General features: G+C 41.7%; 3 protein-coding genes across 14 annotated transcripts; 1 reads left to right on the forward strand and 2 right to left on the reverse strand.

Annotated features, from left to right (window-relative positions):
• Positions 1 to 1768: 1768 nt before the first annotated feature.
• Positions 1769 to 12013, reverse strand: nmnat1 (nicotinamide nucleotide adenylyltransferase 1). Of its 7 annotated transcripts, none has more exons than XM_020506414.2 (6): positions 11826 to 11994; positions 9684 to 9845; positions 8543 to 8694; positions 7610 to 7793; positions 3875 to 3999; positions 1769 to 2989 (listed from the first exon to the last, which is right to left on the reverse strand). In XM_020506414.2, the coding sequence occupies exons 3-6, from the start codon at positions 8655 to 8657 to the stop codon at positions 2586 to 2588; spliced, it is 828 nt and encodes a 275-aa protein (XP_020362003.1). In that variant the 5' UTR covers positions 8658 to 8694; positions 9684 to 9845; positions 11826 to 11994; the 3' UTR covers positions 1769 to 2585. The 7 variants fall into 7 exon arrangements, with proteins under 7 accessions (XP_020362003.1, XP_020362005.1, XP_031650098.1 ...); XM_020506416.2 differs by having other exon boundaries at positions 11872 to 11983; XM_031794238.1 differs by lacking the exon at positions 11826 to 11994 and adding an exon at positions 9977 to 10210.
• Positions 12014 to 12032: 19 nt separating this feature from the next.
• lzic (leucine zipper and CTNNBIP1 domain containing) lies at positions 12033 to 18013 on the forward strand. 3 transcript variants are annotated; one of them, XM_020506420.2, is made up of 7 exons: positions 12033 to 12128; positions 12703 to 12812; positions 13119 to 13254; positions 13637 to 13735; positions 14002 to 14097; positions 14396 to 14477; positions 14587 to 18013. In XM_020506420.2, exons 2-7 carry the CDS (start codon positions 12712 to 12714, stop codon positions 14643 to 14645), a joined length of 573 nt encoding a protein of 190 aa, XP_020362009.1. In that variant the 5' UTR covers positions 12033 to 12128; positions 12703 to 12711; the 3' UTR covers positions 14646 to 18013. The 3 variants fall into 3 exon arrangements, with proteins under 3 accessions (XP_020362009.1, XP_020362008.1, XP_031650099.1); XM_020506419.2 differs by having other exon boundaries at positions 12080 to 12442; XM_031794239.1 differs by lacking the exon at positions 12033 to 12128 and adding an exon at positions 12510 to 12557.
• Positions 16070 to 90975, reverse strand: clstn1 (calsyntenin 1). Of its 4 annotated transcripts, XM_020506422.2 has the most exons (19): positions 90710 to 90975; positions 53030 to 53152; positions 45571 to 45600; positions 43810 to 44005; positions 41987 to 42195; positions 41500 to 41649; positions 41036 to 41221; positions 40517 to 40765; positions 39968 to 40089; positions 39195 to 39357; positions 38602 to 38652; positions 36224 to 36381; positions 35409 to 35557; positions 33338 to 33591; positions 29630 to 29800; positions 29273 to 29418; positions 28847 to 28982; positions 22985 to 23169; positions 16070 to 20107 (listed from the first exon to the last, which is right to left on the reverse strand). In XM_020506422.2, the coding sequence occupies exons 1-19, from the start codon at positions 90789 to 90791 to the stop codon at positions 19913 to 19915; spliced, it is 2955 nt and encodes a 984-aa protein (XP_020362011.1). In that variant the 5' UTR covers positions 90792 to 90975; the 3' UTR covers positions 16070 to 19912. The 4 variants fall into 4 exon arrangements, with proteins under 4 accessions (XP_020362011.1, XP_031650095.1, XP_031650096.1 ...); XM_031794235.1 differs by lacking the exon at positions 45571 to 45600; XM_031794236.1 differs by lacking the exon at positions 38602 to 38652.
• Positions 90976 to 120214: the final 29239 nt, after the last annotated feature.

The following is a 120214-nucleotide window of genomic DNA, read 5'->3' on the forward strand; positions in this document are numbered from 1 at the left end:
CTGAGGACCCGTGCCAAATATTTTCAGTCTTCTGAGGGGAAATAGGTTTTGTCGTGCCCTCTTCACGACTGTCTTGGTGTGCTTGGACCATGTTAGTTTGTTGGTGATGTGGACACCAAGGAACTTGAAGCTCTCAACCTGCTCCACTGCAGCCCCGTCGATGAGAATGGGGGCGTGCTCAGTCCTCTTTTTCCTGTAGTCCACATTCTTTTTCACTGCTTGGTATAGCAACAGCACCGCCCTTGATCACATGGAGCTACAGAGGGTGGTGTGGACAGCCCAGTACATCACTGGGCCCGAGCTCCCTGCCATCCAGGACTTCTATATCAGGCTGTATGAAAGGAAGGACCGGAAAATTGTTAAAGACTCTAGCTTCCCAAGCCATAGACTGTTCTCTCTGCCGCCGCACAAGAGATACCAGTGCATCTAGTATGACACCAACAAGCTACTGAACAGCTTCTGTCCTGATGCCTAGTCATCTTCCCCTGGTACAGATCTACCTCTATCACTCCAGTATCTGTACATTGTAATTATGGCACTGGAACTGACCCTGTACATAGCTTCTTACTTGTGTTATTTCTTATTTCTCATGTTTTTGTCATTTATTTTTTGTGCAGCATTGATATTGATTACTGCATTGTTGGGTTTGGAGCTTGTAAGAAAGGCATGTCACTGCACTTGTGCACGTGACATTAAAATTTGAAACCTTAAAGTGCATTCCTTCATATTATTTTTGAAAACTTGCTTGCAGACCTGCCCTTCACAGTAGAACTCCGGAGAAAAGAGAATAGGAATATAAAATGCATACTGTGCAGACTGTGTGTGAAGGAACGCTCACTAATGACCTGGCCAGAGCTAGCTGAGCCAGTGTGAGACTTGAGAGTCTGGCTTTGCTAGACTTCAACAGGTTGCCTGGATTGTACCTTGCAGTGCCTAGTATCTAGCCCATTGGTGAAAGAGAAAGTATAGTTGCAGAAGGGGCTGAGGATTTTGATTGTGTACAGGTCACCCTGTTACTCGATCACCTCCCCCAGCTTCAGCATCTGGGTGATTTTACAAACTGGGATCAATACCTGGGGATGGACAGAGTGTAAGAACACATGCTCAGACATACACTGATTATTCCAAACATTAGGAACACCTTCCAAATATTGAGTTGCACCCTGACAAAGGCTTGAAGACACCAGCTGCTACTACCAAACATATGAGTCAATACAGCAATTGCTTGTATGTCATATTAGAAATCGTACATAATTGAAAATAAACAAATAACTATTTAACCTGTTTTGTTTGGGAACATATGAGATGAGGGTTTGGCCTGAGCTTTCATTTCGGTCCTGCTAAATTGAGCACCACCGTAGCTAGGCTAGGTTTTCGACCATTGATCAAGAAACAGAAGTTAACTTTAGAATTAAAACAAGATAGGAAGCATTGGCAGCATTTCCTTTGTTGCTAAACCAAAAAAAAAAAAATGAAGGGACAATCTGCAGTTTCAATCAACTCAGTGATTCCATACAGTGCCTCTACTAAAGCAACAATTGAGTGGGTATTGTATCTACACTTCAATCAACTATTGTAATACATTTCATGTTATCAGAATAATGCTCATCTACTATCAACTTTCTTGATCAGAAAGGAAGACTAAGAAAAAAAGCTACTAATAACCTGCATTTGAAGCAAACAGAATAGGTGTGAATGGTTGGGATTTCCTAATTTTAAAGATGTAGTTTTTTTCTTGGAGACAGCAATGACAGAAGTGTTCACAAGCTGCAAAACAAAGACAACGTTTTATTTTTCTCAATACTATACTACTATATCTAAACGGCTTCCATATATACCAACTGCCTTTGCCTGAGGGAATTAGTCAAAACACACACACACACACACACACACACACTAAAGCCCCAGCATTTAAAAAAAACACAAAATGTACTCAAGGGTGGACGAGCTTGTTAATCACTGCATTGCGAAATGAAACATTTCTGTAGTTATACATCAGGCTCATTGTAAATCAAGGAATTCTCATTTGTACACAAATAATCATGGGTGTCGATCTGTGCTATTATATAGATAAAGTGATAAAGGACCAGATTGAGTGTTAGTGACAGATCAAGGGTTTACATTCTGGCGCTTGGGATTGCCACTACTTGGGTGCTTATACTTTTCTACAAAACACAGTTCTTCATTTCAACTTTAGCAGATTCACCCATTCTCTGAGGAGATGCCACACAAGAGGCTATTCTGGTACAAACTCATTCTAGCACTGGTGAGCAGTCTACTTCAACTGTTACAAAAATATACAAAAACATCTGTGCATTTATTCACAAATCTTCTCAAACCAGTAAAAGATAAATGCTTCTACAACACAGTCTCAAGTAGAGGAGGCCGGTTGGAGGAGCTGTAGGAAGACGGGCTAATTGTAATGGCTAGAAAATAAATTGTAAAGGTATCAAACATACGGAAACCACGTTTAATGCCCTTCTATCTATTCCATTCCAATGAGCCAGTAATCCTATAGCTCCTCCCATCGGCCTTCAATGGTCTCAAGGCATTCAAGTTGGCAGCAGGCAACATGGCTGGCCACCTCAGCTGGAGGAGGGGCCAGTGTGTCTCTGAAGCGGGGCAAGGACGACGTCAGCGTTCTTCTGCTCACTCTCGGCACTGTACAGGCCGTGCTCCCGGATGTAGCTCACCACCGGGTCTGGTAGTAAGTAGCGGACGGTCTGGCCCCGGCCCAGGGCCCGACGCACGTGCGTGGCCGAGATCTCATTGGTTACCCACTCACGGACCACGTGGATATTCTTGCGGTGCTTCCACAGCACCTCCGATTGGTGGATGAACTTGTGGGCGTCACAGCCGTTGCGGGTGATGCACACCAGGCCATAGCGGCCCACGATCTCGGCAATGTCCTCGTGCTTCCACAGGTTGGGAACGCCGAAGGACTCCAGGACGTCCGCGCCGCACAGGAGTTTCAGCTGAGGGCCGTTGTCTAAAGGGTTCATGGACAGATTAATAGTTTATTAACCCATACAAGACTGAAATGTGTCTTCTGCTGTACCGAACCTCTGATATAAACACACATTAGGCTAGAAAGTCTGAAGCAGTGGGTTTAAGTAAAAGTGTGTGAATTGCCTGATTTCTGAGAAGGATCTTATCATCTTAGGACTCACCTACACTTAAGAGACACGTATCATGGAATGTTGCCAGACAATGTCAAAAAGTTGGCCACAATGTTCTCCACTAGTAGAGACAGCCTGTGCCGGCAAAACATGTAACCAGCACCATTCGTTTTTATTACCTCAGGGCAGATCACTTGCTGTTCCACCATACCAGTCTTCAGGTGGCGTGACTAGTTGTCACTGGTTTCTATAACACCAAACCCTATGTGGGTGCTAATGTCCCAGACAGACAGTAGTATTCAACAGTTGCTGGCTCAATGAGTTAGAACAAGGTGCTGGCAACAATAGGGTTTGCCGGTATTAGTTTATTAATATGAACATAAAAATAAATAAAAAACAAGCACATAACATTTTTGAAAAAGCCATATATGCACGAGTAAAATCAACAAGGATAAAGTCCGAGACTTAATTCCATTGTGGTTGAATTTCCAAATGGGCCAAATAATGAATGTCACTATCAATGGTTCTGTAAGTCACTTTGCATAATAAAATGACCAAAATTGTCATTACTAATCTGAGTGGAATTGATAGAAAGAAACAATATAGCAGCAATGAATCCCATTGTGTTACCTGCCCTGGGTGTTACACAGCATCCTCCTCTCCAAAGAAGAGCTAGTAGGGACTTCTGGGTAGTAAGAAATGTGTGCATTTGTCTGTAGTCTCGGAATGCTCGTGGAAAATCTCTCCTTTTTTACCTCTCCTTGTGTGATACGAGGATGGATCCTCAAAAGCGTGCTTTGTCGCCTCAATCCTCCTCTTCTTTGCAGTGTCCACATAGTCATTGTTCTGTTCCGCTGTCATCAGTTCTTTATAATGATGCCTTAAGTGCAGACAACAATTCAATTGACATGAGGGAGATAAAGCCCAATGGAACCAAGCAAGGATCATGGCAGAGTAGCTTCACTTGTTATTATGGTTACAAAATGTCACAACTAAATGACTTTTTGGTCATTCATTTGATTTCAATAACTTTGACTGCAGACCTTTTGACTTGAACAAAACTATACATCCTATATTTGCCCATGGCTGAAGTAATCTGAAAGTAACTTTGAGACCTGAATGCTAAAACATTAAGGAGAGAGGTGCTCAAAGTTGACAGTTTGCATACCCCACCCTAACATGAGTGCCGTAGGAAACTATTCAGACCCCTTGACTTTTCCCACGTTGCAAATTGATTATAGAGTTTATCAATCTACACACAATACCCCATAATGACAAAGCAAAAACAGTTTTTTAGAAATGTTTGCTCATTTATCAAAAAAATAACTGAAATATCACATTTACATTAGTATTCAGACCCTTTACTCAGTACTTTGTTGAAACACCTTTGGCAGTGATTACAGCATCGAGTCTTCTTGGGTATGATGCTACAAGCTTGGCACACCTGTATTTGGGGAGTTTCTCCCATTCTTTTCTGGATCTCACTGCATTGTGTGGTTGAAGATGAGTTAAAGGGCATCAAGTGGCAGTTGATCTACCTAGGAAATGTAACTCCTCGCTCTCCTCAGCAAATACCCACCACCACCTTCTCTCCTATGTCAGCACTCCGTAGTGATGTAACAGACAAACTACAGACCTTGATGATGAGAGATCTCAGATAGCGAGCTGAATAACCTTGCTATACACCCCAAGCCATAGCCTCAAGACCTGCACAGATCATTGAAGCCATCATCAGATGCTAGGGCCAAAATCAAAGCTCTCTGCAAACAGGTAGAAGAACTGAAGTACGCCATAGCTGCAATGATGATCCATCTAACTCAGACCAGCAACACGTCCAGGGCCAAAGAGGAATGAAAACTTATTCTGCTATAACTGTGGTGAAAATGGCCACTCTTCCAGGAACTGTCAGAAAAGGAAATAATGTAGAGGAATTCAACAGACGCTTCATCCATGCTCAAGGAAAATCAGGAAACAGCAGGGGGGGGACAGTAAAGGAGCCTACAGTGTCTCCTGTGAAAGTGAAAACCCTGTCATGCCATCCTAGACAGTGGCAAGCATCCACCAGCAGTTCTACTAAGACAACACATCCATCTCCAGCCTTTAGAAGGGATAACCTTGTGGGGCCTAAGTGAGAGCAACTACCCCATGACGGCAACATCAGCATCACCATTGAGATCTCCTGTGATGCTGTAGGCGTCCAGCAGCCTATTGAAACTCTAGCCCTTGTGTGTCCTGAGCCCCCCATGCAGGGAGACCCTCCATGCTCACTGGGACCAACCGTTCCAGACCAGCTACATTCCAATGCTTAATGTAGAAGGATGTCAGCGACATGAGGGCTGGTCTCCTTGCAGGGCTGGTCTACCTGGATGACCTCATTGTGTTTGGGAAAACCTTGAAGGGGCATGAGGATAGGCTGATGAAGGTCCTGGACTGTCTGGAGGCCTGAGGCTTTCCATCAACAAGTGCCAGTTCTGCCAGACCTCAGTGAAATACCTGAGCCACAGTCTCCGATCAAGGTTGCCTCACAAGCTTGAGTTCCTGGGGCTAAAGGGGGCAGTGTCAGACAAGTTTCATGATTATCTGTACGGAGCTAATTTCCTGATGTACAAGGACAATAACCACCTCACCTATGTGCAAGCCAGTGTCAAGCTGGATGCTACAGGCCAGAGGGGGATGGCCACTCTCGCCAACTACGAGTTCAAGTTGTAGTACAAGCTAGAGCGAGTGAACATTGCCGCTGATGCCCTGTCAAGATGTCCACACATGAGTGCTGAAGAGGCTGGAGACGGTTGAAATCCCCTCACCAGGAGTCAGAGCCACTTGCCAAGCGATGACTGCCAACAACTCTTCAGACAGTATCTCAGAGTGTACATCTAGGAACATAAGGGCCCAGCCCGAGGCTGAAGCCTTTGTGAACTTCACTGCTCTAAAGATGGACTATCCTGCGTGAGGATCTCCGGGACTCAGTAATATCCACTGTCAGCAAGGCCATTTCCAGACGCTACAGTGTTCACCCTGACTGCACCTGTCACAGTTAACCCAGAACCCGAAGGAGCCACAGAAGATGGACTGGAGAGGGACCCTGAAGAGGAAGCTGTCCAGCCCTCCCCAGATCCACAGTGGATACTCAGGCCATCCCAGAACTGCCAAACAAGAGAGTGGTGAAGGCACTAGTTAGACTGTCTTAAGAAGAGTTAGGTACACCGCACAACACTACCGTATTACACCGAGGTATACAGGTATTTTGTATAATAAGGGTATTTCTTTTCTTGGATGAAACATGAATGTTTCTGTGTACTTATGTCAAGCTATGACACATTGACGATGCTGTGTGTGTATCAACGTATTGCATTCTGAGGTCAAAGGTGTTGGATCTTGTCAGGAGGCTACGTTTATTTTGTGAGGGGTGTATGTAACTCCTGGTTCATTTGTTGTTTTGTAGCACAGACTATTACTTATTGTGTACTGACCATTGTTGCATGTGAGACATATTTGGGAGGTGGACCAGTTGCTAGTGAACAGTGCGACATATGAGAAAGAACTACAAGCAATCAACATTTTCTAATGTTGTTGTTTAAAGTTGTATAACTCACTGACCAGTGAAAATAATAGTATATATGATGAACAATTAGTTGAGGATCCCCGACCACCATGAGTACAGTGAGGGATTTGTTGCTTGTACTTTCTCAGACAGCGGATCAACTGTCATCAACAAGCTCCTCTTTCTGTCTCTCAACCGCTACACCGAGAGACAGCGTTAACATGGTCGTGAGTTGCCACTGGTCGTGGTAAAAGAGAGGAGTTCAGAGTTTGAGTGGTCCCATTTTAATTGAAGAGGACCGTTTTAGTTTTTGTTTCACAAAAGGAACTGTGTCGGGCCATTCCAGTGTGTTTTATTGGGACAGCCACTGGTCTGTTGACTAGAGGTTTCCATTCACACGCAGCGCCTCGATCACGCACCAGTAAAGCTTGGAATGGATTCTTGGACAGAGAACCAAGTTTATTTGGGACTGAGAATTGTTCTTGTTTCTTTTATTAGTTTAAGGGAGGGGATCCCCATTTTAAAGTATCTATGAGCATTCTGAGGTGTTAAACCCTGGTACTAGGTACAAACTGATATGAACTCTGGTCCCTCAGAAGAGAGTGCCACATTTGCGAAATTATTTTGACAAGATATGAAAGGGCTTTATGTTTCTAGATCCGTATCACAATTGAGAATGGGTTCACGTTTACGTGGGTTTTTTTGGCTGCCAGGGCCAATCTACCTCTGAAAATAACATAAGGTCCTTGGACCTTAAGGCGTAACAGTAGGCTCCTTAAGAGTACATCTTGGCCTAGGTTAACCTGGATAAATGTAATACAAGAGTCTTGCAGTGCAAGTAATGCTCTTTTTATTTTTGTATCACACAAACTCATCAAATCAAAATAGATTTGACAACCCCTCTCAATAACTAAGCTACAGTCTTCAAACACAAATGATCAGCACTCACCGCATCACTTTAGCTGTCTCCACCCATTCAGGCTGCTGGCTCTCCCATGCATCTACCTTGATCCAGTCAGAGGTGTCTGTGGCCAGCCTGGCCATATCTACACGGTGACAGGCCTCAATCAGACCCTTCTTCTTATAGCCGTCACCCACTGCAGAGATGATGCCCCTCACAACTATGTACTGTCCTGAGAGTACATAGAAAGAAAGAGGAGTTAAGCCAGCTAATTTTGTAGAGCAAACAATGACAAAACAAATTCAGTTAAATACAAAATACTACCACTCTTATTTGACTAGATCTGCTTCTCATAATTTGGAAGCAATGCAAATGTCTGAGGAAGTAGGTCCTAAACTCACAAAACACAAAGTGATGATTTACAAATGTATAATCTAAAGAGATATCTACTGCAGTCCTCGTCATCCACATACAACAACCGTTCTGCCAGTCACATTCTGTTAAAGGTCCCAAAAAGCACACACATCCCTGGGTCGCTTGTCTTTTCAGTTTGCAGCAGCTAGCGACTGTAACAAGCTGTAACAAACACTCAAACTGGACAGTTTTATCTCAATCTCTTCATTCAAAGACTGAATCATGGACACTACTACTGACAGTTGTGGCTGCTTTGCATGATGTATTGTTGTCTCTACCTTCTTGCTGTTGTCTGTGCCCAATAACGTTTGTACCATGTTGTTGTCATGTGTTGCTTCTTTGCTATGTAGTTGTCTTAGGTATCTCTTTATGTAGGGTTGTCTCTTGTCATGGTGTGTGTTTTGTCCTATATTTTTATTTTATTTAATCCCAGCCCACAGGAGGATTTTTGCATTTTGGTAGGCCGTCATTGTAAATAAGAATGTGTTCTTAACTGACTTGCATAGTTAAATAAAGGTTCAATAAAAAATGTAAATCTGTTGACAGACGACAAATGATCAGACATACCTGTATCTTCCAGGTAATCCCGTGCCAATTCAAACATACGCAGGTGCATATTGGTTATGGGGTTGAAAGACCCACAAGCCAGCAGAACCACTTTGGTTAGATCTTGAGGCTCCATTGATTACAGTACATAGGAGCTATAAGGACAGTCTAGGCTGAAAGAGAGAAACATACAAAGATATGTTGACAAAGCTGTGTGACAGGGAGGGTTTAGATTTCAAAACTCTTTACTGAATGTGTATATGTTGTGTGGATGTGTCTTGCCGATTGCAGTTCACTTTTTGATGCCTTTGACACATTTCATTCTAATATTTCATAGTATTTCTGACAAGATAATAAAACATTTTAAAAAATGTAAAGGGGTGAATTATTTTTCAAAGGCTCTTTGTAAAGTGGTTTGAACAATTCTGTGGCTAATCCATTTTGCATTACTTTAAATGGGATAGGCTAAACATGACATATGACTTATGAATAGAATCTGAGCACAACTTTCCCAGCCGTCATTGAGAATTTGTTCTTAACTGACTTGCCCAGTTAAATAAAAAAAGGTTAAATAAATAAAATACAAATAAATGAATGAAGCCAATAGATGGAATGTTGGTAGCATAGGTCTATGTATGCCTTACTGTGTAAGCCTACTACATAATGATATCAATATTATGGGCTTGACTTGCAAAAGTGAAAGTGTGCAACTGAAAGAGCTTTAAGAGATGCACCATGTAACGTTAACCTTGGAATGCCCCAGTGTTGGCTAATTAGCTCAGATTGTCCGTAATGAGGTTCAAACTCACAACCTTTGGGTTGCTTGGCATTCGCTAGATTACACTCATCCAGCCACCCTACTTTCCTTGATGCCTTAACATACTAAATGGAGTTTCTCGAATTGACATATAGAATAAGAAATACGCCAAGAACAGATTGCAACAATAACTTTTTAACTACTTTGCAACTATTTAGCATGTTCGCTAACCCTTTACACGCAACTCATAAACGTAAACCCTAGCCTAGCTAACGTTAGCCATCTAGCTAGGATTCGTAATATACATTTTGCAATTCGCAACATATTGTACGTTTTGCAAATGTTGTTAAATATAATACGAATTAACGTTAATTGGGTGATGGACATCCACAAACGAATACATACCATACGAAACGTAACATGTCATATTACTCCACTCCAAATGGAGTGTCTCGAAATGCTCTGAGACCAGGTTGCTACGAGGGTTCTCAAAGCCTAGATTAGGTTCGGTTTGCTCAGAGCCAGAAGTAAACGTCTGTGCCATTTACTCCCTTAAAAAGACAGTAGCTTGAAAAACAAGAAGAAAAAAATTAAATTTGTCCCTCTAGAGACTGTACGCAACAACATAAAGTAACACTTCATCAAAATCTGTCAGACTCAATCTAAGATAAATCAAGAAATATGTAATTAGTTTTTACTTAAAGGTCTTAGTCGCGGGATTTTACAGTTAACTAAGACGTTTGGTGCAGTATTTCTCAAGTGAAAAAAAAATACACAAAAACTAGTCTTCTGGCAATGAACGACAACAAACACTTAATTGAAGAAAGACTACTGCTGACCAATCACCGACGAAGGGGCGTAACTTCGGCTTCCGAAATTCAGTTTATTTTTGATTTATTTCACCTTTATTTACAATGAAGGCCTACCCCTGCCAAACCCGGACGATGCTGGGCCAATTGTGTGCCGCCCTATGGGACTCCCAATCACAGCCGGTTGTGATACAGCCTGGAATTGAACCAGGGTCTGTAGTGACGCCACTAGCACTGAGATGCAGTGCCATGGCAATAGACAATAAAACAATCCTGAAAACATTTTTCTACTATATCATGGCGGTCCACAAAAAATAGTTTAAGTGCATGCCGCCACCTACTGTGCAAGAATGTACGATCAATCATGATCTGCCCAATTCTGTACTACCATGAAAATAAATTCTAAACCAAATAAATCCCTAACTTCTACCACAACCTCCCCAAAAACCCCTCCCCATTAAACTGTATCTATGTCATGCTGAAACACTCCACCCTTAGCATTGTTCAGCATGTCAACAACCATTTCAACTGTAACATCTGTTACCCCCAATATATCTCTTTTGCCATCTCCACAATAACCTTCAACCTGTTATTTTTGCTTTCCACAACCCAAGTTGTACTGATAATCTTATCAATATAATTCATTATCAAAGTGTCCTTTGACAAGGCACATTCATGAGCACAAGATTTCTGAACAGGCCTCAAAATCATGCCAGGACAATCAGAAGCACCAGCCCCGACAGTAGACCCACTACAGGTACATCCATGTATGCTCCATCAGTCTGCACTGTAGTTCTACCAATCTGGATTATGGCCTCTGCATACGATACAGGATCAGTCATGATGTATCTCTGAGCCTCTCTGTACCTTGCATCCACCAAATGCTGCACTGTGTTCTCCCCCACAATTACAGCACTTACCCTTCACACTGCTTCCACATTCACCGTAATCATGTGCACCTTTACACTTGGCACATCTTTTCTTTCCTTTACACTGAGCAGCTACATGTCCCATTCTTTGGCATTTAAAACACCACAGTGAATGGGACAAATGATCTAACATTGAAACTAAGGAATCCTATCTGTACTTTTCCCGGCAAGACTTTCTCAAACCTCAGCATCACTGATAACCTTTCACCTCTTTCATCTGTGAACATAGATATATATTGGCACTCCAGTGAGGAACACCCTTAACCTAGCATAAGCACCAGGTACATGGCTTTTAATCTTCATCCCATTCAATGTTTCTATTTTCAATATCTTCCCCTTGTTCCCACACAATATTAACAATCTACCATTTCCAATGAAGCGAGCTAATTTCACTTCACCTACCTCTTTCTCTGCGGCATTACCTTCAACCAAATTAGTCAGATAGGGTGTAAGTGAGACCCTGTGGTCTCATCAAACACAATCACCACTTTCCACTCCAACACATCACTACTCTTGTATCCTACCTTGGCCCTCTTTAAGCATTCTTTACAAGACGATCCACTACTTTCTGTATCATGATCTCTTCTTCCTGTCTTTTCACTACCGAACATTCCGGCCCTTGACCCTCATCTTCCCGTTCCATACCATCTCTACTTGACACCCATATTGTTCGCATTCCAGCACAGCTGCTGCTGCTTCACCAACTTTTCCTCCATTTCATCTGCACTACTCGCCGCCATTTCCCATGAACCTCTTACCACATTTCTGCAATAGCGAAACAAGACTCAACGATATCAAACAACTCTCACTTGTGATCAAACAACCGGTCTCATTCGTTTCTAGTCGCCTCCTTACACAGTTCAACCACAAACGTGTCAATCCCTCAATCTTCCCAGATCCCTGAAAACATTCGCTTGATTTTCCCAAGATACAAGGAACCTAACACTAAAATGACTCTTTAAAATGTAATGCACTTTCTGTATTACTAATCGGTATTTGATTGGAGAGGATTAAAATAGAGACATATGATTGGACAAAAAATAACCGGAAAGGACAAGGCCGCACCCACGGAATAAGAGTCAAGTCTAGATGGTATTCAGCTTTTGTCAAATGTACGTAAATCATTTTTTGTTGTTGCATTTTAGCTAATCCTAACAATTTTCTAACTTTAACCAAATTCTCCTAACCTTCGACATTTAACAGGCTACGTAATTTCTCATAAACCGGCTACGAAAAGTCAATTCTGACAAATGCTGGATCCCTTCTATCCATGACCACGAACAAGAGCTACGTTCACAACTCCCACACTCCCCAATGTCTTTTGACAGTATTTTGTAACACATTTCATGGAGAAGTATTCAAATATATGTTCACCTCTTCCCTAAATTGATTGTGTTGAGGCGAGTTATATTGTTCTAACGATCAGGTGAGGATTACTTATTTAATTTTTTCAAGCCAGCAGCTAGACAACTGTAGCCACAGGCTAGACTACACACAAAAATTGTCTCAGTCAGATGAATCTGGCGGCCAGTGGGAACAAGGTAGCTAACTATAGTAGCTAGCTAATAGCGAATGTTATTCTTCATGTCAAAGTATAGACCGCTCCATTGTGTTTGTAACTAGGTAGTTAATTCACAAGTGATACATGAAATTGAACTATTTACTCACTAAATATGGTATTTGCAGGGTGGAAGCATGGCTTCTCGTGGCAAATCAGAAACTGGGAAACTAAAACAAAACATGGAGGAGCAACTGGACAGATTGATGCAACAGCTCCAAGATTTGGAAGAGTGCAGGTACTCTCATCATCAGTCATTCCTAACTGTGAACATAATGTGGGTTGTCTGGATGTTCCACACACAGAACTAGAATTAATTCAGTGTATTATATTTATAAGATTCCACTGAGGGATGTAGCATGGAACTTAGACCACATCTGTCTAGAGTGGATGTTCCACTCACAGAACTAGAATGAGTCATTATATTCATTCTATTTCTATGATTCCACAAAGTGATACATGTAGTATTAATGGAATTTAGAGCACATCTCTGTACACCCATAGATTTTGTTCCTCCATTACCAGGGCTCTCTGTTTATTCTAGAGAAGACCTAGAAGAGGAGGAGTATGAGGAGACCAAGAAGGAAACCCTGGAGCAGTTGAATGAGTTCAATGAGTCTCTGAAGAAGATGGTGACAGGCAACATGACACTGGTGGATGAGCTTGGAGGAATGCAACTGGTAGGGACTTTGGATGACCAGATCTTAGAATTAAATAGAATATTATGAATATAAATAATATACTTCAAGGACATCAAACTCATTCCATGGAGGTTTGAGTGTCTGCTGTTTTTTGTTAATTCCTTTAAATTGTCCAATTAAGACCTAGACAACTAGGTGATGGCAGTTCCTAAATAATCAATTATCAATCCAAGTACAAGGAAGGAGCGAAAACCCACAGACACTACCCTACAGGAAACGAGTTTGACACCCCTGATCTAATCTATCTCTATGGGCCATGCACTGTCATATCATAAGAGTGACATAATATTATAACGGGTAATGACAAACCATAATGTTGTCATGATGCATGACATGGGAGAACTGTCCTTTTCTTCATTAGGCAATCCAGGCTGCCATCAGCCAAGCTTTCAAGACCCCCGAGGTGATCCGAATGTTTGCCAAGAAGCAACCGGGGCAGTTGAGAACCAGATTAGCAGAGGTTGGTCGGAAGCACTGTTCATCTATGTATTTTATGTACATTATTGTTTGTACATTATTTGATACATTTAATATCAAAAGTAAGCTTTACATTCTAAAACCTGTTCAGTTCATGGAATGCTTTGAGGGACACATTAGTCGTGGACTAAAAAGCATGGTCAATGGAGAATCTCTATTGAAATAGCTTTTTAATCCAGGACTAAGATTAATCTGTGACTGGGAAACCGCCCCTGAAAGTTTAGCCGAATGGTGTGAAATTCTCTGTAGATGGACCGTGATGTCATGGTGGGAAAACTTTCGAGGGATGTGTACACTCAGCAGAAGGTGGAGATCCTCACTGCCTTGAGAAAACTGGGCGAGAAGGTAAAAGGCCCGTTGTACCACTGTACTACTCCCTTCTTCATATAGTTTAAACTTGTGATGAATACTGTAAGAGAAAGTGGCATTGAATATTTTGATAATCTGCTATGATGGAATGGTAATTGGTATAACATGTCATGAAAACCTATTACAAAATGTAACCATCTGGAGTTCAATAAATTGTATGCTATATATGATTAACTGTCATTTAATTTAGTGAAATACTATAACAGGGGTCTTATGACTATGGTGTGGATTTCCTCAGTTTCACTCTTTTCATTTCTCTTTGTTCTTCCTGCAGCTTACAGTCGAAGACGAGACTTTTCTGGCTGAAAATGTGACCGCAACTCTCAGCCAATTTGAAAAAATCACTGCAGACCTCGGTGAGCTTTAACTCTACTGCACTTCTTTTTTTCTTTACATGTTACTATACCATGAGATCCAACCTCAACAATGTAAACTACTGTACTTAACCAGCATCTCACTTTTCAGGATCAGAAGACAAGATAATGGCTTTAGCTAGTTCTGGTGTGGAGAAAACCAAGGTATAAAGGGTAATCAGGTGTTGTCCAATGTCTGTGTTGTTGTTTAACATCAAGTGTTTCCACCCAATAACAGTGCCATAATATTGATAATGTAAATCAATCATGCACTTAGACCGTACTTGCTTTTAAAGAGTAAAGTTCAACTTTTGTACACATTTTTTTTCTTTTTCTGATGATTGTAAAACTTGGTATGCATTTGGTACTAGAGTATTTGAGTAGAGTAGTCTATTTATAATTTGAACAGTTAGACAGTCCATTGGTCATCCTTTTTGTTAAGTGTGGCTCAGACTTTTTGAAGGCTTTAAATTCAGTTTTCATACAGATTGTCTTCATGGCTAAATCATTTTGTTTTAGCTCTTGGATTGAATTATTTTTCCTGCATAACAAAATAAATAAATGAATCATTGCAGTGTTAAATATGCAACGCTGGGCTTAAATGTGATTGCATAACACACCAACTTGAACCAGCTCTGATTCTTAATTGAGAGGAGCCCGAAAATGTCAATCTAAAGTCAGTTTACAGTGTATATGCATCATTTTGGATGTGTAGTATGTTTGACTACAAAATACTTTCTAAAAATGTAGTCATAAGTGGTTTAAGTTTCTGATTTTTGTATTTCTAATATAAAGTTACATTTCTCAATCTTCGGTCTCATTAAATATAGTAGTGTTGTGGTTAAAAACACATTGCCATTATTCTATACACTAGTTCTGTTCTTTCAGCACCAGGGGGCACCATGATCAAACATTCCTATTTATAAGCAACACCAGTGCTCGGACTCCCCTGACAGTCTTATAACTGAGTGGATTTGAACTCGCGAAGCCGGTGGGGGAGGCATGCCTTGCTCGAATGGACCGGTAATCTGCGCCGCTCGGTCATATTGTCAAGAATGGAGCATGGTGTATTTATTTTCCATGAAATGTAAGTTAGAATTGAAAAAAAGTATAATAGGGAAGGCAGAAAGCATTTATATCAAAAGTAATCACTTTTGCATGTAGAATCCTACTCATTACTCCACATGGCTGAAGCGGCAGTCATAGTTTCACAGAGTTCAAAATTAGCCAGGCTGCATCCTTTTCCATGTGTACTTGCACACTTCCTCTTATGTAGAACCATTGTATTGGTGTAATCATTGGCTAGAGAATGTTTCCACCATGCGGCGGTGTGCAAGTGCACACTTTAGTAAAAAGGCAAGGGCAGATACAGCAGATCTCAAGTACAGAGAATGACACCAGTCTTAATTAAGTGTGAACTCATAATATAGAACAGAACATAATCCAGACACATTTGTACTCTCTCATCCTTTATTTTGTTCACGAGCAAGCATCAACTTCACTACAATTTGCCTTTCAATTGGTAGAAAAGTGAGAGCAGCCCCAACAAGCACAAAAGGAAGCGTTCAACAGTTCTGAAAACATTGTCACCTTCCATTTTTGAGCAAAGATAAAAAATAAACCAAAAATGTTTGAGTGGTGTGGACTTGTGAAAACAGACAATCCGAGAATCAGTAGTATACATGTCCCCTCTCCCACTCAAATCTCACAGTTCCACATGTAATATACAGAAAATTGTTGTTTTATTAGAAGTGATTCATGCAACGTAAACACCCGTTGAATCCCAAAGCTCATATGTCTGCTGGATGGACAGCGACATTCATTCAATTCAATGGAAAGGAAAATGTCCAAGGGGCTGATCAAAAGTATCACAGAACTTGACTTGAGGCCCAAGCTCCACTGACTGGCACAAACAGTTGTAAACTCTGGCCCCTTGGAATGGTGGCTGTTCAGTAGTATGTTTGATTTGTACTTTTCAATAAATAAAATGTTTAAAAGGGAGATGAGAATGTTAAATTGACAATGGACTGTGACAAAATGAGCGTGAGAAATTTGGAGAGAATAAGATTATACTCTTGTTCTGGTGAATTTCATGCTGCCCTCAACATCTTTGTCTGCAAATCAGGCAATAATACACTGTTCAAAATTACCGTTCACTATACACAAATAGGTAACTTTATACCCACATATGCTGCCTAGAGCATTTTAATATTGTACATATTTTTAGAAGTGGATTTCCTCAATATGATGATTCAGTACAATATCTATAGAGGATACAATATGGTCCTACTTTCGCTACACATAAACATAGACACATGACACCTATGTAAAACATTAACTTTTAATAAAACTAGCAGTGGACTATTATTACTACAAAATTAAATAAAATCACTTCCCCCAGCTCTGTAAGAAATCTAGCATTAAATAGTTACAAAATAAAAAGTTGCCACAACTAAAAGAGCGTAGATGAGTGTTTTGTTAGTTGTGTTAATGCGCTGTGATCGGCAAAAGGCACTCCCAACTTGGGCCAGCTCGAACCTGACCCCCTTATTGGGCCCTAGTCATTTTGAAGGGGAGACTGTTCACCACATTTCGACAGTTGACCAAAAATAATAAATACATTGGGCCTAACAGAAATGTGATTGAGCGACTCCAGACATATGGTTTTGCTCAAACCCTCAAAAGTTACTTGGAACGGTCTCCAAAAAATTACTTTATATGAAACTTGCAAAGCATAAAAATGGTACACTTGTGTTACTTGAGCCATTATGTATTTGGCCTCTAAAAATAGATTAACATGCAAAGTATAAGACTTCCTTTATAAACCTTTCCAACTTTGTCATGCCTCACCTTTACTCACTTTACTTTTAAGTTTGACTAAAATTCCCAAAGTCATGCCATAAAACATACTTATGAAAGTTTTGCAGAATGTACATAATTCATTTGGATTCCTAAAATGGTGGAATAACGTTAACCTGTTTGAGGGTTACAAATCCTTTACCACATGGGTTTTTTGAAGGTATTGAGATTAATAAGCAGTGATTTTTGAGAGGAAATATAGAGGTTAACATCTGACATCTTTTCAATTAATTGTATAAGTTTTATACTAATACCAGAGGGAAAACAAGTTTACCAAATGTAAACAAATATCTTAGAACAACTCTACAGTACAGTTCCATGTACAATAAAATCTAGTGGTCTACTGCAAAAAAAACCATTTAATTTTAAAGATTCAAACAAAGACCAAGAAGACTACATTTTAAAGAGTTCTCATATCACAACAATGTGTCAGCAGTCACGTATTTATTCGTATTTGTTATGACTTATTTGAAGGTTTCAATATCCTTCAAATAAGCAAAACAACTGCAGTGAGACTACGCTCAACTGTAATGAGAAAACCGTTTAAAAATGCATCTAATATATTATTTCAGGTTAAATAGCCATGCCATGAAAAAAATCCTTAAAAAATGTTTTTTTTGTAATGAAGCAGACAAAATGTTCTCGCATTTAATTTCTCTTCCAAAGAACGACAGCAGCCGTGCTATTGAATTGAGCCCTCCTAAAGCTAGACGAACCATACGCCTCAGGTCCGTCTGTATGCTGAGATTCGTTTGTATTTTTGTTCTAATATTTTTGATGCAACGGCAGGACTGGAATATGGAAGGGCTTTTTAAAGCTGCAGATGGAGTGTAATTCCCTGCTGGTCCTAATGTGCTAGCAGAAATATTCATATCTACACTAATAGTGAATTGATAGCGGAACTGCAGAAGCTGGCTGTTTTCTTAGTACCTTAAGCTACATCGGACTGTGGTTTACTGAACGTGATCATCTTGACCTCAAATTACCTTCTGTACAATAACAGACGAGAATGGGAATTAAATACATTGTCGCCTTGAGTACAGCATTGCCACCTGTGCAAGTCAAGCAAAGAAATAATCATAATTTGGTGGGTGCTTATATTTGTCCTATTTCACACGTGAATTGGAAATGTGTTTTTTGCATATCCCAACTCTCCCTGAGACACCGTCGGAGAGTGGGGTCTCGGCCATGGTCTGACATTATCAACAGCGACCCTGGAGCAATTAAGATTATGTGTCTTGCTCAAGGGCACATTGACAGATTTATCAACTTGTCGGCTCGGGGATTCGAACTAGCTACCTTTCAGTTACTGGCCCAATGCTCTAACCGCTAGGCTACCTCCCGCCCTTATGTATATAGCATGTGAGGAGTGTGGCATGTGAGGAGCCGAAAGCAAAACCGACCAGTCCTGTCCCCACTAAGCAAAGAAATAACTACCTCCTTGCAAATGAAAAGACAAAATGAGCAACACTTTGCCATAGAAACCTTTGTGTACAGTTCTGGGTCTGGGTTGCTCTTCTTGAAGCGGACATTTTGTACAAGTATGACGGAAGAGCTTTGCCAAAAAATGTGCAACATGCTATAGCCTTTGTGACACAAATATTCTACACGACGTACTGCGTCTTTTTAGATATTGGACCCATTTGTTTAGGCCTTCACTAACACATTGACTAATTACATGGTTTCTTCATATTTACAAAATATTAAAAAGCAATTTATTCATCTACACATATGACTTGTTCAAATATCCTCATGCACTAAAAGGAGAAAAATGTAAATATGCGGTCTACGTGTCTGAAACGTAATCTCGTTTCACTCTCCGGACTACAACTCAAGCACAAAGAAAGGAAAAAAAAGTCAAAGCTTCTCTCGTTTAGCGGCAAACAAATCTAAAACAGATGTGCAAGGAATATACATTTTTTAAAAATCATTCTCCATTTTGAAAGCCTTACATCAGTAAAGAACTAAACAAAAGTGCAAGGTTGTTTCCTCACGGTAGCTCAAAACAAAATGCAAATGTTGGCCAAGTCTTCCCGGGAATAAAACATTCAAAATTAAAAAAGTAAGAAATCAGCGATCCGGTGATTACTATACTACACAGAGTACCACCACTAAGATGACGACAGGGAAACCTTGACAATATATCGCTTTTAAGGGGGATTTGTGTTTTGTTTTTACATCATGGCTCCTCGGTAAGGAATTTGTGAGGGTATGCCCCCACTGTTTAGGAGGGGTAGTGAGGATGAGAAATTCTATGAGTCATGTGTGTTAGAGTATGTATATGAGTGTGTGAGAGAAGTGTGTGTATCACAGGAGGCTGCTGAGGGTAGAACGGCTAATAATAAATGGCAGGAACGGAGCAAATGGAATGGCATCAAACACCTGGAAACCATGTGTTTGATACCATTCCACTCCTGCTCCAGTCATTACCACCTGCCCGTTCTCCCCAATTAATGTGGCACCAACCTCCTGTGGTGTGTATATCTATATGAGTGTGTGTGTGTTGCTTGTGTGTGTAAGAAGTGTGTGTTTGCATGTGCATGTAAAAATGTATGAGTATGTGTATGTGTGTGTGTCTGTTAGTAGGTGAGTGTGGAGTCATCCCACTCCAGCTGCTGCTGTCTGCTGGCACCCTGCTGGTCCTCTGGCTCTCCGGCCTCCTCATCCTCGCTGCTCTCCGACTCAGCACTTGTGATGTCATCTTCCTCCTCACCTTCCTCGCTCTCCTCCTCTTCTTCTTCCTCCTCCTCACTGCTGTGCTGGTCCTCATAAGTCTACCAGAGGAAAGAGGGAGAGAGAGAGGATCAGTCTTTCACACATTATTAAGTGATTATGAGAAAGATCTGAAGTGGAGGAACCCGATCTACAGCTGCGTAGGCTGTTACCAACACTTATGCTGCTGCCATACTGTTAACTATTATTATTATTTATCTTGATACCCAGTCACTTAAACCTAATCCCCATCCACATGTAAATATCTACCTCAAATACTCCAGTATCCCTACACATTGTACGTTTGGTATTGGCACTGACCCTTTTTATAGCTTCCTCTTTTTTTCCTGTGTTGCCTTTATTATATCTACACACACACACACACACACACACACACACACACACACACACACACACACACACCCCGTCAAAAGTTTGGACACCTACTCATTCAAGTGTTTTTCTTTATTTTTCTATTTTCTACATTGTAGAATAATAGTGAAGACATAAAAACTATGAAATTACACATATGGAATCATGTAGTAACCAAAAACGAGTTAAACAAATTAAAATATATTTTATATTCTTCAAAGTAGCCACCCTTCGCCTTGATGACAGCTTTGCACAGTTATGTAAAGTACTTAAGTAAAAATACTACTTAAATCATTTTTGGGGGTATCTGTACTTTCCTATTTATATTTTTTACCTCTTACTTCACTACATTCAAAAAGAAAATTATGTACTTTTTACTCCATACATTTTCCCTGACACCCTAAAGTACTAGTTATAATTTGAATGCTTAGCATTACAGGAAAAAGGTCAAATTCACACACTTATTAAGAGAACGTCCCTGGTCATCCCTACTGCCTCAGATCTGGTGGACTCACTAAACATAAATGCTTCCTTTGTAAATTATGTCTGAGTGTTGGAGTTGCCCCTAGCTGTCAAAAAAAGTAATAAAAAAGGAAAGTGTGCCATCTGGTTTGCTAAATATAAGGAATTTGATGAGTACTTTTTCCACCACTGAACTTAAATACATTTCAAATCTGATACTTTTAGTATTTTACTCAAGTAGTATTTTACTGGGTGACTTATTTTTACTCGAGTCATTTTATATTAAGGTATATTTACTTTCACTCAAGTATGACAATGTTGCACTTTTTCCACCTCTGGCTGTTGAATTATTTTTGCTAAAGGGATAGTTCAGCATTTTTACATATTCATTTAATAATTATTTCCAAACCTTGAAAGCAGTCTACAGACATGGAAACAAATATATACATATGTAAAAAATGACAAAACTATCCCTTTAAAAGGTGCAATCTGCAGTTGCTATACCAATTTGACATATAAATGATAGTTGTTTTTTTTCAAGAATCAATGAGTAACTTATGAGCTTAGTACAACTGTCACACCCAATCAGAACCCAAAATATATGCTTGTTTTACTCCGATCTTTGTAACCATTGTACATTTAAAACACTGTATAGCCTCAAAACATATACCAAACAAAAATAAATGCACATGCAACAATTTTTTTTTTTTACTGCGTTACAGTTCATGTAAGGAAATCATTCAATTGAAATACATTCATTAGGCCCTAATCTATGGATTTCACATGATTGGAAATACAGATATGCATCTGTTGGTCACAAGTACCTTTAAAAAAAAACAAGGTAGGGGCTTGGGTCAGAAAACCAGTCAGTATCTGGTGTGACCACCATTTGCCTCATGCAGCGCGACACATCTCCTCCGCATAGAGTTGATCAGGCTGTTGATTGTGGCCTGTGGAATGTTGTCCCACTCCTCTTCAATGGCTGTGCAAAGTTGATATATATTGGCGGGAACTCGAACATGCTGTCATGCACATTGATCAAGATCAAGCATCCCAAACACGCTCAATGGGTGACAGGATCTTGTCACGGTATCTCTGTGCATGCAAATTGCCATCAATATAATGCAATTGTGTTCTTTGTCCGTAGCTTATGCCTGCCCATACAATAACCCCACCGCCACCAAGGGGTACTCCGTTCACAACGTTGACATCAGCAAACAGCTCGCCCACACGACGCCATACATGTGGTCTGCGGTTGTGAGACCGGTTGGACGTACTGCCAAATTCTCTAAAACAACATTGGAGGGGCTTTGTGGTAGAGAAATTAACATTAAATTATCTGGCAACAGCTCTGGTGGACATTAATGCAGTCAGCATGCCAATTGCACTCTTCCTCAAAACTTTTGTGGCATTGTGTTGTGTGACAAAACTGCACATTTTTGCAGCACAAGGTACACCTGTGTAATGATCATGCAGTTTAGTCAGCTTCTTGATATGCCACACCTTTTAGGTGGATGGATTATCTTGGCAAAGGATACATGCTCATTAACAGGGACGTAAACAAATATGTGCCAAAAATTTGAGAGAAATAAGCTTTTTGTGCGTATAGAACATGTGATTATTTTTTTTTACTTTACATGTTGCTTTTATATTTTTGTTCAGTGTAGTTAAAATGATATGTTTGAGACCATGTATTGTCAGTCCTTGCATCCATTGCTCTGTCTATGCATTTGAGAGTGGTTACATTTCTCCGGGCCCATCCCGCAGTTTTTTTTACCAAAACAAAGACAGGGTGCCCACTTTGTTATCGTTTCAACTGAGGATTTGCTATTTCAGTGCAAGGCTTTGACCAGAAGGAAACCTTTTTGGAGCATTACAGTGTGCCCGTGTGGTCTATTTGTTTTTGAATGATCGGTTGCTCCATCTCTGTTGGTCTTGTGTGTCTCAGTTGGTAGAGCATTGTGCATGCAACGTCAGGATCGTGGGTTCGATTCCAGCACACAACTGCATGTTGCTTTGGATAAAAAACGCACACAATACGATATAATTTTTTTGTACTACTATTGGATAAAAAGGTGTCTGCTAAATGATTTATATGATATTACCTCCATAGGGTTGACTGTGATGGTGAGGGCCGAGTCATCCCAGTCCATCTCATTCTCCTTGCCGCCCTCTGTGTCCCTCATGGTGCGCTGGTGGGCTGATCGGATCCGGAACACGCCCAGGATGATCATGAACACCAGGAAGCTGACACACACCACAATGACGATGGTGGCGGCGCTGGGGACCACTGGGGACAACACACACAGAGTGTGTATTAGGACAAATGTACGCATGCAAGCTCACACACACACACGCACATATGCACGCACACACACAAACTATCTTCACTTCTAGGGCTGGGTAAGAATTAAAGTCCTACTCTAGTCTCCTTTTCAGCTCATTTATCACCTGATTCTTAAAAAATTACAGTTGAGGTTTTAAAATCACATTTGATACCCCACCTTTTTAGCCTGTCCTTTAATCAATTACTTTACTGTTATTTAGCTCTGTCTTTTAATCAATGTCTTTGTATTGTTGTTGTTTGTTTTATGTTCCCATATTTATCCATTTTATTCTTCCTGCTTGTTTTAACTCTCTCTCTTTTACTGTGAAGAGTGTTGTGAATTTAAATTCACTTTAAAGAAGCAGGCTGTATCACAACCGGCCCTGATTAGGAGTCCCATAGGGCGGCACACAATTGGCCCAGCGTCGTCCGGGTTAGGGTTTGGCCGGGGTAGGCCGTCGTTGTAAATAAGAATTTGTTCTTAACTGACTTGCCAAGTTAAATTAAGGTGAAATAAATGTTGATTTGATTTATGGTGCATGGATAGAAGAGTTGGCGAGAGTTGTTGGGTTTAATGGGATGGTTGTTTTTGGAAAGTTTGATTTTCCCCCCACACGTTCCACAGGTCACATTTAATTTGCTTACTAAAACTGCATCAGACTACACTGAACAAAAATACCAAACGCAACATGCAACAATTTTACCGTGTTACAGTTCATATAAGGAAATAAATCTGTGAAATAAATTAATTAGGCCCTAATCTATGGATTTCACATGACTGGTCAGGGGCGCATCCATAGGCCCACCCATTGGGGAGCCAGGCCCATCCAATCAGAACGACTTATTCCCAACATAAAAAATAAAAAAAATTAGAAATACTCCTCAGGTTCATTAGCTGTCCGGATGGCTGGTCTCAGGCGATCCCGCAGGTGGAGGTCCTGGGCTGGTGTGGTTACATGTAGTCTGCGGTCGTGAAGCCGGTTGGACGTACTGCCAAATTCTCTAAAAAGACGTTGTTGGCGGCTTTTGCTAGAGAAATTAACCTTCAATTCTCTGGCAACAGCTCTGGTGGACATTTCTGCAGTCAGCATACAAATTGCACGCTCCTTCAAAACTTTATATATCTGTGGCATTCTGTCGTGTGACAAAACTGCACATTTTAGAGTGGCCTATTATAGTCCCCAGCACAAGGTGCACCTGTGTAATGATCATGCTGTTTAATCAGTTTCTTGATATGTCACAGCTGTCAGGTTGATGTATTATTTTAGCAAAGAAGAAATGCTCACTAAAAGGGATGTAAACAAATTTTTCACTCATTTTTCAACCACTCCACAAATTTCTTGTTAACAAACTATAGTTTTGGCAAGTCGGTTAGGACATCTACTTTGTGCATGACACCAAGTACTTTTTTCAACAATTGTTTACAGACAGATTATTTAACTTATAAGTCACTATCACAATTGCAGTGGGTCAGAAGTTTACCTACACTAAGTTGACTGTGCCTTTAAACAGCTTGGAAAAATCCAGAAAACGATGGCATGGCTTTAGAAGCTTCTGATAAGGCTAATTGACATCATTTGAGTCAATTGGCAGTGTACCTGTGGATGTATTTTGAGGCCTACCTTCAAACTCAGTGCCTCTTTGCTTGACATCATGGGAAAATCAAAAGCAATCAGCCAAGACCTCAGAAAAATATTTGTAGACCACAAGTCTGGTTCATCCTTGGGAGCAATTTCCAAACGCCTGAAGGTACCACGTTCATCTGTACAAAAAATAGTACGCAAGTATAAACCCCATGGGACTACGCAGCCGTCATACTGCTCAGGAAGGAGACGTGTTCTGTCTCCTAGAGATTAACGTACTTGTTGCGAAAGATGCAAATCAATCCCAGAACAACAGCAAAGGACCTTGTGAAGATGCTGGAGGAAACAGGTACAAAAGTATCTATATCCAGAGTAAAACAAGTCATATATCGACATAATCTGAAACCACTGCTCCAAAACCGCCATAAAAAAGCCAGACTACGGTTTGCAACTGCATATGGGGACAAAGATCGTACTTTTTGGAGAAATGTCCTCTGGTCTGATGAAACAAAAATTGAGCCTGAGCCTGAGCCTCTTTACTGTGTCGCCACCAGGCTAGAACCGCTACTTCGATGCAGACAAGAAACAGGGTTTACATGAAATGTTACAGACACAGCTGGACAAGATGAAATCAGACACAGTGACAGTGCCCACCGAGGAAGAGAGGCCACGGACAGACAGAGCTGAAACTTCACTGCTTGACACGTATGATGAAATCCTGGTTGAGAATGAAACGACTGAACAAATGAACAACGAAACAGCACAGCAAGTAAGTGAAATAGGTTTCGATTATGTTTTACTGGTAATGGGGATATACGTAAATGCCAACAAAATAACTTTTTGGTCAGTGTGTGTTTCAACTATTTAACTGTACTAGAATGCTTAAAAAGGCTGCACCATTTCTTTTTTTACATCGGTATTGTTTTTTTTGGCAAAGAAAATATCAGATATAGGTACCAGCCAAAAATGTCATATCCGTGCATCCCTAATTCTGAGCATATGCAATTGTGCGACTTACACATAAAATTACTTCTTCACTTATTTTAGGTTTAAGGAAGTGTGTATGTCACATTACTTTCATAGCTCTATGATAAGGAATGTATCCACCTGCTCGAGACAAAATCAGCGATTGCTATGCCATGAAAAAGTCGAGCAGGATAAATGTTTTCTAAGGACCGCCCCTTTGAGGTAACATTGCATTGAAGCAATATAAATCAGTGTAATGATGCAGTCGACCACCAGAGGGAGGCAAATGCAAGTTTATTCGACAGAGGACCTTTACATGGTCTTCGGAAGGTCTGGATGGATGACTTATAAAACGGTGGAAAAATCAATCAAATAAGTCATGTAAACATACATATATTTTTTAAAGTATTTCTATTGCCCGATTTCGGGGACTGTCAGCTTGAGAAGATGTATGTAGTATTTTACTACACTCAGTTTCCACATTTTTTCTTCTGTGAATCCTTAACCTACCACAGCAGATCAATGTGGTCCACTTTGACCAAGATGGACATTCTTCAAGTTGTGTGGTAACCTTGATGGGTGGATTTTGATACAATGCCTGCCATTTTGCCAACCCAAATGGTGTCTATATGTGGGGGTATGTGACACAGCCATGTTTCCACCTGGTACAACTGGAAAAGTAACAGCGATTCCCTCAAGTCCATCTCTATGACAAGTCTCCCAGCGTCGGTTACAAGAGTAGCAGCAACTAAATCAGGCTTCTCTGCCCCCCTTTTCTGTGCCTCGGTCTCTTTCACCAAGTATATCAATTGTATTATAAAATATGAGGACCCCTGGACATGGACATGAGCTCAGATATTTAGTGTGTAGTTGAACTGTTTTTATGCAGTTGTTGATGTTTGTACACTACAAATCAACTCAGCATCTTGGTATTCTGTTTCTGCTAAATGTAATGTACCATTATGTTTATGCCTGTACTCATGTATTTTATATTGTAAAATAAAGAGATTTTCTGATAGAAAAACTGTATGGGGATTTCATCATTGTTAGGTTGAAAGAAGAAGAAAAGGATCTACACATTGTAAAGAATCAAAAGCCACTTTTATACACACACACACACACACTTGGTATTTTGTTGCGCTGTCACATTGTGTGATCATAATGGAGGACCATTGGACCTGGATGCATTTACTAAGTGTCACAGAGTAGGAATGCTGATCTACAATCAGTTTTGCCTTTTAAGATCATCATGAATCTGATTATTACAGACATCCTAGATCAGCACTCCAACTTTGAGATGCTTGATAAATAAATGGCCCTGGTGTAATCTCACAGTCTTGATGGGGTTTTAGTAGGGTGTTACGATACATTGGAGCCAGGTTGTGCGACTACTCTTCCTGACTTTAGCAGTTACAACTGGCTAATAACAATGTATATCTCCTCTTAAATTTTGAGTGTCCTCTGCCAACCTTCTCTACTCTTATCTGGCCATGAGTACACAAGTATGTACTAGCCCTGTCATGTAGGCTACATGGTTTATTAAGTACTCTCAGCACTGGAGATTACAACCCTTAAAAAAATACACCATAAATAAAGGTTGTGCTCAGATTCATGGCCGTCCAGATGTCACGGAAGGACCGACGGCACTCAAGTGTAATCCCCAAACTAAAAACCAGGCAACCGATAAATATTTCACGTGCCCTACTTTTGGTTAATTTACGTAAATCTATGGGGAAAGCTCGCCCCGGTCTGACCAAGAGGGATTTATTTATTTATTCCAGAGCAAAACATTTAACAGATTAGCTGTTTGATTATGACGTCAGGATTAACTTTAACAAGAGATGAGTAAAAGAATCTACAGCAAGTATTGTGGGAGAAAATGGGGGATCTGGAATTGTCCAATCTAAGATAGGTGTATCATAGAAATAAATAGACAAGAGTTTTAGTGTTTCTGGTATTCTAAATCTATGGATTACTATTCATTCCAAAGCAGTGTCGAGGACATTTCGGGTTGCCACAAAACCGCATTCACCACATACAGGGAAAAGGGAGGTTTAGGGTAATTAAATAAATACAAAATAAATCTATATTTATTTGAATTCAAGCTGTGTATACCTCAGTGTGGACTTGCAGTTTTGATTAAATAGAAGGCTTGTGTAGTGCTTATGATACATATTGGTAGCTAGCCCAAAGAGGCTAATTATGCTATAGCTAATGCCTAACAAAGTTGATTTACTGTTTAACGGATGCCCCGCCTCACATTAAATAATTTTTTTGTTTTACATTTTTTTAATGATTTATTTGATTCATGTGAATCGATTATTTTTATCTATTTTTGACAAAAGTCAACTCACTTCTCCATTGCAGTAGTTGGGATACTGTTAAATCGCGGTGAATTGAATCATGTGAATCAAACGTTTCATTTGCGAAACACAAAAAGTAATTTTAGGAAAAATTATTTGCTGTATGAAGCCTTCCTTTTTGGTTATGTGACTGCAAAACTTGTTTTGTAGATACTTCAAGTTAACATTGCATCTCAATAGATGTTTGTCAGCCTGCAAAGTAAACACTTCTAGGGGTAAGATAAATATGACTAAACAAGAAAATGTGTGCGCTTGCTTCAGTTGTCTAAAAAGATTTGTATGGTAGTGGGAGATGTGTTAAATGTCAAATTAAAAGCTGAATAGTTGCTGAAGCAGTTCATTATAGTATGAATAGGTCTGATTACTTTAGTAGACTGCTATATATTTCAGTTAACACATCAATTATAAAAAATAGCAGAACCATGCCTCAGAAATGAACTGTGCCTAAAACTCAGCCGGGACAGGCTTTCAATGGTGGTATCCTACTCCTGACACTGACACCAATTTAGTTAAGGGGGTACACCCTGACCAGGGCTCTGTGGTCCCGGTGACTGTCATTCCAGAACCATTATACCAAAAGGCAAACATGTTGTACTAAGGTTGTTCAGTATTTTTTTTTTTACTGGTGGTTCAAATTTTTACTTAATCTTTTCATGTATACCATTATTCACACGCTCACCTCACTTGCACAGACAGGCTAATGAGTGAGGTTAGCATTAGTGGTTTTACCTGAAGCCTGGTGAGCGTTGACCAGGTTGTGCCCGGACAGGTCCACAGAGGCGTGGTGCACTGGGTTGATGAAATTGGGCTGCACCATGGCATTATTAGCATGGTCCATGGGGTTGGCTGTGTGGATCACACTGACCTGGGGGTAGGCACATGCATGCACAAACAAAACAAAACAAAAGCGAGAGAGAAACAAAGAAAAAGTCCAGAGTTACAGACAGACCACAGAATCAAAGTGTTAAGTATTACTGAAGTTTTCCCAGTGTTAGTTGTTCACTTCACCAATTGTTGTTCATAATTGTTTATGACATAAAAGGGTTAATATCTCTAACACAGTGACTAGGGATTCTTTTACATCAGTCTCTATACTGAAGAAGTGACAGCAGTTGCCGTATGGGTGAGGTATAAACAGTAAACGCTCAGTCATACCTCGACCTTGAAGTCGTTGCTGATGTAGCGGCCGTTGAGTTCGGAGCAGAACAGCTTGAACTTCCTGTCAAAGAGAGCCTCTGTGTGCCAGTTCTTGTAGCGAATCAGGTGCAGGACCTGCTCATAGTTGGCCATGGTGTTGACGCCTGGGACATGGAGAGGAGGCTTGTCAAGTAAAGATTTAGTTAGGGAAAATGTAGCTAAAGGCAGGTCCGGCACTCATTGTTAGCACATAGCAGACAGGAGGGTTGATGAAGGATATGTTTTTTATGCATTATGGGGGGAAAAGTCTAGCCTAGTCTAGTCTACCATAGCCAAACAGCCTAGTCTAACTTAGCCTAGCCATCCTAGACCAACCTGTCAGGACGAGACCCAGGTTGGAGGAGGTCATCTCCAGGCCGCGCTGCTGGACCTGGGCCTGGTCCACCTCCAAGGTCTCATGCTCTCCGTCTAGCTCATCGCCCAGCGCCGTCACCTCACATGTGTCCAGATTGTGCATGATCTCCTCCGACACTACAGTCTCCTGAACTGAGAAAAGAGGGGGGAAGAAGATTGATTTTTTTTATCTGTATGTTTGCTGTGGAAATGTATGTACAGTGGGGCAAAAAAAGTATTTAGTCAGCCACCAATTGTGCAAGTTCTCCCACTTAAAAAGATGAGAGAGGCGTGTATTTTTCATCATAGGTACACTATGACAGACAAAATGAGGAAAAAAAATCCAGAAAATCACATTGTAGGATTAATGAATTTATTTGCAAATTATGGTGGAAAATAAGTATTTGGTCAATAACAAATGTTTCTCTTTACATTGTTATATACCCTTTGTTGGCAATGACAGAGATCAAACGTTTTCTGTAAGTCTTCACAATGTTTTCACACACTGTATTTTGGCCCATTCCTCCATGCAGATCTCCTCTAGAGCAGTGATATTTTGGGGCTGTTGCTGGGACGGACTTTCAACTCCCTCCAGAGATTTTCTATGGGGTTGAGATCTGGAGACTGGCTAGGCCACTCCAGGACCTTGAAATGCTTCTTACGAAGCCACTCCTTCGTTGCCCGGGCGGTGTGTTTGGGATCATTGTCATGCTGAAAGACCCAGCCACGTTTCATCTTCAATGCCCTTGCTGATGGAAGGAGGTTTTCACTCAAAATCTCACGATACATGGCCCCATTCATTATTTCCTTTACACGGATCAGTAGTCCTGGTCCCTTTGCAGAAAAACAGCCCCAAAGCATGATGTTTCCACCCCCATGCTTCACAGTAGGTATGGTGTTCTTTGGATGCAACTCAGCATTCTTTGTCCTCCAAACATGACGAGTTGAGTTTTTACCAAAAAAGTCCTATTTTGGTTTCATCTGACCATATTACATTCTCCCAATCTTCTTCTGGATCATCCAAATGCTCTCTAGCAAACTTCAGATGGGCATGGACATGTATTGGCTTAAGCAGGGGGACACGTCTGGCACTGCAGGATTTGAGTCCCTGGCGGCGTAGTGTGTTACTGATGGTAGGCTTTAATATTTTGGTCCCTGCAGGTCATTCACTAGGTCCCCCCCGTGTGGTTCTGGGATTTTTGCTCACCGTTCTTGTGATCATTTTGACCCCACGGGGTGAGATCTTGCGTGGAGCCCCAGATCGAGGGAGATTATCAGTGGTCTTGTATGTCTTCCATTTCCTAATAATTGCTCCCACAGTTGATTTCTTCAAAACCAAGCTGCTTACCTATGGGAGATTCAGTCTTCCCAGTCTGGTGCAGGTCTACAATTTTGTTTCTGGTGTCCTTTGACAGCTCTTTGGTCTTGGCCATAGTGGAGTTTGGAGTGGGACTGTTTGAGGTTGTGGACAGGTGTCTTTTATACTGATAACAAGTTCAAACAGGTGCCATTAATACAGGTAACGAGTGGAGGACAGAGGAGCCTCTTAAAGAAGAAGTTACAGGTCTGTGAAAGCCAGAAATCTTGCTTGTTTGTAGGTGACCAAACACTTATTTTCCACCATAATTTGCAAATAAATTCATTAAAAAGCCTACAATGTGATTTCCTGGATTTTTTTTCTCATTTTGTCTGTCATAGTTGAAGTGTACCTATGATGAAAATTACAGGCCTCTCTCATCTTTTTAAGTGGGAGAACTTTCACAATTGGTGGCTGACTAAATACTTTTTTGCCCCACTGTATGTGGTAACATTTTCCATGCCAATAAAGCCCTTTGAATTTTGAGAGAATATTGTCGCTGTTAAAATGTGAGCTTCTTAACAGAGCTATTGGGGCTTGTCCCCCAGAATTAGATTAAGTCTCGTCCTAGACTAAAACATACTTTCAATGGACATTCTCCACTGACGATGCTGGTTACGCTTTATTTTACAGGTGGTATTTACTAAGAAACTATGTGGTAACAATGGATAATAGTCATTTCAAAGAAACCACCTGCTTAATATCAGGAAAATAAAAAGGTAACTATGGAGCTTTTCAGTCCAGGACAAGGCTTAATCTGTGTCTGGGAAACCAGCCCATGATGTCCTGTACATTGTTTATCAACCAGAGGTAATGAGAACAGCAGTGCTGGTAGGTAACAGCGGTAGTAGACCTCTAAGCCCTGTTTTCCCATATGGCTTGTTTTACACAAGGGCACTTTGTCTCTCTCAATCTCTAGATCGCTCACCCTCCCTTTATTGCATTCTCTTTCTCCCCTTTCCACATCTCTCTCGCTCTCCTGTTTCTATTTTTTCTCTCTTCTCCCTAGCACTCCCTGCCTTGTTCTTTATCAGACCAAATAGATGAACAGATGTCGTGGCTGGTCAAATAACCCCTCCCAAAAAGCTTGTGTAGTAAACAACCCCTCCCTCCTCCTCCCCCCTTCCACAGCTCCCTCCCACAGCTTGCCACTGGTGGCCTAATCCTCTGTGTGTTATCTACTTGTTTCCACTGGGATATATACCAGGGTCTGGCCAATATCAACCCAATTCAATTCAGCCAGTACAATTAATCCCCGTGCATTGGGGTCTCCTCCAGATTTGCCCTTAGGGACACAAGGGCATCTAAAATGAGCATCCATGTCTGCCTGAACCAATATTTCCTATTGAAAGCAATTGGGATCTGCCCAGTCTCTGCAATTGTAGGGAAGAAGAACCACTGAGTTCAAATGAAATGCCCTGAACCATGATCTTGGCTGTGGTATTGTCTGTGAATGACTGGTGTGTTGTTCGGGGAAGTTTTCCCATATGGCTTGTTTTTCCACAAGGGCACTTTGTCTCTGTCAATCTCTAGATCGCTCCCCCTCCCTTTCTTTCATTCTCTTTCTCCTCTTTCCACATCTCTCTCGGCCTCCCTCCTTTTCATTTAATCCATTTTAGAATACGGCTGTAATGTAAAAAATTGTGAAAAATGTCAAGATTTGAATACTTTCCGAAGGCACTGTATCTACAGCCAACCTCTGATCTGTAGACCGCCAACAGTCCCTGGGATGATACCAACAGGTCCCTGAGATGGTTGGCTGACTGACAGTTTGTCAGTTCTCAAGAGCTGGTTTGAATTTAAGGGGATACTTCAAAGAAGAGGGACCATAGCTTGCTGGTTGAGAAACCTTAAAGGTTTAGAAACATTTCTTAACTGTAAGGTGGTACACGATCTACAGTAAGGGGGTACAATCTACAGAGTGCTTTTTTTTGGTTTGTTTTGGCTCCCCCAAGTTATTACATTTTTTCACATTTTAGTTTTGGGTATAAAAAAAAACTTTTTTTTTTTTTTGCAAAAAATGTCCTTAATTGAGGAAATCTGTTCCTAACTAAGTATTCACACAAATAAAATAAAAAAACGTGATCGTGTCTCAATGTATTCGAGGTATGAAATGATTGTATTTCAAAAAAACACTATTTTTGGGCTTACAGTAGTTGTGGTCCATTTACAGTGTACAAATTATCGTTATTTTACGTCCCCCCCGACCGACCATTCACTCCGACAAAAATAAGCCCACGGCTGAATCTAGTTGCCTACCCCAGATCTAGATTAAGGTGGACCTATTTAAAGTATGGAGGTATGATCTACAGTAGGGTGGTACGTCTTAGTACCTGTGGGGTCATCCTCTGCCCCCTCTGCCCCCTCTGTGGCCTCTGGCTCGGTTTCAGCCTCAACCTCACGGGTGATGGTGCTGACGATGCGCAGCTCGGGGAAGAGAGTCACGCCCTCGGGGCTCTCAAACTCTGCAGCGCCGCGGGCAAAGTGGTCGATGCCACTCAGGCTGATCTTGGGCTCCTCGGGCTGCAGCACCATCACGTATCCCGCCGCTTCCGGTATCAAGATGCACGTCTCCTCATTGAAGCACCTAGCAAGCCAATGGTTTCAGATTAGGTCCATTTCAGTTGATATTTCCATTTCAGTCTAATATAAGCAGTACATTAGCCATGCAATATGCGAGAAAAATATCCTCTGTCTTTCTAAGTGCATGCAAATAGGGCAGGGGACCATTTGATTGTCTATACTGTGAAACTTTAAAACAGTTTGCAGTTCACCTGAAGCAGTATTTCATTCTTTTCACCTCTATCTTACCATTTTCCCTTTCATGTTGAATTCACTTTGGAAAAGGCAGGTACACACTACCCTCCATTTTCCCTTTCATGTTGAATTCACTTTGGAAAAGGCAGGTACACACTACCCTCCATTTTCCCTTTCATGTTGAATTCACTTTGGAAAAGGCAGGTACACACTACCCTCCATTTTCCCTTTCATGTTGAATTCACTTTGGAAAAGGCAGGTACACACTACCCTCCATTTTCCCTTTCATGTTGAATTCACTTTGGAAAAGGCAGGTACACACTACCCTCCATTTTCCCTTTCATGTTGAATTCACTTTGGAAAAGGCAGGTACACACTACCCTCCATTTTCCCTTTCATGTTGAATTCACTTTGGAAAAGGCAGGTACACACTACCCTCCATTTTCCCTTTCATGTTGAATTCACTTTGGAAAAGGCAGGTACACACTACCCTCCATTTTCCCTTTCATGTTGAATTCACTTTGGAAAAGGCAGGTACACACTACCCTCCATTTTCCCTTTCATGTTGAATTCACTTTGGAAAAGGCAGGTACACACTACCCTCCATTTTCCCTTTCATGTTGAATTCACTTTGGAAAAGGCAGGTACACACTACCCTCCATTTTCCCTTTCATGTTGAATTCACTTTGGAAAAGGCAGGTACACACTACCCTCCATTTTACCTTTCATGTTGAATTCACTTTGGAAAAGGCAGGTACACACTACCCTCCATTTTCCCTTTCATGTTGAATTCACTTTGGAAAAGGCAGGTACACACTACCCTCCATTTTCCCTTTCATGTTGAATTCACTTTGGAAAAGGCAGGTACACACTACCCTCCATTTTCCCTTTCATGTTGAATTCACTTTGGAAAAGGCAGGTACACACTACCCTCCATTTTCCCTTTCATGTTGAATTCACTTTGGAAAAGGCAGGTACACACTACCCTCCATTTTCCCTTTCATGTTGAATTCACTTTGGAAAAGGCAGGTACACACTACCCTCCATTTTCCCTTTCATGTTGAATTCACTTTGGAAAAGGCAGGTACACACTACCCTCCATTTTACCTTTCATGTTGAATTCACTTTGGAAAAGGCAGGTACACACTACCCTCCATTTTCCCTTTCATGTTGAATTCACTTTGGAAAAGGCAGGTACACACTACCCTCCATTTTACCTTTCTATTTAGATTTTTTTTATTAAATTCCCTTAGAATAAATAACCTTTTGAATCTTTATTTGAGTGTAAAGCAGCACCTTTTAAACATGTCAGTGATTTACCATTTAAATATCATCATCTTTCACTAACACAAAATGTATAATATCATAAAGCATAAACAATAAAATATACATTCTAAAGCCTGGCTAAAGAGCCAAACTCAGTAGTTGCTATTTTATTGTACCAAGTGGTCTGGCGCACAGACAATGTATTTTATCATTCAGGGCTGGTTTCCCGGACACAGATCAAGCCCAGTCCTGGACTAAAAAGCATGCTTAATGGAGAATCTCTATACATTTTAGTCCAGGGCTAGGCTTAATCTGTGTCTGGGAAACTGGCCCAAAGTGTATATTGGGCCAAAGTGTTTATTGATGGCACGGGACACTCACTTGACGGTGGTGGAGACGCGGAGGTGTCGAATGCCGGGGGTGGGGAACTGGCGTGAGTTCAGGTAGGAGATATGCTGCATGACCTTGTCGAAAGCCTCAATGTCATCGCCTTCCACGGTCAGCGACGACTGGTTGGGGTTGAATGCCACCTGAGAGAGAAAAGGTGATGGTGGCAGAGTGAGACCCAACTGTTGATTTTCCATGTTAGTCATTTAGCAGGCGCTCTTATCCAGAGCAACTTACAGTCATTCAGTTTAGTAGGGGGGAAAAGCCACATATCAAAGTCATTGCTAGAAGACTGAAGCCCCTCTTAGGGCTGTACTCATGTTCAATGTACTCTCTTTCAGCCCTTAGTCCCATATCTTCAAGCAAGTTGTATTGTTATAAATGTGACTGTATTAGAGGTACACCAAATCCACTGGATTTTGTAGCCCAGTTAAAGGGATAGTTCACTGCTTTGGTTTCGTTTCCCTGGAAGTTTACCAATGCTAACGTTCAGCATTTGTGGCAGAAATCCCCTTCAAGTCATGGGAACGATATTAGCATTTTTCACACATCATGTCCAAATCATGCAAAGTATCAAAAATAGATTGTGAAGCTCACCAAACAGTTCCAGCCACTGCCAGGGAAACTAAAGGCATGGATTGCTGTCATACCTTGTACATAGACTGCTTACATGGTATGTGTAATGTGTAAAAAACATTTTTTTGTGAACTATCCCTTTAAGGTTAGGAAAGCTGATCCTAGAGCTGTACATAGGGGAAACTTCACCCCAGAGCCCCTCCAGCCCCCCAGGCTATAGCTAGACCTCTCACCTTGACGGCTGAGGCCACCTCCTCAGGCAGCTGCACATCCAGGCCCTCCTTGCAGGTATACAGGCAGTCGATCACCTTCTTGTTCTCCAGCTTTCCCGATCGGATCATCAGGCCGGCCAGATTCCCCCGGAAAAACTGGGACATGCGAGCATTGCCGCCTGGACCCAGCAAAGGGCAGAGGAGAAAACACATACACAGTCAGCCAGGCGTATAAATCTGCAGACTGACCTTTTCTGGGCCAGTGGTTTGAAGCATGCCATCTGAATGTGCGGCAAAGGCCGCGTGACTGGCGTTCTCATGCAAGTTAGTATGTGTGCCCTTAAAAGGCCTGAGAATGGATGACGGATGAGCTGATACAGGCCTCCAGCCAAACATGCACCAATCTGCAGTTTGATGGTGGAAAAAACAATGGATTGGAGGGGGGGGGGGGGGCATGCGGTCATGGAATCGGTTCAATGTCTTCACCTCAAATGTTATAATCTTACATACATTTTCATACCAATATGTATCCTACCAGGCTATGGTGATTCTTGATATTTCAATATAATTTATGTTTTTCAATATACTTTTGCTACAATCGGTTGTGAGGAAAATATTAAAATGTGACTTACATCCCAGTTAGCACATTTGGTTCCTTGGAAGCTGAGGGAACATAAGATTTTGCCTTCCCATTGGTTCTGGGAACGAAGCCATAAGTTGCCTGATGGTAAAACTGACTTTTTTTTTATTTTTACGTTCTGAGAACGGAAGTAAACATTTTGCCTGTTCAGGGAACAAACATCCCTTTTTAGGTTGCAGGGGGGTTCTGAGAACATTTTACTATGATTCCCTGAAAGTTTTCCTGGGATGTTTAATTAACACTGAGAATGGAAATGATAGATTATTTGAAGGTAATTAAATAACAATAATTCTCTAAAATGTTTTTAATGAAATGCAAAGGTTATTTTTCAATGAGACTTTTAATAACACTGCTAGTTTAGTTTGGTCTAACTGTTCTGAACTCCAAGCAAAGATAGGACCCATGGAAATTAATTTGCTTAGTGCAAACACATTGTTTTATTGCACGCGGTCAGTGAGAGTCGAACCTATGAACTTCTGTTCTCTGTCCACTGTGCCACCAGCATACTGTGTTTCCTAAACTCATACAAAGCAGTTCATTTTAGTCTATTCATACAGGCCCTATTTAAGGAAGCAAGCTGTTAAGATCACGTGTGGCCAATTAGTAGCCGCAGCCAACACACCTGAACACATTTAACAAGATAGAGGAAAAGAGTGTTTGGACACAGAACAGAATGTATGTTTTTAAACATTCTTAGAACTTTCTCTGAACGTTACAAAGGTTTTCTTTTTTTACATTCTCTGAATAATTTGAGAACATGACTTTAAATACAACCATTAGGAAATCTGTTGGGAACCTTATGCTGAAGGACTGAAATTCCCACAGAAGAACATTGTTTCTTAACAATCTGAGAATGTTCCCAATGTCAAACCAGTTGGAGAACGTTCCTAGAATATTACCAACATTTAAATTAAATGTAACTATGTTTGAACTTTTTGGAATCGTTCTGTTAAAGTAATGAAATACCAAAAAAAGATTATTTTTTTGTTGTCAAGTTCCTTAAATGTGCTGAGAATGTTCCAAAGCCAAGCAACTATCCTGCCCCATTCCAAGAAAGTTTGTATGCAACATTGGCAGTACGTCTAAAATAACCATAGGACAACCATGCGCTCACCAAGATCTAAGAAACATATGCTTCTCAGATCATTTAGTGCTAGCTGAGATGCATCCTATCAGTTATGGTTCTTTATTTTGTTGTTAACTTATTTCAATATACTGGCGCATTCCTTGAGGTGAAAATCGTAGGGTCGAGGTGAATATTGTGCAGGGACTTGATGCACCCGGTAGTGCATGAGGATGGGTCTGCTGTGGCTGCGTCACTGCAACGCAAATCTGGCCTCGCCTCTCTCAAGGTCACATTGTCCAGCAGCCAGCAGCAGAATCGCTGTGTCGCAAGCTGTGCATTGTTGTCATCAGATACTCTGGAGCCGCAGCTCCTTACGCAAGGTCATGCACCGAAAAGGTAAACATCTCCAAATACTGCATCGGGTAATAGAGAGCACCATCTGAAGGCGAAATTGATAGAATACTGCATTGGCTTATGAATAATAGAAATATCAAAGTGATACAAAAAAAAGCCGTCCAGGATTATGTTGCATCCAGTCTTACGCAGACTGTCTCATGCTAGAAATGTGGAGTTAGAGAATCATTCCTCGTGCAGCTAGAATGTGGAAGACATTCTAGTCGGGGGTGATGATGATGGCGTTAACAAGATGGACAAATGGCACATATTAAGGAGTAAGGGAAAGACTTGAGCAACCTGTGGAAGGCTCAGAGACTGTCTCATTGTCTTTGTCATGTCCTGGGTTGTCTGTAGAGAGTACAGGAGAGAGTTCAGGGAAAGAGAGCAGGGGGGAGGGGATTGAGAATCAGGAGAGGTTGGTTTGATGTTACACATGAACTCCTAGTGCATCATCCTGGTAGCAGGGAATGAGTTAATACTGTATGTACAGTATATCAGAACAATTACATGTACACATTTTAGGCATAAACACAAGGAGAACTACTACCATTGTATATCAATGAAAAAAAATGGCAAGAAAAATGGCAAGAAAAAAAAAAGTCTCAAACAGAAAGCCTTATTCTAGCAATGTTCCTTTGTAACTATCAATATAAACTCAAAGAGCAATACTGGTGTCTTAGCTGATACATGCATTGCCATGTAAGCTACAGGATGACATCTTAAAACATCCTGATAAGGGATTTATATTTGTTGTTAAGATAATATCTTAAGACCAACATTCCCGCTGTGTCTTGCCTGGTCCCAGATCTGTTTGAGTTAACATGTCAACTCCAAATGTTTGGTGATAGCACAAACAGATCTGGGACCAGGCTACTTTGTGGCTAGTTTACCTTGCCAGCAGGCCCCGATAGTGAGCTGCATGTCGATCTTGGAGGAGTGCAGGGGGTAGTCTTCGGTGACCAGGAAGGGCTCGAAGGTGGCCCCGTCTACAAAGAGAGCCACGGAGGGGAACTCCACGTTCAGCACGTAGTGGTGCCACTCCTTGTCACACACCTGGAGGGAGAGAGAGAGGAGAAGGGGCAGGTGGTCAAAGTCAACTCTATCTAAATGAGTCTTTCCTCGCCCCCTTCTCAACTTCAACCAACCTCGCCTCCTGACTTTCTTCTCCAATACAATTTGAGAATGAGGCAAGGAGAGAGGATGCAAGAAATCAATTAAGTATTGACTGGGTTGGAGCCTAGTCGAGGTCATGATGAGGTAGACATGGCAAAGAGCTCATTCTGCATATGTTCTACTACTCTGCTGTCATTCTACAGTCCTCATAAACATCTTTGTTATGGCAATGACAAAACTGATTGTGCTAATGGACAAACCATTTGGAATTTTGCTATGATTCTGGGACATTCTCACTAGTAAAATCTGGGACATTCTCACTAGTAAAATCTGGGACAATAAATTAACTACTACTACAGTCAAACTGTCTTGAGGTGTGGTGTCGAAAAAGGGGCAGTCTTGGTGGTGTCCTGGTGACCAAGCAGACCACGAAAATAAGTGTTTTAATTAATGCTTTGAAGTGTTATCCTCTGCGGTCAATTGCAAACGCATCTTGTTTGGTGTATGCATTCGTTTTACCCCAAATTAAATTAAAAGTGTAGCAGCTCACCTGGTCCAGTTTCCAGTGGAACTCCGCTGGTTTGTAGTTCTCCGTCTCTGCGGGGTCCTGACGCAGCAGCAGGATGAGGTGACAGTTGTGGACGTAGAGGGAGTAGTGGTGTCTGTTCATCTCTGTGGGATGAGCACCAGATTAGGGTTAAAGGTAGGTTTGCCAAACTCCAGTAATGTTCCAATATTCCCAAGTTCTCCAAAAATCCCAGATGGAAGATTCACAGAATCAAAATAGAATGAGCAGAAAATCTGGAATCCTCCAACTAGGATTTCAAGAAAACCTGGGAATTTTGGAAAAGTTGCCAGAATTTTGGACAGAGTATTTTTGGAGTCCTATCGCGAGAGGACAAATACTGTCTATTGATGTATGGGGTATCAGACCTGGGTACGAATCATAACCCTAATGATTTTCTTTCACATTCCTAAGCTGTGCTCGATTGAGCTTGCCAGGCACAATAGAATAGTCCCAAATGTGCACACCCCATCGTACCAGCACTCCAGACAGGCTCAACGGAGTATGTTTTACAGTGAGTACAGGGTAGCATACCGGTCTTGTCCGAGTTACAGAGGATGGTCTCCTTCTCCCTGGCCCCGGGGCCGTGCCTCATCCACACAGAGATGGTGAAGGGCTCCTTCAGGCTAGTGCTCACCACGCCCTCCGGCACCTTGATGGCTTGCGTGCCATTGAACTCAAACACCTGGTCGCTGTCATGCCCATTGTCTGTGGGCAGACCCACCGTCCAGTTGGCAGAGCTGCTTGGTGCAGGCAGTAATTCCACCGTGCCAGCGCTGGCGCCTGAGAGAGACACACACACACACACACCGAATGCCAGGTTTAGATACACAATGCTACAGATGAGAAAAGTGATGACTCGTTTTCCCCAGCTAACAATTACATCATGTCAACAAATCAAATCCACTTTGTTCACTGAGGGTAGGTTATTTTGGAATGGACTGCATTTACGAGGAATGGATGTTGTTTGGCACATTGCTTGATTAGCAGAGATACATTCTCTGAGCTACAGTATATCATGGTTGTTTTTGTTGTAGGTTTAGGGTTTCTCACCGCATAGCTTGTGCAGGGACTTCTCAGAGTAGGTGTCTCGGTCGCAGCCCTTTCCGATGTGATTGGTCTCCAGCTCGATGTTGGCCTGGATGGAGGTGATTGGCTCCTCGCAGGTCTCCAAGTGCATGCTGGGGAAAAGGGCCAGACTGCCTGTGCCAGGCTCGTACTCAATCCTCTTGTTGAAACCTGAGAAAGAGGGAGAGAGAGAGGGAGAGAATGTGAAAGAGAGAAGAGAAATGAGCAACATGTTTAGAAGCAACACCACAAATAATGGTATAAGACATTTACAGTCGATACTCGTTCATTCATTAGGCAGTGATTCTGACACTAGCTAAGAGAGGATAAGCTTGCGGGTTGAATGACCTCTTTCCAATAGTATGCTGTAAACTTTAGCCTTAGAGTCCAACACACTAACAGATCCTGAAGCCGTTTGAGAGTTACTGATAGAGTAGGGCCTTTGCTACCTTGCCAGCCGGGCTTGCAGGTGGGCTTAATGTTGATCTTGACCAGCACATCTTCTGAGGCGCGGTTCTTCCCACAGTCGTAGGCAGTCACCGTCAGTTTGTACATGCGCTCTTTGCTGTAGTTCAGCTTCTCTGTGTTCTTGATGAAGCCTGAGTGAGAAAAAAATGAAAAAATAATTGAGCTGATTTGAGCTTTTCATTGATGGAATGCCAACAAGCTACAGGTGCGCTAAGAACAAAAGTAAACAGTGCTAATCAAACGGATATAGACACGCAAGGGATTATCATAATACAGAGATTGGCATTTCAAGGTGCAAGCCTACACTTCAAAGGCAAAATGCTGGGGGAAAAAATGTCAGACTTACTGTTTGCCGAGATCAATAAAAAAAATTGGTCTAGGTCAATAAGAATCGCAGCTCTGATCTATTTTTAAGCAGTTTGTTTTTTGGCAGGTGGCAGGGTTGGGCAGCTACTTCGGGGTCCTTACCGTCCTTGTCAACAGTGAAGGGTACATCTGGGGTGACGATCTCGTAGCTGCAGATCTGGCTAAACTGGAATGAGCAGTCGGCATCCACTGCCTCCACCTTCAGGATGCTGTCATACTTCTTACCCTCGATGACCGTGGCTTTGTAGGACTTCTCCTTGAACACTGGGGAATACTCGTTGATGTCGTTCACTTGGATGTGGACAGTGGCCCTGGTGGGGTCAAAGTTAAACTGGTGACGACAGACTGACCGACCAAAAAGATACATCCATCACACAAGCTTCTGTGAATTACATTAGTCTCTGCTTAGCTAACTAGGTAATCTGTGCAATAATCAATTTTAGGATGGCTGTATTGCAGCCGATCACAATTTATCATAATGTTGCATTACAGCTGGATAACTTCGATTATACTAGCATAATCAAGGATAGTAAGGAAGGATGGCTCAATGTGGGCAAGGGAGACCTCTGAGATTGGAGACAGTACTCCTCTTCTTGTCTCAAAAGTAAAAAAGTGTTACACTATTGTATACACCCTTATATTATACTAGGATTATATGAGGGTTATTGTGTTTCCATAGCTAGGGTTGACAGTGAGGACTTGTGAAGAGCATTATCAACCACCAATTAAATTTCAGTTCAATTTAAGGGGCTTTATTGGCATGTGAAACATATGTTTACATTGCCAAAGCATATGAAATACCTCTACATAATCAAAACAGTTGCTCTGTGAGGTATTAAAGTTCACAGTTAGCCACTGGGGAGCCAGGCCCAGCCAATCAGAGTGAGTTTTTCCCCACAAAAGGGCTTTATTACAGACAGAAATACTCTTTCAGTTTCATCATCTGTCCGGATGGCTGATGTCTGACGATCCCGAGGCTGAAATAGCCGGATGTGGAGGTGCCGGTCTGGTGTGGTTACACGTGGTCTGCGGTTGCGAGGACGGTTGAAAGTACTGCCAAATTCTCTAAAACGACGTTGAGGCAGCTTATGGTAGAGAAATTAACATCCCATTCTCTGGCAAGAGCTCTGGTGGACATTCCTGCAGTCAGCATGCCAATTGCACGCTCGCTCAAAACTTGAGACATCTGTGACATTGTGTTGTGTGACAAAACGGCACATTTTAGAGTGGCCTATTATTGTCCCCAGCACAAGGTGCACCTGTGTAATGATCATGCTGTTTAATCAGTTTCTTGATATGCCACAGCTGTCAGGTGGATGGATTATCTTGGGAACGGATAAATGCTCACTAATAGGGAAAAAACAAATTTGTGCACAACATATGAATGAAATGTTTGTGCATATGGAACATTTCTGGGATTTTTTATTTCAGGTCATCAAACACAGGACCAACACTTTATATTTATATTTTTGTTCAGTATAAATACCAGCTGAAGTGTGGCTCTGGCCCCAAGTGAGAGCAGGTCTACCTAAGCCATGCCCAGTGAGACATGGGTGGCGGCCCGCGCAGATGGACACAGAAAAGTCTGGGCCTTTTGGGTAAAACACTGGGGTAAATCCTGTATGGAAATGCACTATGATTATGCACATTTTCCTTCCAACCTTTATTTGATTGAATATGTTGGCAATGATCAAATTCATAGACTGCAAGGTGAATTTTGATTGATGAACTCATCGCATCAATCTAATTTTAAAAGGACTGCTGGCACCAGCAACAGAACGTCCTACCCACACAATTACACTAAGATCAGGTCATTCGAACAAAATTGAGTCAAGGCGGGAAGAAATTGCACACACTGTGGCACTCAAGTGTTGACTTTGCAAATTGGTCCCAGTACGGGGCCCTAAAGCAAGAGTCAGACATACTTGTGAGATTTCTTCATGTTGGCTCCGTCGGGGCCCTCTCCACAGTCATAGGCCTGGATGGTGAAGGTGTGCTCCTTCTGGAGTTCACAGTCCAGCTTGTCCTTAGCTCGAATGACTCCCTCACCCGTGGACTTGTCCAGGACCACTGCCTCAAAGGGAACATTCTGCCCATGGATCCTGAAGCCACAAATCTCACCTGAACAGGTCAAGAATCGAAAAAGTGTTTGTTTAGAAGGGGAAAGTTCCTTCTTGAAGTTTACAGTCATATTAGTAAGAAAAAACAATGTATACACAAACTTAAATAAAGAACAGCCAAAGGTTTTGGCAGCCAGGGATTTGTACATTTGGGGGCAGGGGGTGTCTGTGGAGGAAGCCAGAAGCATTGTTGTATGGGTGAGTACTTGAGGGGAGGGGGGAGTGGGGGTATTTAGCATAATAGTGGGCTGACTGATCACATCGCATCCAGTCATGCATGTTGAAACCAATAAATATGTGGACAGGCATTTCACAGGAGAACTTTACATCACAACAATTAAACTAATCAAAACAAAACAAAGAGGGAGTGCAAAGCCAATATTGGAGCAAGATATTTAAAAAATCGGTGCATTTCACTGTCAGGCTATAAATTACAGGGCTATTTCAGAAGAAAAGAAGGAGTGAACATAGGAAAAAGAAAGGAACCCTAAATCAAAATATTAAAAGTTTACAGTAGAAGTAATATGAAACGATTATGATGAAGTGGTCCGGTATGAAATGGCACTAAACCTAATACAGTGAACAAAAACTAAATTAACTAATTTAAATAATCCATTAAAAGTTCATTTTGGAGTGAAGGAAGTCTTCCTGTGCAATTTTGCCTCACACCCCAAACTATTTACAAATGAATACAAAATTAAATCATAGAGGATCAAACCAGTACAATAGCAGTAGTCAAACAAAAGTACTGGATGAGAACTGGGGTTAGAAATATCAACTTGCTTGACATCCACATCAAATGACAACTGCAGCCATGCTAATGGTAGAGATTAGTGGTGGAAAAGATGCAACAACAGAAACCTCACAGCAGAGAGAGTTTGCATTAACAACCTCAGTGACTTTGCTTTGAAAAATCGAGAAATTACAAGTTGCCAGTAGTCAAAATCATGGTTATTGTGTGAAAATAATCTTTAATATAATTATTTTTAAGTAATACCGGCACATTTATTTCAATTTGGTTCTTTTTTGAGAGGCACCAATGATATTGGTGTGCTGTTTATTGTCCATACATAATAAAATGTCATTATCAAATTTAATTTCCCAACATTTAGCATGGGTTTCACCAGGTTGTATTTTCTTAATAAATATTCAACTCAAGGCAGAATTGTTCATTTAAAGTAATTGTCTCAAATTGGTTTTGATATCAGTCTTGGTTGATTGTTCATGATGAATTTGCCAAAATGACAGACATCTTTGAGACAAACTCCTGACTTTAGCACCTTTTCCCTGATTGTGGCTGAAATACTGTTAGGGTCTGCAAACTACAATGGATGTCTCATGCACAGATATTTCTAAGTACACGCAGCCCCACATCACACTTTTCATCCAGTTGTATTTTCCAAAAATTTGGGGTGAGAGAAAAGTAAAAGTTAAACAAAAACAAATGGGGAGGAGATTAAAGAGCATGGCAGGAGTTTCTGTGTAAAAGTGCGGATGCTAGTTTGCGTTAGTGGGTTAATAATAAAAAAAACTGAGCACAAGACAGGAGAAAGAGCCCATCATCACCTTCTTTGGTGAAGGTCACCTCAAAACTTTCTACAAGAAGGGAGAGAAAATCAACCCAGGTCAGTCAGAAAAGTTTAATTTCAGAGGTTACACAGAGAGGACAAGATACAGTTGAAGTCTGAAATGTACATACACCTTAGCCAAATACATTTAAACTCAGTTTTTCACAATTCCTGACATGTAATCCTAGTAAAAATTCCCTGTCTTAGGTCAGTTAGGATCACCACGTTATTTTAACAATGTGAAATGTCAAAATAATAGTAGAGATAATTATTTATTACAGCTGTATTTCTTTCATCACATTCCCAGTGGGTCAGAAGTTTACATACACTCAATTAGTTTTTGGTAGCATTGCCTTTAAATTGTTAAACTTAGGTCAAACGTTTCAGGTAGGGGTTTGTGATAGCCACTCCAATACCTTGACTTTGTTGTCCTTAAGCCATTTTTCCACTTTGTGCAGTTGCAAACCGTAGTCTGTCTTTTTTAATGGTGGTTTTGGAGCAGTGGTTTCTTCCTTGCTGAGTGGCCTTTCAGGTTATGTCGATATAGGACTCGTTTTACTGTGGATATAGATAATTTTGTAACGGATTCCTCCAGCATCTTCACAAGGTCCTGTCGTTCTGGGATTGATTTGCACTTTTTGCACCAAAGTACGTTCATCTCTAGGAGACAGAACACGTCTCCTTCCTGAGCGGTATGACGGCTGCGTGGTCCCATGGTGTTTATACCTGCGTACTATTGTTTGTACAGATGAACGTGGTACCTTCAGGCATTTGGAAATTGCTCCCAAGGATGAACCAGACTTGTGGAGGTCTACAATTGTTTTCTGAGATCTTGACTGATTTCTTTTGATTTTCCCATGATGTCAAGCAAAGAGGCACTGAGTTTGAAGGTAGGCCTTGAAATACATCCACAGGTACACCTCCAATTGACTGAAATGATGTCAGAAGCTTCTAAAGCCATGACATAATTTTCTGGAATTGTCCAAGCTGTTTAAAGGCACTGTCAACTTTATGTATGTAAACTTGACCCACTGGAATTGTGATACAGTGAATTTTAAGTGAAAAAATCTGTCTGCAAACAATTGTTGGAAAGATTACTTGTGTCATGCTCAAAGTAGATGTCCTAACAGACTTGCCAAAACTATAGTTTGTTAACAAGACATTTGTGGAGTGGTTGAAAAACTAGTTTTAATGACTCCAACTTGTAAACTTCTGACTTCAACTGTACATACTTTTGCCATATATGGATACACATTCACATTGAGAGTTTGGATTCAAATTTGATGTGCAAATCAATACACAGCTCAAAAAGCCCCCTTCCTTAGGGGAAAAGTAAGAAGAGGTTACAAAGAAACATTACAGTATAAGCTTCTACTGCCCAAAGATTTACCATTTTGCACAAAGATTTACCATTTTGCACAAAGATTTACCATTTTGCACAAAGATTTACCATTTTGCACAAAGATTTACCATTTTGCACATGACATGCTAAGAGACAACGATAACCAGCAAAATATTTCTGCATTTCTTGGTAGGCTTGGGCGATATACAGTTTATACTGTTTGAGGTTTTTCGAAATATCGACGGCATGATTTTCAATACCGTAAATAAAATAAAAAATAAAGCACATTTTGTACTTTGTGGGATTGCTACGCCGCTGCTTATAAGTTATGTTTAACTAAGGAATCTACAATCAGTCAAATTATATTCAGCTCAGGGCTCCAGCTATGCATTCGGTTTGCTAACTTGCTAGCTATAGTTAGCTAACAGACTTTTGTACATCACGCTGTAACGTACAATTGACCTTATTTTATCGCCCAAATACATAATACTTAAAGGTCAACTGTAATATGAATACCATTGTAAAGCACAATTTCTCCCCCTTCCAGCAAAATCAATGACGAGACCTTCATGCTGCCCGTCTCTGCATGACTGAAGAAGGCAATGAGCTCCATAGGGTCTTTTTAGAAATGGGGGAACGGAAGAGATAAGCCGTGTGGGCAAACAGCTTTTTTCACCCCATCTGTCCAACTTATCACCTCTAAAATGTAAATAAAACACTATAAAGAACTTTTATAATGTGTCATTACATACCCATTTGAAGGTTTGTGTCGAATTTGAATCAGGTTTTTAGGGCGGCGCGAAAGTTATCTTTAGAAGTAAACAGCGGCTATCGTGGCTTTTGAGAGTCATGATGGCTTGCAATGATGATACAATAAATGAATGCATTCAGTTGTACAATTGACTAGGTATCCCCCTTACCATATCCCTGTCACTTTCTTGTTTTTAATCTGCGAGAGGAGAATTACACCTGGTGGAGACAGGCTGTACGACACAGAATGAGTTGCATTATGCGTGCTGTACGTTACGACACAATTTAACGTACAGCGTCAGAGGGGTCAGTTTTTTCAACTTTTCTCCAATACTATTGGGCCATTTCCATGTCAATCAACGCTTGAATAGAAACGTAGCTCACACCCCAGATTTTGATGCCAACACAGTCGCTACAGTCGTTTGAATGCTGCGGTTGCACACATTTGTACAGAATGGGGTTAGTCAACAGTAAGTGGCTAGATGCCAAGATCAAGCTTCTTGGTTATAGCAGACATTCAATCCCCTCCTGTTGCCTACATTTTTTGTTCATCAAAAACAATGATATTATAGATAGAGAGATAGCTAGATGCATAGATTTAAAAAATCTAATCTAAGTAGCACCCCTTGTGTGCACATTTGGTAATACCGTATACCCGGTATGGTACAGAAACGATATGAAAATGTGGATACCGCCCAACGCTAGTTCCTGATGAATGACATAGAAAACAAAATAATTTAGGATGATACTGTAGCTTACTAGCCTACGTCAGAAGGTTTGGACACAGTAATAACAATGCAGCATTCATCTCAGCAGACCTGTTAGGAAGTTGTTACCTTACTACTTACTCATTACTGTGTAGTCTGAATAAAAATGTAGTTCATCAAAACTCTTATGCCATTGGCATTAGACTGTACTCACAGAAAAAGTGCTACTAAACCAAAAGCTAACATACAGTATTTCAAACTGAGCGTTGAGATACAACTTCACAGCTTACTCCTGGGTCAGCTAACATTAGGCCGGTTCTGCTTGGTTGATTGTTTACGCCCCGTGTCCCTGGCCTCGTGGGGTGAGCTGTCCGACTATTTTTTACCTAGACAATTAGAAATGGATTTCCCATTAGGGGCTTCTGTTCAGGACCAACCATGCGGTGGAAGTTTTGGGCCTCCCCCCACCCCATGCTCTCCCCAGCCCGAATGACAACATAGCTGAGACTCTGGAAATTCTACCCACAGCCTACCCTGTGTGCCTTGGCCCTCTGCTCTGGCTACAAGCCCCCGACATTTTCTACAAGACATCATCCCAGCTCAATGTGTATTGATTCTAGGCCCCTTGATGCCCTTTGTATTGCCGGTCGATTGCGGATGTCGTAAGAATAGGCCGACACCTGAACTGAGGGCTACGTGACAATGTGAACTCCACAATGGGGTAGTAAAATGATGTTTAGCAGATCAAACGGTGACTTAATTGGTTCTGTGGTAACCCGAATTCTATGTTTTAGGGATATGTGAGAATATGAAATTCACAATGGAGGAGTCAAAGGATGTTTCACAAATATCTTGGACTTAGAGGCTCTTACAGCAGCTGTTCTGACTGCACTCCTGTTTGTTATACTACAGCCCCCTTTCCTGATGTAAACACAGATTTTAGAGAGCTAGGCTAGCTCATCACCACCTTCAGTAGCAGGAGTTCCTGTCAAGACTAATCACATTTCAAGGAAGATAAATCATACAAAATAACAGGGGGATATTGGTAAATGGTATCAATGGTACACTAAACAGACACAAACAAGCCAGATCAATTCAACGGTCATTGTCTTGGAATAAAATGAGGAATTGCTCTCATGTTAAGGCAAAATGTCCATACTGCATCATACTCCAATGTCCAGTACAGATGTCCCTACTATTCAGTCACATTAGGGAGTAAGTAACCCAAATGTTGTTGTGGCCAAATGCTACAGGAGTCCTTGACTGTGTCCCTGTATTGTAGTTCCGGGCTTGGCTATTTCTATGGCTGCTGTGCTCATTTTCAAGCTTCCCGCAGCTTAAAAACCTACCATCGCTGCACCAGTGAACACACCCACACGTACACATATGGACAGACTGACACAGCCACGACGATGCATGCACACTAGAGGTTGACTGATTAACCGGAATGGCCGATTAATTGGGGCCGATTTCAAGTTTTCATAACAATCGTTTTTTTTGGACACCGATCATGGCCGATTATCATTGCACTCCACAAGGAGACTGCCTGGCAGGCTGACTACCTGTTATGCGAGTGCAGCAAGGAGCCAAGGTAAGGTTCTAGCTAGCATTAAACGTATCTTATAAAAAACAATCAATCTTAACATAATCACTAGTTAACTACACATGGTTGATAATATTACTAGTTTATCAAGCTTGTCCTGCGTTGCATATAATCGATCCTGTGCCTGTTAATTTATCATTGAATCATAGCCTACTTCGCCAAATGGGTGATTTAACAAGCTTATTTGTGAAAAAAGCAGTCGTTGGACCAATGTGTACCTAACCATAAACATCAACGCCTTTCTTAAAATCAATACACAAGTATATATTTTTAAACCTGCATATTTAGTTAATATTGCCTGCTAACATGAATTTCTTTTAACTAGGGAAATTCTGTCACTTCTCTTGCGTTCTGTGCAACAGAGTCAGGGTATATGCAGCAGTTTGGGCCGCCTGGCTCGTTGCGAACTCTGAAGACTATTTCTTCCTAACAAAGACAGCCAACTTCGCTAAACGGGGGATGATTTACCTAACCATGAACATCAATCCCTTTCTTAAAATCAATACACAGAAGTATATTTTTTTAAACCTGCATATTTCATTAAAAGAAATCCATGTTAGCAGGCAATATTAAACTAGGGAAATTGTGTCACTTCTCTTGCGTTCATTGCACACAGAGTCAGAGTATATGCAACAGTTTGGGCCGCCTGGCTCGTTGCAAACTAATTTGCCAGAATTTTACGTAATTATGACATAACATTGAAGGTTTTTGCAATGTAACAGGAATATTTAGACTGATGGATGCCACCCTTTAGATAAAATAAGGAACGGTTCCGTATTTCATTAAAATAATATTATTTTCAAAATTATAGTTTCAGGATTTGACCATATTAATAACCTAAGGCTCGTATTTCTGTGTGTTATTATGTTATAATTAAGTCTATTATTTGATAGAGCAGTCTGAGCGGTGGTAGGCAGCAGCAGGCTCGTAAGCATTCATTCAAACAGCACTTTTGTGCGTTTGCCAACAGCTCTTCGCAATGCTTCAAGCATTGCGCTGTTTATGACTTCAAGCCAATCAACTGAGATTAGGCTGGCGTAACCGATGTGAAATGGCTAGCTAGTTAGCGGGGTGCACACTAATAGCGTTTCAAACGTCACTCGCTCTGAGACTTGGACTAGTTGTTCCCCTTGCTCTGCAAGGGCTGCGGCTTTTGTGGAGAGATGGGTAACGATGCTTCGAGGGTGGCTGTTGTCGATGTGTTCCTGGAAGCTACACTGTTACACTGGCAATACTAAAGTGCCTATAAGAACATTTCAATAGTCAAAGGTTAATGAAATACAAATGGTATAGAGGGAATTATTCCTATAATAACTACAACCTAAAACTTCTTACCTGGGAATATTGAAGATTCATGTTAAAAGGAACCACCAGCTTTCATATGTTCTCATGTTCTGAGCAAGGAACTTAAACGTTAGCTGTTTTTACATGGCACATATTGCACTTTTACTTTCTTCTCCAACACTTTGTTTTTGCATTATTTAAACCAAATTGAACATGTTTCATTATTTATTTGAGGCTAAATTGATTTTGATTGATTTATTATATTAAGTTAAAATAAAAGTGTTCATTCAGTATTGTTGTAATTGTCATTATTACAAATAAATACATAAAAAAATATATATTATTAAAAAAATATAAAAAAAATATTATTATTATTTTTTTTTTTTTTTTTTAAATTGGCCAATTAATCAGTATCAGCTTTTTTTGGTCCTCCAATACTCGGTATCGGTGTTGAAAAATCATAGTCGGTCGACCTCTAATGCACACACCAATGATGTATGGCACACACCAACACACCATTCTCACAGACATTCAAGCCATGGATTCAGCATCCCTGCTCATCCCATCGAGTACAGTGGCACTGCAGTGAACCTTGTTTGTACTTTGCTGGGACACGCTGTCCACTTTCCCTGCCCTCCTCATCAAAGGGGTGAGTGGTGTACAAAGAAGGGCAGCGTGGAGCGCTCCATTGAACTCCAATTTACTACTGTAAGAGGAACCCATCGTTGTGCAATGAATGGGCATTTTGATTCCTCTTCACGTCGAGTTCTCTATTGGGCTGGGTTATGCACCCTGTCGTTCAAATCAAATACATTATCAATCTGGAGTAGACGGATCATTTCATTGTGGTCAAGTTCTAGTCTAGAATATAACAGGAACATAATAAGTACAGTAAATTCACTTAATGTGTGATAAAAAAATAAAGGGGCAAGGGCACAACAAGGGACATGGGAGAGTTGTGTAGGGAGTACTGAAGATCACAGAATGAATGGGATGGAGGGGAAAAAAGCCATTCCCAATACCGCGGTGCTTTGAACCTCAGCCAAAGTCAATCTCTTGTATGATAAAAAAAAAATGTGCCCTAATGCTGCCTTGGCACATATCAGTTGAATTGTGCCTCTCCTCAGAGATGAACATTAAAAGGGAAAATTCTGATTGATCTGGATATGAAAGGATCCTTAGGGTGGATATGGGGACCAGCTGCGGACCACTGTGTGGTAAAAACAAATCTAATATGCAATATCTCCCCTGGCAGATTTGGAACATAAACTGGGTGGTGCACTTAACGAAGATTAACGTAGAGTGTATGACTGGACTTTGCAGAAGGAGCACAGATGACATAGCTTGGCCGTAAATTAAAGAGATTAACTTGATGCTTCTTCACATACTACAGAGGTCAAAGTGGGTTTAAGATCATATGGAGACATCAAGTAAATAGATTCCCTATGAATGCTACAACATTGTATCATGTGTAGCTACTGCATCCCCAATTCGCTACTGAAAAGTCTCTGAAGAGCAAAGCAGCATGAGTAACCAATGAAAAACAATAAATTATAACATCTTTGTGACTGCTCGCTATCAAACCACTGACTTGCAGCATTGTACACCTGGAATTTTGGAAATTGATTCAATCTAATGAATCTGTAATGGTTATATTTTTTCTCATCGCCTTATGGTAAATGAAAGGAGAGAAAAAATAGAATCCATGAATCAAGCGGTTTAAAGAAAATGACCTATCAGGTTAGTGTAGAAGAAAAAGCTCCTCTCTCACCTGCGTAGCGCAGTGGGGCGTCTTTGTCCAGGGCGATAAGTGGAGGGTCCAGAAGTACTTTGTCGTCATTTTCTGTTACGATGCCATGATACGTCGTCTCGATCCATGGCTTGTGCTTATTAACTATAGAAGAGAGAAAGAGACAAAATTAGCTCCCATGCATTTTCATAAGAAAAACATAAGGTTTTGAAGCACCTGATTCAGGGACAGAGGTAAAAGCCTTAGGGCAAATTAAAAGTAGAGTGACCTGACACGATACTTGAAACTATAGGACTACTGTGGGCCGTTCTCCCAATCATCTAGTCCTGAACTGGCACACTTGAAGACATTCCAGTAATCAGCCAGTCTTCAAGCACAGGATTCTCTAAACACCTTCAGCTGGGCAGAGATACTGAGAGAGACCGAGACACAGAGCTATCCCTCAGACTACACAGACCCACAAAGAATTTAAAAACAAATCCAATTTTGATATACTCCCACATTTATTAGGTGAAAAACCACAGTAGCAAGATTTGTGACCTGTTGCCACAAGAAAAGGGTAACCAGTGAAGCAAACAACATTGTAAATACAAACTATATTTATGTCTATTTATTTCCCCTTTCGTACTTCAACTGTTTGCACATTGTTACAAGACGGTACATAACCAGTAATATAACATTTAAAATGTCTCAGTTCTTTTGAAACGTTTGCAAATGTAATATTTAGTGTTAATTTCTGATTGTTTATGCCACTTTTATTTATTAACAATTCAACTTGCTTTGGAAATGTAAACATGTTGTTTCGCATGTCAATAAAGCACATTGAATTAAGAGAGCAAGAGCACATTGGGCTCCAACAATGTATCTTACATTGCTGCACCTTGCCTCCTGGGAGTTTCTACCACCCACCTACACCTCCGTCATGGCCCCGTAAACAAAGCCTGCTCAAGCTTGGCTACGCAATTCATGTATTTTTCTGAAAGATATCAATGCATACATTTACAATTGCGCAAAGGCACTTGCAGCAAATCTAGAGGTGCTGACACAGTTTCTTCCAGTTGAAGTCAAATTCTTCAGCAAAGAGCACCAAAGCCAGGTGGGGGTGCACCGCTCATTGCCCGCTTATGCCAAGTAATGGTAGGGGAAACATTGACTCAGCCACACTAAGTGGATGAGGTTTGACAGCATTGTCATCGGGCCAATGACTCCTGCAGCTTGAGTCCCAGCAGAAACTGTGTGGACCAGCAGTCTGGCTCATTAGAGCTTTGTGCTCTCGTCTGTTGGCCCGGGACACGGCCCCAGCTGCAGACAGGATTCACTTTTAGCTGGCGGCTGCAGAAAAAGCTGCAGTGAGTGACACATTTGGGCTGGATTACAAACATGTGTTGATGCGAGCAAGGGATAGTGGAATCGCACTCTCAAAGTAAATATGGAGCCACTCCTGAATCAGAAGAGTGACTAGCTAGGTGTTGGTGATGTCAACACTGACACCGATGAATGTGGCCGACTCTGACAGAGACGGGCATGGGGCATGATAAGAAATACGGTAAGCTGACCAGGCATGTGTTGTCTGTTGGGATCCTGAGAGTGGTAATAGATGAATTGATCTGACAGGAAGACGGCAAAATAAGGAACTCAAAACAATATACAAGGTACCCCTTGTATATAGCCTCGCTACTGTTACTTTACTGCTGCTCTTAAATAAATAAAAAATCTTTTTATTTTTTATATTTTTTATTTTAAACTTGTCTATTTTTTCAAAACTGCATTGTTGGTTTAAGGGCTTGTATGTAAGCATTTCACTAAGGTTGTATTCGGCGCATTTGACAAATACAATTTTATGTTGAACTAAAGTTAGTGTCCTGACCTCAGAATGACCCCTTGAGCCAGTCTTGTGGTTACATACTGCTTATAGTAACAACTTAATCAAAGAAACAAATCATAGGTTGCCCATAAAAGATAAACAAACCAAACACTATGCTTCTTTTCAAGGTAGTTTATCTATACCTCGTGAAACTGTGTCTATAGAGGACCATGAAAGCCTGGAAGTTACATCTACCTATACGCAGATACAGATTATTGGAGGACAAAAAAAAGCTGATACCGATTAAATCGGACAATTATTTTTTGGGGGGGTAATAATGACAATTACAACAATACTGAATGAACACTTATTTTAACTGAATATAATACATCAATAAAATCAATTTAGCCTCAAATAAATAATGAAACATGTTCAATTTGGTTTAAATAATGTAAAAACAAAGTGTTGGAGAAGAAAGTAAAAGTGTAATATGTGCCATGTAATAAAGATAATGTTTAAGTTCCTTGCTCAGAACATGAGAACATATGAAAGCTGGTGGTTCCTTTTAACCTGAATCTTCAATATTCCCAGGTAAGAAGTTTTAGGTTGTAGTTATTATAGGAATTATAGGACTATTTCTCTCTATACCATTTGCATTTCATATACCTTTGAATATTGGATGTTCTTATAGGCACTTTAGTATTGCCAGTGTAACAGTATAGCTTCCATCCCTCTCCTCGCCCCTACCTAGGCTCGAACCAGGAACACAACAACAGCCACCCTCGAAGCAGCGTTACCCATGCAGAGCAAGGGGAACAACTACTCCAAGTCTCAGAGCGAGTGATGTTTGAAACGCTATTAGCGCGCACCCCGCTAACTAGCTAGCCATTTCACATCGGTTACACCAGCCTAATCTCGGGAGTTGATAGGCTTGAAGTCATAAACAGCGCAATGCCTGAAGCATTGCGAACAGCTGCTGGCAAAACGCACAAAAGTGCTGTTTGAATGAATACTTACGAGCATGCTGGTGCCTACCATTGCTCAGTCAGACTGCTCTATCAAATTATAGACTTAATTATAACATAATAACACACAGAAATACGAGCCTTTGGTCATTTAATATGGTCAAATCCGGAAACTATCATTTCGAAAACAAACCGTTCCGTATATTATATAAATAAATAAATAAATAAATAAAGTTGAAATATTGCTGTCACATTGCACAACCTTCAATGTTGTCATAATTACGTAAAATTCTGGCATATTAGTTCGCAATGAGCCAGGCGGTCCAAACTGTTGCATATACCCTGACTCTGCGTGCAATGAACGCAAGAGAAGTGACAATTTCACCTGGTTATTATTGCCTGCTAACCTTTCTTTTAGCAAAATATGCAGGTTTAAAAATATGTACATTGATGTTTATGGTTAGTTACACATTGGAGCAACGACAGTCCTTTTTCGCGAATGCGCACCGCTTCGATTATATGTAACGAAGGACACGCTAGATAAACTAGTAATATCATCAGCCAAAGTAACAAAGCCTACCATCAGCAAGGGCATTGAAGATGAAACCTGGCTGGGTCTTTCAGCATGACAATGATCCCAAACACACCACCCGGGCAACGAAGGAGTGGCTTCGTAAGAAGCATTTCAAGGTCCTGGAGTGGCCTAGCCAGTCTCCAGATCTCAACCCCATAGAACATCTTTGGAGGGAGTTGAAAGTCCGTGTTGCCCAGCAACAGCCCCAAAACATCACTGCTCTAGAGGAGATCTGCATGGAGGAATGGGCCAAAATACCAGCAACAGTGTGTGAAAACCTTGTGAAGACTTACAGAAAACATTTGACCTCTGTCATTGCCAACAAAGGGTATATAACAAAGTATTGAGGAAAACTTTTGTTATTGACCATTAAAAAACCTACAATGTGATTTTCTGGATTTTTTTTCTCATTTTGTCTGTCGTAGTTGAAGTGTACCTATGATGAAAATTACAGGCCTCTCATCTTTTTAAGTGGGAGAACTTGCACAATTGGTGGCTGACGTGATAGTAAAAATAATATTTTACAAAGTGACATGATATAATTTAACACATTACTTAGTCTATCCTGTCATATCATCATGGCTACTTAGTTGTACTTAATTATTCAAGTTATTCCAAAGTTGTAGCCTACATGTCTTTTATGTAATCCGGAGGTACACTACATGACCAGAAGTATGTGGACACCACTTCAAATGAGTGGATTTGGCTATTTCAGCCACACCCGTTGCTGACAGGTGTAGAATATTGAGCACACGGCCATGCAATCTCCATAGACAAACATTGACAGTAGATCAGGCATACTGAAGAGCTCAGTGACTTTCAATGTGGCACCGTCATAGGATACCATCATTCCAACAAGTCAGTTTAACCAATTTCTGCCCTGCTATAGCTGCCCTGCTGTTATTGTGAAGTGGAAATGTCTAGGAGCAACAACGGCTCAGCCGCGAAGTGGTAGGCCACACAAGCTCACAGAACAGGACCGCTGAAGCCCGTAGCGTTTAAAAAACATCTGCCCTCAGTTGCAACACTCACTACTGAGTTCTAAACTGCCCCTGGAAGCAATGTCAGCACAAAAACTGCTCTTCGGGAGCTTCATGAAATGGGTTTCCATGGCCGAGCAAACGCACACAAGCCGAAGATCACCATGAGCAATGCCAAGTGTCAGCTGGAGTGGTGTAAAGCTCACCGCCGTTGCACTCTGGCACAGTGGAGATGGCAGGGTGATTAACAAAAGGCTAAGCTGTGTTTCAATATATTTCACGAATATGAATATTTTCTAGTAATATTTATGTCTGTTGCGTTATGCTAATTAGTGTCCGTTGATGACAATTCTCCCGGATCCGAGATGGGTAGATCCAAGAGGTTAAAAAAGGAACCATCAGCTTTCATATGTCCTCATGTTCTGAGCAAGGAACTTAAACGTTAGCTTTTTTTTTACATGGCACATATTACACTTTTACTTTGTCCTCCAACACTGTTTTTGCATTTATTTAAACCAAATTGAACATGTTTCATTATTTTTTTGAGACTAGATGTATTTTTTATTTATGTATTATATTAAGTTAAAATAAAAGTGTTCATTCAGTATTGTTGTAACTGTCATTATTACAAATATATATAAAAAATAAATAATTCAAGTAATAAATAAATACATTTAAATTATTATTATTATAAAAAATAAAAATAAAATTTTTATCGGCTTTTTTTGGTCCTCCATTAAATCAGTATCGTTAAGGGCGTTGAAAAATCATAATCGGTCGACCTCTAATAATACTGACCCATGTTGACTCCATTACTTCCTACAGTTGTGTCAAGTTGGCTGGATGTCCTTTGTTAAGTGTGAAAAACCCAGCAGCATTGCAGATCTTCATATAAAATCAGTACACCTGGCACCTTCTACCATACCCAGTTCAAAAAGGCACAGAAATATTTTGTCTTGCCAATTCGCAATTGTCTTATGGCTTAAAATCCTTTTTTAACCCCTCCTCCCATTCATCTACACTAACAAGTGACATCAATAAGTGATCATAGGACTCACCTGGACAGTCTGTCATGGAAAGAGTAGGTGTTCTTAATAATCTGTATACACAATGTGTAATCTAAATATATGGCTCTGGGAAACCTAATGGGGTTTTTGAAGAATCAGAATGGATGGAGCCCCCGAAAACACCTTAACAGCATGTCTCACATGACCTGAAGTGTGGTGGTTGTCTATAGACAGATTGCAAGACCAGACTACCTCGATAAGCTGCTTTAAGTCTCCACAGAATCTCAACCCAACAGAGGGATACATTTAGGTCACATCCGTGGGCATGCTGCTTTTCCAATGATCAACCACACCATAACTTGGGACAGCCTAATTTTTGAGTGTCCTAAATACATGGGATAACCTTATATATCACAGCACTACGCCATTCTTTCTAGTATGTGGAGCACTACTGCTATCAAATGAATTATAGATGTCTTGTGTAAACAACTATAGTGTTTCTCCTGGGTAAACTTATTTTTCACTTCAACAATATAACATAATTTCACTTCATCAGCTGGGACAGAATATACAAACCAGCAAGCAATCTACCCTATTTGCCAGCCCACTGGTACAGATACAGCAGAACATGGTCATTCACAAGCTAACCATCTCTGGTAGTGTTATTGAACCTTGTATCAAGTTGCTCTGCAATGTGTGAGAGACATGAGTCATACATGAGAAAGGGGCATCTGGTGACTGACAGTGAGATGAGATAGTAATTGCCTGAATAAAGAACAATAAAATACTGAGCATGGCTCACAATCCATCAAACCACCCTACAACTAGACTAGAGTAAAAAGAAAAGAGATTGAGGTTAGGATTTTTTATATTCAGAAGGAGTTGATAGTTACTATTTCAGCCAAGAGTGAGAAAGTCAAAGGAGACTCTTTCCCCTCTAAAGTGGCAACCTAAAATGTGGAAACATTCCCTCTGAAAACATGCCATGACTCTCCACGCTATGTCATTGAAAACTAGTTTCAATCTTACACACACACACACACACACACACTCTATAAAATGTACATAGACTAAAACAATCCTATTTAAAAGTGTGAAATTCAACACATCGTTTAGTGCACGCCGTGTGAAATTGATGTTAAGCCCCATATCTGGCACATCCAGGTATGACATGGCATGGGACATGTGGGGGGGTGGGGGGGGGGGGGTGGGACTTTACTCTTTTCTCCTCCATTGTTTGTACAAGCAAGGGGGAGGTCAATTACATAAATTAGACTATCAGAGCAACTCCTCGAATGGCCTATTTCTTGAAGTCTGAATTTTAGTCTAAGGGGCAGTGAACTAATTGATGTAACCCCTGTTTCCTTCCTCCTCATTAGGATATGCGACTGAGAACGAGATTTGGGTCTTGGGGGTGTGCTTTGATGTGGGTGTCTCTTGAGTGTTCGCACGTGGGAAGCATTTGCACATTCACTCTGACAAAACAGTACACAGTTACAGTCACTCACCCTTCTAGATAACTTGAAACAGTCCAACTAAGTAATGTGTCTGGAAGTAGCCTAACTTTTTTCGGCAATTAGCTTCATCCCACTGCTGTGGGACCGTGGCAAAATTGGTTGGACTTCGGATAGCCCATCTGTGGGGCTAGTTAGGGACCGTCAATCAATTATGCAATGTAAATGGAACAATATTTTCATGTTGAACACCTTTTGTTCATTAAACGCTTTCAATAGTTTATAGTTGGTTTGAGGTTAAGTCATTGAAATTTTTAACTATTGAAAATGTAATATATTGCCCATTGAGTAATTTACGGATGGTCCATAACTAGCCCCAGAGGGATATCCAAAGTCAAACCTAATGTACCACCGGCATTACAATCGTGTTGCGTGCAGCTTTGTGCCAAATTAATGATTACTTGGGTGCTGGCAACTGTGGGCAGGATTGAAATAAACCTAACCCAAGGAAAACTGTGGCGTACCTTTTATTCCTTGGCATGCTATTTTTTATAACCATCTCGCAAATCTCAGTTTTGGACAAGACTGAGTTTTTAACCAAAATTATCCCATTTACACTTTGTAGTAAATGTTGACACTATAATAAATGTTTCAGGCTCATATCGATGCCACATTGGTTGAAAACGGCCTGAGAATTTGGCTTTCGGTTCAGCTGCGCTTTAAGTGTGTGTAAATTACTGTATATTTGGGATATTGTTTTAAAAAAGGAAACATTAAAATCTCTGGAGTGCAAAATCTGTTGTGCAGTGGCGGTGAAGATCGACACCATGTGACAGCAAGAACAACATCCAAATTGAGCCCCAATTTGCACAAATGAGGCAGTTATTTCACTTCCTGATGTTAGATACTAATTGGACCATTTCAAATTATTTGTGTCTGTAGCCTGCTAGCACTAATGGTTTGTTATTACCACAGAGTTTTAAAACCCAGTTCCAACAGGCCAATACTTCCGGGAATACCTTGCCAAGCAGCTTCAACAGACCAGACTGGGGTTTTGGGTTTGGAAAATCAATGGGAGAAGAGAACAATTATTCCTTAGTTGTTCATTTAAAAAAAAAAGGTTAATCTCAACTTCGATACTTTCTACAGACAGCCAACCGGTTACAGATCACAAGACCTTATGGAGTTTCTCTCATCTTGTGGAGTGTGGAAAGAAAGCCTATTGCATTTTTATTTTTATTCAGATATCAAATCAAAGTTTGTCACGTGCACCGAATACAACAGGTATTACAGTGAAATGCTTACTTACAAGCCCTAACCAACAGTACAACTTAAGTTTAAAAAAAGGTAAACCATAAACAAGTAAAGAAAAAAAACACAGTAAAATGACAGTGAAAATAACAGTAGTGAGGCTATATACAAGTGGTATACCGGTATAGAATATGCGGGGGCACCAGTTAGTCAGGCTAATTGAGGTAATACGTACATGTACAGTTGAAGTCAGAAGTTTACAAACACTTAAGTTGGAGTCATTAAAACTTGTTTTTCAACCACTCCACAAATTCCTTGTTAACAAACTACAGTTTTGGCAAGTCGGTTAGGACATCTACTTTGTGCATGACACAAGTAATTTTTCCATCAATTGTTTACAGACAGATTATTTCACATATAATTCACTGTATCACAATTCCTGTGGGTCAGAAGTTTACTTACACTAAGTTGACTGTGCCCTTAAACAGATTTGAAAATTCTAGAAAATTATGTCATGGCTTTAGAAGCTTCTGATGGGCTAATTGACATCATTTGAGTCAATTGGAGGTGTACCTGTAGATGTATTTCAAGGCCTACCTTCAAACTCAGTGCCTCTTTGCTTGACATCCTGGGAAAAAGTATCTATATCCACAGTAAAACGAGTCCTATATCGACAACCTGAAATGCCGCTCAGCAAGGAAGAAGCCACTGCACAAAAACCGCTATAAAAAAAGCCAGACTACAGTTTGCAACTGCACATGGGGATAAAGATCATACTTTTTGGAGAAATGTCCTCTGATCTGATGAAACAAAAATAGAACTGTTTGGCCATAATGACCATTGTTATGTTTGGAGAAAAAAGGGGGAAGCAGGCAAGCCGAAGAACACCATCCCAACCGGGAAGCACGGGGGTGGCAGCAGGGGGGAAGCAACATCTCAAGACATCAGTCAGGAAGTTAAAGCTTGGTCGCAAATGGGTCTTCCAAATGGACAATGACCCCAAGCATACTTTCAAAGTTGTGGCAAAATGGCTTGAGGACAACAAAGTCAAGGTATTGGAGTGGCCATCACAAAGCCATGACCTCAATCCTGTAGACAATTTGTGGGAAGAACTGAAAAAGCATGTGCGAGCAAGGAGGCCAACAAACCCGACTCAGTTACACCAGCTCTGTCAGGAGGAATGGGCCAAATTTCACCCAACTTATTGTGGGAAGCTTGTGGAAGGCTACCAAAAACCACATTTGACCCAAGTTAAACAATTTAAAGGCAATCCTACCAAATACTAATTGAGTGTATGTAAACTTCTGACCCACTGGGAATGTGATGAAAGAAATAAAAGCTGAAATAAAATCACTCTACTATTATTCTGACATTTCACATTCTTAAAATAAAGTGGGGATCCTAACTGACCTAAAACGGGGAATTTTTACTTGGATTAAATGTCAGGAATTGTGAAGACCCGAGTTTAAATGTATTTGGCTAAAGTGTATGTAAACTTCCGACTTCCAACTGTATAGTTAAAGTGACTATGCATAGATGATCAACAGATTGCAGCAGCATAAAGGAGGGGTTGGGGGGGGGGGGAGTGGCGGGACACAATACAAATAGTCTGGGTAGCCATTTGATTACCTGTTATGGCTTGGGGGTAAAAGCTGTTGAGAAGCCTTATGGTCCTAGACTTGAAGCTCCGGTACAGCTTGCGATGTGGTAGCAGAGAATTTTTAATAATGACAATTACAACAATACTGAATGAACACTTATTTTAACTTAATATAATACATCAATAAAAATCTATTTAGCCTTGTTTAAATAATGTAAAAACAAAGTGTTGGAGAAGAAAGTAAAAGTGCAATAAGAAAGCTAACGTTTCAGTTCCTTGCTCAGAACATGAGAACATATGAAAGCTGGTGGTTCCTTTTAACATGAATCTTCAATATTCCCAGGTAAGAAGATTTAGGTTGTAGTTATTATAGGAATAATTCCCTCTATACCATTTGTATTTCATTAACCTTTGACTATTGAAATGTTCTTATAGGCACTTTAGTATTGCCAGTGTAACAGTATAGCTTCCATCCCTCTCCTCGCTCCTCCCTGAGCTCGAACCAGCAACACAACGACAACAGCCACCATCGAAGCAGAGTTACCCATGCAGAGCAACTACTAGAAGGCTCAGAGCGAGTGACGTTTGAAACGCTATTAGCGCGCGCTAACTAGCTAGCCATTTCACTTCGGTTACACCAGCCTCATCTCAGGAGTTGATAGGCTTGAAGTCATAAACAGCGCAATGCTTGACCAAACAATGAAGAGCTGGTGGCAAAACGCACGAAAGTGCTGTTTGAATGACTGTTTACGCACCTGCTTCTGCCTACCACCGCTCAGTCAGATACTTAGATACTTGTATGCTCAGTCAGATTATACAGTGGGGCAAAAAAGTATTTAGTCAGCCACCAATTGTGCAAGTTCTCCCACTTAAAAAGATGAGAGAGGCCTGTAATTTTCATCATAGGTACACTTCAACTATGACAGACAAAATGAGAGAAAAAAAATCCAGAAAATCACATTGTAGGACTATTAATGAATTTATTTGCAAATTATGGTGGAAAATAAGTATTTGGTCAATAACAAAAGTTTCTCAATAGTTTGTTATACACCCTTTTGTTGGCAATGTCAAATGTTTTCTGTAAGTCTTCACAAGGTTTTCACACACTGTTGCTGGTATTTTGGCCCATTCCTCCATGCAGATCTCCTCTAGAGCAGTGATGTTTTGGGGCTGTTGCTGGGCAACATGGACTTTCAACTCCCTCCAAAGATTTTCTATGGGATTGAGATCTGGAGACTGGCTAGGCCACTCCAGGACCTTGAAATGCTTCTTACGAAGCCACTCCTTCGTTGCCCGGGCGGTGTGTTTGGGATCATTGTCATGCAGAAAGACCCAGCCACATTTCATCTTCAATGCCCTTGCTGATGGAAGGAGGTTTTCACTCAAAATCTCACGATACATGGCCCCATTCATTATTTCCTTTACACGGATCAGTAGTCCTGGTCCCTTTGCAGAAAAACAGCCCCAAAGCATGATGTTTCCACCCCCATGCTTCACAGTAGGTATGGTGTTCTTTGGATGCACCTCAGCATTCTTTGTCCTCCAAACATGACGAGTTGAGTTTTTACCAAAAAGTTCTATTTTGGTTTCATCTGACCATATGACATTCTCCCAATCTTCTTCTGGATCATCCAAATGCTCTCTAGCAAACTTCAGACGGGCCTGGACATGTACTGGCTCAAGCAGGGGGACACGTCTGGCACTGCAGGATTTGAGTCCCTGGCGGCGTAGTGTGTTACTGATAGTAGGCTTTGTTACTTTGGTCCCAGCTCTCTGCAGGTCATTCACTAGGTCCCCCCATGTGGTTCTGGGATTTTTGCTCACCGTTCTTGTGATCATTTTGACCCCACGGGGTGAGATCTTGCGTGGAGCCCCAGATCGAGGGAGATTATCAGTGGTCTTGTATGTCTTCCATTTCCTAATAATTGCTCCCACAGTTGATTTCTTCAAACCAAGCTGCTTACCTATTGCAGATTCAGTCTTCCCAGCCTGGTGCAGATCTACAATTTTGTTTCTGGTGTCCTTTGACAGCTCTTTGGTCTTGGCCATAGTGGAGTTTGGAGTGGGACTGTTTGAGGTCGTGGACAGGTGTCTTTTATACTGATAACAAGTTCAAACAGGTGCCATTAATACAGGTAACGAGTGGAGGACAGAGGAGCCTCTTAAAGAAGAAGTTACAGGTCTGTGAGAGACAGAAATCTTGCTTGTTTGTAGGTGACCAAATACTTATTTTCCACCATAATTTGCAAATAAATTCATAAAAAATCCTACAATGTGATTTTCTGGATTTTTTTCTCTCATTTTGTCTGTCATAGTTGAAGTGTACCTATGATGAAAATTACAGACCTCTCTCATCTTTTTAAGTGGGAGAACTTGCACAATTGGTGGCTGACTAAATACTTTTTCCCCCACTGTATGCAACGCAGGACACGCTAGATAATATCTAATAATATCATCAACCATGTGTAGTTAACTACTGATTATGATTGATTGTTTTTTATAAGATAAGTTTAAAGCTAGCTAGCAACTTACCTTGGCTTACTGCATTCGTGTAACAGGCAGTCAGTCTCCTTGTGGAGTGCAACCAGAGAGAGGCAGGTCTTTATATCGTTGGACTAGTTAACTGTAAGGTTGCAAGATTGGTCCCCAGAGCTGACAAGGTGAAAATCTGTCGTTCTGCCCCTGAACGAGGCAGTCAACCCACCATTCCAAGGCAGTCATTGAAAATAAGAATGTGTTCTTAACCGACTTGCCTAGTTAAATAAAAGGTATATATATATTTTTTTACAATTATTATTTATTTATTTTATTTATTTATTTTTAAATCGGCGCCCAAAAATACCGATTTCCGATTGTTATAAATTGGCCCTAATTAATCAGCCATTCCGATTAATTGGTCGACCTCTACTTTGGAGCGCTGTCTGAGTGACCATCGGTTTCTTGGTCACCTTCCTGACCAAGACTCCCTTGATTGCTCAGCTCTAGGAAGAATCGTTGTGGTTCCAAACTTCTTCCCATGTGTTCTTGGGGATCTTCAATGCTGCAGGCATTTTTTGGTAATCTTCCCCAGATCGGTGCCTAGACACAATCCTGTTTCGGAGCTCTACAGACAATTCCTTCGACCTCATGGCTTGGTTTTTGCTCCGACATGCATTGTCAAATATGGGACCTTATATAGACAGGTATGTGCCTTTCAAATCATGTCCAATCAATTGATTTTACCACAGGTGGACTAATCAAGTTTAAGAAACATCTCAAGGATGAACAACGGGGCGGCAGGTAGCCGAGTTGTAGCGCGTTGGACTAGTAACCGAAAGGTTGCAAGATCGAATCAGTTAACCCACTGTTCCTAGGCCATCACTGAAAATAAGAATTTGTTCTTAACTGACTTGCCTAGTTAATCACGGTACTCCATTCTGCTTGTTTATGTTTTATCTGTCGGCCCCAGCCGCACTCAGGCTCTGTGTGTAGTTAATCCGACCCTCCCTGCCTAGTCAACGCCATTTTAACGCCATGTCTCTCTCAAATGTCAATATGCCTTGTATACTGTTGTTCAGGTTAGTTATCATTGTTTTAGTTTACAATGGAGCCCCTAGTTCCACTCTTCATACCCCTGATACCTCCTTTGTCCCACCTCCCACACATGCGGTGACCTCACCCATTACAACCAGCATGTCCAGAGATACAACCTCTCTCATCATCACCCAGTGCCTGGGCTTACCTCCGCTGTACCCGCACCCCACCATACCCCTGTCTGCGCATTATGCCCTGAATATATTCTACCATGCCCAGAAATCTGCTCCTTTTATTCTCTGTCCCCAACGCTCTAGGCGACCAGTTTTGATAGCCTTTAGCCGCACCCTCATTCTACTCCTCCTCTGTTCCGCGGGTGATGTGGAGGTAAACCCAGGCCCTGCATGTCCCCAGGCACCCTCATTTGTTGACTTCTGTGATCAAAAAAGCCTTGGTTTCATGCATGTCAACATCAGAAGCCTCCTCCCTAAGTTTGTTTTACTCACTGCTTTAGCACACTCTGCTAACCCTGATGTCCTTGCCGTGTCTGAATCCTGGCTCAGGAAGGCCACCAAAAATTCTGAGATTTCCATACCCAACTATAAAATTTTCCGTCAAGATAGAACTGCCAAAGGGGGAGACGCTGATTCGGTGTGCGAGTTCATTAGAACGTGCGTTGAAGATGTCGTTCCCATAGCAACGATTAAAACATTCCCTAACCAGAAACCGTGGATTGATGGCAGCATTCACGTGAAACTGAAAGAGCGAACCACTGCTTTTAAATCAGGGCAAGGTGTCTGGTAACATGACCGAAAACAAACAGTGCAGCTATTCCCTCCGCAAGGCTATCAAACAAGCTAAGCGTCAGTACAGAGACAAAGTAGAATCTCAATTCAACGGCTCAGACACAAGAGGCATGTGGCAGGGTCTACAGTCAATCACGGACTACAAGAAGAAATCCAGCCCAGTCACGGACCAGGATGTCTTGCTCCCAGGCAGACTAAATAACTTTTTTGCCCGCTTTGAGGACAATACAGTGCCACTGACACGGCCTGCACCGAAAACATGCGGTCTCTCCTTCACTGCAGCCGAGGTGAGTAAGACATTTAAACGTGTTAACCCTCGCAAGGCTGCAGGCCCAGACGGCATCCCCAGCCGCGCCCTCAGAGCATGCGCAGACCAGCTGGCCGGTGTGTTTACAGACATATTCAATCAATCCCTATACCAGTCTGCTGTTCCCACATGCTTCAAGAGGGCCACCATTGTTCCTGTTCCCAAGAAAGCTAAGGTAACTGAGCTAAACGACTACCGCCCCGTAGCACTCACTTCCGTCATCATGAAGTGCTTTGAGAGACTAGTCAAGGACCATATCACCTCCACCCTACCTGACACCCTAGACCCACTCCAATTTGCTTACCGCCCAAATAGGTCCACAGACGATGCAATCTCAACCACACTGCACACTGCCCTAACCCATCTGGACAAGAGGAATACCTATGTGAGAATGCTGTTCATCGACTACAGCTCGGCATTCAACACCATAGTACCCTCCAAGCTCGAGACCCTGGGTCTCGACCCCGCCCTGTGCAACTGGGTACTGGACTTCCTGACGGGCCGCCCCCAGGTGGTGAGGGTAGCCAACAACATCTCCTCCCCGCTTATCCTCAACACTGGGGCCCCACAAGGGTGCGTTCTGAGCCCTCTCCTGTACTCCCTGTTCACCCACGACTGCGTGGCCACGCACGCCTCTAACTCAATCATCAAGTTTGCGGACGACACATTTGGGCGGTAGGCTTGATTACCAACAACGACGAGACGGCCTACAGGGAGGAGGTGAGGGCCCTCGGAGTGTGGTGTCAGGAAAATAACCTCACACTCAACGTCAACAAAACTAAGGAGATGATTGTGGACTTCAGGAAACAGCAGAGGGAACACCCCCCTATCCACATCGATGGAACAGTAGTGGAGAGGGTAGCAAGTTTTAAGTTCCTCGGCATACACATCACAGACAAACTGAATTGGTCCACTCACACAGACAGCACCGTGAAGAAGGCGCAGCAGCGCCTCTTCAACCTCAGGAGGCTGAAGAAATTCGGCTTGTCACCAAAAGCACTCACAAACTTCTACAGATGCACAATCGAGAGCATCCTGGCGGGCTGTATCACCGCCTGGTACGGCAACTGCTCCGCCCTCAACCGTAAGGCTCTCCAGAGGGTAGTGAGGTCTGCACAACGCATCACCGGGGGCAAACTACCTGCCCTCCAGGACACCTACACCACCCTGTTACAGGAAGGCCATAAAGATCATCAAGGACATCAACCACCCGAGCCACTGCCTGTTCACCCCGCTATCATCCAGAAGGAAGGGGGAGGAGGAAGGGGAGGCTCCTCAGAGGAGGAAGGCGACTAAATATAATCACGTCACCGAATAATTGATGAAAACATGAAGGTCTACAGTAGCCTCAGCAGCATTCTGTAGGGTAGCACCATGGTGTAGCCTGGAGCACAGCGAGTTTCCGTTTCTCCTCTGAGTATTTTGACTTCAATACAAACCTACGAGCTTTTGGAAAAGTTTTTTTTTCACCTGGTCACATACAGCTGATGTGTTATGCATTGAAGTCCAGGAGCGAAGGGAATAGGTGAGAGGAGGAGAGAAGGACTACAACTTGGCTGTAATGAAAAAGTGAACTGTGTTTACACATCATTTCCAAGATGGCGTAGCAGTAAGTCGTCCTGTCGTGTCGTGTCCCTGTATATTTTGTTTATATTTTGTTTATTTTTCGTTTTTTTACATATTTTTCGATTTTTACATAGCTATCCCTTTAAAAACATTTTGCTAAACCTAAGCTTCCAAATACGCTGGATCTTCACAACTAGCTATCCAGCTAAACCGCAACCCTGGACGATTACCCCTGGCTAGCGTTTCCACCCACTTAGCTTGAAGCTAGCCCGGCCTGCGCTACCACCGTAGCATACTCCTGAGCTACAATACCCGGGCCCACGACCGGTCTATCGATGTCACCGCATGAAGAGGAATAAACAGACTCACCCCATCGCGACGTCCCCCAAAGGCTAACTCTCTAGCCCTCGCTATCTCCCTGCTTGCTAATTCGGCCTGCTAACTGCTAGCTTGTCCAGCTCCGGTCCGCTAACTGCTACCTTGTCTAGCCCGGGCCTACAAACTGTTAGCTTGTTAGCACAGGCCTGCTAACCGCCTGAATCGCCGCGTCCCAAACGCCCTCCGGACCCATATTTACTTTCTATCTCTTTTGACTTTTAATTTGTTTATACCTTCCGGAAACCTGCCTCACCCAATGTGATACGGAATCGCTATTATTTTTTATTTATTTTTAGAACACACTCAAGAACCTCCAGAAGCTAACCAGCTAACTAGCTACAAGCTATTTAGTCATTGTTCGTTTTTTTAACCTGGATAACACTCGCCAGTCCAGCTTCCCTTCCCCATCCACCGCTGCCCCCTGGACACTGATCTCTTGGCTACATAGCTGATGCACGCTGGACTGTCCATAAATCACGGTACTCCATTCTGCTTGTTTGTTTTATCTGTTGGCCCCGTTGCCTAGTCTACGCCGTTTTACCTGCTGTTGTTGTGCTAGCTGATTAGCTGTTGTCTCACCTACTGTTTTAGCTAGCTTTCCCAATTCAACACCTGTGATTACTGTATGCCTCGCTGTATGTCTCTCTCAAATGTCAATATGCCTTGTATACTGTTGTTCAGGTTAGTTATCATTGTTTTAGTCCACAATGGAGCCCCTAGTTCCACTCTTCATACCCCTGATAACTCCTTTGTCCCACCTCCCACACATGCGGTGACCTCACCCATTACTACCAGCATGTCCAGAGATACAACCTCTCTCATCATCACCCAGTGCCTGGGATTACCTCCGCTGTACCCGCACCCCACCATACCCCTGTCTGCGCATTATGCCCTGAATATATTCTACCATGCCCAGAAACCTGCTCCTCTTATTCTCTGTCCCCAACGCTCTAGGCGACCAGTTTTGATAGCCTTTAGCCGCACCCTCATACTACTCCTTCTCTGTTCCGCGGGTGATGTGGAGGTAAACCCAGGCCCTGCATGTCCCCAGGCACCCTCATTTGTTGACTTCTGTGTTCGAAAAAGCCTTGGTTTCATGCATGTCAACATCAGAAGCCTCCTCCCTAAGTTTGTCTTACTCACTGCTTTAGCACACTCTGCTAACCCTGATGTCCTTGCTGTGTCTGAATCCTGGCTCAGGAAGGCCACCAAAAATTCAGAGATTTCCATACCCAACTATAACATCTTCCGTCAAGATAGAACTGCCAAAGGGGGAGGAGTTGCAGTTTACTGCAGAGATGGCCTGCAAAGTAATGTCATACTTTCCAGGTCCATACCCAAACAGTTCGAACTACTAATTTTGAAAATTACTCTCTCCAGAAATAAGTCTCTCACGGTTGCCGCCTGCTACCGACCCCCCTCAGCTCCCAGCTGTGCCCTGGACACCATTTGTGAATTGATCGCCCCCCATCTAGCTTCAGAGTTTGTTCTGTTAGGTGACCTAAACTGGGATATGCTTAACACCCCGCCAGTCCTACAATCTAAGCTAGATGCCCTCAATCTCACACAAATCATCAAGGAACCCACCAGGTACAACCCTAACTCTGTAAACAAGGGCACCCTCATAGACGTCATCCTGACCAACTGGCCCTCCAAATACACCTCCGCTGTCTTCAACCAGGATCTCAGCGATCACTGCCTCATTGCCTGTATCCGCTACGGAGCCGCAGTCAAACGACCACCCCTCATCACTGTCAAGCGCTCCCTAAAACACTTCTGTGAGCAGGCCTTTCTAATCGACCTGGCCCGGGTATCCTGGAAGGACATTGACCTCATCCCGTCAGTTGAGGATGCCTGGTCATTCTTTAAAAGTAACTTCCTCACCATTTTAGATAAGCATGCTCCGTTCAAAAAATGCAGAACTAAGAACAGATACAGCCCTTGGTTCACCCCAGACCTGACTGCCCTCGACCAGCACAAAAACATCCTGTGGCGGACTGCAATAGCATCGAATAGTCCCCGTGATATGCAACTGTTCAGGGAAGTCCGGAACCAATACACGCAGTCAGTCAGGAAAGCTAAGGCCAGCTTCTTCAGGCAGAAGTTTGCATCCTGTAGCTCCAACTCCAAAAAGTTCTGGGACACTGTGAAGTCCATGGAGAACAAGAGCACCTCCTCCCAGCTGCCCACTGCACTGAGGCTAGGTAACACGGTCACCACTGATAAATCCATGATTATCGAAAACTTCAATAAGCATTTCTCAACGGCTGGCCATGCCTTCCGCCTGGCTACTTCAACCTCGGCCAACAGCTCCGCCCCCCCCGCAGCTCCTCGCCCAAGCCTCTCCAGGTTCTCCTTTACCCAAATCCAGATAGCAGATGTTCTGAAAGAGCTGCAAAACCTGGACCCGTACAAATCAGCTGGGCTTGACAATCTGGACCCTCTATTTCTGAAACTATCTGCCACCATTGTCGCAACCCCTATTACCAGCCTGTTCAACCTCTCTTTCATCTCGTCTGAGATCCCCAAGGATTGGAAAGCTGCCGCAGTCATCCCCCTCTTCAAAGGGGGAGACACCCTGGACCCAAACTGTTACAGACCTATATCCATCCTGCCCTGCCTATCTAAGGTCTTCGAAAGCCAAGTCAACAAACAGGTCACTGACCATCTCGAATCCCACCGTACCTTCTCCGCTGTGCAATCTGGTTTCCGAGCCGGTCATGGCTGCACCTCAGCCACACTCAAGGTACTAAACGACATCATAACCGCCATCGATAAAAGACAGTACTGTGCAGCCGTCTTCATCGACCTCGCCAAGGCTTTCGACTCTGTCAATCACCATATTCTTATCGGCAGACTCAGTAGCCTCGGTTTTTCGGATGACTGCCTTGCCTGGTTCACCAATTACTTTGCAGACAGAGTTCAGTGTGTCAAATCGGAGGGCATGCTGTCCGGTCCTCTGGCAGTCTCTATGGGGGTGCCACAGGGTTCAATTCTCGGGCCGACTCTTTTCTCTGTGTATATCAATGATGTTGCTCTTGCTGCGGGCGATTCCCTGATCCACCTCTACGCAGACGACACCATTCTATATACTTTCGGCCCGTCTCTGGACACTGTGCTATCTAACCTCCAAACAAGCTTCAATGCCATACAACACTCCTTCCGTGGCCTCCAACTGCTCTTAAACGCTAGTAAGACCAAATGCATGCTTTTCAACCGGTCGCTGCCTGCACCTGCATGCCCGACTAGCATCACCACCCTGGATGGTTCCGACCTAGAATATGTGGACGTCTATAAGTACCTAGGTGTCTGGCTAGACCGCAAACTCTCCTTCCAGACTCATATCAAACATCTCCAATCGAAAATCAAATCAAGAGTCGGCTTTCTATTCCGCAACAAAGCCTCCTTCACTCAAGCCGCCAAGCTTACCCTAGTAAAACTGACTATCCTACCGATCCTCGACTTCGGCGATGTCATCTACAAAATGGCTTCCAACACTCTACTCAGCAAACTGGATGCAGTCTATCACAGTGCCATCCGTTTTGTCACTAAAGCACCTTATACTACCCACCACTGCGACTTGTATGCTCTAGTCGGCTGGCCCTCGCTACATATTCGTCGCCAGACCCACTGGCTCCAGGTCATCTACAAGTCTATGCTAGGTAAAGCTCCGCCTTATCTCAGCTCACTGGTCACGATGGCAACACCCATCCGTAGCACGCGCTCCAGCAGGTGTATCTCACTGATCATCCCTAAAGCCAACACCTCATTTGGCCGCCTTTCGTTCCAGTACTCTGCTGCCTGTGACTGGAACGAATTGCAAAAATCGCTGAAGTTGGAGACTTTTATCTCCCTCACCAACTTCAAACATCAGCTATCTGAGCAGCTAACCGATCGCTGCAGCTGTACATAGTCTATTGGTAAATAGCCCACCCTTTTCACCTACCTCATCCCCGTACTGTTTCTATTTATTTACTTTTCTGCTCTTCTGCACACCAATATCTCTACCTGTACATGACCATCTGATCTTTTATCACTCCAGTGTTAATCTGCAAAATTGTAATTATTTGCCTACCTCCTCATGCCTTTTGCACACATTGTATATAGACCCCCCCTTCGTTTTCTACTGTGTTATTGACTTGTTAATTGTTTACTCCATGTGTAACTCTTTGTTGTATGCTCACACTGCTATGCTTTATCTTGGCCAGGTCGCAGTTGCAAATGAGAACTTGTTCTCAACTAGCCTACCTGGTTAAATAAAGGTGAAATAAAAATAAATAAAAAATAAAAAGGCGAGGTCAGTACAGGTGCATCAAAGCTGGGACCGAGAGACTGAAAAACAGCTTCTATCTCAAGGCCATCAGACTGTTAAACAGCCACCACTAACATTGAGTGGCTGCTGCCAACACACTGACACTGACTCAACTCCAGCCACTTTAATAATGGGAATTGATGGGAAATGATGTAAATAGATCACTAGCCACTTTAAACAATGCTACCTTATATAATGTTACTTACCCTACATTATTCAACTCATATGCATACGTATATACTGTACTCTATATCATCGACTGCATCCTTATGTAATACATGTATCACTAGCCACTTTAACTATGCCACTTTGTTTACATACTCATCTCATGTATATACTGTACTCGATACCATCTACTGTATCTTGCCTATGCTGCTCTGTACCATCACTCATTCATATATCCTTATGTACATATTCTTTATCCCCTTACACTGTGTATAAGACAGTAGTTTTGGAATTGTTAGTTAGATTACTTGTTGGTTATTACTGCATTGTCGGAACTAGAAGCACAAGCATTTCGCTACACTCGCATTAACATCTGCTAACCATGTGTATGTGACAAATAAAATTTGATTTGATTTGAGTTTACTGCAGAGATAGCCTGCAAAGTAATGTCATACTTTCCAGGTCCATACCCAAACAGTTCGAACTACTAATTTTGAAAATTACTCTCTCCAGAAATAAGTCTCTCACTGTTGCCGCCTGCTACCGACCCCCCTCAGCTCCCAGCTGTGCCCTGGACACCATTTGTGAATTGATCGCCCCCCATCTAGCTTCAGAGTTTGTTCTGTTAGGTGACCTAAACTGGGATATGCTTAACACCTCGGCAGTCCTACAATCTAAGCTAGATGCCCTCAATCTCACACAAATCATCAAGGAACCCACCAGGTACAACCTTAAATCTGTAATCTGGGCACCCTCATAGACGTCATCCTGACCAACTGGCCCTCCAAATACACCTCCACTGTCTTCAACCAGGATCTCAGCGATCACTGTCTCATTGCCTGTATCCGCTACGGAGCCGCAGTCAAACGACCACCCCTCATCACTGTCAAACGCTCCCTAAAACACTTCTGTGAGCAGGGCTTTCTAATCGACCTGGCCCGGGTATCCTGGAAGGACATTGACCTCATCCCGTCAGTTGAGGATGCCTGGTCATTTTTTAAAAGTAACTTCCTCAACATTTTAGATAAGCATGCTCCGTTCCAAAAATGCAGAACTAAGAACAGATACAGCCCTTGGTTCACTCCAGACCTGACTGCCCTCGACCAGCACAAAAATATCCTGTGGCGGACTGCAATAGCATCGAATAGTCCCCGCGATATGCAACTGTTCAGGGAAGTCAGGAACCAATACATGCAGTCAGTCAGGAAAGCTAAGGCCAGCTTCTTCAGGCAGAAGTGTGCATCCTGTAGCTCCAACTCCAAAAACTTCTGGGACACTGTGAAGTCCATGGAGAACAAGAGCACCTCCTCCCAGCTGCCCACTGCACTGAGGCTAGGTAACACGGTCACCACCGATAAATGATTATCGAAAACTTCAACAAGCATTTCTCAACAGCTGGCAATGCCTTCCGCCTGGCTACTCCAACCTCGGCCAACAGCTCCGCCCCCCCCGCAGCTACTCGCCCAAGCCTCTCCAGGTTCTCCTTTACCCAAATCCAGATAGCAGATGTTCTGAAAGAGCTGCAAAACCTGGACCCATACACATCAGCTGGGCTTGACAATCTGGACCCTCTATTTCTGAAACTATCCGCTGCCATTGTCGCAACCCCTATTACCAGCCCGTTCAACCTCTCTTTCATATCGTCTGAGATCCCCAAGGATTGGAAAGCTGCCGCAGTCATCCCCCTCTTCAAAGGGGGAGACACCCTGGACCCAAACTGTTACAGACCTATATCCATCCTGCCCTGCCTATCTAAGGTCTTCGAAAGCCAAGTCAACAAACAGGTCACTGACCATCTCGAATCCCACCGTACCTTCTCCGCTGTGCAATCTGGTTTCCGAGCCGGTCACGGGTGCACCTCAGCCACGCTCAAGGTACTAAACGATATCATAACCGCCATCGATAAAAGACAGTACTGTGCAGCCGTCTTCATCGACCTTGCCAAGGCTTTCGACTCTGTCAATCACCATATTCTTATCGGCAGACTCAGTAGCCTCGGTTTTTCGGATGACTGCCTTGCCTGGTTCACCAATTACTTTGCAGACAGAGTTCAGTGTGTCAAATCGGAGGGCATGCTGTCCAGTCCTCTGGCAGTCTCTATGGGGGTGCCACAGGGTTCAATCCTCGGGCCGACTCTTTTCTCTGTATATATCAATGATGTTGCTCTTGCTGCGGGCGATTCCCTGATCCACCTCTACGCAGACGACACCATTCTATATACTTCCGGGCCGTCCTTGGACACTGTGCTATCTAACCTCTAAACGAGCTTCAATGCCATACAACACTCCTTCCGTGGCCTCCAACTGCTCTTAAACGCTAGTAAAACCAAATGCATGCTTTTCAACCGTTCGCTGCCTGCACCCGCACGCCTGACCAGCATCACCACCCTGGATGGTTCCGACCTTGAATATGTGGACATCTATAAGTACCTAGGTGTCTGGCTAGACTGTAAACTCTCCTTCCAGACTCATATCAAACATCTCCAATCGAAAATCAAATCAAGAATCGGCTTTCTATTCCGCAACAAAGCCTCCTTCACTCACGCCGCCAAACTTACCCTAGTAAAACTGACTATCCTACCGATCCTCGACTTCGATGTCATCTACAAAATTGCTTCCAACACTCTACTCAGCAAACTGGATGCAGTTTATCACAGTGCCATCCGTTTTGTCACTAAAGCACCTTATACCACCCACCACTGCGACTTGTATGCTCTAGTCGGCTGGCCCTCGCTACATATTCGTCACCAGACCAACTGGCTCCAGGTCATCTACAAGTCCATGCTAGGTAAAGCTCCGCCTTATCTCAGTTCACTGGTCATGATTGGCAACACCCATCCGTAGCACACGCTCCAGCAGGTGTATCTCACTGATCATCCCTAAAGCCAGCACCTCATTTGGCCGCCTTTCGTTCCAGTTCTCTGCTGCCTGTGACTGGAACGAATTGCAAAAATCGCTGAAGTTGGAGACTTATCTCACTCACCAACTTCAAACATCTGCTATCTGAGCAGTTAACCGATCGCTGCAGCTGTACATAGTCTATCGGTAAACAGCCCACCCATTTTTACCTACCTCATCCCCATACTGTTTTTATTTATTTACTTTTCTGCTCTTTTGCACACCAATATCTCTACCTGTACATGACCATCTGATCATTTATCACTCCAGTGTTAATCTGCAAAATTGTAATCATTCGCCTACCTCCTCATGCCTTTTGCACACAATGTATATAGACTTTTTTTTTCTACTGTGTTATTGACTTGTTAATTGTTTACTCCATGTGTAACTCTGTGTTGTCTGTTCACACTGCTATGCTTTATCTTGGCCAGGTCGCAGTTGCAAATGAGAACTTGTTCTCAACTAGCCTACCTGGTTAAATAAAGGTGAAATACATTTTTTTTTTTAAATATAGATAAAATAAAAGCAATGGTAACAGGAGGCCCTGGAGCTCAATTTCTAGTTTTTCTAGTCTTCTAGCAAAGGGTCAGAATACTACAAACCTGTTCTCTTCGGCATTAGGGGTATTGTGTATAGATTGATGAGGACTTGTTTATTTAATCCATTTTAGAATAAGGCTGTAACGCAATTATTTTTTTGAAAAAGTCAAGGGGTATGAATACTTTCCGAATGCGCTGTACGTATGCATGTATGCATATAGTTGTGTGTGTGTGTGTGTGTGTGTGTGTGTAAGTAAATTCAATTAAAAAACACACACCTATTTTATATATTGAGATAGAAAAAGCTTTTATACCAGTGGAAACTCGCTAACACATGATCTACTCAGCATTTTTCTAAATCTGCTATTCCCCCCAAAAAACTGAGGACAAGCAGAACCCATGACCAAAACATATCGTCTTACTGTTAGTCAGACTTATCTAAGTGCAAGACAAAGACAATGCAATTGAGGCTAATTAAGTCAAACTAATGGGTCTAGGCCCTAATCATGGAGCCAGACAGATAAGATAATAAAATGGAGGTAAGGAGATGTGGATGGCTTAGAATCATTTAGATATGTGTATGATGTGCATTTCACTGCACCTGCGATAATATGCACAAATCTGTGTATGCAACCAATAAACCTGGATTTGAAATAGCACAGTCACTTCCAAACAAGGCAATAACAGTGGAAAACAGTGCACTAACCTTAGAGCATTCTGTGAGCCATTGCGGCTTGTCCCTGTGGACATAGAGAGCCCTTAGTATGAATCCACTTTAAAGTTGCCCCAGCCCACCACTAACGCACCTGTTATATGTGATTGTCAACTAGAGGTCGACCGATTAATCGTAATGGCCGATTAATTGGGGCCGATTTCAAGTTTTCATAACAATTGGAAATCTGTCTTTTTGGACACCGATTTTACACACCTTTATTTAACTAGGCAAGTCAGTTAAAAACATATTCTTATTTTCAATGATGGCCTAGGAACAGTGGGTTAACGCTAATAGCGTTTCAAACGTAACTCACTGAGACTTGGAGTAGTTATTCCCCATGCTCTGCATGGATAACACTGCTTCGATGGTGGCTATTGTCGATGTGTTCCTGGTTCGAACCCAGGTAGGGGCGAGGAGAGGGATGGAAGCTATACTGTTACACTGGCAATACTGAAGTGCCTATAAGAACATCCAATAGTCATGTCTCTCTACCATATGAAATACAAATGGTGGAGAGAAATAGTCCTATAATTCCTATAATAACTACAACCTAAAACTTCTTACCTGGGAATATTGAAGATTCATGTTAAAAGGAACCACCAGCTTTCATATGTTCTCATGTTCTGAACAAGGAACTTAAACGTTAGCTGTTTTTACATGGCACATATTGCACTTTTACTTTCTTCTCCAACACTTTGTTTTTGCATTATTTAAACCAAATTGAACATGTTTCATTATTTATTTGAGGCTAAATTGATTTTATTGCTGTATTATATTAAGTTAAAATAAGTGTTCATTCAGTATTGTTGTAATTGTCATTATTACCCCCCCCCCCCCCCCCCCCCCCCGTTGAAAAATCATAATCTTTCGGCCTTAATATCAACAATATGTAGAGCCTGCAGTGGACATACACACTTGCATATGCAGTGCACAGGACACTACTGTACCTGGTATGCAATCCTGTTACCCATCATGTACAGTAAACCTACAGACATCTAGGCCTAATCCTATAATGGGATGCTCCTGGGCTAATCTCTATTGGTCTTCTTGCATCCCATCGCCTCAACTCCCTCCCAACCGTATTGGAGGAGAAGGTCCGTCCCTCGCCTAATGAGTTCTTCTCCAATGTGTTTTTAGAAGGAGTTGAGGAGAGACGAGATTATGCGAGGAATCAAGGTGAGATGAATTGACAAAAGAGCCCTGCTTCATTCGCTCACAAGTTCAGCAACTAGCAAGACCCGTAAACAAAGTTAGATAGCCGAGGCTTTTCCCTTCCTATGCAGGTTTCATTGCCTGTTCTGACAAGCAACATTACCTCTAAGCTGCGCACCTCCTCCAGGACTGCCACGCAGAAATGCCATGCCGCGCAGTGACAAGAGATTGAGAACTTCACTGAGATCGATCATTAGTTTGCACTATATAGATTAATGTTTTTTTCTGTGATCAAATCAACATTATAAAATTTGCCCCTTTTCAATGCAACAAACTGAGTTGGTGATTTTCTTGTAGTGCACGCACATCCCACGAACGGTTCCTGGGGGAATACGCTTTTCAGATTAGTTCAGATCAGAGCGCAGAGCCTCGTGTGTACACTTTTGTTGATATTCTTTGCTAGTTAGCGAGTTATTAGCCCAGTTATAGAAAAGTACAGGTCAACATTGGGGAGTTACGTTTTTTTAAAGTTTCATGCAATGTAGGCCTGCAAACACACATATAGGCTACATCATAGAAATCAAAAGCTATTTCCAGGTGAAAATATTATGGGATTTGCTCTATTGGTTTTGTTGGTAGGCCTACATTATGCTCAAATAGCAGACAATAGGCTATTGTGTCTGTAAGGGTAAAGGTACAGCCTCAGTGTTCACTGTAAAAGTGCACCAGAAGTGGCACAAAATTCGCACAACGTTCAAGTTTCTGCTCACAAAACCAAAAATCTGCTCAGTCCCCCCCAAATATTTGAGGGAATATTGGTGACAAGGATGCTGAAAGTCTACTTTTGATATAGGAACAGTCATAGCTGTACCTTTTGCAAAGTGAGCAATTTGCAAAGGAGTATTTTGTCATCCTTTTTCCCTTATTCTCTTGCTAATGTCTTTCTGATTGGCAGGATCAACCTATTATGTCGAAGAGTATGAGGGATGACACAAATCACAGATATCTTCCAGATTTTTAATGCAGTACATTTTCTGTACGTGAAGCACATTTCTGTGAACAATCATATAATTTTGCTTTTTTTAGCACCCCCTTGTGTACTACGCCTTTATTGGAAACTTGCTGCAGGGACTTGCTTCCATTCAGCCACAAGCATTACTGAGGTCGGGCACTGATGTTGGGCGATTAGGCCTGGCTCGCAGTTGGCATTCCAATTCATCCTAAAGGTGTTCAATGGGGTTGAGGTCAGGGCTCTGTGCAGGCCAATCAAGTTCTTCCACACCAATCTCGACAAACCACTTCTGTATGGACCTCGCTTTGTGCACGGACGGGGACATTGTTATGCTGAAACAGGAAAGGGCCTTCCCCAAACTATCACCACAAAGTTGGAAGCACAATATTGTCTAGAATGTCATTGTATGTTGTAGCGTTAAGATTTTCCTTCACTGGCACCAAGGGGCCTAGCCCCAGACCATTATCCCTTCTCCACCAAACTTTACAGTTGGCACTATGCATTCGGGCAGGTAGCGTTCTCCTGGCATCCGCCAAAGGAGATTCATCCGTCAGACTGCCAGATGGTGAGAGAACGCGTTTCCAGAGAATGCGTTTCCACTGCTCCAGAGTCCAATGTCAGCAAGCTTTACACCACTCCAGCTAACACTTGCCATTGTGTATGGTGATTTTAGGCTTGTGTTCGGCTGCTCGCCCACGGAAACCAATTTCATGAAGCTCCCGCCAAACAGTTATTGTGCTGATGTTGCTTCTGGAGACAGTTTGGAACTCGGTACTAAGTGTTGCAACCGAGGACAGACGATATATACGCGCTGTGCACTTCAGCACTCGGCGGTCCCGTTCTGTGAGCTTGCGTGGCCTACCACTTCGCGGCTGAGGAGTTGCTGCTCTTAGACGTTTCCACTTCACAATAACAGCACTCATAGTTGACCGGGGCTGCTCTAGCATGGCAGAAATCTGGAGAACTGACTTCTTGGAAAGGTGGCATCCCATGAGGGTGCCACGTTGAAAGTCACTGAGCTCCCTAGTACCGGCCATTCTATTGCCAATGTCAAGAGAGATTGCATGGTGGGTGTGCTCAATTTTATCTATCAGCAATTCACACAATGAAGTTATGAATCAATGAATGCGGACAAAATGGCGGGAGAGAGCTCATTCTGGAGAGAGAAGTGCCTTGTGGATCATAGCCACACTCCCCTTCTTATTGGACTGTGCCATCCCTGCGGCCTCCACAATGGATTAGTCCACTGAGACAGGCGCAAATCAGACAGGTGTTTCATGTACCATCAATCTATTTGCGACTGCTCGGCAAAAAAAAAAATATATATTATATATATATATATATATATATATATATATATATATGTATGTATGTATATATATGTATATATATGTATATATATATATATATATATATATATATATATATATATATATATATATATATTGATCGACCAACAGCCTATCGACCAAACAACCGACCACTCGACTAAATGGGGTCAGCCCTACTGCAGTCTCAACAGAACCAGAGCATTATTCTAGAGTCTTTGTCAAGCAACATAGTTCTCAGCACATTTGCTATAACCACGCTGACAATCACAGTTTGTTTAGTATGAGTGCTACTGTTTTTACAGTAAAATGATAGCTTCTAATCCTATGAATGATAACATTTGGGAAAATGGCATCAGTTTCTGCTCCAAATGTGTATACACATTAGTCATACCCAACACAGAAGTGCTGTACACAAAGAGGCAGGGCAGTAAAACGTAGGCTATTCAAAAAGGACCACACCAAACCACAGACCTGTTTAGCAGCATTCTCTTTATTGAAAAGATCCCAGTACGGTTTGACCTCTTAACTGTGCTCACATACTTCCTGTGAGAATTACAGGCCCACTATAGCCCCTGGTAATTCTGCATTACAATGGGACGCCCACACACTCTACACAAAGTAGTATCACCATGCTAGCTACCACCGTGACATCTCTACCTCTAAACAGGGATCTGATGCACTCCCATTATCTCCCTCTGTCACTGCTGAAGCGCTCTGCACGTGTCCATTAGCCTATTGTCCATAGCCTTTACTATTGGCCCAACAGAAGGCCTAAGCAGATAAGATAACGCTGGGCTACCACGGCCTAAGAGGAGAAGTACAGCATAGCTCTCCTGACTGCAGCATCACCATGTCAGATGATCAATCTGTGATGATCAGATGAACTCATATCAGATAGTAATGGGAACTTCTGTAGTTGTTGTGTACTAATGAAACAGGCAGGAGTTGAATTAGGCAGTTATAGTTCTTGGTGGAGCTATTAGTGAATGCTGCAATCCGATGGCTAACAAATTTTATCTAAAAGGAAATGCAGTTCCCTTGCATTCCAGCTCAATTGAAACCAACAGCTCTCTCCACAAACATAGAGCACTCCACGGTATTTGACTCAAGTGGTTCTATAAAAATTAATAATAATAACATAATAACCCCCTGCACCAGCCCTGACTCCTATGTGTGTTGCTTCAAAGATTAAATGTGCCAGCATGCTTTTCGGCCAAAACAGTTAGAAGAGTTTGTGCATATAATATGATGTTTTTGACTTCAACAAGGGTTTTTTCAGCAATTCGGGCACACTACATTTTTTCTTGAAGCAAGAGAAAGTCGGTAGCCGAAGTCTACGCCCCCTTGTTGACAACTGGTCAACAGTAGGGATTCTTCAATGAAGTGCCTGTAGTCACTCAACGAGAAGACGACTTCTCATCATGCACATTTTGTTCACTTGAATACTGCACCAAACATAGTCAGATTCAAAATTCCACGACTAAGATCACAACAAAAAAGATATATCTATAATGAGTCATAGATTAATTATGACTATTTTTAGGAAGTGTATAATGGCTACGGCGTCTCAAACTGGACAAACAATACTATTGCTGCTTTTTTCTTTTGAGCAATGGTCTTTTAAGGGAGTATGCGAGTACACTCATTCGGTTCGCCAAACTGAAGCATGCTGACGCCTTTAGTGTTATGCCTAAGGTCAAAAAAATATCTAGTGGAAACACCAGTCAGACAAGGTTGACGAAATGTGATGGTATTCAATTAATCCAAATTCAAGTCGAGTCATGACTTAACCTACAACACGGAGGAGTGGTGGACCTTTGAATTCTATTGATATGGGGTAATCAATGGACTCAATCGGTCCACAGTCCAAAACATTGGGGGCACACTTCTGTTTGCTGTGCTTATTGACAGAAGCCGCCTCCGCCACAGAGCGTCAACTGTTCTGGGGAAGCCCTCTGGGCAAACTCAGGTCTCATGGCACCACTCCCTAAATATCTCTGCTCACGCAAAACACAGGAGAGCCTCTCATCAAGCGCCCTAACCACGAAACAACGTTTGTTTGTCCACCAAGCAATCCCTCCACCAATCCACCCCTGCAACAAGGCCAGACCATTATTCTCTGAGACGGTAGGTGGTGGAGGGTGGGGGCATTGAGGGTTTGAATGTAACTCAATCACCTCTCTGAGAGCGAGAGAGACACACACAAGAGGCTATGCAGTGAGAGTGAGGGAGTGAGTTTGCAGGAGTCCGCCCCAGTCCCAGTACAGGACTGCATAGGCCGGTGAGACCTGTGGATGTGTGACTGCAGCAGGTAAATGGGTTCTCTGGTTACCCGTTTCCCAGGACGGCTCCTGGTATTCATGTGTTCAGACACAAAGCTCCAGAGGGCTATATTTCTCCCTAGTAACAAAGAAGCTCTGGGAAGGGCGAGAGATGCCACACCAGATAAGGCAGTGCCTCTGCTTTATGGCTCAAATTACAACGAAACACCGCTGTTTATGTTACAAGGGCCACAAATGGAAACTTGTTGTGGTTTCACCATTACCAAGCACTGTAAATGTTTCATCATTAGGACACCGTTAAAGATTGTTAGTGACAAGATCAGGAGGCGTCATTTTTTATTTTCATTACGGTCAATATATTTGACGCCTTAGGTTTTCCATTCAGAAATTCATTCTGAAAATCCATTGATTATATTCTTCAATACCATGGGTTTCATATGAGTTTCTGTCGGCTTGTTTTATTCCAAAACCCTACATTTCCTGTACTGTGATCAAATGACATTCTGATGTAGCCTAAAAGTGTTGTAACTGAACCCAAATTTCTTCAATGCAGCATCTGCAATTTCAACAGCCTGATCCTGTCACTTTGTTTGGAAAGCTGAGGGATGGTAATGGGGAAATGTAAACACTCAAATTCATAGACAAAGCTACAGATTGTGCCTTTACCATGGCAAATACATTATCTGAATGAAATCAACATGTCATACATTCCCAGACTGCAATATTTATGTTAATCTATGCATCAGCTGTTCCGCTGTATGTTCTGTGAATGTAGACACAACAACACAGCCAACTGACCAAGTATGACGAAGAACAATTTAATATTCACAATTGAATGACCCATTCTTGACAGGTCACTGACTCAATTCAGCTGCCAAAGGGACCAATCGAAAGAAAGTTACCACCAGGCCTACTTAAAGCTGGTTGTCAGTGGTTGTCTTTTTCTCTGGCAAAAAAAATTCACACTGAAGAAAATCGAAATGCTCAAACTATGCACTTTCTGAAGATGAGCTCATCCACGTATTCTTGGGGGCTTTTAACAGTGACCACATTGTGATGTTCTCATTATGACTCTGGGCCCAAAAGCTCTTTGTTCCACTGTGAATTCTATGAATAAATGAGGCAACGATTCAAGAGTTAATTTTGAGACAGGCACCTCATTATAGGGCAAGAATAGTTTTGCAGGGAGGGGGTGAGAAATCATTTCAAGGCATTATCATTATCTTGTGAGAAAAAAAGGCATATATTTTGTTGTGATCTGAGGGAGATATTCCTGTGATGGAAACCACAGAAAATGGTGAGGTGTGGCCATATTCGATACACCATCTGTATAGCCTACATACAATGAACATGCACTTTAAGCTGTAGGCTAATACAGGGATTCTTTCAACAATGTAGTTTGATAATCGATGGCTTTACAAGAAATTGTGTCATAGGGATAGAATTCTGGAGAAAATCACAAAATATACCAAACAAAATCACTTAGTGGTTGGTGGCATTTTCTTGACCATTTCCCAGCTGAAAGCAATGACATTCAACTAAACTAACAGCCTAGGTCTAGTACAGGATCAAAAAGCTGTGCTCATTAATAGAGTAGAATAACAGTAAATCTCTCTCTCCTTTATATTTCACATTTAACTATGATGCCATCGATACCAGACAAATGTGGTTTGCTATGAAAACAAGCCTGTAACCGGATCCTGGTTTTAGTGCTGAACAATAGAACGTAACAAATGTAACAATATTATAGGAAAATGTGCCTACTGTTATCTTTACGAGAATCCACAAAATGTTTGGTTTACGACAACAGATTCCTGGTGTATCATGCATTCGTTTGTCACTGACGTTTTGCAGTTATTTTTTAGCTCATCATTTTGTGATAAGAAGACCAATACTATTAGCACACTTAGACCTAAGGGCTAACCGGCATTTGGTGTTTAAAACAAACTGGCCTCTGAGGTGCACCTGTACACTGATTGCAAAGACAACTTCAAAAAATATAGAAAATGCCTTTTATTTGACAAATACAAGGGTTTACATTTGTCAAAACCACAAAACATGGAATTTGTCTTCCCTCTTACCCTTTGTAATCAAACCAACCTTCTGTATACATGGCAGACTACATTCCGCGGGCATCAATAAGTTAAATCAACATGTGTCTCCCTCGGCAAGCAACGCAAGCAGCAGGCCTGGACAGCTAGGGAACACTCGCACATGATTTATAATATAATAATGATATGTGCATTTGTTAACTCCACTGAACAGAAAGCTGGGAACCCAATTTGTTAATTGGATGATGAATGAGCTGCAGAGATATTCTAGCAGCCAGTTTTCTTTGTCTGTGTATAGAGTCTGAGGCCCATGCATCATCGTGCAGAGCTCTGCTCAGGCAGGCCAAGCATTTGACTGGGAGGTATATGGGGAACCATTGGCTGGATACACTTTGTGTGGTAACATCAGAAAGCTAGGAAACAACGCACAGTATGAATGTGCCATTATCAATCATAATCTAAACCCATCCAAGCAGGATTCATTCCAATCATGTAAGTGTAAGAATCCTTGAATAAACTATTTTGCTGAGTCAAATGAGTCAAATGATTGAGGAAAGACCAGTCGAGACTCCTGGAGTGCCTCAGAAATTTGAACAGAATATGTTTTTGCGGAAGAGGCACATGTTGTCCCCCAGGCTGACAGACTGGCTATGCTTTGCTTATGCTAACTTAATTTTGGCCACTTAAAATAAGGATGCGCCTAAAATTAGGATAGTCCAAGAGATGCTTGCAGATAGAGTAGTGTCTGGGTCCCTATTCAATAACAGCCTAAGTAGGAGTGCTGGTGTCGGATCAGGTTCTCCTTGTCCATATAATCTTAGGAATGATGACCTTAAAAGCCAGTACCTTGTGTTCTCTTTGCATACAGTAGTGACACATTTGAATGTGTGAACCTACTTTATTAATAACATAACTGGTTACTAGGCCTCCCGAGTGGCGCAGCAGTCTAAGTCACTGCATCTCAGTGCTTGAGGCGTCACGACAGACCCTGGTTTGATTCCAGGCTGTATCACAACCGGCCATGATTGGGAGTCCCATAGGGCAGCGCACAATTGGCCCAGCATCACCCGGGTTAGAGTTTGGCCAGTGTAGGCCATCATTGTAAATAAGAATTTGTTTTTAACTGACTTGCCTAGTTAAATAAAGGTTAAATAAATAAAAAAATAGGATACAGTAACAGGCCTGACATCATTGGATCTCTATGCTTGCCATACCCTGCCAATGCATCATACCCATACAGTGCCTTGCAAAAGTATTCATCCGCCTTGGCGTTTTTCCTATTTTGTTGCATAACAACCTGTAATTTAACATTTATTTTTATTTGGCTTTCATGTACATAAACAAATAGTCCAAATTGCTTAAGTGACATCTTTTAAATAATTTGTTCCAAAAAATTATAAAAATAAAAAACTGAAAAGTTGTGCATGCATATGTATTCACCCCCTTTGCTATGAAGCCCCAAAATAAGATCTGGTGCAACCAATTACCGTCAGAAGCCACATAATTAGTTAAAGTCCACCTGTGTGCAATCTAAGTGTCACATGATCTGTCATATGCTTTCAATGTATATGTATATATATATATATATGTGTATATATATATATATATATATGTGTATATATATATATATGTGTATATATATATATATATATATATGTGTATATATATATATATATATATGTGTATATATATATATATATATATATATATATATATGTGTATATATATATATATATATATATATATATATATATATATATATATATATATATATATATATATATATATATATATATATATATATATATATATATATATATATATATATATATATATATATATATATAAATATATATATATATATATATATATATATATATATATATATATATATATATATATAATATATATATATATATATATATATATATATATATATATTCACACACCTGTTCTGAAAGGCCGCAGAGTCTGCCACACCACAAAGCAAGCGGCATTATGAAGACCAAGGAGCTCTCCAAACAGGTCAGGGACAAACGGCATTTGGGAGAATCCCCAAACATATGGAAGAAGGTACTCTGGTCAGATGAGACTAAAAAGACTAAAGCTTTTTGACCATCAAGGAAAATGCCATGTCTGGCGCAAACCCAACACCTCTCATCACCCGAGAACGCCATCCCAGTGAAGCATGGTGGTGGCAGCATCATGCTGTGGGGATCATTTTCATCGGCAGGGACTGGGAAAACTGATCAGAATTGAATGATGATGGCGCTAAATAGAGGGAAATTTTTGAGGGAAACCTGTTTGTCTTCCAGAGATTTAAGACTGGGACGGAGGTTCACCTTCCAGCAGGACAATGACCCTAAGCATACTGCTAAAGCAACACAAATGTGGTTTAAGGGGAAACATTTTAAATGCCTTGGAATGGCCTAGTCAAAGTCCAGACCTCAATCCAATTGAAAATCTGTGTTATGACTTCAAGATTGCTGTACACCAGCAGAACCCATCCAACTTGAAGGACCTGGAGCAGTTTTGCCTTGAAGAATGGGCAAAAATCCCAGTGACTAGATGTGCCAAGCTTATAGAGACATACCCCAAGATTATTGCAGCTGTAATCGCTGCAAAAGGTGTCTCTACAAAGTATTGACTTTGGGGGGTGAATAGGTACACACGCTCAAGTGCATTTTTTGTCTTATTTCCTGATTGTTTCACAAAAAATATTTTGCATCTTCAAAGTGGTAGGCATGTTGTGTAAATCAAATGATACAAACCCCCCCAAAAATATATTTTAATTCCAGGTTATAAGGCAACAAAATAGGAAAAATGCCAAGGGGGTGAATACTTTCACAAGCCACTGTACATTCAAAAAGTGGCCACACAAAGACCTCTGAGGATATTTCTAAAATTCAAGAAAGGACCTTCAAGTGGACACAATGGAAACAACTTTGAAACGAGTGATCAAAAACAAAAAATATATTAATTGAATGAGCAATGTGAATTGTTGCATGGTCTTTTGCAGTAAGAATGGAGCTTGTGTCATCACACAAGCATGCAACAGAACACAATTATTGTTGATGCATTGCATAGAGGCAATTGACCTTTAGACAATAAAGATAAGCTCACAGCAAGATGTGGATTTCACAAGTCGCTTTCCTGATAAGATCTGGGAAGTGAGCAGGTGCACTATCCAAACACAATGCCAAAAGAGAGAGTCATTGCCTAGAACTGGGCTGAAGGTCCTCTATATGCTAACGTTATACAGCATATTCCAAAGAAAAAAAACAGTATTTACAATGTTTATCATGAGACAAAGGCTAATCAATAATCATGGAAGAATAAGTATAGACTACTTTTAGTCTTTTCTAATCATAAAATGTGAAGCACAAACTAGCCTTTAGCTTAATGTATCCATTATTGTCCCAAATACTGTATATAGGCTATTATGTTAGTTGCATGGTATTCAAATCATGTCTAGACTGAGTAATTAAATGACTTAGTCACCACATGGATAGGCTACAATTTGATGTAATTACAGAAAATGAGGTTATTGCTTTTCAATGGTGGTCTCTTCTCAAGCATCCTCAGCTGCCTGACATGGCAACACAGTTATCACAAAGAACCAGAGTTGCTGGTGGAGCCTTCACTGTTTGACATCTTTGGATCTTAAATCGATATGACCCTTGCTAAAAGAATGAAGACGAATATGAATGTTTCCCTATTACTCGGAGCCTGTCGTTTTGATCTTGAAAATGGGTGTGCCGTGGGAAAAAAAGGATACATTTCAATCTCCAGTGTTGCGCCTAACTGCGCATGTTGAGCACCTGCCTTAACATGAAAAGTAGGCTACATTTGGAGCGTTCACATTGAGAGGTCACTGGATAAAGGTAGATATGTTCTATACATTGATAATGAGAGGTCTTCATCTTTCAATATTGAACTGCTGGCGCGACGTGGACTGCCCTGCAGCAAAGGCATTCAGTGTTGGCAAGCTACTTCTTCGTGTCTAATCCGTCCATCATATCTTTGGCATTTCAGTGAGGACCGCTGATGCACCTGCAGCATTGTACTAGCAGTATAGTAGGGATTTAGCTAAACCTGTGATGATAACGCATTCATTTTTAAACCCAGATACAAATGGTACTTGTGAGAAGGGTCTGCAATGCGTAGTTAACAAGCGACGATCAGACGTTGTGCGCCCGCAGCGTCGGTAAAACTATTAGGCTACCAAATCAAACATCTGTATTTAAATCAAAATTGCCCTAACAATGTGTTTGAGGCATTTAAACATGCACTTAAATCACGGCTTTGGGGTAACGTAGATTTTTAAAATAAATAAAAAAACATCCATGTTACACAAGTGCTACGTAGCCTACTTGGCCCGGTTTCCCAAAAGCATTTTAAAGCTAAGTTCGATGAATTTAACCTTAAGATGCTTTTGGGAAACCGGGCCCTGAAAAATAAAAACAGGTGAATGAAGCAGACAAGGGAACGCCTAACCATAGTATGGGCTCTGATAATTTAAGGGCTATATTAAAAATCTAATGCCAACGTGTATGTTTGCAACTTGAATTGTATTTATGCAGATAGGCCTACAATGGATGGGCACCCAAAATAACATTGACGTCTGGCAGAAGGGAGAAACAGAAAACAACCTCTTTCATCCATACAGATATAATGGCCCCTCATCATTTCATGATACTAATTAAAAATTACAGTGACGATGCCAAATGGATAGAATTTAAGTTGGGTTTGATTGCATTTTTGATCAAATAGCTACAGTGTCGCGCTATGCACTGACACATACGAATAGTCTACTTTGTAGTGAGCGACATCCATCCGCTATGGCAATCAGTAGCCTTGTCAGGTTGACCAGATACATCCCGTAGGAATGCCAACATCTAGGTTATTAATTGTAGCCTTTTATAATAAACAATGTGTAGGCAAGACGGAGGATTGGCCTTAATTTTCCTTACATGAAAGTCGTTCGTTCGCCCGAACATAGACAGACACCGCAGAGATAAACCCTCGTCTTTGGCTTACCTTTAGCTGCCTCCACCGCACATAATAGTCCGAGGACCAGTCCGACAACGGATGCAAAATGTTTATACCTTCTGATCTGCATCCCAAATTCGAATTACAACACGGGAAAATAAAAACAAACGTATTATATCCTCGCCTATAATAAAATATATAGCTCTCTCAAGAAAAACAATTTCAGAAGATGTATTCGGCAACCGTGATACTCCTAAAATGGCCGCCCCCAGCACCGCTTTGCTATTCCCTTCTATCGCCACTCGCTCTCTCGCAGTTTTGCGGACTGATGGCTAGTGACGTCAATACTGTTATTGTGGGAGTGCTTGCAGCTAGTTGAGCACAGACAGTCATACTCAGACAGAGGGCGAGGGTCAAATACTTCTATTGGTAGGATGAGTGACACCCAGGCTGGTGACAAAGAGGGGATGTACTGTTGGGTGCGTGTTTTCTTTTATTAGGCCTACAATAAGACTTTCTTATATCCTCGTTCCTAATCAATCAATCAAATGTATTTATAAAGCCCTTTATTACAACAGCAGGTCACAAAGTGCTTATATAGAAACCCAGCCTAAACCCCCAAATGGAAAGCAATGCAGATGTAGAAGCAATGTTATGGGAAACTCTGTTTATGATAAATTAAATTAAACTGAATAGGGCAGCTGTTGCAATAATATGTCTGCTATCTGTGTAAGTAAAGCAGGCCTAAATAAATACACGCACACACACCTGTCTTCACTAATGATCTACTGAGAGGCCATATTCCTTCTCGTAACCTTTCTTTTACCTTTGTGTTCAACCTTTGATGTTTTGTTCACTCCAGAACACAGCAGGTGAATACATCTATCAGCGGGTACCGAGTGGATCTGGCCCAAAATCTTTTGTTCATGTTACTAATACAGACAAATACACAGATGGTTTTCTATTTCAGTTTCCACCACTACAGAGAGAGAGCTGACTCACACTGCACAACCTTCATCAAAGACACAACATTGATCCATTTCATCCAGGAGCCAACTAGGACTGCATCCCAAATGGCCCTCTATTCCCTTTATAGTGCACTACTTTTTGACCAGGTCCCATAGGGCTCTGGTCAAAAGTAGTGCACTATATAGGGAATAGAATGCCATTTAAGACACGAACCAACTCTGATTGCCTGCCCGGCCCCCATCGTCACCACCTCACCCCACATGACTGGTGTAGATTTTTAATTATAACATGCATGACATGGTGTGATAATAGGTTTCAAAATTACAAAGGGGGTTGTGTGTGCTCTATTTAATCAACACGTTCTCTCATATTAAGGTAACACCCTACAGGCAAAGAGGATGTGGTGCAATCAGATAACAATCAGACAAACGACAGCGAAATAAGCACAAAGATAAGGCGTCTCAGTGCTCCAATTGCTTTTGCTGACTATGAATAGAATAGAGTAACTTTATTTTTTCCCAGAGGGAACTTCAGTTGTGGCAAGTCGGATAAGATGAACATTTAACAGCAAAATGCACACATAACAGATACAAATGCTATACAAGATATACAAGACACATACACATTTCAACATGTTTTTGTATTATTACAGATTAAATATAAGCCTGTCGTGTAATCTTCACAGGGTTAACAAATTAGAATGGGAGACTAAATGACAGGACACCCTCTGTCACATACACATTTGAATTGATATCAGGTGTCAACAGCGCTTGTGGAGCAGGATACTTTTAATAACGTAATGTGTTTGAATGAATGAGCTTAAATTACTGGTTAATTACTATGTTAGTCATGGTTACTCTGTCAGGGGTAAAGCAGCAGTTTGAAATTGCTGTATCCTAAGATATTGTAGCAGGACATCAATAATACCACAATACAATTAGCCTAAATCAAAATGTCAGCTAAGCAAAGATACAACTATGTGTTATGATGGTCCCTTTCTGTGAAAAGTGGCAATCATCTCAACAGAACTCAAGAGAAAGGTCATACTTGTGCAAAGCCACAATTAACTGATGGGTCTATAAACAGGGTCTGTCTATAGTCAGCAGCAGAACCTCAGTACAATGGCTGTTTGTTTCCTCTTTGGCAAGACATGAACTGGATGGGAGAAAATGGAAGCCCCCCACAGAATGGTCATTGTGAACGCTCTGGTTGGACAATGGAAGGCAATAGGAGGATTTAGCCAATATGTGTGAGACAGCAGTGAAACCAAATAGAGGTGTCACTTCCTTCAGTTCACCACACCTACTGCTATGATGTCTCTCTTGGGAATTTTTCAAGCTCGTTGGCGCAGGTCTGGCACTCGTCTCTTTGGTAGTGACGAAATTACATCTGAAGATGTGGGATTTCCTTTCCACATTTTTTTTATTTCACCTTTATTTAACCAGGTAGACCAGTTGAGAACAAGTTCTCATTTACAACTGTGACCTGGCCAAGATAAAGCAGTGTGACAAAAACAACAACACAGAGCTACACATGGGATTAACAAACATACAATCAAAAACACAATAGAAGAATCTATGTACAGTGTGTGCAAATGTAGTAAGGTTAGGGAGGCAAGGCAATAAATAGGCCATAGTGGCAAAATAATTACAATTTAGCATTAAGTGGTGTGATGGATGTTCAGATGATGATGTGCAAGTAGAGATACTGGGGTGCATAAAAATAAATAACAATATGGGGATGAGGTAGTTGGGTGTGCTATTTACAGATGGGCTGTGTACAGGTACAGTGATCGGTAAGCTGCTCTGACAGCTGATGCTTAAAGTTAGTGAGGGAGATATACGTCTCCATCTAAAGTGATTTTTTTTGCACTTCGTTCCAGTCATTGGCAGCAGAGAACTGGAAGGAAAGGTGGCCAAAAGAGATGTTGGCTTTAGGGATGACCAGTGAAATATAACTTCTGGAGCCCGTGCTACAGGTGGGGGTTGCTATGGAGACCAGTGAGCTGAGATAAGGCAGGGCTTTACCTAGCAAAGCCTTATAGATGACCTGGAGCCAGTGGGTTTGGCGACGAATATGTAGTGAGTTCCAGCCAACGAGAGCATACAGGTCGCAGTGGTGGGTAGTATATGGGGCTTTGGTGACAAAACCGATGGCACTGTGATAGACTACATCCAATTTGCTAAGTAGAGTGTTGGAGGCTATTTTGTAAATGACATCGCCGAAGTCAAGGATTGGTAGGATAGTCAGTTTTACCAGGGTATGTTTGGCAGCATGAGTGAAGGAGGCATTGTTGAGAAATAGGAAGCCGATTCTAGATTTCATTTTGGATTGGAGATGCTTAATGTGAGTCTGGAAGGAGAGTTTACAGTCTAACCAGACACCTAGGTATTTTTAGTTGTCCACATATTCTACCCATATTAGTCTAGCATTGTAGACACAACACATCGCCAATCTCTCTCTCTTTAAGAAGTCATGGGGCCTATTTTAGACAGAATTAAATAAAAGCTCAATCTGCGTCTGGTATCTCCATTTTTGTACTTTCAATTAAATGACGTAGACCCATTGATTCTTGAAGAATATAATACCTCATGAGCTTAGTTCAACTGTAGTACCTTATCAGAACCTTAAACAGTGGTGGGGTGCCCGCATTGTTATTGATTGAACTGCAGATTGCCCTTTTAATTAAGAACAATATTTCTCTATGATTTGGGACTCCTCATGGTCATGTTTGAGGCAACTTTTTTGATGATTGTGTGAAATTCATTGTTGTCAGTAGTAGAAGCTCTGTTTTTCAAAGATTCATTATTTCCTACCATAACTCCTTAAATCTGACTTTGGAATTCACCCCTCATAGAAGGAAGAGGACTGTTTAAGGCTGCTAGGCCCCACAGACTGCATTAACTTACTAAAGGCCACAGACATGGATTTAAAGATTAGATTTATAAAGTTATTAGGGTGAATGGAGGTCACTCACATACCCCTCCTAGCTGCTCCCCTCATTTCTCATGTCAAATGCCACCTCAGTCTATTTGCCTCTACTCTCTCTCTGCTTCAATTTTCACACCCTGCCATTTGCCAATAATATTCATGTCTGTCAAAAGATTATTGCGATTGACGATCGTACTGTGACTTGGGCTGGGAGAGGAGCGATAATTATAAATGTTATAGCGATAATTATAAATGTTATATTTTCACACATAGATAATACATATAACAGGATGTTAAAAACATTATATTGTTGCATGTTATCGTCACCATCCTTGAGTCAGCCAGTAATGAGTGTGTTTGAAACATCCCTGCAGGCTGCTGGGCAGCAATCATAGTGGGTGGTTGGCAACAGACACAGCATGGGAAGCTTTGTGTTATCACAGGAATCAAAGCATTTGTGACCAATAGACAACACTGCCTTTACAATATTTTCTCTGTGGGTTATATTGCTTATGTCTACTCACAACATCCTACATTATAATGAAAATTCGGCATTCAATGGATCTACTGGATGTCTGTGAGGAGCCCTAATTATTTGTTCCAGTTCTTTTCTCTATGGTCTTAATGGGGTATGTATAATGAGAGTATGAGGCATTGATAACAATCGTTTGAAGCTTGTCTTTGGATTGGGAAAGCCTTACTTCCCTGAGTGCTTGATGGAATATTAATGCCAAAAAGATTAATTGACAATTTGTTTGTCAGCGGCTCTTTACCCTAAGGAATTGCATATTTTTTACTTATATAAAAGTAGCACAAGAAAAAAACTGGTCATGAGATTATGATTTTCCTTACCAATATAAACAGTATATATTTATATAGTTTTTATTTTTGGTACTGATTTCATATCGAGTTTGAACATATAAAGCCATTGATCCTTATAATGGACATAAGAATTCGTTGCCCAAAAGCATATCTATCTTGATAAATAAAAATGTATCAATGTATTGTCATTATTTAAAAATACTTCAAATGTTGGTCTTGGTCAGGATTTCCATTTAACTTTAGCTCCATGAATACATTTTCAAAATTGTTAAACTTCATTTTAGGAATCTTGGATGTTATTCATTTCCCTCAAATTAAATATTTAAGTCCTTGAGTTAGACGTACGGGAACCTGCCTGGAAACATATCAAACAGACAGTTGAAGCTGAGCAAGTACCTTTCAGTAGCTTTGCTGGCAGTCTTATTCATGCATATCCTACTCTACAGGGAGCATTTAAAACGTATCCCTTGTGATTGACTCCTCTTTCTAAACCTACCTTTCAATGATCTTTTAACCTGTGCTGTCGCTCAAGGTCATTTAACCCAGGGGTTCTCAAACTTTTTGGGGTCGGGGACCCCTTTTTTTCCGATTGCAAATTTGACAGGGACACCGGCATATTTAGAACACAACTCGAGTGAGATAAAATAGCAAACATGGAGTTTTACTATGACCAACCAACTGAACCAAGTCTTGCGCCCTGTGAAGGCTGCAACAATAAATACATTTTAAGTCCCACCTCTTGGTATTGGAGATAAAATTTAGCAGTTTTGCCATTTTACATGTTTTACGAGGTAGAGAGAAAACTTTGCAGCTTTAAAGCTTTAAATTACAGTGCATTTATGTTAAAAAAGAAAATAATTTTGGGGGAATACAAATACAATACTAATATCCCTGTGAGTTTATTGTATTACACCCTCTAAACTTATTCCATGGATCGCTTTTTCAAAATGTGTTTAATCTGTTGTTGTTAAAACATATATATATATATATATATATATATATATATATATATACACACACACTGTATGTACATTCTTTTATATTTTGAGATCTGGCTGCTGTACCTCCGTGGACCTCTGACCCCACTTTGAGAACCCCTGATTTAACCATTGAGCTTCCAACTCCTGTAACTTAACTGCACCCTTCTTTTCATCAGCCCACTCTGAGAGACCATATGTGTTCATTTTTTTTATTTTTTTTTACCCCTTTTTCTCCCCAATTTCGTGGTATCAAATTGGTAGTTAGTCTTGTCTCATCGCTGCAACTCCCGTACGGACTCGGGAGATGCGAAGGTCGAGAGCCGCGTCCTCCAAAACACAAACCAAGTCGCACTGCTTCTTGACACAATACCCACTTAACCCAGAAGCCAGCCGCACCAATGTGTCGGAGGAAACACCGTACACCTGGCGACCGTGTCAGCGTGCACTGCGCCAGGCCCGACACAGGAGTTGCTAGTGCATGATGGGACTAGGACATCCCTGTTGGCCAAACCCTCCCCTAAACCGGACGATGCTGGGCCAATTGTGCGCCACCCCATGGGTCTCCCAGTGGCAGCCGGCTGCGACAGAGCCTGGACTCTAACCCAGAATCGCTAGTGGCACAGCTAGCACTGCGATACAGTGCCTAGACCACTGCGCCCCTCTGGAGGCTCTGACCCTGTGTGTTTCTATGGAAAGTTTCAATGCCAAATACCAATGAATTCTGATGCTTGTTAAAGCAGACTTTCGCAGTTTATTTCAAGAAATAGGGAAGCAATGTATTATTGTTGTGCAATGTGTTGTGCAATGTTGTGTGGTAGCATGCTTTATACCCATTTGGTTTCATTCTAAATAAAGTGGCCATATTGTCTTTGTTTTAGAATAGTTTAACTTAAACAGAAGTGCCTCTTATGTGGCGCTGAATATAAAGTGCGTTGCTAAGCAGAGGAAAAACCCTTGAATTCTGAGTGGAAAAACTCAATGGTAGCCATCTTGTTTCAGCAGCCTACAGGTCCTTTTGTTACTCATAGGTTCAAGCACTAAAACACATGGCATGAGTGGGAACCTGATAGATGGAGCTGGCTGTGGCTTTCAATCCAATAAATCCATCCAACTACATAAACATTTATGTTTAGCTGTATTTGATCATTCTTTCTGATATTAGTGTAAAAGTTACCTCACATATAGGTTTTATACTGTTAAAGCAAATATTTCTTCGATTAATTTATTGGGAGGAGGGGAAACTTGCCTTTGTGTGTCTCTCTGTAATCTGAAGTGGGAATTCCCACAGATGGGCACCATGTTAGTATCAGCTACCACATTTAGTTTTTAAAGCACAGTAAGAGTACATTTCTTTAATTGACTTCCTGTCGAAATTACTTTTGGGGGGGGGGGGACTCGCCTTTGTTTTTCTCTGTAGTACGAAGTGGGAATTCCTTCAGATGGGCACCATGTTGTGTTGCTGCCATGTTTCCCGTTTAAAGACCTTGAACCATGACCTTCACAGAAAGACACCTCTGACACGTTGAGTTCACACTCAAGAGGTCAAACGCTCACCTCCGCTTTATTACACTGAGGATGTGGGGATGGGATTTCTGACATCGCTGTCACCTCGTTTCCCATAATTCATCTGTGATCGGTGGCCTTTCGGGACTCATTTTCAAACTCCTTTTCCTTTTTAAGATTAGGGCCTGGGGATGGCTGCTCAATGGCTGGAATCGTCACGGAAGAACGTGTTGAAAAAATAAGGCAACACACAAAAACAATCAAAAATCACATAAGTCATCCACCTATGTGCACACTTTTATGTATATACACAGACATGTTTATACTACACGCATGCACTCAAGCATGGAAGCGCGCACACACACACCGAATGAAACAATGAATAGGGGGCGAAAACTCAAGAGATCTGGCCACCCAAGGCTAACAGTCCCATGGTTCCGGCATTTCGTCTGTGATTGAGATCTGCTTCCATGTGTTGGTGTATTTATGAGGAAAGCTGCTGTCCAGACAGGGGAAGTGAGCAATGTGCTCCCTCATTACCCTTGATCCAAGACTCATATGGCAAGTGGGTGATATTAAAAAGGATGAGAAAAAAGAAAAAAGGATTGGAGTGAGGCCAGCTTCCTCCGCCTTCCTGTGTGAGGTCGATGTGTGGAGAAGAGGGAGAGAGAGAGCGCTGAACCAAACCTCAGGGCTGGTGAGCTGCAAAATGTTTTGCAACGGAAAATGATCATGAGCATTTTTTTTTTTCTTAAGTCCTCCCTGTTTCAGACCATTTTCTCCTGCATGCCTAATGAACAAAACCCAGGGTTTTCTCTGTCCGCCAGGTCATGATGAAGTGCTGAGTACCTATGTAGTTACTTTCCACTCGGCTAGGCTGAGTGGTCAAACCTGCCCTCGTGGTCAGCTCATGGTCAGCCAGTCTGGTCAATAATTGGTAAAGTAACTTCCACAGGCTATTATAGGAAAATGAAATGTTAAAAAACGATTGTTTACGAAACCTAGTGGAAGTGTACTGTCTACCTGTGCACCTAATCACTGTATATCTCCATTACTAACACAATATTAGAACACAATATTAGATTATTCCTTACTGGAATAATGGGGCAAAAGATAGTCAAGTATTTACAGTGACCAAAAATCTGATTCAACATGATAGAGAGCCATTCGTAAAATGAAGTGCTATCTTGCCTGTAACAAAAATGTAAAATACTCATTATCCTACACATTATCATATGAGTCACATACTAAATGACAATGCTCATGCATGTTTTATATCTCAAAAGTTGACTCAACATGCATGGCATTTAGAAGATGTGCTATATCTGTGACTCATTTTCACAGAAGAAACGTGACACATTGCTCTAATAATAATAGTCATAATAACACGGACAAACTAACACCTTGGCATAACACATAGCGGTGGCAATGCTCACGGGAGCCCACGAGAGAGAGGCAGCCACATGGCCAACACAGCGAGAAGAAGCTTTAGGCCCGTATTCACAGTTTCTCAGAAACTGGATCAGTTCTGCCTTTTAGATCACAAAGCATGATATTTCATGGACGGTGGGGAACTGATCCTAGATCAGCACTACTACTCTGAGACACTTGATACATATGGTATGGCCCCCTATATTGGTGTGGGATAGAGTCTACATACCGCTAACTTTGTAAATCACAGATTATTGCATGACTACAAACATTATCCCAATGCTGCAATATTGCATGTCATGTGCATTGATGTCAAGTTTATTCATATTTAAGCAGATGCTCATGCTCAAGTCTTCTGTAAACTGAGGAATAATATAGGGCAATAACATCCATATTTCATTTGGTCTAGTACACACACACAGGCATCAAGATATGTCACAGTTACCCATTCATCTACTATAGTAATGCTGTTTGAGGTCGTAACTGTAATTCTATTTCCTTAAATTCTCAAATCTATTTTTGACCAGTTGGGGGTCATCGCTGCACTCAGTGGAACACAGTGTGAAAAAGTTTTTTTACAACACCATGAAATCTTTACAGACTTCAAAGTTCACTGGCTCTTGGACCCTAAATAACTGAGCAGAGTAAACTTGCCACTAGACTGACCTTAGCCATTAGTGGGGAAAATGCTAAACTGACCTAAGGTTAGGATAGGGAAAGGGGAAGCTGATCCTAGATGTGTACCTCGGGGAAACTTCCCCCTGGACCTTAAACGACACCCATATCCTCAGGCCCTCCACTTAAAATTAGACAGCAGCTGTTCCAGGATTATCTTATTCTGAGACAGATTCCTAAAATACCCGTCCAGAATTATCTGGGGGTCAACACAGAGAGGAGGAACGAATCTGGAAGCATTTTGGGAAGTGGGTGAGTAAATGCCTATTTTGAACTGAGAAGAGCACAGCATGGTGACATGGAGGTAGTAGTGGTGGGTAAGTGTGTGTGTGGATGCGCATGGTGGGCATGTGTGTATGTATGTGTTTGGGTGTGTTATCGCTATGAAGTCCCCTGACATAGAGAGTTATGGCAGGCCTGAACAAACAACCTATTTCTGAGCTGGGTGGAAATAACAGAGACACACTTACCCTCCCGTCGATCTGAAAGTGACATGGGTATTCTACAAACAACCACTGTGGAACAACTCTGCCACCCATTCCATAGACCTGTATTTAATTTCATGGTTATACATTTCCTTCAATACATTGTCATTTTCAAACAATCCCTTCATACTATCCTATCCTATTGAGTCTCTACGCATTGACATCCTCATTCATTTTGATAAAATTTTCAACACTGGGCCAGTGCTGTAAAAATGTGACTGAGCAAAGACTATTTGTGGAACGTCAGTGCGTTTTTAATGAGAGTGAGCTTGTGTTCGGGGAGATATGTTGTATTATTGATGTGTGCTAGCTCATTCACTGAGCTCATTTCTCTGTGTCTCCACAGGGGAATGGAAACATTCACCTACAGCCTGGCTGACAGCCTTAGGAGTTGAATATGCACACCACACACACACACACACACACACAGAGAGTGAGCGAGAGCGAGAGAGAGAGAATAATTCACAAAAAAACAGAGCAAACTAGAATGATATTTGGCCCGAAACAGAGAGTACACAGTGGCAGAATAACTGACCACTGTGACTGACCCAAAATTAAGGAAAGTTTTGACTATATACAGAATCAATGACCATAGCCTTGCTATTGAGAGGCCGTCGTAGGCAGACCTGGTTTTCAAGAGAAAACAGGTTATGTGCACGCACACTGCCCGAAAAATGAGGAGGAAACTGAGCTGCACTTCCTAACCTCCTGCCAAATGTATGACCATATTAGAGACACATATTTCCTTTAGAATACACACACCCACAAAGAATTTGAAAACAAATCACATTTTGATAAGTATTCAGACCCCTTCACTTTTTCCACATTTTGTTATGTTACAGCCTTATTCTAAAATTGATTGTTTTTTCCACATCATTAATCCTAATTTTTCCTCATCAATCTACACTCAATACCCCTTAACAGTGGTCCCGTGTGGCTCAGTTGGTAGTGCATGGCACTTACAAAGCCAGGGTTATGGGTTCGATTCCCACAGGGGACCAGTACAAATAAAAAGGTATGCACTCACTACTGTAACAGGCTGACTACACCACTCGCATCGCTTGCGCGAGCGTTGCAAATTACATTTAGAAATCTATGTTATTCAATTATTGAACCCACACTGCTAGCACACGCCAACGATTGTCTGCGTTACCAAGGGCTAAAATAGAAATCAATTCTATTTCTGATGCAGATCACGCTGCAAAGTCCCATCTCCTCGTTGGTTTATAGAAGCAGGTACCCACGTGCCATTTCCTCATTGGTTATACCCACGTGGGTGACTGAAAGACAAATGAGGTCGGTGGCGGTAATGCCACCGACCTGACTAGATGACTAGAAACGATTCGGGTGACCGTTTTATGTGTGGATTAATTGTCGGAGTAGAGGACCTTGTATATTTCAGGTAAAATAACAACTCAATGTTTATATCCCAGGACAAATTAGCTAGCAACAGCAAGGTATTTAAATAGGACAAATTAACTAGCAAGTGCAAGCTAGCTAGCTAAATTGCCATACATGTTTAATGCTTTTCAACCTGTCCCCAAATTCATTTAATTGGTTCAGAGTTTTGATATTTTAACCTACGTGCACGATGGCGCATGCGTGCAGACTGTTTGGGTTCCGTGTAAGTTGCTCTTACTAAGAGTGTCTGCTAAAATGTGAAAAATGACAAAGCAAAAAGACGTAGCAGCGATTACAGCCGCAAGTCTTCTTGGGTATGACGCTACAAGCTTGGCACACCTGTATTTGGGGGGTTTCTCCCATTCTTCTCTGCAGATCCTCTCAAGCTCTTTCAGGTTGGATGGGAGCGTCACTGCACACCTATTTTCAGGTCTCTCCAGAGATGTTCGATCGTGGTTCAAGTCTAGGCACTGGCTGGGCCATTCAAAGACATTCAGAGACTTGCCACTCCTGAGTTGTCTTGGCTGTGTGCTTAGGGTCGTTGTCCTGTTGGAAGGTGAACCTTTGTCCCAGTCTGAGGTCCTGAGCGTTCTGGACTAGGTTTTCAGCAAGGATCTCTCTGTGCCTTGATCCTGTCTAGTCTCCCAGTCCCTGCCGCTGAAAAACATCCCCACAGCATGATGCTGCCACCACCATGCATCACCTGGTGCCTGGTGTCCTCCAGACTTGACGTTTTTCATTCAATCTTGGTTTCATCAGATCAGAGAATCTTGTTTCTCATGGTCTGATAGTCCTTTTGGTGCATTTTGGAAAACTCCAAGTGGGCTGTCATGAGCCTTTTACTGAGCAGTGGCTTCTGTCTGGCCACTCTACCATAAAGGCCTGATTTGTGGAGTGCTGCAGAGATGGCGGTCCTTCTGGAAGATTCTACCATCTCCACAGAGGAACTCTGGAGCTCTGTCAGAGTGACCATTGGTCACCTCCCTGACCTCATAGCAAAGGGAAAACAGAATGTAAATAAGGTATGTTTTTCATTTGTAATATATATGCAAAAAAACTGTTTTCTCTTTGTCATTATGGAGTATTGTATGTAGATTGATGATTTTTTTATATTTTATTCTATTTTAGGATAAGGCTGTAACGTAACAAAGTGTGGAAAAAGTGAAGAGGTCTGAATACTTTCCGAATGCACTGTATGTAGCAAGTTTTGTGACCTGGGACTCCCGGGTGGTTCAGTGGTCTAAGGCACTACATCGCAGTGCTAGCTGTGCCACCAGAGACTCTGGGTTCAAGCCCAGGCTCTGTCGCAGCCGGCCGCGACCGGGAGGCCCATGGGGCAGCACACAATTGGCCTAATGTCGTCCGGGTTAGGGAGGGTTTGGCCGGTAGGGATATTGTCTCATCGTGCACTAGCGACTCTTGTGGCGGGCCGGGCGCAGTGCACGCTGACTAAACACCGTACATCGCTAGGTGTACGGTGTTTCCTCCGACACATTGGTGTGGCTGGCTTCCGGGTTGGATGCAGGCTGTGTTAAAACTTCTTATGGCTGAGTAGCTTGGATGAAAGGTGCCCAGAGTAAACGGCCTGCTCCTCAGTCCCAGTTGCTAATAAATGCATATTATTAGTAGTATTGGATAGAAAACTCTGAAGTTTCTAAAACTGTTTGAATGATGTCTGTGAGTATAACAGAACTCAGAACTCAGCCGAAAGGTTGCAAGTTCAAATCCCCGAGCTGACAAGGTACAAATCTGTTGTTCTGCCCCTGAACAGGCAGTTAACCCATTGTTCCTAGGCTGTCATTGAAAATAAGAATGTGTTGTTAACTGACTTGCCTAGTTAAATGTAAAAAATTATGGCAGGCAAAAACCTGAGAAGAAATCCAAACAGAAAGTGGGAAATCTGAGGTTGGTCGATTTTCAACCCAGCCCCTATTGAATATATTGGTTATGGTTATGTTGCACTTCCTAAGGCGTCCACTAGATGTCAACCGTCTTTAGAAACTTGTTTGAGGATTCTGCTATGAAGTGGGGGCTCATAAGGGCTGCTGGAGCCAGGGGTCTGGCAGAGTGCCACAGGCTCTGAGGCGCAGTCATGAGAGAGTTAGCTCTCGTTCCATTGCTTTTCTACAGACATAGGAATTCTCCGGTTGGAACATTATTGACATTTTATGTTAAAAACATCCTAAAGATTGATTCTATACTTATTTTGACAAGTTTCTACGGACAGTAACGGAACTTTTTGACATTTCGTCTGCAACTAGGGAACACGCTTCATGACTTTGGATTTGTTTACCAAACGTGCTAACAAAAGTAGCTCTTTGGACATAAATGGACATTATCGAACTAAATCAAACATTTAATGTGGAACTGGGATTCCTGGGAGTGCATTCTGATGAAGTTCATCAAAGGTAAGTGAATATTTATAATGCTATTTCTGACTTCTGTTGACTACCCAATATGGCGGATATCTTTTTGGCTGCTTTGTCTGAAAGCTGTACTCAGATTATTGCATGGTTTGCTTTTCCGTATGTTTTTTAAAAATCTGACACAGCGGTTGCATTAAGGAGAAGTGTATCTATGTTTCTATGTAATAACAATTGTATTTCCATCGACATTTATAATGAGTATTTCTGTAAAATGATGTGGCTCTCTGCAATATCACCGGATGTTTTTGGAACTAGTGAATGTAACGCGCCAATGTATACTGAGATGTTTTTAAATATAAATATACACTTTATCGAACAAAACCTATATGTATTGTGTAACATGAAGTCCTATGAGTGTCATCTGATGAAGATCATCAAAGGTTAGTGATTCATTTTATCTCTATTTGTGCTTTTTGTGACTCCTCTTTTTGGCTGGAAAAATGGCTGAATTTTTCTGTGACTTGGCGGTGACCTAACATAATCGTTTGTGGTGCTTTCGCTGTAAAGCCTTTGAAATCGGACACGTTGGTGGGATTAACAACAAGATTACCTTTAAAATGGTATAAGATACATGTATGTTTGAGGAATTTTAATTAGGAGATTTCTGTGGTTTGAATTTGGCGCTCTGCACTTTCACTGGCTGTTGTCATATCAATCCTGTTAACGGGATTGCAGCCCTAAGTTTTTAAGAAGCAGTGCGGCTTGGTTGGGTTGTGTATCGGAGGACGCACGGCTCTCGACCTTCGCCTCTCCCGAGTCCGTACGGGAGTTGCAGTGATGAGACAATAACTAGCACGAACTACTAACAATTGGATACCGCGAAATTGGGCAGAAAAAGGGAGTAAAAAAAACAAAAGATGTGACCTGTTGCCACAAGGGCAACCAGTGAAGCACAAACACCATTGTAAATACAGCGCATATTTATGTTTATTTATTTTCACTTTTGCACTTTAACTCTTTGCACATTGTTATAGTCATAAAATAACATTTGAAAATGTCTTAATTTATTTGGAACATTTGTGAGTGTAATGTTTACTGTTTATTTAACTTTTGTTTATTATCTATTTCACTTGCTTTGGCAATGTAATATTGTTTCCCATGCCAATAAAGCCCTTTGAATTGAATTGAATTGAATTGAGAGAGGGTGAGAGAGGGGGGGTGAGAGAGAGAGAGGGCAGGATACAATACAGGGGAGGAAGAGGGAAAGAGAGATTGTGGGAAATGTACTTCAAGAATACAGATAGAAGGGGTGAGAGAGACATAGAGATACAGAGGTGGGGAATGAGGGTTAGAGGGTGGATTAGAACGAGAGGTGAGATAGATACAGAGAGAGGTGGGAGTGAGGGAGAGGAGCTACCGCTAGATGAGGATCAATAATTAAAAGGTCATGTGGAGAGAGAAAGAATTATAGAGGGAGAGGCTGCTGTTGCTAACAGTAGCATGCTGGTATGTTGTCCTTAAAGGGGCAAAAATAACAAAAGTTGATAGACGACTTCACACTAATGCTTTAATCTGCCATTAAAATGTTGCCATCAAAATCCTTCTTTAAATAATCATCATTGTCACATCTTCTCCTGCTCCTCCCCTCGGCATATGACGTCGCCAGAATACTAAGCACGGGTCCTGGGATTCATCATTACGCACACCTGGCACTCATCATTATGCACACCTGTTAATCATTATGATTCACACCTGGACTTCATTACCTTAATAATTTCCTACCCTTTATATGTCACTCTCTTATGTTTTCTCACTAGTTGGTATTATCCTCATGTACCGGTGTTTAGCCACATGAATTTGTTCCATGTTTTTATTAAACACTTCACCTGGTTCCTGACTTACAGCTCCACTATTACAGAATACCAACTCAAACTATGGCAGCAGCAGGAAAGTCGGATATCTCTCAGACAGTTGACGAACAAAGGTACCTTCTACGTCAACACCATGACCAGCTGGCTCAACTGGGGATGGCCACGGAAGAGGTTCTCCGCAGTCTGCAGCGTCTCGAACACCCCCGGAGACGTTGCAGCCCAGCATCGGAGGATACTCTAGAGCCAGTCTACCCAGCGCAACGGCCCATTCAGCAACCCGCTCAGGTCAGCAACGCTCTCTATACCTCCCGGAGAAATATGACGGTACACCATCCAAATGCTGTGGCTTCCTCCTCTAGTGCTCCCTTTATTTTTCACACTAGTTGGGTGAGTCCACCACGAGAGGTTTAAGGTTGCCATGGTTATCTCTACTGACCGGGCGATCATTGGAATGGGCTATGGCTGTCTGGGAGAGAGGAGAGGAGGAGCTAGATTCTTGTGAGGGGTTCATGGCTCTGTTTGAATGCATCTTGATCATCCCGCGGAGGGCAGAGAGGGAGGTGAGCTTCTGCTACAGTAGGGGAATCAGACGGCTGCTGAGTATACGCTCACCTTCCGGACAGTAGCAGCTTCCAGTGGATGGAATGAGTCGGCACTTGAGTCGCACGCTATTTCGAAAAGGTCTGCGCGAGGAGGTCCAGACAGAACTGGCCTGTTGAGATGACAACCTCACCCTGGACGCACTCATTGTGATGGCCATCTGCCTGGATAACCTTCTCCAGGAACATCGTCCTCAAGGGTCAGCCTCGTAGGCTGGTGTGGTCTTCAGCAGCTGACGAGGCCTTTAGTCTCCAAGGGGCGTTTCACCTCCGCCTTCTTGCTAAAACACCCAGATACCACGCTACCTTCTGTAGTTGAGGTAGACTCATCTGAGGTGGGGACAGTTTTGTCACAACCCATTGAAATTGTATCCTTGTACTTTTTTTTTCTTCAAGAAACTGTCCTCGGCAGAGGAATTACGATGTCGGCGATCGGGAGCTCCTGGTGGTGAAGTTGGCATTAGGAGTGGAGACACTGGCTGGAGGGCGCCAAAGAACCATTTGTCATCCTCACCGACCATCGGAACCTAGAGTACATACGGACAGCGAGGAGACTGAATCTGCACCAAGCCAGGTGGGAACTTTTCTTCACGCTGACCTATCGCCCAGGTTCTAAGAACATCAAGGCTGATGCTCTGTCCCTTATCTACAATTCGGGAGAGGTTCCTGTCCAGAGGGCATCCATAATCCCATCCTCCCGAGTTGTGTGTCCAGTGGTTTGGGACGTAGATGTGGACATCCGCCAGAATCTAGAGAGGGAACCAGCACCCCGGAATTGTCCTCCCGAGTGCATCTATGTTCCCACAGGGATAAGGGACCGGCTGCTGACCTGGGCACACACATCTACGTTCCCACAGGGATAAGGGACCGGCTGCTGACCTAGGCACACACATCTACGTTCCCACAGGGATAAGGGACCGGCTGCTGACCTGGGCACACACATCTACGTTCCCACAGGGATAAGGGACCCGGCTGCTGACCTGGGCACACACATCTATGTTCCCACAGGGATAAGGGACCGGCTGCTGACCTGGGCACACACAGCTGTCTTCGCTGGACATCCAGGTATTTCTTGCACCATTCATTACACACACCTGTTAATCATTATGATTCACACCTGGACATCATTTCCTCCCCCTTAATGTCACTCTTATGTTTTCTCACCAGTTGGTATTATCCTTGTGTACTGGCGTTTAGCCACATGGATTTGTCTCGTTCCTGGGTTTGTTTTATTAAGCATGTCACCTGCTTCCCAACTCTGTTATTACAATCATGTTGGGCCATAATAGGGTATTTCAACAAATGCTAATGCACTGTGCTTTTATTCAGGCAAAACTGCAATACAAAGAACAATATTTGCCCCCACACTGAGAAGTCATTGGATACATGTAATATTCATGATTTAACACATTGTTTTGAATTGAATTCATCCTTAACTAAACATAGCCGAGTGGTTAAAATCATTGGGCCAGTAGCTGAAAGGTCGCTGGTTTGAATACTTTACCCGACTAGGTGATAAATCTGTTTGCCCTTGAGCAAGGTACTTAACCCTAATTGCTCCTGTAAGTCACTCTGGATAAGAGCGTCTGTTAAATGTAATCAAACCTCGTAGTTTTACATTTCCCCACTAACTGTTAAGGTAATAATTGGGGAGGAGAAGCTGATCCTATCTTGGAACCTTCACCCCGGAGCTAGGAAGCAGCAATAGTCTTGTACAGTCAATGGCTCTCACTATGATGGATGATCCCCAGCTAGGTCAGCCTGAGAATGCTGAGTCATTCAGAGCATTCCCATTATTCAGTAGGAGTCTTCTCAGGCCTTACTGCATGCCCAAATTAGTATACGGTCCACAATTAGCTCTACTGTAATCTTCTCTTGGTCACAGTACCTTATCCTGTTTCAACGGTCTGACACGATTTGTAAAATGTGTCTTGCGAGTTTTATCTGAAAGCAAGTCAAGGATATGGCTTGGGGTTCGCATGTCCTGGATAAATCGAGTTTGAGGTAATGTCAGAAGTGCCAAGCTTGAAGCTCTTCGGCCTTCACTGAAGTAAGTGGCTCTTGTTGTTCAGCCTTCATCTCACACAGAGTAAATGCCGTTTTGAACTCCAACTTAGTCACTTTCATTATTCAATGGCAGAGCATATTTCCCCCTGCCGATTTCCTCACTTTAAGGTTATTTTTTGAAGTCATATTAAGGTATTAAAGGCTCCAAGTTCATTACAGATTTGTACTATTTGCCAAACTGGTAACGCAGCCAGTCTTATATTCAAAACCTTTAATTCTGCATTCACCACACAACTGTTTACTGTGAAATGAGTACAGTACAAGTCAAAAGTTTGAATACACCTTATTCAATGTTTTTTTTACTATTTTCTACATTGTAGAAAAAATGTGACTACGTCAAAACTATGAAATAACACATGGAATCATGTAGAAACCAAGGAGAGTGATGCATCAGATGACCTGGCTTCCACAATCACCCGACCTCAACCCAATTGAGATGGTTTGGGATGAGTTGGACAGCAGAGTGAAAGAATAGCCAACAAGTGCTCAGCATGTGGGAACTCCTTCAAGACTGTTAGAAAAGCATTGCAGGTGGTTGAGAGAATGCCAAGAGTGTGCAAAACCACCATCAAGGCAAAGGGTGGCTACTTTGAAGAATCTCAAATTGAAAATATATTTTTATTTGTTTAACACTTTCTTGGTTACGACATGATTCCATATATGTTCTTACATAGTTTGTCTTCACTATTATTCTACAATGTAGAAAATAGTACAAATAAAGAAAAACCCTTGAGTAGAGTGTCCAAACTTTTGACTGGTACTGTACATCGGTTTAATCACTAAAACACAACTTAATGATATCTTCTCAATGTAGCGGTTTTAACAAGCAGTTAATCCAATAGCAAAAAATGCAAGATGTATGATTCGAAATTTCCCTTTGAAGTGCTAAAAGTAATATGCCACAATACTGTACATTACTGTTCACCAGTGTTGGGGAGTAAAGGATTACATGCATCCGTTACATGTAAGGGATTACAAAAAAAGTATCTGTAATCCGTTACGTTACCAGCAAAAATATTGTAATTCGATTACAGACACTTTTGAAAAACTAGATGATTACTTCGAGGGTTACTTTTAAATTCAGAAAGGATATTTGCGGAAAAAAATCATTAACACTTCTCTGTTTTCCCAATGACATTCAAATTGAAGTTTGTTCCACCTGAGCGAGTCTGATCACAAGTCAAAGACCACTATAATGACACACAAAATGTGTTTGATGGATCGCGGAAACAAAGCAGGAATAGTTTTTTGTAGACTACAGTCCAAGCTATGTCTTCTAATGATGCGAAAGCTGTCATCCAAAGATTATACAGCTTGTATAAACGCTTGGAGGTTAAGGATGACAGCAGTGTAGTCTACGACCATGCGTATATCACGTAATATTGATATCTACATAGCACACTGCTGGTCTCTCATTTAGCTATTTGCGCCTTACGGATTGTGATTGTTGTGGATGGCTGTTCACAAATCTAGATGTGTATTTGAACCCAATAATGGTTGAAGTCAAGAAGTTTAAGATGCCTATAAATTGTTTATTAAAACCTGTGGACAGCCAATGAATATGCGCTCTTGCAACAGCTGCATAATGCGGATCTCAGTTTATGGAATAAAAGTGGGGCTTTATTTGCTCTAATTCATGCTGATAAAAAAAAAATCCATAGGCCTAATGGACACATGCTCAAACTCACACCCTTTGGATAGACTTAATGGGGCAATCTGTAGCTGCTACATCAATTTTTAAACTTATAAATGATATATTCTTCAAGAATCAATGGAGATATATAACTAATAAATGCCTCATGAGTTGAGTTCAACTGTCACACTCCATGAGAACCCAAAATACAAGCTCCAATGTAAGCTCCAATTTTCTCCAACGTAACGTAATTAATCTGAGAGTGATTACATTTCTCCAGGCCCATCCCTCAGCTTTTTTACCAAAACAGAGGTGGGGCATCTGTTTTGCTATTGTTTCGTCTTTAGAGTTGCCCTTCAAACAGCTGCATATTAACATAAATATATTCATAAACTCAGCAAAAAAATAAACGTCCTCTCACTGTCAACTGCATTTATTTTCAGCAAACTTAACATGTGTAGATATTTGTATGAACATAACAAGATTCAACAACTGAGACAAACTGAACAAGTCCCACAGACATGTGACTAACAGAAATGGAATAATGTGTCCCTGAACAAAGGGGGGGGGGGGTCAAAATCAAAAGTAACTGTCAGTATCTGGTGCATTAAGTACTGCAGTGCATCTCCTCCTCATGGACTGCACCAGATTTGCCAGTTCTTTCTGTGAGTTGTTACACCATTCTTCCACCAAGGCACTTGCAAGTTCCTGGACATTTCTGGGGGGAATGGCCCTAGCCCTCACCCTCCGATCCAACAGGTCCCAGATGTGCTCAATGGGATTGAGATCCGGGTTCTTCGCTGGCCATGGCAGAACACGGACATTCCTGTCTTGCAGGAAATCACGCACAGAATGAGCAGTATGGCTGGTGGCATTGTCATGCTGGATCTGTGAAGTTATTTGGATTTTTACAAATTATCTTTGAAAAACAGGATCTTGAAAAAGGGACGTTTATTTTTTTGCTGAGTTTATATGGCTAGCTATGTCACCTTTAACATTGATTTATCCTGCAATAGATGTCGTTCAATTGGTAACACATTTTTGTCTTCTAATGTAATCAGATTTCATTACTGAGTTTGGGTAATCCAAAAGTTGTTACTGATTAAATTATGGACAATTAAAAAGTAATTGTAACAGACTACATTTAGAAAGTAACCTACCCAACCCTGCTGTTCACATTAGGCTACACACTTGCATTACCCATCAAAATTGACTGAAAATATCATTTCTATCCCATTGTGTTCATTGAAGACATCTTTGACAATCATTGATGCAAAATAGAAATGAATTGTTCAGATATAATTACACTACAGTTGTACTGTAATGAAATGAAATAAACATTACGTTTAGCAGGCACTAGTTTGAATCAAGCCTGTCTTGAGCATTTGGACATAGGTTCTCATCGACACAGTAAGTCCGTGCTCGTGAATTATTACCAACACATTGACTCTTCAACTCACGGAAATGCGATGCTTAATTACTGATACACGCCTTTTTTTGAAACGGGTATAAGGCCCTCTCTCGCCCTCCTTTGGAAAATCTTACCATGACTCCATTTTGCTTCTCCCCGCCTACAAACAGAATCAAGAGGGAAGGTCCCGGTGATCAGGTATGTACACCGTTGATCCGACCATTCAGAACCCGAAGACTATTTTGATCACATAGACTGGAATATGTTCCGGGTCACCTCTAGGGATAACATCAATGAATATGCTGACTCAGTCACCGGACTCATAAAAAAAATGCATAGATGATGTGATACCGATAATGTCTTTCAAAAGGTACCCCAAAAAAATAAACGTGGATTGATGGCAGTATTGTAGCGAAGCTGGAGAGAGATGCTGATCATAAACACGGGAAGGTGACCGTGGACAGTAGTATGGTTAAACAGCACAAATACAACCTACACAGATCGATCAAGATGGCGAAACATAGAGGAGCAATTCAGTGAGTCAACACGAGGCGTATGTGGCAGGGGCTCCTAACGATCATGGATTACGGAAAGAAAGACAGCCACGTCGCAGACACCAACGCCGCTCTACCGGAAGAGCTAAACACCTTTTTCTCACACTTCAAGCACAACGACTACTCTGAGCTGCCGAGGAAAATCCCTGAGGACAATGAGGATCACGTACTTACGGTCTCCACGAAGGACGTATGTAAGTCATTCAAATGTGTTAACCCTCACAGGGCTGCTGGCCCAGACATTTTTAATCTCTCTCTAGCTCAGGCCACTATCCCCACCTACTTCAAAATGTCCACTATCATCCCAGTGCCCAAGAAAAGGAAAGTAACTGAACTGAATGACTACGACCGTAGCACTCACCTCAGTCATCATGAAGTGCTTCGAGAGGCTAGTCAAAGATCACGCCATCTCCTCCCTCCGACACACTCAAACCTCTCCAATTCCTTTACCGCCCTGACCAGTCCGCTGACCACACAATCGCCATTGCACTGCACACTGCCCTCACCCACCTGGACAAAAGGAATGCATATGTGAGGATGCTGTTCATCGACTATAGCTCGACCCTTAATACCATAGAGCACTCTAAGCTCACCACAAGCTCTCGGCCCTGTGTCTGAACTCCTCCCTATGCAACTGGGTCCTGGACTTCCTGACAGGCCGCCCCCAGGTGGTGAAGGTATGCAACATTACCTCCACGACACTGATTCTCAACACGGGGGCCCCACAGGGGTGCATCCTCAGTCCACTCCTGTACTCTCTGTATAACCACGCCTGCATGGCCTCACACAGTTCCAACTCCATCGTCAAGTTCGCTGATGACACGACAGTAGTAGGTCTGACTACCAACAACAATGAGATGACCAACAGGGAGGAGGTAGGCACTCTGATGGCATGGTGCCAGATAAACAACCTCTCCCTCAACTTCAGCAAAACAAAGGAGCTGATTGTAGACTTCAGGAGGAAACAGGCTGGGCACGCCCCCATCCTCATCAACAGGGATGCCGTGGAGAAGGACAAAAACTTAAAAGTTCCTCAGAGTACACATCTCAGAGCAGCTGAAATGGTCAAGCCACACAGCTACCATGGTAAAGAAGGCGCAGCAGTGACTCTTCAACCTTAGGATGCTGAAGAAATTTGGTCTGTCCCAGAGGGCCTTCACAGTGTTTTACAGGAGCACCATCGAGAGCATACTGTTGGGCTGCATCACAGCCTGGTACGGCAACTCCACCGCTGCGGACCGGAAGGCGCTACAGAGGGTGGTACAAATGCACCATTGGGTGCACACTGACTGTCCTCCAGGACACATACAACACCAGGTGTCACATGAAGGCCAAGAAGATAATCAGGGACCTCAGCCACCCAAGCAATGGCCTGTTCTCCCTGCTTGCATCACTAAGAAGCGGGTAGTACAGGACCATCATGGCAAAAACTGGAAGACTGGCCAAGAGCTTCTACTCCCAGACCATCAGGCTTCTGAATAGCCACCACTAGTATATTATGGTATTACAGTACTGTATTAGCAAATGCAATTGTGAAACCCCAGCAACCTAAGTGTATGTAAACCTCCGACTTCAACTGTATGCGGATGACTGAACACTATACACATCAGCTACTACAGCGAGTGAAATTACTACAACACTTAACAAAGAGCTGCAGTCAGTTTCAGAATGGGTGGCAAAAAATAAATTTGTCTTAAATATTAAAAAAACTAAAATCATCGTATTTGTGACAAATCATTCACTAAACCCTAAACCTGAACTAAATATTGTAATGAATAATGTGGAAATTTAGCAAGTGGTGCCACAAAGAAGGACTTACAATTGGCTCAGACCAGGGCAGCATGGCTGGCCCTTAAATGTACATTACATAAATGAACATTAATAATATGCATGTCAATCTCTTTAAAAACCCTTTTTTTTTTACCTTTATTTAACTACGCAAGTCAGCTAAGAACAAATTCTTATTTTCAATGACGGCCTAGGAACAGTTGGTAAACTGCCTTTTTCAGTGGCAGAACGACAGATTTTTACCTTGTCAGCTCGGGATTCAATCTTGCAACCTTTCGGTTACTAGTCCAACGCTCTAACCACTAGGCTACCTGCCGCTCTCATGGCTCAAAGTAGAGAAGCGATGAACTTCATCGCTACTTGTTTTTGTAAGAAGTATTGACATGTTGAATGCACTGAGCTGTTGGTTTAAACTACTAGCACACTGCTCGGACACTCATGCATACCCCACAAGACATGCCACCAGAGGTCTCTTCACAGTCACCAAGTCCAGAACAGACTATGGTAGGCGCACTGTACTACATAGAGCCATGGCTACATGGAACTCTATTCCACATCAGGTAACTGATGCAAGCAGTAGAATCAGATACATTTTAAAAATAAAAATACACCTTATGGAACAGCAGGGACTATGAAGAGACACACAGGCACAGTCACACGCATACCTATGCTAACACACATACACATGCTCTAGAAACACATGGATTTTGTATTGTAGATATGTGGTAGTAGAGTAGTCGACAGTAGAGTAGTTGACCAGTGCCTCCCCTTCTTGGTAAAGCAACAAGGTTAGCAACAGCGGTTCAGCATCTAAAGCGGTTTCTGTCACCCACTCAGCTCCCATCTGCTTTTCTTGTCCAACACCAAGCGTCTCTGGTGCATCCATTTGCAAATCCACTGACACTGATCCTGAGCAGCAGCCCTTGAACGCAATGCACATATTAGGATATATATTGATACATACTTTGTCATTCTTCCTCCTTAACCCTCACCCCTCCCCTAGTCACGTCTTATCCCTGCACTAGTCGAACATTACATTTCTGCCACTCTTGTTGATCACACATTTCTCAGAGAATTTCTAGGCTTTAGCTCAACAGGTTAACACAGTATTTTGGCGCACAGAGGCGCAGGAGACCTGGGTTTGAACCAAGTCAGTTACACTATGGCTGTGTCTGACCAATCAGATCAGCCCTGAAAAAGATCTGATGTTAAAAGATCTGATGTGATTGTTCAAAAGACCAATTAGTGGAAAAATACCAGAATCGTGCTGTCTGTGTATTTTTTATTTAACTAAGCAAGTCAGTTAAGAATAAATTCTTATTTACAATGACGGCCTACACTGGCCAAATCCAGACAACGCTGGTCCAATTGTGCGCCTCCCAATCACAGCCGGTTGTGATACAGCCTGGATATGAACCAGGGTAGTGACGCCTCTAGCACTGAGATGCAGTGCCTTAGACCACTGCACCACTCGGGAGCCCTAAACGTGTAAACACAGACTGTGCTCACTCAGAAGGTGAAAATGGTTTCAAACATATTCGAATGCATTACACATGAAAATGAATCAATCTATTTGACAAAGATGCCAAGGAAGACTAGCAAAATAATCTTTCCATCTTAACAGAGAGATGAGATCAACTTGCTAGAATAAGTCTGGAATCATTTCTCATGCCTTTCCATTAAAATGATAAGAAAAGCAGCACCAAATCAACAAATGGTGACCCAGAGGTTCAACTTATGTCTACATCCTTTCTACAGAGATATCCACCTCCTCACAGTAAGGCACACTGCTGCAGTATGTGAACCACCTAAACTACAGATGGCATCTCCATACAGCCTTTCTCCCACACAAACTGTATCAAGACACCGGCGGAAGTGGGAAGACGATGATGGCAATAAATCCAGCCGGCGGAAGTGGGAGGCAATGAGTGGAACGATTGTAGGTGGACAGGTTTGTTGATCCTCAGCATATTGTGGAAATGATAGTCTGTCAAAGCCTGGTAAAATGAGAGTTATTGTAAGAGCTTACTGTATGTGGTTAGCCAGATGTCTGTATTATAAAATTACCTGTAGAAATATAAAATCAATCACATTTATTGTATAAAGCCCTTTTTACATCAGCAGTTGTCACAAAGTGCTAAATAGCATGCTGGCACCTCTATAACAGTGATGCTTCTGATACTAGGGGTGAGGTGGTACTCATAGATAACATAAATTACAGTACGTTGCCTTTTGGATGGCATGATATCTTTCCATCGAAATATATAACATTACAGCAGCAGAATAAATGTTGCGTGTAAAGGCCCAATACAGCCATTTAATATGAATAATTTCTGGGTGACAATTAAGTATCTTACTGTAATAGTAAGCCAATCAGCATTCAGGGCTCGAACCACACAATTTATAATGAAGCTTAAAACATGGTTTATCCCTGTTATCGAGGTGTGAATATTGATCATATGGAATATATTACCTGAATGTGTTTGTATACCTTTTCATACCTTTATTGAAGTTGATTGTCAATTATGTAATTGGTATGGTTTGTGATGCATTCTGGGTAAGGGGTGTCCTATTTAAATTGCAACAGAACGCAAACAAAATTACTTCTCTGGTTGAAAATGGCCTATGTGGCATCGATATTAGACAGAAAATTTACAAAAACAAAGTCCAGTATATTCCAAAACAATTTTGAGAGATTTGTGTAACTGAGGTTGTGTAATAAATGTTTGTCTAAAATCGTTGCCACATAGTGCGCATGGGAACAATTCTGGGATTATTATTTTTTTCAGGTCATGGGACCAACACTTTACATGTTGCATTTATATATTTTTGTTCATGTATATCTGTTAAATGGTTATTTAAATTAATGACATATGCATTGATTTTGTATATGTTTCTGAAGTAAATCTACATTTTATATGTAGATGGCGTGGTAAAGAAGGGTCCAGACCCCTTTTTGTTTGTTTTGGCTTGTACTTAGTTTTTAAAATCATTATTATTTGGGTGTTTTTAGAGATTTTGTTCATGTCTTTTGCGTGCGCTGATAATGCACAATGAGCAATGAGGAAGTGAATCGCGGCTGGGTTAAGTTTCTCAAAAACAAGCCAAATCACAAAAAGTGTCTGGACCTTTCTATAACATGCCACTTACATCAATAGAAATTTACTTCAGAAATGTGACAATTCTTCTTTAATAGGTTTAGGTGTAGCTAAATAGGTTTAAACTATCAACAATAACCAAATTTGGGGGTGATTCTGTGACAGTGTAAGCCTAGCTTGTTCTGTTCCAAATCAAGTGGCAGGGTTAGGTTAAGGTGGCCATTAGGCTGAACTACAGACTCTTGATTGTGGCTTACGATGCACAAAAGAGGGTTGTGGCTTAGTGATGTAAAAAGAGGCCAAACTTGTCTCAGCAAAAGACAGAGAGAAGAGAGTCATCTATAAGCCATGAGTCTCCGGGTGGACTAGAGTGTATCTGCAGTGCTTTGTGAGAGAGGCGTGAGTATAATTTTACATGTCCTCTACCAATACGCCTCTTCTTTCTCTTTGGTGTATAGAGTAGCTATCTAACTCCTGGCTTATTTCAATAAGTGTTGAGTCATACGTGGGTGGGAGGCTAGCCTCACTCACTTCTTCAAGTGCAGCGCCTCTGCTTTGAGCAACCTCTGCTTTTAGATGAAAGAGGAGTTTTTTTCCATTTAATCTCTAATTGATATCCAGAGCTTCCTCACAAATTCCAGGGGTGGTGGGATTTCTCTTTGCGGATGTGTAAAGAGTACAAAACCTATGGAATACACAGTAAGAACTGTCATTCCTCCTAAGAACTCACCCCTTCCCTAGTCATGTCTCAAACCTGCACTAGTCAAGTGTCGCCAGAATGCAGTGGTGATGCACAGGTGGAAGGGTGGAGAGGTGAGGCAGAGGGGTGATCCTTGAGTAATGCAGGGCTGAGGGTTGAAGAGGAAGAGTGACGCTTGACTAGTGCAGGATTGAGACATGGCTGGGGTGAGGTCTGAGGAGGAAAGTTCCTAATATTTATTGCGTAGGTGTGACTTTGGCTGTTTAAAGGATAAATAAACCTTTTGTTTAATTCAAAAGGTAGACTACTTAAGCAATAAGGCCCGAGGGGTTGTGTGTGTGGTATATTGGCCATTATAAACCGGGTAGTTTGGGTCCTGGATGCTGATTGGCTAAAACCCGTTCAACCATGTGTATATCAGACAATATACCACGTGTATACCATACTTGTTTACTGTTCTGATTACAGCCCTTAGTCGTGGTAAATTGGCCACATACCCTCAAGGTGCCTTATTGCTAATTCAGATAACCCGCTAATGAAAGGCATTTCCATTTCCTAGAATTACATTAGAATCCAGTCTACATTCTTTCTGAATTATGGTACGTTTCTTCTAACTTTCCATTTTGATGGAACCACCCTTGAATTTGGTTGATCTTCCATGATAATGTAACAACAGGAACTGTGTTCTTCGTAGTTTAGTCCTTGTGACAATCAATATAAAATAAAAGCTTGTCCAGTGCATTCTGAAAATATTCAGACCCCCATTTTGTTATGTTACAGCCTTATTCTAAAATGGATTCAATATTTTTTTCCCCTCATCTACACAAAATACCCCATAATAACAAAACAAAAACTTGTTTTATTTTAATTTTTGCATGTATTAAAAATAAAACTGAAATATCACATTTACATAAGTATTCAGACCCTTTCTTCAGTACTTTGTTGAAGCACCTTTGGCAGTTTTCTTGGGTATGATGCTGAAAGCTTGGCATACCTGAATAGTTTCCACTATTCTTCTCTGCAAATCCTCTATAGCTCTGTCAGGTTGAATGGGAATGGAGAGCGTTGCTGCACAGCTATTTTCAGGTCTCTCCAGAGATGTTTGATCGGGTTCAAGTCCGGGCTCTGGATCAGCCACTCAAGGACATTCAGAGACTTGTCCCGAAGCCACTCCTGCGTTGTCTTGGCTGTGTGCTTAGGGTTGTTGTCCTGTTGGAAGATGGCATTTAGGACAAAGAGTTCAATCTTGGTTTAATCAGATCAGAGAATCTTGTTTCTCGTGGTCTGAGAGACTTTAGGTGCCTTTTGGCAAACTCCAAGTGGGCTGTCATGTGCATTTTACAGAGGAGTGGCTTCCTTCTGGCCACTCTACCATAAAGGCCTGATTGGTAGAGTGCTGCAGAGATGGTTGTCCTTCTGGAACGTTCTCCCATCTCCACAGAGGAACTCTGTCAGAGTGACCATCGGGTCCTTCGTCACCTCCCTGACTAAGGCCCTTCTACCCAGATTGCTCAGTTTGGCCGGACAGCCAGCTCTAGGATGTCTTGGTGGTTCCGAACTTCTTCCATTTAATAATGATGGAGGCCACTGTGTTCTTGGGGTCGTTCAATGTGCAGAAATGTTTTGGTACCCTTCCCCATATCTGTGCCTCAACACACTCATATCTCGGCGCTCTACGGACAATTCCTTCGATCTCATGGCTTGGTTTTTCCTCTGACGTGCACTGTCAACCTTATATAGACAGTTGTGTGCATTTCCAAATCATGTGCAATCAATTGAATTTACCCCAGGTGGACTCAAATCAAGTTGTAGAAACATCAAGGATGGTCAATGGAAACAGGACGCACCGGAGCACAATTTCAAATTTCATACAAAGGGTCTGAATAATTATGTAAATAAGGTATTTCATTTAAAAATATATATATATTTATACATTTTTTATATATTTGCAAACATTTCTAAAAAACTGTTTTCGCTTTGACATTATGGGGTATTGTGTGTCGAGTGATGAGGAAAAAGATGTATTCAATACACTTTAGAATAAGGCTGCAACGTAACAAAATGCACTGTATTTTTGACATGGTCTGATCTATAACAAGTGGTCCATTGTCATAGGTAGAGTCAGGGGTTTGACTCTAGTCTCAGCTAGTGGGCCTATTAGAGGTTCTTCACCAATTTTCTACAGTATATATAGTAAACCCTGGATTGCTGATCCCATTTTAAAAAAATGTAGTGGGGACAGTAACAGTTTTGTGCTTGTATGTTTAGC

The sequence above is a fragment of the Oncorhynchus kisutch genome, linkage group LG17 (assembly GCF_002021735.2).
Source record: "Oncorhynchus kisutch isolate 150728-3 linkage group LG17, Okis_V2, whole genome shotgun sequence".
NCBI classification, from domain to species: domain Eukaryota; kingdom Metazoa; phylum Chordata; class Actinopteri; order Salmoniformes; family Salmonidae; genus Oncorhynchus; species Oncorhynchus kisutch.

Bases quoted from the DNA above. Each gene is read 5' to 3' on its own strand.
- lzic (XM_031794239.1), top strand. From the start codon at position 12,531: ATGAATCTGGCGGCCAGTGGGAACAAG. The intron at 12,813-13,118 runs GTACTCTCATCA...TGTTTATTCTAG, and splicing joins CAAGATTTGGAAGAGTGCAG to AGAAGACCTAGAAGAGGAGG. The intron at 14,098-14,395 runs GTAAAAGGCCCG...TTCTTCCTGCAG, and splicing joins TGAGAAAACTGGGCGAGAAG to CTTACAGTCGAAGACGAGAC.
- clstn1 (XM_020506422.2), bottom strand. From the start codon at position 90,791: ATGCAGATCAGAAGGTATAAACATTTTGCATCCGTTGTCGGACTGGTC. The intron at 42,196-43,809 runs GTATGTCTGACT...TGACCCCACCAG, and splicing joins AACATGAAGAAATCTCACAA to GGCCACTGTCCACATCCAAG. The intron at 29,801-33,337 runs GTACTAAGACGT...CTCTTTTCTCAG, and splicing joins GGCAGAGGATGACCCCACAG to TTCAGGAGACTGTAGTGTCG.
- nmnat1 (XM_020506413.2), bottom strand. From the start codon at position 8,657: ATGGAGCCTCAAGATCTAACCAAAGTGGTTCTGCTGGCTTGTGGGTCT. The intron at 7,794-8,542 runs GTATGTCTGATC...ATGTACTCTCAG, and splicing joins GGATTACCTGGAAGATACAG to GACAGTACATAGTTGTGAGG. The intron at 2,990-3,874 runs GTAAAAAAGGAG...TGAACCCTTTAG, and splicing joins CTCGTATCACACAAGGAGAG to ACAACGGCCCTCAGCTGAAA.